The following is a 112,699-nucleotide window of genomic DNA, read 5'->3' as shown; positions in this document are numbered from 1 at the left end:
GTTTTATAATGAAGTGCACCAATTTGAGGTGGGTGTACAATTTAACTGTTTGGGGGAGAAAGGAATTTTAGAACGAGGAATCCGTTTCTTTTATCCCTTACCCTTTGAGGATTAGCTTTAAAACGGTTTTCAAAAAGCCGGAGAATGGGGTTCCCTTTTTGTTGGGAGGGCGGGGGAATCCAAAGAATAGGTCCTGGTAAATTGTTGGATTGTTGTTGTGGATAAAAACAGAGATGAAATGTGCCGTNCGAGTCAAAGAAGGTTTTGATCCACCCAAAATATCTTGTTGGTTGTTCGTTGATGGGAATTTTCATTACTATTATGGGATTGATAACTGTGTGTTATTGTCATTGTGTAACGTAATTATTAACTCCTTTCACATACAAAATTGTGATCGGGTTTAATACTTTCAAGGATATAATTATTTTATTTTTGTGTGATGGTTTAGAATCAGATTTTATTGAGTTACAGAGATTTCACAAGTTCGAATGAGACTAATGAGATGTTTTTAAAGTATACGCTGTAATTGGTTCATGTCGTTCTTTTTCTCTTGGCGATCGTGTGTCACATTTAGAAACATAACTCTGTCTTTTGGGCAGGCAAAAACGCAGCATTTCAAGTTTCGTTTGGTACGAATATTAAAATATTAAAATATTCATATATATATATATTAAATTGAAGCAATTACTGATATAATATAATACATTCTTGATGAGTCCAAACCAATCGAAAAAGGAACTCTTCGAAGAGAAAAGCTTATATTATGTACGTATAACGTGACCAACTACCAATTTTTTAAGGGTATTATTATTTGCAGTTGCCTTCCAAGACAAGTTTATTACTGATCGATTCTGCAGGGGAATGCTGTCTGTAGGTGTAAACGTCCAGAAGATAAAAGGGAGACAGAAGAAGAAGAACACATAAATGTTATATATAAACTATGCATACAGAGACCTATTTCCTAGTGCATATACACACATATACTTTAACAGATTGAGCTAAAGTACTAAACAATTTCTGAGGGTAACAAAACATATTTATCATCATCAGAAATAGAGGAGATGAGGGTAGTGCGGCTCAATTTCAGAGAACACAAATTATCAACCCACATTATACGACCATGTATAATTAGTTTGACATATTTAACCACTATCTATTAGAAATGCATATAAAACAGTAAATTAATAATAATAACGGGTTAAGTCAGCAAACGACATGTGTTACCCTGATATCGGCATTATTATTTCTTCCCCCTCCTCCTAATACCCTTCTCCCCTCTGTTCCTCCCCTCTCTTGTCTTAGATCAAGAGTCAAATTGACCTGACCTGTACGCACCGATTCTTACAGTTAACAAAAATCGTAGACTACCACAAGATATGCCATGCAATGTCTCGTCTCGTCTCAACTCGAACGAGAGAAGAATACGGAAGAAACAAGTATTAATCTGTTGGCCTCTGGCCTCTCTTCGCTCGTCAATTCTTCCTTGCGCTTCATTTCTCTCAAGAAAGAAAATGGAAAGAAGCAAAAAACTAAGGTATCGTGAAAAAGTACAACTGGTGATCACAGCTCACGATGAATTTCAAAATTAATCCATTGTTGAAAAGGGAATATTAATTAATTAAAGTACGGAAACCCTAGTTTTCCAGTCGTGTTTTAAAAACGTCTTCTGAATTCTTTCCTTTTTCGTCATTCGTTCAACATTACTTGCATTCATGGTAACACAGTCAAATTCGGATTTGAACAAAAAGTGACGCCTAAACACGAACAAAACGCGAAGTACAGGCAAAACTGTTTTTGTGTTTTTAGACTGTATTTATTTTTTTTTTCTTTTTCTTTTTCTTTCTCTTGGAAAAATCACAAAAATGAAAATTTCATGAAATTATTAGTTATCGATGAAGCCACAAAAACCTTTATTTATTATCTATTAGTTATTACTTATTAATTATTATCACTATTCATATTATACATACATATAAATATAAATTATATATGCATTAAAATTTAATACTTATAAAAGTACATATACAAAGGGGCATCTAATTATTTTTGATCTGTTGAATTATTTGCTACTTCTCTTCATAACAGAGACTTATTCTGATTCCCAGAGGCAAACTAAACCATTGAATAAATCTATAGTCATCTCATTGGAAGATTTATTTTTATTTTCATTCAATTTTCTTTTTTTTGTTATAAAAAAAGGTATATATATATAGATATATATGATAATATTACTGTAGCAAGTTTTCGTTGCAATTATTAATTCCTTTAATTATAGAAAACAAGAATTAGAATAACAACAATAAAAATATTAATATAGACGGAAGATATCAAATTTTAATTCAATTGTCCTCAATCTTTCGAAAGATTTAAACTATCTTTTCATTTTATTTTTCAACTCTTCTAGTGTTCTATTCTTTTTAAAAAAATTAACACCCATTTGCATTATTTCATATCTATTTTTCCTCATTTAGAAACTTTCTTATATATAAAATATATTCTACATAGTTCTGTTCTTATACTGCGGAAAGATAACATCAAAAAACCAAATTATAGACTGCAAAGAGAAGGTATAGAGAAATAGACAAAATCAATTACTTCCAAAGCACATAATATATTTTATAAAAGAAATACGAGATTATTATTTCTTAGGCATTCATTCATTTTAGTAAGCACACTAAAATACTATTCAACTATAAAATTGGTACCATAAAATTGCCAATTAAAAACTAATTTTTTTTACACCACTAATTCATAATATATTCATAAATTAAAACAAAAATGAATGAAAGTATTCGAATAGAAGAATTGAGAAAAATTGCTAGAGAATTAAAACCAAAAATTGAATTAATTTATTCAGGTACAGCAGAAAATACTGAAGAAACCGTCATATTAAAACAAGTTATAAGTTTTTTACAAAAATTACCAAGTGGTTTACATTTATTCTGTGATGATGATTTTGCAGAAATTTCAATTTTTTCATTAGTTATATTCTCTTTTAGAGTCTCTGAAACTGTAAAATATGTTACTGACATTTTAGACCCAATCTTATGTAAATGTCAAAATTGTGTCTTAAAATTTGCCAAAGGTAAAGATAAAATTTTACAACATTTTGCAGTTCATAGATTAGTGGCATATAATCATGTACAAGAATTTGGTGATATGGTCGATAGATGGAGAATTAATACAATCTTACCAGTTTTCCAAAAAATTTCAGCTAACAATGATGAAATCGTAATATCAAATGAAATAGAAATTGCATTTTATGAATGTTTATGTAACCCAAGAATGCTAAGATTGGATCCAAATCTAAAGGGTGCTTTCGACGCCATTTTTACTTACCTTTTATCAATCAAGTTCGAATTATTAGAGACAAAAATTGAAAAATCCATATTATTAAACCCTGAAAATTTCATCACAGGTATTATATATTGTTGGTACGAAGGTATGCCAGATCAAAGAAAATGGTCAAAAGATATTTTAATTCATTTCCATAAAGAGAAACTAAAAATTTGCACTAAAAATTTAACTCCAGATTTCATCGAGGAAGTTTATTATTATATTATAACTTTACAAAATCCTAGCAATTGGAACTCACAAATGATTACTAATTTTTGGTTAAGATTAACACCAATATTTGCATTATTAGATAAAGAAGTCATAGAGAATTATTTTTCATTACCAAGAAATTTAGATTCTTTAAAACAATCATTCAATTTCCCAGTAGAATCTATTTTCAAACTGTGGTACAACCATTTAGCATCAAATTATAAAGATAAACCATTGGACATTTTATTAAGAGCATTAAACATTTTTTTGGAAGTTTTCAAAAACGAATTTTGGATAAAAATCGAACCTTATACTTTTCATAGTGTTTTGGATACAATATTTACGAAGGACAATTATGTTAACTCATTAAAAAAGGTAGAAAATAACCCCGATGAAGAATCTGAGGAAATTTTTATAGAGCATGGTACACTTTCTGATATGGTAACATGGACTATTCCGTTTTATCATTCAGTCTCTGATTCTAAAAAAATCCAAATGATCAAAAAAGTTTCAATGATTTTTTTAAGGCATATTGCCAATCGTACATCGTCTAATGGGTTAACCAATGCATGTTTCTTAAATTCCTCTACTGCATTATTAAGATATGCATTGGTGGTTAAAGAAGAAGAAAGATCTATGTTATATGAAAAAGACGATTTTGAGACAATTTTATATACAAAAATCGATTTTAGAATTTTTATTAATAATCCTTTGATCCAAGATGTCTTTATAAGAACAGTTACAAACCCGAATGAATTATACAGAAATTTAGACAGCTATGTTTCTACTTTATCGATTTCTGCGATGCAGGTATTAACAAAATGTATTGCATTAGATATATTGTTATTATGTCATTACACCTATAAGTTATACCTAGGCAAGTCAGTAACTGATACATCATCACCTTTAATGTTATTGGAGAATTTTACCTTAAAATTGGACTTCAGATCTCTCCAAAACGGACCTTTATTAGCCAAACAACTATTAGTTTCATTAAGGGATATAAACGGCCTATTAGTGGTTCCAATTAAGACTCCGATGGTCGCGGCTCACAATGCAAAGATAAATCAATTTTTAAAGTTATCAGCAAAACTTGTAGAAAAATTTACAGATATTTTGCCTGCACAAATGTCAGAGGTATTAAGTGACCAAGAAGCCGCATTAGGTTATTGGTCTTGTGTTTTTACTTCCAACAATGAGCTTTACCAAGCAGCCACCAATATTTTATATGATACATTTGACGTAGAAGGTAGATTAGAAGGTATTCAGGAGATCTTAAAAACGAATATAACAAATCATATCAGGGCTATTAATATGGTCTTGAAAAATTTGATCAAATGTGAATTTTATGAGCCTTGTCCCAGAGCTATAAGAGTTTTAATGGATATAATTTCTGCTTGTACAGATCCATTATCAGGCGTTTTTTCTAATTTCAATAAACTGAAACAGGACGACACTGTTAAAGAGTTTACTTCGTTTTGGGAATTGACATGGAAATTTTTGGATATGATTTATTTATGTACATTAAAGTGGGCATCAAAGTATGATTATTCAGAACTTGAAAATTTTACAAAAGATACACTAGATTTGAGTCGTTCATTAATTGATTCTTACAGAGAATTTTCAGATATAATAAATACAAATTCAGAAGCCGAAAAAGATCAAACGTCAAATAATAATGATATCATTGCAATCAGTAAATCTGGAGAAACCTCTATGTTTGATAGTGTGTTAAAGGCTATACGTAATATGTTATATTGGTTAAGATTAAGTGATGAGGCATTATTAGAATCTTGTGTAAGGCTCATCGTTACAACTTCCGACTTAGCTCATCAAGAAAACATTAAATTCAATGACACGCTAGTTGAAATGATGGTAAGGTATGCATTGAAAGCCAGAAAGTTTTCGAATAAACTAACTGATCAACAATCAAATGAGATTCTAAGTAAAGCACAGATGTTTAATCAATCATTAGTTGAAAAGGTTAAGGAATCAGTAGAGGAATACTTGAAAGAAAAGCAAATGTTAAAAGAGAAAGCATCTCAACAAATATCTCTTACAAACAATGATAAAGCTACTCCCTCTAAAGCACTTGAATCGAGGGCTGAATATCTTCAAAGAAAGGCCATGTCTTCTTCGATTATGGGTAGGCCTAAAGCAACTCAATCAAAAATCACATCATTTGGTACATTCCAACAAGGAGTATCACCAACATTACAGGGTATGAAGTCCACCCCTCCACCCTTATCAAAAATGGAGTTGGCCAGAAGACAATTAATGAGCAACAGAGTTGTTCACCCTCCTAGTAGCGCTATGTTCCATACTAAATCATCAAACCGTACAATGAAGAATGAAAATTCAAGTAGTGATGAGAGCGAAGGTGATATCGAATCAGCTAGGGAATTGTTTGCTGTCGCGAAGGCCAAAGACAAAGGTATTCAAGTTGTAGATATCAACGGCAAATCAGTTCACAGAATATCTGCTGTGGACCGAGCAAAACTTGAAGAAGAATACATGAGAAAGAGACTTAATGTAGATTTAAATCCATTTTATGAAACGATTTTACAATGGGATTATACAAGAACCGACGAATACCCCACAGATTATACAAATGGAACCTACACTGATGTAAAAGATTCCTATAGGTCTGTAACAGAATATCAAAATGTAATGAGGCCTTTATTATTGTTGGAATGTTGGCAAGGTTTGCGTGCTGCTCGTGACAGAGAAGAGCACAAATCTTTTTCAATTATTGTTGGTAATAGAACTGCTGTTTCAGATTTTTATGAAGTATATGCTTCCGTTAGGAAATCTAAATTAGCAGAAAGTGATATCTCAGAATCTGACTTAATTGTTTTGGCTTTATTACCAGATGTACTACCAGGGCAAAATATTACCAGTGAAACATTTAAAAGATGCTCTCAAACTTGCCTGGCTAAAGTAAAGTCTTTAAAAAATACAAAGGGTGAAAATGTTGACATCACTTTACGTATTCACAGAAGTCATAAATTTTCAAAATTTCTTACATTGCGATCAGAAATTCATGCTATGAAGGTCATGCAAATGACAACAGTAGAGAGAGAATATACGTCACTTGAAGGTTTAGAATTTTATGATTTAGTTCCTGAGATATTGAAAGCGGAAGCATCTGAAAACCAAGCTAATCTAAGTGATGAAATTGAAATGGTTAAGGAAAATTACAAGTTGAACACTTCTCAAGCAGCGGCAATTGTTAATACAGTTGTGCAGGAAGGGTTCTCATTAATTCAGGGCCCACCTGGTACGGGTAAGACAAAAACAATTTTAGGTATTATTGGTTACTTTTTATCAAAAGTTAGTTCCTTACCTTCTAATGTGATCAAGAAGCCAGGAGAAGCTTATAGCGTATCTCCATCTACAGAGAGTTTACTGAAGAAACAAAAAGTTTTAATTTGTGCTCCCAGTAATGCAGCTGTGGATGAGATTGTTTTAAGATTAAAAGGCGGCGTCATTGACACAGAAGGGAACTTATTTAAACCCAAACTGGTTCGTATAGGTAGATCAGATGCAGTTAATTCTGCAATCAAAGATGTGACCTTAGAAGAACTTGTTGATAAGAGGGTTGCAGAAAAAAATTATAATATATCCAGTAACCCAGACTTGGAGCGTAAATTTAATTCTTGTGTAATGAAAAGAAGAGAATTGAGAGCAAAATTGGATTCTGAAAATGGTTCAGTTACAAGTACAATGTCGACAGAAGATATATCAAAATTGCAATTGGAAATCCGTGAATTGAGTAAAGAAATCAACGAATTGGGAAAGGAAAGAGATGAAATTAGAGAACAAAATTCCATTACGTATAGAAATAGAGATTTGGATAGAAGAAATGCTCAGGCTAGAATATTAGCATCCAGTAGTATCATTTGTTCTACTTTATCAGGGTCTGCACATGATGTTCTTGCCTCATTAGGTGTAAAATTTGATACTGTCATTATTGATGAAGCATGTCAGTGTACAGAATTATCTGCAATCATTCCTCTAAGATATGGTGGTAAACGTTGTATTATGGTGGGTGATCCTAATCAATTGCCCCCAACTGTCCTATCAGGAGCAGCGAGTAAATTAAATTACAATCAATCTTTGTTTGTTAGAATAGAAAAGAACAGTACACCATATTTACTAGATGTTCAATATCGTATGAATCCGGCGATTAGTGTCTTTCCATCATTAGAATTCTATTGTGGTCGTCTAAAAGATGGACCAAATATGGAAGCAATTACGAAAAGACCTTGGCATGATGTTGCACCATTGTCGACTTATAGATTTTTTGATATTGTAAGCGGTAGGCAAGAACAAAATATCAAAACAATGTCTTATGTAAACATGGAAGAAATAAGAGTAGCGATTGAGTTGATCGACTATTTATTAAAAAAATTTGAAAATAAATATGATTTCAGTGGGAAAATTGGTATTATCTCACCATACAAAGAACAAGTAATAAAGATGAGGAGAGAATTTAGAAACTTCTTTGGTTCACCTATTTCTAAATATGTTGATTTTAATACTATAGATGGTTTCCAAGGTCAAGAAAAAGAAATTATTATTATTTCCTGTGTCCGTGCCAGTGATTCTGGTACTAGTGTGGGATTCTTAAAAGATTTTAGACGTATGAATGTTGCTTTAACTAGAGCAAAGTCAAGTATGTGGATTTTAGGTCATCATAAATCATTGCAAAATAATAAACTATGGAACCATTTAATTTCAGATGCAAAAGAGAGGAATATGTTAGAAATTGCATGCTCGGGCTTCCTTGATCCAAGCAATTCAAGAGCGATGAAAATTATTGAAAAATACAAAAATTCTCATGAATACTTAAAATCTACAGATGATTACAATCCTCAAACTGAGCAACCAACAAAGCTTTCAAAGAATAAAAGAAAGTACGACGAATATAAATCTGTAAAGAGTCATAAAAAAAGCACATCGGAAAAACATCAAGAAAGTGAAGATAATTCAAGAAAATCTACCTCTTCTGGCAGCAGTTCCACAGGTACTAAAAAGAAGTCATCAATATTTGGAGCTCCAAATCTGTCTGAAAATGGAAAGCCTGATGATGTATCATCCTCAAAGAAATCCAAATTAGCAAGTTCGACCAAGAAGAAGTCCTCTATCTTTGGTGGGCCTTCTTTGGCCAAGGAAATCTCGAAAACCATGCCATATATTAAGGATACCTCAAACAACACTGAAGTTAAAAATTCATTGAAGAATAAGGATAGACATGTTCGAATTTCTGAAAAAATTGAAATCATCCCTAACATTAATGAACAAGAGAATCTAAAAATTGTCGATACCAACGAAACAAATCATGAAAATAAAATACCAGATAGATTAAAATCACCTCCTCCGAGTATTGAAAAAGCCAAAGATGGAGGTGATGAAGATGAAGATGATTACAAATTACCAACTTCTGTAACACCTACAGAAGTTGACAAAAATAGAGTATCTAGGTATAACAGTAGTAGCAATACAAATAATTCTAGATATAATTCCGCGGTTGATGAATCAAATAACAACCAGAAAACTAGATTACCTATGGGAACTTCAGAAGTGAATAAAGGAAATTCATCGCATATTCAAAGAAACATTATTAGTCCCCAACCGATGCCATTTAGAACGAATGAAATTGCTAATTCCTCTCATTATAATACCAATAGTGTACCTTCACCAAATATGTCACACCAGCAAAATATGCCGTATAATAATCCCGGTAATAATATGAATACGCCACATTATATGGCTTCTAATTTTAATCATGATAATAACGTACCTCAAGGCTATCATAACCAGGATAGGTATGGATATCAAAATTCTCCAAATGATCAGCATTATCAAAAACCTTATAATGAGGCACAAGGTTATTATTATGATAATAATGGGTATAACCAAAGAGCGCCATATCCTGCATCAAGAAGTGGATATATTGATCCAAAAGGAGGTAATAGAAGGGGAGGTTCGTCTACACCATTTATCCCACGTAAACGGTATCGTAAGCATTAATCAAGTGAATCAATACTGGCAATAACGGTGATGATTCCATTGTATTATTTAAATTTTAAAAAATTAACAATAAATATCATTGAGCACATGAATTATATATATATATATATACATTCATATATATCTAATATGCATATAGAAATGTATCTAAAATTGTCTATTTTTATTCATTTTTCATTAATTTGTCATTAGATGTATTATTTAACTGGAAGGTCGTGAATGAATTATTACTTGCTATATGTTCAGATATACTAATTTTTGGTGGTGACGTTCCAATATTTGGGAAAGGATTTTTTGATGATTGAAATTGTGATGAATCCAATAGAGAGTTTTCATTTGTATTGTTATTGTTGTTTATGCTAGTGTTGGTGGTGATGTTTGTATTGTTATTATTATTAATGCTTTTTGAAATTGAATCGTTTATCTTGGAGTTGACCGGAGTAAGATTTAATTTTAATTCATTAGTAGCTTGAACTAAAACTTTTTTTTCATTTTCAATTAAATTTCTTAATAGTTGAATATCTGTTGAATCTATGATATCATTTAAATTATTGATTGTATCATTTATCCATTCGATCATTATATTGTAATCAATTGATTTCTTTTTCTTATTTTTTGATAAATAAATTTTCAAACTATTTTCTAAATCATTTAATTGATTTATTACTTGTTCCCATAAATTAATTTTTTGATTTAATACAATCGAATTTTCCTTTTTATTGGATAGTTGATCATTTAAAGAATTTATTTTTGAATTTATGAAGTCATTAATGTTTTCAATAATTATTTTTTCATCTTTATCTAAAACTGAAGTTAAATTTTTATTTTTGGATAAGCCAATTTTAATTAATAATTTTTTCCTTTTGATATTGATTTTATCTAACTTTTCTTGCATTAAAGTAATATTATATTTTGTCTTTAAATTTTGTGAATTTAATTCATTTTCAATAAATTTTAAATCTTTTTTATAATTTGATAATAAAAATTCCAATTGATTAATATCAGCTTTAATCGTTGATTGACAATTCTCTAACAATTTAATATTTGATAAAATCAAAAATGGGTCCTCATCATTATTAGTATGATTATTACTGTGATCAATATCATTATCCTCATCACCGGTATCATCCTCATCTTCAGTGAAGCTTTCATTAGTGTAGATTAATTTTTCATCATTTATTGATAAATTACTATTGAATTGATTTGAAAGTGTCGATTCATCAGGGTCTATTTGATTTAGGTAGGTCTTTAATAGAGGCTGATAGTTACAATTGATTGTTATTTTGTTGTTTGTCGAGGATGCAGACTGTATTTGTTTAACTTTTGACGATTTCCATTGATTTAACTTATTCTGATAAAAAATCTCTAGCTTGTTTAGTTTATTAAATTTAATAATAATTTCTTTTAGATTTTTAATCTCTAGTTTAATATCACCATGATAATTAATAATGATAGAATTTAAATTAAACAGATCATTAAAACAATCTAAAATTTTCTTTCTTGTTAGGTTCAAATTTTCGATTGAAGTTAAATTATCATGAAGCAGATTATTATGGAATTTAACTAGTTCTAACAGATAATCATTTGTATGCTGTTGTTGTAGAAGAATATCATCTAATTTATTAATTTGATTTTTCATTAAATAAAAGTAGTAAGAACCTTTGATCTGTCTTATCTTCTTTCCTGTTCTATCCTGTTTGCTTAGACTGAAATGAGGTTGGTTCTTGTAGATACTTTGAGTCTAGTATGTCTTCAAAGGTTAAAAGGTTAAAGGGGAAGGTGGGAAAAAAATATTGAGTTTATCGAAATGCTTTAGTCCTTTTATACAATCGGCTTCTTTGGATATTTTAATTTTGATGTATGTTTGTAGTGTGTTTAATATATGAATAATACATGTATAGATGCTTTTTTTCGTTATTTTGTAAAAAGTTTGAATGAATGCATTATCGATCTTTCCATCAAAAGTTCAGCCAGTAACTGTTCTAATTTGGTACTTCTTTGTTGATGAATGCCACAAATAAAAGTTATATATATTACAAATTACAAATCATACTATAAATACATATACTAAATCTAATGATAATATTAAAATAAATTAAAATAAAATGAAATAAAACAAAATAGCATGGATGAGAATAGAGAAAGGGGGGGAGGAGGGCACGACTGGGACCAATAGATGCTTCAGCCAGCAATGTCTCATGATTGATCTGTTCGATGAAAATTTGTTCTTTGATTAAAAGTTAAAAATCTTCATCGTCGTCATCTCTTCTCGATCTCTTTTGTTGGGAGGAAGAAGAGGAAGAGTTAAACATGGAATCCAAATTTGAAGAAGTAGTTCTTTGGTTTACTAGCATTGCTTGTGGATTCTGTAAGTTTTCTGGAATTTTTGATCTGTTGTAAGCACCAGGTTGGTAATTCAAGTCGACACTGGCTCTGATTCTCATACCCAAGTTACTCAACTGATCGTGATAAGAAGAGAACTGAGGGGTTGAAGCTGATTGTGGACTTAGCTGGACTTTTTTAGGAGGAGTTGATTCCATAGTTACAGTTTACTTGTATTTGTAATTGCAGTATGCAGTTTGCAATTTGCAGCTTTGGGTTTGTAAGCTCTTGTTTTGTGTATAGTTTCCCAACTTTGGCTGAGAGGGGGGTGGTCTGTAGAGACAAAAATGGTATGGTATATGTTGCTAGTTATAGAATAGACAGCGAGATATAGTCTGTTTCAACAACAACAATAAATAAAAGATTGAGTGTATATATATATATATATCCCTTTCTAAAGTACTGTTCTCGAACAAATGAAGATAAGAATGTTTGAGAGCAACGTGCGAGAGGGAGGGGGGGCAGTATCACAGCAAGAAAAAGAGATGCAAAGACAGGATGAAAAGAGTTTTTAGATGAGACTGTTTTGATTGTTCCTTTTATATGTTTTTAATCCAAAGGGACATTAACTGAGTGAGTATAACATCATCATGTGTCCAAGTCTAGAAGTCTTAGGTGTCATCGGGTATATCAGTATCAGTATCGGTATCACTTCCACTTTGACCTTCCTGTTGAGATTGGTGGAAAACGCAGCGTGGTCACGGGGGGCTGGCTGGGTGAGGGAGTATGTGTGCGCGTGGTGTAGAGGTGTAGAGTGCCCAACACCCGTGCACCCATTGTTTACACAACAAACAACATCCGTGCATTCGCACATCACGTGTATCTCTGGTGTTCACGTGCGTTTCACGTGCTGCGTTACCCTCTGTCCCTTGCTCTCTTTCTCGCTCGCTCGCTCGCTGTCGGTATCACTATACTATACAAAGCACAAAAGACAACACAACAGCAGACAAGAAGCGCAACAAGCACAGAAACCTCATTTCGAAACGACAAAAACCGCAAAACAGCAGCAGCAAGTTCGTTTCGGTCAGACTCTTCTCTCAATTACCAAACACAGTAATACAAGCAATTAGCACACCGATGGCTAACCAAACTCCCCCCACCACCAAACGGTTACGTACGTTACGTTACGTTACGCTACTTACAACCAACCCAAAGTTACGCTAACACTTACACTTAAAGTAAAACTTGCAATCCACAACTGTATTTATTCTCTACCCTGCTCTGCTCGTAATCTCATCAATTATCATGTAGTCATCTTCTTCATCATCGCCTTTGATCTATTCCATCTAATCTACCACTTTCTCTGTCGCTTGCCTTTAACTGGATTCTCTCTTGACCTCATCTGAATTGTATAATTTTTGCTATTATTCAACAACCTCTTCCACCCCCTCGCCAACATTTTGTAAATACTTATACAACACACACTCACATATATATATATGTGTGTGTGAGTAGTATCCTCCAATTTTCTTGTCACCCATTCATATACTTATATTCCAAACATAACATCCCTTTACTCTCAAAAACTATACCAACTCATCGGTATTCACCTGCATCACCCAAAGTCCACATATACCAAGCTAACACCTCCTCCCCCAGTCATGTCTTCTTCGATTAATCTATCTTCAAAGGAAACTTTCGACCTAGAAGATAAATACTCTGCCCACAACTACCATCCTCTGCCAGTAGTCTTCCACAAGGCAAAAGGTGCAAAAGTTTGGGATCCTGAAGGTAAAGAATACCTAGATTTCTTATCTGCCTACTCCGCAGTCAACCAAGGCCACTGTCATCCACATATCGTAGAAGCTTTGGTCAAACAAGCTTCCGTTTTAACCCTATCTTCAAGAGCTTTCTCAAACGACGTATACGCTGCTTTCGCAGAATTCGTAACAAAATTCTTCAACTATGACATGGTCTTGCCAATGAACACCGGTGCTGAAGCTGTAGAAACTGCATTGAAATTGGCTAGACGTTGGGGTTATGAAGTTAAAAACATCCCAGAGAATGAAGTAATCATTTTAGGTGCAGAGGGAAACTTCCATGGTAGAACATTCGGCGCAATCTCTTTATCAACTGATGAATTAGACTCGAGAAAAAACTTTGGCCCATTCATGGAAAACATCACTTCAAAGAATTTAACTAAGCCAAACCATAAAATTAGATATGGTGTAATCGAAGATTTAGAAAACGTTTTCGAAAAATTCCATTCCAAAATTGCTGCTATTATCTTGGAACCAATCCAAGGTGAAGCTGGTATCGTGGTTCCTCCTCCTGATTATTTTACAAAAGTCCAATCCCTATGTAAGAAATTCAATATTCTATTGATCTGTGACGAAATCCAAACTGGTATAGGTAGAACCGGTAAAATGTTGTGTTTTGAGCATTATAAAGATGTCAAGCCTGACATCGTACTGTTAGGTAAAGCTTTATCCGGCGGTGTATTGCCCGTCTCTTGTGTCTTATCCTCGCGGGATATCATGTTATGCTTACCTCCTGGTTCTCATGGTTCAACTTATGGTGGGAACCCATTGTCTTCTAGAGTGGCAATTGCTGCTCTAGAAGTAATCAAAAATGAAAATTTAGTGGAAAGAGCCGCTCAATTAGGTGATTTGTTACTACAGAAATTGAACGATTTGAAAACTTCTTCAGGTGGTATGATCTCAGAGGTAAGGGGTAAAGGTTTATTAACTGCCATTGTCATTGACCCAAAAATGGCAAACGGAAGAACAGCTTGGGACTTATGTCTATTGATGAAAGACAACGGTTTGTTGGCAAAACCAACTCATGATCATATCATTAGACTAGCTCCTCCTTTAGTAATCGCAGAATCAGATCTTCTAAGAGGTGTTGATATCATACAAAAATGTTTAAAAGAATTGCCATCAGCCCCAATTTCAAACCATTAAGATAGTTTAATACAAATTATTATTCATTAACTTGTTTCTATTTCTTATATAAACTATACACATTTGTTGTTGTAATTGCACTTTACGCGTTAATTATGGGTTTACGCGTATTTTATTTTTTTCCAACTTTTGATAGTGTAAATAATCAACTATATTAAACAGTCATATAAATTTAAAACAATGTTCATCTCATCATATATATATATTTAATAGCAATGTGTCGATAGACTACAAGGATAAGTGCGAGTTTCACAGTTGGTATTGTCATTTTAAAAAAGATTTGGATGTCTCAATTAAGTGAAAAGGACTCACGGTTTACTCCTAAATCATCATCGACTCCTCCGAAATCATCATCCTCTTCACCACAGATCCAATTATCAGAAGAGCAAGAGAATATCATAGAATTAGCTAAAAATGGTCATAATATATTCTATACAGGTAGTGCAGGTACTGGTAAATCGGTTCTGTTGAGAACTTTGATCGATGTGATGAAATCAATTCATGGGCCCGACAGAATTGCAGTTACTGCTTCAACTGGATTAGCCGCCTGCAATATTGGTGGGTATACACTTCACTCCTTTGCAGGTATTGGTTTAGGTGTAGGAGATGTTAGTTCGTTGATTAATAGGGTTAAGCGTTCTAAAAAGCATAGAGATCGTTGGCAAACTATTTCAGTTTTAATTATTGATGAAATTTCAATGATTGATTCAAAATTATTAGATAACTTGAATCTAATTGCACAGAATATAAGGAAAAATAGATCAATATTTGGTGGTATTCAATTGATCTTCTGTGGTGATTTCTTTCAACTACCTCCTGTATCTACAAATGGTATTACGAAGTATGCTTTTGAAGCGGAATTTTGGAAATCGACATTTGATGCTTCAATTAATTTGAAAACTGTATTTAGACAAAAAGGTGATTTAAAATTTATTGAAATGTTAAATAAACTACGTACTGGTAAAGTAGATAAAGAAACTGAACTGGAGTTTAAAAAATTATCAAGAGACCTACCAGTAGATGACATTATTCCTGCAGAATTATATTCTACAAGAAACGAAGTTGAAGGTGCAAATTATTCAAGACTGCTGTCGTTACCAGGAAATTCATTCAGTTATAAGGCAATTGATGGAGGTCATTTAAAGGATGAAATGTTAAGAGAAAAGCTATTACAAAACTTTTTAGCTCCATTGGATCTAAGATTAAAAGTAGGTGCACAAGTCATGATGATTAAAAATGTAGATGAAACTTTGGTAAATGGTTCATTAGGTAAAGTTATAGCATTCATTGATCATGATACTTATGCATTTTATGAAACAATCATGAACAACTCAGATTATTCTTCCTTGGTTGAATTAGAGGCCTATAGGGATAATATAAATTTATTAATTCAACAAAGTCGTAAGAAAATTGACGATAATAATGAAATGGTAAGGCAAAAATTTTCAAAAGAACAATTCTGTAAAACAGAAGATGAAACTTCGACAGATGATCTTCGTGTTAATGAATTAGATGAACTTTTCAAAACTTTCACTGAGCTTTGTACTAAACATGACCATAATAATAACCAATATCTCGATTTGAAGAGGGAAATATTGGGTTTACTTTTGGAGAATTCAAATGGTCAAAGAAAACTTCCCTTAGTTAATTTTAAAACCGCTAATCTAACTGATAGATTAGTTCTTGTGGAACCAGAAGATTGGGCTATAGAAGATGATAAGGAGAAAGCCTTGGTATCTAGAGTTCAATTGCCTCTAATATTGGCTTGGTCACTGTCAATTCATAAATCACAAGGCCAGACTCTACCCAAACTAAAGGTTGATCTTAAAAGAGTATTTGAGAAGGGGCATGCTTATGTTGCCTTATCAAGAGCTGTTTCAAGAGATGGATTACAAGTTTTAAATTTTAATGTTTCGAAAATTAAAAGTCATGATAAGGTTGTGACATTTTATTCAACACTGTCCACCTCAGAAGACGCTCTACGGAAATGCTGTAATCCAAAAGAGAAAATGAAGCCAAAAATTACAGCATTTGGGGTAAAATCTAAGACGAGTTCAACATATAATTCTTATTCTTATTCAAATAGAGTTGAAAAGAATAACTCCACTAGAAATAAGTCAAGTGGTGGTATAATTGCTATGTTGCAGAAAAGAAATTTAACCTCCCAAAAATTAAAGAAATAGAAGTCGATAATAGAAGATACTCGCCAAATACTTCCAGTAATTAGAATACAGCATATTATATCCGCCGGCACTTTTTATTTATTCAAATATGTAATATTAGGATTATAAAGTAAATATATCATAATGCATTAATTATTATTAACAGCTGACAAGAAATTGGTAAAACTATTTGAAACGTCATTTAACAAATTAATTGCTTGTGAAAACTCATTTCCTGATCCCATGTTTTCAATCGAATACTTGTCATCTATTAAATTTCTAGTTGATAATTCTAATTCGGCTCCACTCCACTGAGATACAACAATATCTAGTCCATCTGCAGGACAAACAGACAAAAGGTCACCTAATAACTCTAACTGTAATATCAAATATTCAGTTGGAACCTCACTGTCAATCCAATTAGGATTAATAAATTTACAAACTTGGAACACAGTTGCCCAATAGGTTGATACACTATCTCTTCGTAATAATTCTTTTGACTTCTGGAAAGCAAAGGTGAAATCCATATTCACCAATGCATGGTCAATATGAATGACTAGAATTTTATTATATTCTGATTCCCTATCTAGATGTTCTCTAGAAATTTGCATTGCTTCAACTAATTGATCTATCAAATTCATTGAATTGGCAACATCTTTGTATAGGTCCCTGTTTAGTTCTAATAAAATAGATATCAGTTTTGATGGGTTATATTTAAATTCAAAAATATTACATGGTTTAAATGGTATCCCTTTACCTAAATTTATGGAATAGCGAGATAATGTATCTGCAACTTTTAATAAGGTATGCAAATGTTTGTAAACAGTACTATTTTGAACATCCATTAATTGCAAAGTTTTTTCCGCTTTTTTGATCTCAGGTCTTGACTTCAACCCATTTGTAGCATTGTTAAAGAAATTCCAAAAGTACTTTTCCAATACATTTTCCTCTAATTTTGAATTATTTAATGTAACGAAATTTTGAAGTAAATCAAATTCACCTAATTCTAGTAAAATCTCAACAAAGATCGAAATTTGTTTATCAATAGTCAAGTTTGTGAAAATTTGTTTTTCCTTAATTTTGGATTCGCTTATCAAGTTTGATATAACGTCTATAGTTTGTTGGGATTGGCTGTTGCAGATTTTACCTTTAACCATTGATGCAAAATGAGCCAACTGTTCTTGTTCAGAACTTTGGCAAATGGCATTAATATCACTTAATGAATATCCTTGAAAGCACAAATTCATATAATGTGCAAACCATTTGAGATTATTTGCAGTAAGTGAAGTTGATTTAACCTTGGTGCCTGGCGAAAACTGTGTTAATAACTGTTCTAACTCGGATGATGAGGTGACATTCAACATATTGGCACTATTGTCATATATAATCTTTAATGATAGTTCTTCTAATTTTTCTTTAAATTCTATTGGTATTTCATTTGATAGTAATGAATATAGTTGTCTAAAATTATAGTAATTAACAGCTGTATCAAATCTGAACACTGAGGGGTTAAATACAATATCCAAAAATATATCATACGCCTTTGAATATTTCAAATATGGAATTAATTCCTGAATGATAATTGAGGCATCTATCGATAGGTTGTATTCGTCATCATTAATATTACCCAGAATTAAGTTAATTATGTCTACTGGTTTAAAATTTTCAAAATCCTTAATCTTAAGGGTTTTAGAACCTGATCTTAAATTCAAATATGACAATGGTTTAATTATACCAGATATCCATTGTGCAAACTTTATATCATCTTTAGAATGAGTTTCCCATAATGGCTCGTTAAATAATACATTATTAGGATTGAATTCATCACAGACCAATATTCTCCTTCTCAACCAATTCGAAAGTATATTATCGAAGGTGATTAGAGAATCTTGCTCTAATTGCAAAATTCTTTTTGAAACGAAATCCTTTACTTTCTCACTTCTTTCATGAACAATGTCATGTTCTAATTCGATAATTGGAATTAGTTTATTATCAACCTCCAGCAAATTCATCATCAGATCATTAGGGTCTGATAACTGGACTTGATCATCACTTGGGCCCTGTTGGAAAACAAAGGACAATCCATTTGGATCCATTAGTTCAGGCCAAAGAATACATAAAGCATCGAAACATTCTTGTGTAAAATTACCATTAGCTTGATCATACAATAAACTTGAATTTGTAATATCTGCACGAGCAGCAAAAATTGTACATAGTAAATACAGTTTATCGTCCATTGAATACCAACTCTATAATTCGATGATAGCCCTTTCAACCTTTATTCAAATGCCATCAACCTAACCACTTTTCGTTTTTTGACCTTATTGATTGATCTCTTCATTAGAACGTCTTGTTTTAAATATTCAAATTTTTATTAAATATTTTTGATATTTAACAAGAGATGAAAAAATATATATGCAATAACAGTAATGAGAAACAGTTTTAAGTTCGATATACAGTAAAGCAAGTAAACCAGATTATATTGGTAGTGATTTGTGGTGGATCAGAAGATTATTGACATTTTATATTATTTGGTTTGGTTACCTTTCTTTTAAAATTGGCTTTAGTAGATTAAGAAATGGTTTCGACGGTATCTTTGACAGCTCAACAAGTCAGGCTTGTTAATATGAAAGTTGACTATAGTGAGAATGATTCGTCTTTTAACTCATATTTAGATGTGGTGAATAAGGTCATGAAGCTATCTAACACGATTTTGAGAGGTGAATTACCTGAAGATGGTGATGGAAGCTCAGAAAATAGTCAAAAAGTAAATTTTGATAAAGATTCTATAAAAGAACTTAAACAGTTGGCAGAACTAAGGTATCTAGAATTGCAAACCTCATTGGAAACTAAGAAAACTATTTATGAGAATTGGGAACAATCTAATGAGTCGATAGTGAAAAGGTTGTCTAGTGATGCATTGAACAAAAATAAACCAATGTTGGAAAAATATAAATCAGAATTACAACAAAGGATGTTCAGAATACGAGAAATGTACAATGCTGTGAAAAAGATCAATAGAGAAGTTGAAGCGTTGGTCGTGTCCAAGACGACCTTGATGGTAACGTATCAAGAATGGGTAGATAAGTTGGGGAAAGAATTTACAGATAAACTGATTGCAAGACAATATTTAAAGCCTTTTAATAGAGAAGTTGAAGGCAAGTATAAAGTGTTTGATAACTTTAATAGAACTCCTGAGGAATTGAAGAAAAGTAATGAAGCCATGAAAGTCGATATAGAAAAATTAACAGTAGACTTAACAGAATATAAAGATAAATGGCTGAAAGATGCTGACGTATTTTCAAAGGTATCATCATTGTTAATGCAAGAATTGGAAAATAGAAATATCAAATTGGATACAAATGAGGAAGAGGAAGAGGAAGAAGATGAAGAAGAGGATGAAGACCGTAGGAGATACTTATTAAATAAGGAAATAGAGGGAGAAATGGATAATGAGATGAACAATGAAATTGAAGACGAAATGGCAGATATGGAATTAGATAATGACATAAATGAAGACCCTGAAGGTGATATGGATGATGAAGATGAAGAACATGAAGAACATGACGGAAATATTACATCAGAAGAACAGGATGATGAGGCTCTATCCGAGGAACATCTCGATGATGAGCATGTTTCTGAAGAACCCATGGATGAACCAACTCCAGAGGGATCGGGCTCTCCAGAAGAGTTGAAAGATGGGTCCAACGATATTCCAGTTGATATAAATGAAGAAAAGGACTATGGTTCGGATGTTGAAATGTCATGAATACTATTGGTTTCAAGGTATCGTCATTGTCACCTAATTTTTCCCCAAATTTCACCAACAAGATTATGCATATAAAGAACTGGCAAGAAATCTTCCAGATCTAGATATATCATGAATGGATTGCCATTTGTTGTATATCCTATAGTATGTATTGATATGTATATATATATATATATATCTGCATTAAATAAACCTAAAAGTAAATGAACAATTTAAACTACTAAGAGTCATTAGATATATCAAAAGATGTATAATCTTAATTACATACAACATTTAAATGTATTTATAACGTCATTCTTACAATAATTGTCTCATTTGTCTCATTTGTCCTGTTTGTCCCATTTATGTTATTTGTCATAATTTTTATTTCATTTGTATTTTTTGTCATCCCGTTTCGAGATCAGGGACAAATTCGAAAAAGTTCGATTCAACAAGTAACTGAAATTTAATTCGATTCGATGTTTAGTAACAGTTCAGAAGCATTAAAGACAATGATCTCCAGTTGATCTAGTTTAAATTGGAGCCTGTAACATTAAGAATAAGAGTAGTTTCCAAATTATCTTGAAAGGTATCAAGAATTTCTGTTTATTTGAGGAAAGAAGAGTTCCAAAAAGGTGGAAGCTGAAATATTTAGGTACACGCATAATAATTCGTACTACTAAATAGTAATAAAGGTTCCTTTCTGTACTGTGAGTTGTAATTGGATACCTTGGGAAGTTGGTGATACGGTTCTATTTTGTTGTTATTGACTAGGATCTACTTCTGTTTTTATTTGTTTCTTTGAAAGTAAAGTTCTGTGATAAATTGGCTTCTTCATTATAATTCAATGCAATCATCGTCAATTCCAAAGACAAGAAACCAGATTGAAGTACAGATTGGGTTGGTGGGTGATGCACAAGTGGGAAAGACTTCGTTAATGGTGAAATATGTGCAAAATATATTTAATGATGAATATACTCAAACTTTGGGAGTAAATTTCTTAAAAAGAAAAGTTTCAGTTAGATCAACAGATATCGTGTTTTCGATTCTAGATCTTGGTGGTCAAAAAGAATTTATAAATATGTTACCGATTGCCTCGATAGGATCGTCAGCTATAATATTCTTGTTTGATTTGACTAGACCTGAAACTTTAAATTCAATCAAAGAATGGTATAGACAAGCTAACGGTTTAAATGATCAAGCTATTCCGATTCTTGTTGGTACTAAATATGATTTATTTATTGATCTAGATCAATCAACACAAGAAAAAATTTCAAGAATTGCAATGCAATATGCACAAGTTATGAATGCTCCATTGATCTTTACATCAACTGCAAAATCTATTAATGTACAAAAAATATTTAAAATTGCCTTATCCAAGATATTTAATTTAACTTTAACGATATCTGAAATTAATGAAATAGGTGATCCTCTATTGATATATAAAACCCTCGGCAATAGATCAACTCCTATTGCGAATGCATCTGCATCTTCATCTGCATCTTCCCCATCTGCATCTACATGATTATCTGTAACCTTGATATGATATTACATATAATAAAACTATTATTCATACTTAATTATGTAAGTTAAAAAAAATTAGTGATTTTTAAACATTTGAATATTAATTTTTATTAATATATTAAATATGGCAACTAGCTTACCTCCTAGATTAATTAGACTTCTATACTTTTATATTGATACAAATAACTTTTGATGTTAATAATGAATACCTTGGGAATTAATGTTCATTGCCCTTTTTCCATAGTTCGATTCCTTGATCTACCGCATCGTGGCATAGAAGTCTGAACATTGACTGATTTAATAAGAAAGTGTTTTTAGTTTCAATAATCCCAATATCCTGTAATTTTCTGAAAATGTATGGCCATGAAATAATGGCTAAACTGTCCACAGTTAAGCGCTCATTTTTCGAATTCGAATACATGAATAACGGTTGATATAAATTAAAAATATATTTCTCATTTCTCATTTTGTTCAACAAATCACACATTTCTTCTTGTATTTTTTCAAATTCTACTAAACCATTGGCATTGGAATCTTCCTCTCTGGATAAATTTTGTATCGCCAATAAAACTAACTTATATATGCTTGGTAACTGCACAATCTGTAATAGTTTTTCACCTAAATTGAAATTTGTAACTGCATCTTGAATATGTTTGAAATTTACATGGATTATATTATCCCTGCTATAAGCTTTTTTTCTATGGGCAATCAAAATCGACTCTTTGCATATCAATAATGCCATACATATATCGATACTAACTTCGGATATTAAAGTAGCACCTAATTCTATTGCATCAGAATCAAAATTTACGATAAATGTAGGACTCCCTAATTGTTTTAATTTTTCTTCTGAAGACATATTGGTTACTTCAATTAATTCATTTTTGTCCTTGTCAAAATAGAACTTTGAATTTCTGACACCTTCAAGTCGAAGTTTCGCAATTTTGAATAGGTCGCTTCTAAGAAATTCATCAAATACAATTTCATGGATTCTTACATCATTAGGCAGAGGTTTATTCCAATTTATTTTATGTGGATTCTCTTCGTTTGAGAGGAAAATAACAATAAGCTTTGATGACTTAAACATGCACCATTTTAGTAATTCTTTAAATATTAATATATCTGAGTGATTTCTAAAATTTATGTCCTCAACGATTATTATAGTGTTTTGTTTTCTCCCTTGAGGCACTTCTCTGAAGAATATTTCTAAGGATGACTTTGCAATATCATTGTCAGGTTCTTCGTATCCTGATAATTGAGCCCAAAGATATGAATAAAATTCTGCTTTACCTGTCTTTGGAGAACAACTAGCTTCTAAAACTCTAAATGTTGGAAGTTCTTGCCTTATAGCAGGAGATTTCAATTCCTTTAGAACTGAAGCAACAGTATGAGATTTTCCTGTGTTAGCTTTCCCTAGAATTTTAATTACTGAACTCCCTTGTGTCTTTAACGTATTAAATAAGGTAGAAAAAATTTTAGAAAACTCTTTGAATCTACATGCCACTGTATTTTCTGATTTTCGTAGCTTTTGCATGTACACTTCACTTAATTGTCCATTGGTGATAATCGCGGATTCGGTATTTTGATCAATGGATTCCTTTTTGGTATTTTTTAAAGCCAATTCCAATGCTGATACGTCAAGGTCACTTGATGTTGTCCCAGAGGCGGCAACTTCAGAAAATTTCTCAATGTTGCCATTTGACTCATCAAAAAAATTCACTTTATTTGAAAGATGTAGGTATTTGTTTAGATTAGATTCTTTTCTACTACTTTCTTCCTCTAAATCTCCTGTAATCTGACTTTTTAGGTTCGTTGTCTTGGGCTCAGGTTTCATAATTTTATGTTTACTAGCTTCTAATTCATCTGATATACGTTTTCTCCTAGAAGTAGGGGACAGCTCTTCTATTTCCTTCTTCTCATCCGCAATATTATTTTTGTTTTGCTTCTCACTTGCGTCAACAAAATGATCTTTGGTTGAATATATTGGCGCTGTATCTTCATCTCTTTGTAAACGGTCAACTTCAATTGTTTTCGTACCTAATTTAGCAGTAATTTCCTTTACCGAGGTTGGAATACCTTCTGTGTCTTCTTGAGCTTCGTTTTTATTTCTTGACAAAGTTAGATCAACAATTTCTTGTTCAATTTTTTCATTGATTCTTTTAGGTGAGGATCTTGGAGAAATGCCAATTTTTGATGTATTAAAGATTAAAGGAAGAGTAGGCTTGGTCTTGGCGGTTTTATTTGGATGGCTATCATTCTTATCATTTTTTGCTTCTGCATTAGAATAGTTTTCGGATTTTGAATTGATTTCTGACCTCGGTTTATTTCCTGTTGTGATATTTTTTGTATTTATCTCAGTATTGTCGTGAGATAAATCTCCTTCATCTTCGCTGACTGGTTCATTGCTCAAGTCTGTCATTAGAATTTCAGATGAAACATCATTCTTACCTCTTGTAATTTGGTGTTGAGAAGGAATTTTTGACCTTAAAGTTTTAGAAACTGAAATCTTTTTCAAATAATCATCAGAAGTTTTTGGATCGAATTTGACAAGTTTCCTACGCTCGTCTTGGAAATTGATTCTATAGTAATGTTCTGCTGCAGGATCACAGATAAAACGAGCATAGAAATCCACATTTTCTTCCTTACGTGAATTTTTTTTCCAATTTAGATCACTAGTTACATTTGCAACACCAATAAAATCTTGAAGCCAAACTTCTTTTACTTCAGCAGTCAAATATATTTCATTTTGATCAACTTCCTCCAAGAATTTTGTCTTATAAAATTCCATTGGTTTTTCTGGATCATAATTTTTTGAATCTAATTGTTCGTAATATATAGTCGGCTTAAGTTCAAACCACCTTAAATAAGAAAATGCAAGGATTTCAACAGGATGATTCAAAGTATTCAGTCGAATTTCATTAACTAAATAAACAGAATATGTCTGAGTAACTTCATCTTTCAAAATAATACTATCACCTCTAGTAAAACTTATAGCATCAGATGTCCTTTGAAGAAATACCCTTTCTACATTACCACCTCTTCTTGGTCTTCTCCTCTTTTCTGTGACTATGCTCCCATTTTCATCCGTAATTATAACTTGCCAACCTTCTAATTCACTTGCCTTTCTAGCCATTTCTCCATTTATCACTTAGCTTTACTCTACTTTCGTTAACAGTTTTACCAATATTTTTTTTATTTGTATATAATAAATTGAAACAAACGTGAAAGTAACCAAATATACAAAAAGTGCTGTTGTTGTTGTTGTTGTCAAAGCTCTATTTTTTTTTTAATATAATCACCATATAACTTAAAACTTAAAAGATACAAACCGTAATTATATAATCAAAAACCCTTCCATAACAATTCTTACTATCGTAAACTTTATTATTATTTTGTATGCCGTGTATTGTTTTTAATTTTTCAGTATACTAATTTCATAGTCGTCATATCGATATTTCTTCAAAAAAAATTAAAGGCTTCGTTTCGTGAACTTTGGCGTTTTGGACTACTATGTCAAAATAACAACAACGAATGGATATATAGAAGTGTCATTATTGGTGGTTGAGGACTTGAAGTTGTATAAGTTGCGACAATGCTGTTGGAGTAACGTCTTGAGATTAATGTCTATCTAAGGATAAAAACCTTAATGGATGTTGTAAATACATTGAATGAACCAATGCGAAATAGATTGTATGAAAACAAGAGAGAGAACTAATAATGATCGTGACACCTTCGAAGGTCAATGGCAATAAATGTAGATAATTGATAATTTTAACATAAAATATTTATATACTGTTTAGGTTATTTTGCTTGTGATTGGACAGAAGAAATTATGGAAATGTAAGCCAACTAGTGGTTGCAAGGATAAAAAGTAAAGCTTTTTAATATTGTCAGTAATACAGTATAACTGAATATGATGAAGTAAAATATACAAACACTAACAAGTTAAGAGATCTTGGATTCACTTTTGATAATGCTTTATAGAAGATATTACTAGGGAAATGTAAATATGATAAAATTCAATTATCGGATTAATATAGATTTTAATTTTTGTTTTAAAATAATGAATTAAAGTCTAAACATGAAGTCATCTTTTTATTTCTGAAACGCGAGTAGTGGGTATTGATTCAATTATTTAAAAACAAGCAGTAGTAATTAAAAGTTATATAACTGAAGGCTTTAAAATATATCTTTTTGAGGTGTCAAAGAAGAAGGACACAACATCAAACCAGCATTATCCATTTGTGTCGTTACTAACAAGGATTATAAATATATTCAATTATAAACTGATAAAAAAAAATGTCCTATTAAATATCACATACGCCCATGAATTATACCAACTAAGTCAGTTACAGTACATCAATATATGATTTTTTTGAAAAGATTTATCGTTTGGACATTTTTGTTTATTGTCACTTTAATACAGCTTCTGTTATACTTACCTGACTTCTCATGTATATCGAAAAATGGAGGTTTACCAATTTGTACTTCCCAATTCAATTTCGCGATTGTAGATAGTTCACATATTACACATGATTTTATTACAAGTATTCGTGAACTTTTAAGACTATTGTCATACTTAACTATTGATATGGGATGGTCTAGTGGGTTACCAGCTCCAGATGCATATAATGATGAAAATTTAGTTGATACATTCCATTTGAATAACATCTATAAGGTTAATTATTTTGGATATTGCAAAAAAAATGGGAAACAAAAAGAATATTGTACATCAAATCATTCTTCAGGAATGGATATCCTGGCATTATTAGTGAGAGATGTTGGTATTCAATTGGGAAAATTATCTTCCGCATATGAGAATAATACCGAAATTTTAGGTGAATCGTTGGTCTTCACATATGAACTATCATTATCTTCTCTACACACATTTATTAAGGGTGATAGACAAAGGGGAAATATCTTGCCAAAAATCGTCACTAACCAAGGAAACGAACAAACTGATTTGGAGTATAGTTCATCAAAAGCATATGACAAAGGTGTTTCCCTTGCCTATGGTTTGATGCTATTTAATGAGATAATGTACTTCATCCATATTTTTGAAATTACTATCAGTGTTCATTGTTTTCTAAATGTCATTTTATTTGGGTTTGCTTTGGTTTGGGGTAAAAAACAGATACTTTTACCAACACTACTAAAAATAACTAGTTCTTTATTATTAGTATTTGCATCAATATCATTTTCAGGCAACCTCCTATATTTACTACTATTAAAAATGTTAGAGCCTGATCCAACAGGAATAACTACCACAGGATGGGAAATGTTAGAAGTAAAAGCTGGTAGCGGATTTATAATAACATGCATCAGAGTCGGGATTCAATGGATTTTCTTACCGGTAGCATTTATAACATCCAATCATTATATACAGCCCAAAAAACAGCAGACCAAAATTGATGAGTTGAAATCAGACGATGAATCAACGGTGAAACAAGTGTGATTTCATAGACATTAAAATCAGACACTATTAAATATTATTGACTTAAATTGATATTAAAATTGAACTTTTGTAAACATATTTCAAAAATACATTCCTGGCCTATAATATCCCCAATGAGCTTGACACATTTAATATTCTCAAAATTTTCCAAATAAAAGTAAATTTCAAATAATAACTTCTCTTGACATTTATTCCACACCTTGCATTCCTTCAAATAACCGACCATAACAGGGCGACCAAGGTTCTCTAAAATGTTCATATGGATCTTCTACATACAAAAGTTCACCACAGAGATAGCAAAACATATGATTACATACACTGCATTTCATTTTATTACAGCCTTCACTTCTCTGGACTACTAATCTGCAATTTGGACACCTTTGTAAGTCAGAGCCCTCTTCGGCAATAGCTAGATCCAACATTTTATCTGATAGATATTCACTAACCTCTTGTTCCAACATCTTCTTACCATATTGTGCTTCAAGCTCTTTCTTTCTTTCATCAGAAGTTTCGTTATCTTCATCAATGTATTCTTCTACTACTTCTCTGGAAATTTTAACCTTTTTCCCACATTTATTGTTATAACCATGCCAAGAGTGTAAGCAGTCGAAACAAAAAACGAATTCACATTTGTTACATCGAACCATCGAATCATCCAAATCTTCTTTCACACACCATTGATCACATCTTCGACAGGTTACACATGCATATGTGCAATGTTTTGAAAGTTTTGTTGCCGCTTGATTATAATGTAGTTCCTTATATCGTTCACACATTTCTGGTTCCAGGATTCCTTCAAAAAATAAAAAATTGATCATAGGAGTAAATAGACTGCTCTTGATTTGATTAAAGTCCTTGAGTTTTGTCAGATCTATTTCGTTATACTTACATTCTGGACATCTGATACCGTTTATATTTCCCTGTTCTATCATATTTGTGAAGTAGTTTTTAGTACAATCTACACATAAAAGATGTTTCTCTTCTCCAATACACGGCAGTTTTATCATCCTGTCCCCTTTCTTAATATCCATACATATACAACATGAATAATTGCTCTTTGTAATTTCTTCTTCCTTCACAATAACTGTACTGTTTTCGTATAGTTTAAATTCTTCTTCAGATCTACAGATATATTTATTATCTGGAAAGATAAGGCTGGCGACATCATCAGTTACATAACTGAATACAAGCATCAGTATAGGAGTGAACGGATCATACCTGTCTGAATTAGGATCTGTCAATTCACCAAATTCTGAATTTATGGATTGTATGATTTTATTTTTAAACTTGTCTCCCATCCATTGAGAAAATATTTCTAGCTTTAAACCTTTATTCAAACTAGGATATTCTTTAGGATCAATACTAAAACGCAATAAATCAGTCTGAAGTTTATCCAAAATTAATGACTTATTTTCATACTCAACCGTTACGTCTGTGGGAAGTGAAATTTTGAAGGGCAGACACCCAGTAACTATTTCTGTCAATTCCTTAGCTGAATCTAACAAATCAATAGAAACGTCTAATTCAGGATACATGTCCGTTAGAATCGTTAAATCATCACGTAAGTTGGCTTTATCCTCCATTTACTTAAAGTTTTCTCAAAAATATTTCTATAAAATATAATATATCATCAGTACATAATTAACATAATCAGATGATCTCAATATCTAGCCAATTTATGTCAACTAGTCTGCACATTAGATTATCTTTAGGTATCAACCTTGTTAATCAATACAAAATAGAATTCTTATAGGCAGTAAATATTTTTAACTAGAAGGAATACAAAATTTCTTATACCGAGCCGAGTTGAAGTCCCACAAGTCGACTTGAACCGAACCGAGCCGAGCCTAAGCGTATCATAAGAAGGAAGATTTATTGTAGATATATGAACCTGCTTTGAATTTAACTATTACGAATATCACAGATCCGTACATCTAAAATCCAGATTGAAGTTATATAATGGAATACACAAAAGAGTTGACACATTCAAATTTTATTAAAGTTATACACTAGGATATAATATTTTACATTTATTCAACCTTTGGCTTTTTAGCAGGTCTTTCGGAATCGCTTCCTTCTTCATCTTCGCCGCCACTTGAAGGAACATCGGAATCGAATTCTTCAGCAACGTCATCATCGTCAGAACTATCATGAAATTCTTCATCAACAGATTCATCTTCTTCACCTGCAGAGCCCATGTTAATATCTTCATCTTCACTATCTGATCCAAGAGCACTTTGTAATCTTTGTTGTGCTTCCTTTTCTTCATTTCTTACTCTCAAGTTCTTTGATTTCAAATATTGTTCTAATATTTGTTGTTCTTCTCTACTAATATTGGCAAATGTGGTAGAACCTCTATTGAAACGTAGTATTACTTCCAAATCGAATGTTCTCGATGTAGTTGTTTGACCTGCTCTGGAAATATTAATAGAACTTATATCAGAAAATGGGATGTATAATGTAGGCTTTGTCAAGAAGAAGAAAGCATTGTCCAATGGGTATAAGTAACCTTCATTAGCCTTGTAAGAACATGAAACCGCACATTGCTCGTATTTTGATTTATATTCAGCAGGTACTATGACTCTACGACCTGTGATACCCTTCAAAATATGACTAATGACAATATGTGTCTTAGCATCATATTGTTTCTTTAATTTATCTTTATAGTTAGTTTCGTAATCTTCATCATCCAGATTCAATTGAACTTCTGTTTCTTCCTCCTTTTGGAATTGCAGAACCAAGAATGGATATGATGTTTGACCTTGACGAAGTGGAGGTTCAATTGCCAATACAATCAAATGATTTATATCATCAGCTTTTGGTAGAGATACAATTCTTTGAATTTGACGATGTTGTAGTTTATATTCATAAGTTTTACCTCTTAATCTAATAGAATTCTTGTAAATATCGATATCATAACGACCTCTAGGCGTGGTAAAGAACACATCTGGGAAAGATACGATAACATCACCTGCTGTTTCTCCAATATCAGCCTTTTCCTTTAATTCATCATAGAATGTTTCTGCTAATGATTTTTCTTCCTTTTCTTCCTTTTCTTCACCCTCCATTTCGACATCACCCTCTTCAGTCTTTGGTTTTTCTTCATCAGATTCTTCCTTTACTGCATCTGGGATGTAGAATCTCATTTCAACTAATTCATCACCCGCTGGTTGATAGTTTTCATCTTGGATGTCAAATTCAATCGCCACTTCATTTTTATTAGTCAAATTAGTGTTATTAATTCTGGAATATGGAATTTCAAATGTTGGCTTACCATTTAGAGAGAATACCATTTCGTTTCTGGCTAAATCAGCTTTACCCCAATTCCAACCACGTAAAGAATGTTCCTTATGTTCAACTTGAATGCTGAATCTACGATGGAAGTCACCTTTGATAATATTAAAATCATCTTCTGAAAAACCATCTAATTGTAATGCACCTTGATTTTTAGTATTAATCTTCAGTTCAAAACCTCTACAACCTCTACTCCATTGGACAGTAGATAGTTCGCTAGCAGGTAAAAGAAATGGTGCTTTATTTTGGTTTGTAGCAGAACCACCACTGGCAGCAGCTTTCCAACCTAAACCAGAATCGGCAATACGAAATCTACCATTAAATTTCGATTGATTCAAGTAGATTCTATCAAAATCAGTACTCATATTTTATCCTTGAATTGATATCCCTTGTTGCAGTACGAATTTCTCGTCTAAACTTAGGTATTGGTATCTATAAGATATTAATTATTATACTTCTTTATCTCTTAATTTATCTCTCTTAGTTTAAAAATTCTTTACGCGTTTCAGAAAGAAGAGGTTCTTATACCTTCGTATATAACGAGTATCACGTGAAAAGCAACTATTGTACCTATTATTAATTGGATGGATAAGAGTTCAAACAGTGATTAATTGAATGTCATATCTCTATCTACCACCAGTCATCATATATAAGCTATTGAATCATCAAATAATGAATCTTTTTTTCAATTACAAAAAATAAGCAATACTTTCTAATAAAAAAATTTAAAAATATACATGAAACAATGTTCGTTAGTTAAACCTGTCCTTCTGGGCGCTAAATACATTTAAAGTTCATAAAACGGACTCGATACCTTGTAAGAATGCAACAAGTCCGACAGCACCTGGATCCTCGATACCAGCAGATTCCCCAACATATGAGGCCCTACCGAACTTGGCTTCGATACTACCAGTGCTCTTTGCTCCTGCATCAGCAGCGGCTACTGCTTTCTTGAAGTCTTTACTAGAAGAAAATTCCTTGACAAATGGTTCTAGAGCATCAACCATTGTTGAAGAACCAGGTCTGGCATTGGTGTATTTATATAGGGTTTCTAAAGCCATTTCAAATGCTCTTGCCAAAACTTCTTTACTGACAGGAACATTTTCGTCCGCGCAGATTTGAATTAAGGCATGTGAGAAACCTGAAATCAAAATTGAATAAAGACCACCTGAAGTACCACCCATTGTGCTTTCGATGATATCCGAAAGTTGAGCGGTAGCTTCTGATAGAGAAACTTTAGAAATGTCGTCAAGGTTCTTAGTAATACCATTAACACCTGCAACTAAGGTATACCCACAATCACCATCACCAACAAGAGTATCCAAAGATGTAATATGTGGCTCAGCTTTAATAACTGCCTTTGCACCACCTTGCATCCATCTCGAAAAGTCATTGAAATTATAGGAACCACAATCTTTAACCTTTACTTCAGTCTTTAGAAGCTCTTCATTAATAGCAGGTTTAACATCCTTAGATTGAGCTGGCCAGAATGGAGCGTCTGTTTTGGAGTTCAGTAAATCGAAGACAGATTTTATTTCAGGAAATTCTTTTTGCAGACTAGCAGTGGCCTTTGTAGCATTTAGTAAAGTAATACTGAAACCATTACCATTGAAAGCGGTCATTAATGTACCAGCAATCGATTGAACTGGTGTGATGCCATAATTACTCTTTAAAAAGTCAGTAGTAATTGAAACAATTGATGATAAAATCAAATTGGAGACACCACCTAGATTGTTGATCAATAAAACTACTTCATCATCTTTATCAAAGTCAACAAAATATCTGTCTCTATCAGAGGAATCTAAAAGACAAGGTAACATATGTTTAGAGATCAAATCCTCGGTGGAAGGAATTGGTTCTAGAACTTTGACACCAGGTTCATTGTGAATACCCATACCCAATTCCATTTGGTTGTCATTGATTTCAGTTTCAAACTTTCTTCCAGGAACTTTGCAATGATCAAGAGAAGCACCGATTGTAACCAAATTATCGTTAATGATCTGTGCAACTTTACTTGCTCCTTCTAACCCGTATCTTTCAGAATAAGTTTCAGTAAAAGAACCAACAATCTTGTGAACCAGAACAGTACCTGCTAAAGCTCTTCTGCCAACCATTCCACCTTTAGCACGGCCAACAGCTGTATCGTCACCAATAACTGCAACTTTACAATTGATACCCAGAGCTCTAGCTCTTTCAGCAGCTAAACCAAAGTGTAAGACATCACCTGTATAATTCTTAACAATAAGTAACACACCAGAAGCATTTTCACTAACCAAAGTGATTGCATTTAAAATTTGTTTAGTGGATGGAGAAGCAAATATATCACCACAGACAGCAGCACTTAGCATACCATTACCAACAAAACCACCATGTGTAGGTTCATGACCGCTACCACCACCAGATATTAGAGCAATCTTAGTTTTATCAGTCTTTCTGAATAATATTTTCTCTTCTGGTACCAAAGTAATCGAAGGATGAGCTAAAGCAAAGCCTTTTAATGTTGAACCCAATGGGTCGGATACTTCAAATGATTTAACAGCCATTGTATGATAATTGAATAATAAAATGAAGGTTCCTTTTAAATAGTTTTAATAGAGATATATATTATTTAAACTACACACTGAGTATATTCACAAAAGAAATACACAATTATTCAAACTCAATTTAAAATATAATTAAATCTAAACCTATTCTTATATTCGATATTCGAAATCCCTTATTATCTCCCCCTCCCCATATTAATGAAATTTTTCAATTCGTTAATATCGAAAAGGGTTGATATATTTTAAGAAAGACTAGTAGTACAGTACCTCAAATGTGTATAAGACTAGTTAAATAAGTAAACCCTTTTAGAATTAAGGTTAATTTAAACGTTATTTGACTTAGACCAATCAATTCACATTAATACATGCATAATAAGGATCAAAATATTGTTTATTAGAACTCAAGAGTTGTTTCTTTCCTTGTATGATTTTTAAAACTCAATATAATATATGTAATGACGTACTTTATATAACGTAATATAATTCAAACATGATGAAATTGATCTAGTTGTGTAGAGGACGAATCATCACATAAACATTCTATTGTTAGATTCACAGTCTGATAAAATTGATCTGTACAGATTGTTAAAATCTGTAATTTTTAAGTTTTCTACTTCATTTAGAACATAGTCAAAAGTTTGATGGAATTGAGACAATATATCTGGTGTTGAAATATTCATTATTTTATTTGGTTCATTTTCTTCAGTTCCAATTATTCTCTTGAGCTCAGGACTATTTGATGTATATGTGTACAATGCATAAGATATTCTTAATGTTGTAAAATAATATGTTGAAAACCAGTTTTGTAAAAAAGTATTAATTGAATCAAAAAAGATTGGTAATTCATTTTTTAATTTGTTATTAATCAATTCAAAATCCTCTGATATTGTTTTCAATTTTTTTTCTGATCTCATTCTTTCAACTTCTTGTTTACTTGTTAAAGTTTTTGTATTATTATTTGTTAATTTCTTCAAAGAGTCGCATTTGTCATTTAATGAACTTACTTCTAAATTTTTAAGATCTCTATAGTCAATGTATCTTGAAGTCTTTGAGCATAATAAATCCACTTCGACCAATGGCTGTAAAACATGTAGATCAAAGAATTCTAAATCCTGTTCAACTTTCTTTGATACAACTTGCAACTGCTTATTCAATCTACTAATATCAATTTTTTTTTGACCAATATGTTCTATTCCTGCAATACTATAAAATTCCTGTAAAAATTCTGATGCCCTTTGTTTGGCTGAAATATTATTTGTAACCATCTGAGCAGTGCCATCAGGGTTCATATGACATTCCATTGGCACACCGTCTAATAATTTATGAAATACTTCTAGAACACTAACAGAGCTGTAGAAAAAGGAATGCAACGTTAATTTATATCGTTTACATGCTTCATGTAATGATCTTATGTGCATCCGTGTGCTATTAAATTTAGTTGCCAATTCATTGAATTGTAAATCTACTACTTGCACTCCAACATTAAATTGTTGTTTCAATATTTGAGGAGCTTGTAAAATTTTGTTCTTCATCAAATATAAATCATGTTGTAAAAGCCCATTATTTTTGTAATTACTCTCTACCATTGATTGAAGCTATATGTATTTTAACCACCTGATTTCTTATAATTCTGTCAACAAACAAAAATAATTGTCAGACACACATACACACACACCCTCACTGTCTCTCTTACTCTTTTCTCTCTGTTATACTGGGCTGTCCTGTGTTAAATATTCTTCAAAATATATCCAATTCACCTTCACAACAAGATCAACTAGTGACCAATGTAATGCCATCCAACCTTCTTTTAAAGGTTAAATAAAAGCAAGTCAATGAATTAATACACTTTGTTTGTGTCTCATTGATAGTGTGATAACATAAACCCAAAATATTCAAACTAATATTTGAGGTTGAATCCCCAAAAGCCACCTGTCTAACCTGTATCCAACATCCTAAATCTTATCTCAAAGATTGAATTACCTTCCAAGAACCATCCATAGACTCATACCCAAGAGCCAATCACTCAACCAATCTTAAACCAAACTTATAATTTATTTGCTATCATCAATGATAAATGTTTACGATAAAAATCTTCTAAAACTAGTTATGACACAGTTAGTTTAGTTTAGTTTGTTTTAATGTCTCTTCTTTTCTTTTCTTTTCTTTTCTTTCCATTGCATTCCAATATTTATTTGCTATCAGCAATGAATCCCAATAATAAACCATATCTGAACATACACATATCTAGATCTTTTGCTAATCAACCATTGTTGTAACATCGGTGGTCATTGTGATTGTCATTTGTTTTCTGTCATCGTTATATCTTTTGACTTATTTGCTGTCATCTATAAATGGTAGCGCTATTAAGATATATATTTATATATGGCATCTATATATGCAGTTCTTGATCAAGTTAGTTCCAATAGCAAAAAAATGATGAAATAACGACTATGATAAAACAGAACTACTAAGATTAAAGGGACTTGTTGTTTAAGTTATAATTGATCAACGCATGTGTTACTCTCTTTTTTTTTTGCTAACGCAATTTAAATGATATCATATTCCATTCTCTCAGATATAAATAGGGTATCAGTTATGCCAATTGTGAGAATTCAGTTTTGAATCAATTTAGTTTATTTTAGGATTTTTCATATTAAGCTTTCAATTTCTTCATGTGAATATTACAAAGAAGCAAAAGAACAGAATATAATATAGGACCAATATCAAAACTATTATGACTATTGTTTATCCAAAGATTGAAATAATCAAGCAACTGTTGTTGCCGAAGAGATCTATAGATCAGTTAGTATTGCAATTCATGGATGAGTTAGAACAGATGCTACATCATAGTGAAAACGCCATGATCCCAAGTGGTATTGTCGGCAATAAGGATCTCTCTTCAAAATCCCAAGATTCTTATCATTTGGCAATAGATTTTGGTGGGACTAAATTAAAAATTGGTTTGTTATCTAAGGTTAAGGGAAATAACTTTGACATCAATTTTCAAAATGATTTTGAAGTTGTCAGAAAGAATGTCGATTTTACATTCTTTTATGATATTGTAAATTGGATTTGTGAATGTCTAATGCTACAATTCAATGTAAGGAAAATATTAATATACTGGTTTCAGTTACTTTTAGTTTCCCAATTGATTCAGAAAATAAAATTATCACGATGGGAAAAGACTATATCTTGTTTGAAGAAGCAAGACAAATTCCAGTCAATTTAATCTTACAAAACTCTTTTGATTGTATTACTGAAAATGATGTTAAATTTAAAAATATTAAGATCAAAGTATGTGATGTTATTAATGATTCAGTTGCCGTACATTTAACTAGCAAACTTATTTCAAGGGAAGATGGATTATCCTTAATCCTAGGTACAGGTTTGAACTCATGCTTCGAATTGCCATATTCAAGAATTCCTAAAGCAAAGAAGAAGTTTATTCACCAGATTACTGATGAAAATTCCTCTCAAGATATTTTGATCAATGGTGAAATTGGATTTTTGGGTAAAGGGTTCATCAATTTGAATGAATTCGATATGGGAAATTCTTCTTCAAACTTGTTTATGCCAATGGAATTTATCACAAGCGGTAAATACATGCCATTGTCATTACAAAAAGTTTTAGGCTATCTAGAAGTGCCAATTCTTTCTCAACAACAAGTATTTGATGGAGAAATATTTTGTATGCTATTGAATGGCAAGGCGGATCAAGTTATTCCAAATGAATACTCAGCTATTGTTAGCCAAATAGCTAAACTATACATTGAAAGAGCCTCAATATATTTGGTTGCAATGATTAAAGCTATCGACAGATTTGTATCCGAAAATGAGAATAATTCATGTAAGATAAATGTCGGTTTTGTTGGATCTTTCTTGGCTCATAATTCTTATTATCAAGAAAGAATTTCCAAGATTTCGAATGGTGAAATCACCTTACATTTATTAGAAAACAGTAATTTATATGGACCGGTGCTATCCACATGTTCAAAGCTGGATTTTGAACATAGCGAAGATTGAGTATGAGAATATTCACTTGTAATCAAAAAGAATTTCAAGATATTTTAAATTTATACTTAAATACATAATTATTAAAAAGCCAAAAAAAAAGAAGAAAATTATTATTAATATACCCTGATCTTTATCTTTTATTAAATTTAATCAATCAAGCATTATTCATTATTTTTTTATCAATAGTTTCAGGTATGAGTTCAACTACTGTTCCAATTTCTGGATATTTCTTTCGAAAGAACTCCAACCAGCCATCGATTCTTTGTAATTGTGAATTGGTAAATTCCTTGTAAAATGGATTACATTCATCATTAAATGCTGTCAAATCCCATTGAGAATAGCTGAACAAATTTGTACAATCTGTTCCAGTAAATCTTTGATAAGCGCCCCATTTTCCATAGAAGGAGGAACCCTTTGTAACGTCAAAGACGTGACCTTTTATACTCAAAAGAATTCTTTCTGGTTCAGTTGATCCTCGATATGCCTTTAGATCATCTAAATTAAATGTAATAGGAAATTTATCGTATTTTTCTTTCCAATATCCTGGAATCTCCAGCGATATTGATTTAGAACTGAGTTTATACAAACTTATCGGCAGCCAAGAGCCCAGTATCAACTTTGATAAGATTGAACCTAGAAAAAGGATTCCCAGTAATATTCTAATAATATCTAGAATTCCAAACTTAATTTCTATGTCATTATCTTCGCTGCTTTCATAATGATCTGAACCCTTTTCAAATGTGCTTCGTACCTGGGAGGTTTCATTCCCATTCTTATTTCTGTTTCTAAGATTAACATTAGAATCTGCCATAGTAAGTGTTAAGTTATCAGTATCATGTATTTTATTAATTTTTTTTGATTAATGATCAAACATAAACTATAGTTTAATATCATACACCCAGTACTTACTTCATTACCTTTATTCCATTAGTTAAAATAAAATTTCGGAAATAAAGAAGCAATGCTAAATTTCAGCCACTACATATATAGTTGACATATTTTTCAATATGAACTTAGATAAATTAATAATTCTTATTATTGGTTTCTATATGAAATAAAAATTGTTCTTAAAAGAAAGTTATGTAAAATCGAAATACTTAATTTTATGAAAAATAACAATTTAATTATTTACATTCCATGCCTGATTGATCTTGATCCTTAAATATTTTTTATCTTTTCATTGTAATTAGTGTGTTAAAGATTTAGAAATTATGAACCTATGTGAAGTGATTAATAAACAGAAATGTAATTATTTATTCTTTCTCTTTGGTTCTGGGCTATACATTCTGCTATCCATGTAATATTTCTCACTTCTTGTTCCATAGATTTCATCCAAGCCCAAATTGTACTTACTGTGAATTGTTGTGTGAATGCGTCTCTACATAATTCCATTTCCAATTGATAGAAATGATCTTCTAGATTACCGGACTCTAGAATTGTACGATATTCATAGACATCACCGACTACTGCTCTAACTGATTCGAAATCTTGTGCTTCTGCCAAACGATGAGTGGCAATTGGGAATAATTTACCCAAGTCTGGTAACAGATCACGCTTTAATACTGGATCTATTTCAGTACTTTGTAAAGAATTCAAAGAAATGTTGATAGTCCTTCTGTCTGCTTCAAAGCCTAATAAATCTCGCATTGCTTCACGAGCAGGTTCGTCTATTTTTTCTGAAACAAACTTAAAGAAATCCTCTAGATAGGCTTTGTATAGTTTATTTCTGATAATTTCAATATTTAAGTCATCTAGTTCATCGGCTGCATCAAAACAGTCAAGGAAATATGGGGCTAAAGGAGTGTCGACCAAGACTGTATTATACAATGAATCCAGATCAGTAGCAACAGATAAGGTTGGTAATGTGTCGAACCAACCCAACGGATGGCAACGGTTTAAAATTTCTGATTTATCACGTTCATGAATAGTACCAGTGATCATTAAAGCTACATTATCTATCATGTAGCCATATGTTATATAATCCAAAAATTTTCTAGTATTCCCACTAGTCTGATCTCTAATATAATTAAATTGCTGGTATAATTTTTCAGAAGCACGTTCTTGAATGACAGAAGTGGTCAATCCATCAGTTGAGATTGAAGATAACATATTACCATAATCGGTAGAAGACAATTGTAATTTCAAATCTTCTAAAGTATCACACTGGGTTAAATTAATATATTGGTTGCTTGTCAAAAGACCATTTCTATAACCTCTAACTAGGCCTTCAATAAACCCATTATCCACGTTAAAGTAGACACCTTCCATTTTCGAAATAATCAATCAATCCAAGTGTAATACAGTTATTTAATCAAAAATAATTATAGTGATATTTTCCAAATTAGTAAATATTCAGCAGATCTATTATTATTGCAAAGGATGAATCCAGAGAGAAAGGTATATCTTTTGTTTATATCACTAGTTATCCCTAACAACCAACTCAGTCTATAATTGTACAGTTGAAGAACACAATATCTTTCCCTTAAGAAGGTCAATTCAAACAATTAATTTCGAATGTGTTGTTCTTTCATATCTAGTTTAATATATGTATAACCATAATTAAATTTCAAAATATTTCAATTTTTGTTAATGTTGCAACTCTGTTAAAGTCAAGAAATAAAAAAAAGGGTTACTTGAAATATCATTACAAACGAGCAATAAATAAAATGTATGCTATCTTAATCATGATGAGTGGTTTAAAGGCATACATACATACATACATACATACAAAGAACCCATTGGTAACTAATAGAACAGACTATGTCCAACTGAGTGCAACGATTACCATTGTTTTAGTTTAGTTTAGTTTAGTTTAGTTTAGTTTTATGTAAGCAAATTTTATGGGAGATACTGTCCTTTCTCGCAATTGCTTGCTGTTGCAGCAATACCCAAGGTAGAAAGTAATTCAATTATCGAGCGACAGTTTATACGAGATCATTGTTAGCAAAATAATCGTTAGTATGAACACTGAATCAAGTTTGCATTTAATAACAATATTTCTTGTTTGCTGTCACCAGCAACATACATAGAGTTACATCTCATTGATATGCGGCCACCAACACAAAAAACAAACAAACACGTGAAACACACCGAGATTTCACTTGATCTGAGGGCCTTTTCTTTAATGCAACAAGCGAGTCCCCTTTTGAACCATTGATAAGATATACACGTGATGAAACCACACCAAACAGAACTACCACCAACCAAGTGACTTTTAAACCTAGACACCCAAACTATGTATGGGTGCAAACCACCAATTTTCTACAACAATAAATCTCCCCGCCCCCCTCGCCCTTCCATAAAAAAAAATAAATAAATGAATAAATTAAGAAGAATAGACTTCGTCCCTTTTCATCTTCCGCTGGTACTGCCATATCTCAGCGAAAATGGGAAAACTAAACTTACAAATTCTAGAAACAGACAAACAAACATCTTCATCACTCCATAACTGTTTGTCATTGCTAAACATATCTATATACCTTCATCATCTTATCTTATCTTATCTTATCATCTCTACCCTAACCTCTCTCTCTTAACGTTGGGAATGGCCACAATTCCCATTAGTGTAGTGCCAGTGGGTTTAACAATAACAATTTCATGGTTCCTACTGCAGCTCTTTGTCTTGCCAGTTTCAAATTTACACTGAACAATACTGTTAAATCCCATCTCAACCACACCGTTCTAACAAGCCAGAACCAGACGGATGCTTCTTGTCCTTCCTGTCCACTCTCTCATACTCAGGCTCTCAAACAATATGAGTTTTTGTTTAATCTTATAGTCGTCGCTCTCTAACTAATCTGTACTGTGAAGGACATTCAAACCCAAAACCTTAGGGACCCACATCATACCTACACTATGGTCTGGTATCTATCTACTATTCTTGTCAATTCCTCTCAATAACAACAACAACAATAATTACTGACAGACAGACGCCATTAATTATCAAATATCAGTGAACTGGCTAACGACAACGACATTTGACCATAACATACAGTTCAATTCAATTCAATATTATTGTCAATTTCTGTCTTGACTAACTCCAGTCTCTCTCTATCTCCCTTTCCGCGATATTGTCCGCAGTGGCTCTAGAGATAGTTGGATTGTATGTAATCGATGGAACTAGAGTTCGAATGAACCTACAATACTGGTTTCATGCTTAAGGTAGCTTTAGCGTAAACGTTCAATATACATTCGTTGCTGCAGACTAATCGATTTATTAATATCGAGTTTCCACTTGATTGAAAAGTTCTATATATCTCGCTGTATATTTGGACCTTGACTTGTTTGATCCCTTTCAAAAGAGGTTGACAAAAACTATAAAACTATCTACAACAATGAGTGCTCAACAAGTATGTAAATAAACGTTATAAAATTACACAATTGATAAAAATATTCCAAAAGACTGGCTTGTACAGTTTTGATTCTGTAAGCTCACAACGATTTAAGATTGAAGGGAAAAAAAAGCTGACAGTTACACACCCTCGACCTTCAACGGACAAACCAACCTTTTATTATATTGCATCAATCAACCTAATCATGGATATTAGTTTTATTTTTCTATATTCTATGTATTTCATTCATCATCGATATCAAGAATCTTTATTTTACTAACAAGTATATTTCATTATTATAGGCTCCAAAGTGGTACCCATCAGAAGATGTCCAAGCTCCAAAGAAGACTAGAAAGACTGCTCGTCCACAAAAGTTACGTGCTTCTTTAATTCCAGGTACTGTATTGATCTTGTTAGCTGGTCGTTTCAGAGGTAAGAGAGTTGTCTACTTGAAACATATGGAAGATAACACTTTATTAGTCACTGGTCCATTCAAAGTTAACGGTGTCCCAATCAGAAGAGTCAATGCTAGTTACGTTATTGCTACTTCCACCAAGGTTTCCGTCGCTGGTGTCAACGTTGATAAATTCAACGCTGAATACTTCGCCAAGGAAAAGTTAACCAAGAAACAAAAGAAGGAAGCTAACATGTTCCCAGAACAACAAGTTAAAGAATTGAAAACTGAACGTGTTGAAGACCAAAAGAATGTCGACAAGGCTTTATTAGCTGAAATCAAGAAGACTCCTTTGTTGAAACAATACTTGGCTGCTTCATTCTCTTTGAAAAACGGTGAAAAACCACACATGTTGAAATTTTAAATTTGATTTAAAGGTATAAAACGAAAAAGAATTCATTCAAAGGTTATTTTTTTTAAAAAAAAATAAGAATATACAAATAATATATTATATGGTAATTTCATTTGTATATGATGAATTCTTTTTTTTCTAACAATTAATTTAAAGTTTTCATATTAAGAACAATCAATCCACCGATCAATGAATCAAGCTCATTGCTTTTTTATTTGGGAATCAAGAAATGATAAATTTCAGATAGCAGTAGCTTCCATATTCAATGATTGTCATATTTATACCCATACAGGTATCACCCCCCCCTCCATTAACGTATTTTATTTTTAAGAAAAAAAAAATGTATTCGAGAGAAGGATATTAAATCTTGTTATTTTACAAATTGCAAAATTTCTTTGCTTTAGTAGTTCTTCATAAAATCTAGATAAAATTGTATACAATAATAACTTCATTCTATAATATATCAAGAAAATAAGACTAAAACATTTACACAGCGATTACTCTAACGTTGTAGGGAGTCGGACAGTATATCAATTAAGTTATACATACGCCGAACGACAGCAATAGTTTATATATATGAATGAATGAATGAAGCGTTTTTTCTTTGCTTCTGTACAGATAATAGCAAAGGTATTAGCTTATTCTTTGAGGGTGAACAAACTAGGCAATGTGTGCCGTTTTAGGTAAACTAAATCGGACATTACCAATTGTTATTCCCAAGAGTCACCTCACTTATATACATATTTTTAACCAAATATCAGACCATATAAGCTTGCTCGATCATGTATTCCAACAGTTTCAATAAAAGTAGGCAATTTCACACATTTTGATGATTAGGATCTGCAATTCCATGCAAATCAAATCAATATGATAGACTCTGAATACCATTAACAGTAACAATTATTACAATGTATGCATTTTAATTATGCACTTTCACTGTCACTCCTTTTTGCTCTTTAATATGGGGTTTGTTGCATATGAATGTTTCTCTATCTAACATCTAAATATGAGCCACGTGATCATAAATTGGGGATACCAATTAGTTATCATAGCTTACGAGTATCATCGTGTTACGCATCTTTTGGAGAATGTTGGAATCTCATGTATTGTCTTGTCTAAGTTAAGCCCGGAGAACAGTAGATATAAAAAATCCAGTTTCAATGCATAAGCAAACATCAGTTGGAAAATCGAGGTCAATTTATAATACGATTTAAATATATATAAGTTCGTTTCCTTGCTTATATTCCATCTGGTTCATATTGAAAGTAGATACTCAACAGATATTGCCACTGTGTTCATTTATAAGAGTTGTAATTAATTTTTCAGGGAACAAGAGGTGTTAAATATATAATAAAATACAACCAAATAGACTGAAGTAAACCTATGCATATGATATCATGGCTACTTTAAAGCCTGATACCCAAATAATTGCTGGAAATGCAGCTGAGACCGAAAAACCTATTGTGAAGAAATCAAGTTCTTCAAAACCTGATGCTGGAGATGGTGAAGTTGAAAGTAAACCAAAGAAGGACAAGAAGAAATCCAAAAAGGAAAATTCCGATGGAAAGGATGAAACCAGTACTGCTAAAAAGACAAAAAAATCTAAAAACACAAAAAAATCCAAGGATAAAACAGAATCTTCTTCAACTGAGAAATTAGATGAGACATCCACAAGTGAAAGTCCATCTGAAGAAAGTTCAGAAAAACCTAAAAAATCCAAAAAATCCAAAAAGAAATCATCTGAAGGTAATGAAAATGTAGAAGCAAATTCTGAAAATGTTAAAGAAAAACCTGAAAAGAAGAAGAAATCAAAGAAATCTTCAAAAGAATCTACTCCTGAAACAGAGTCTGAAAATGTAGAAACAAAATCTGAAAAGAAGAAGAAATCAAAGAAACCAAAGAAATCTTCAAAAGAATCTACCCCTGAACCAAATTCTTCAACATCTACAGAACAATCTTCTGAAGCTAAATCTCAATCTTTCGGTTTCAAATATTCTGATAAAGTGTTTGACTTAACCGAGAAAACTGTAGATCAACCTAAGGAAGATACTCATGCAATCTATAAAGTTGAAAATAGACATGATTATGGTACTAAAGGTACTAAAGTTGACATTTTGACAAACCATATTTTGCTTGCGGTAGGTAACGATGTTCCTACTGAAAAAATCGACAAAGAATTGGTTCCTAAATTAGATGGTTGGTGGAAAACTGCCTTCATCTTTACTTATCATATCGATTTCAAACCCCAACAAAAAGGCCCTCCACGTAGAGGCAAACCAGTTCCACCACAGGAATTATCAAAGCCAAAGAAATATGAATTAATTGAAGCTTTACTGGATGAAGATGAAATCTTGTACAAGTATAGGGATCGTATCGCTTTCAATGGTGAAGATACTATTTATTCTCATGTGCCACTAGAAGAATTCACTTTGTTTGATGGTTGTTGGGAAGTCAGTAACAAGCAAAAGAAGAAGGTTGTTCCAGGTATGGGTGCTCCATCCAACAAAGCTTCTCTACAAAAAAAAATAGATCCAGAATTAGAAGAAATGGTTTCTCAAATCACTTTGAAATTCAGTGGTAAAGTAGGCTTGAAAGATATTTATAACGACACCACTACTCAAGACACCGAAGTACAGGAAAGTAGAATGTCTGCAATCGATAAGACATGTTTGCTATCTTTATTAGGTGCTAAGTTCATGAGTACAGATGATTTGATTTTCCAAGTTCAAGGTAACAAGTTCTTTATTTTCAATAATTTTGCTAAAGCTATCCCATTCCAAATCGGTGGTTATTTGTTGCAGGGTTTTACTGTTTCATTAACTCATGTTTATGGTGGTGTCGCTTTAAACACTGTCAGTGTTCCTGCTCCATTTATTAAACATACCAAGTACTTGCCAGGTGATCCAAGATTTAAAAACAATGAAAAGGAACAATTTACATTAATGGACTGGATCATTGAATGTTACCACCAATCTAAGGCTATAAGAGATATCAGATATAATCCAAAAACAGCTCCTCCACCATCAGTTAAAGATTTGAACTATTTTGTCGAAAAGAACACTGATATTTCAGCTTTGTTAAAGGGTTTAAAGGTTTACAGACCGTACATCAATTATAGTATCAATAAAGATGGTACCCCAAAACCACCAAGAAAGAGATCTTCTAAGGGTATTGTTGGATTTACCCGTGAATCTGCGGTATCCATGAGGTTTAATGTTCTTGAAAGTAGTTTGAAGAAGAACAGTGCTCCAAAACCTAATGAAAAACCTATCAATATCAATACTATTGATTATTTCAAGAGGAAATATGACATTACTTTGAAATATCCTGATATGAAGTTAGTAAACTTGGGCGGTAAAAATGATGTCGTTCCTCCTGAATGTTTGACTATTGTGCCGGGTCAAAAATTGAAGGGTCAAATTTTTGATACAAAAACTTATATCGACTTCAGTGCAATTAGACCAACTGAAAAGTTTGATTTAATCTCCAGGTTATCTATGCCAGCTATAAAAAGAGGGTTAACTGATTCTGAAAAGGAAGAATCATCAGCTCCTCACAATAGTGCTTATCAATTTATGAGAGTACCATCTCGTATTCTAGATGCCCCAGTTGTTCAGTTCAAAGAATCTACCTTTGAATATAAGGACAAGAGTTATGGAACTAAGCATGAAGAATCTAAAGGTAACTGGAACATGAAAGGTCACCAATTTATTTCCACTCCAGCCAAACAGGTCAACTTAAGAGCAATATTTATTAATAATGCTAACACAGCTCCACCAGCATCTATGGAAAGTGAACTTGACATCTCTATGGATAAATTCGCATCTGATGTTAAACAATTAGGTGTGGACTTCAACGTATCAGGTAAACCAATTCTAATTAATCAATTTGGTCCCCCAATTAAGAAATTCCAAGGTGGTGGCCGTGGTGGCCGTGGTGGTCGTGGTAGCCGTGGTGGCCGTGGTGGCCGTGGTGCTCCATCTGGTCCTCCAACTTTCGAAACCTCTCCAGGTGAGATATCTTTGTTAAACTTATTAGAAAATATTCCAAGCAATACCTATATTTTGTATGTATTGCGCCGTGGTAACGATTCTGCTGTTTATGATAGATTGAAATATATCACTGATTTGAAATTTGGTGCATTGAATTCCTGTGTTGTTTGGGACAACTTCAAAAAGAATTCTATTCAATATAATTCCAATGTTGTTATGAAGATGAACTTGAAGTTATTAGGTAGTAACCACTCTCTATCTATTGAAAACAACAAACTATTAATTGATAAGGAATCTAACTTGCCAATATTAGTGTTGGGTTCTGATGTGACACATTATCCTGAAAAGGATCAAAACTCTATTGCCTCGTTAGTAGGTTCATACGATGACAAATTTACCCAATTCCCTGGTGATTACATGCTTCAAGATGGTCCAGGTGAAGAAATAATTACTAATGTCGGTTCATTAATGTTGAACAGATTAAAGATATATCAAAAACATAATAATGGTAAATTACCAACGAAGATCATGTACTTCAGAGATGGTGTTTCAGTTGACCAATTCTCTCAAGTTGTTAAGATTGAAGTTAAGTCTATTAAGGAATCAGTCCGTAAATTTGGTCCTCAATTAAATGGTGGTAACAAATACGATCCACCAGTTACATGTATTGCCACTGTCAAAAGAAATCAAGTCAGATTTATTCCTATCCAAGAAAATGCGAAGAATGAAAAGGGTGAAGAAGTTGCTGTTCAATCCATGGGTAATGTTATGCCAGGTACTGTTGTAGACCGTGGTATCACATCTGTGGCACACTTTGATTTCTTTATCCAATCTCATCAAGCTTTGAAGGGTACTGGTGTCCCATGCCACTATTGGTGTCTATATGACGAAAACCAATCTACTTCTGACTACTTACAAGAAATATGTAACAACTTATGTTACATTTTCGGTAGATCTACTACCAGTGTAAAAGTCCCAGCCCCAGTATATTATGCCGATTTGTTGTGTACCCGTGCTACATGCTTTTTCAAGGCAGGTTTTGAACTTAATATGGCTCAAGCACCAAAGGAGAAGGGTTCTAAGGATCAACCTACTGTTTCCAAGAATGTTCTATTACCACAAGTTAACGATAACATTAAATCCGTAATGTATTACATTTGATCAATGCATAGTTATTCTGTTCATATTATCTAGATTACATTTTTTATAGTTTCAACTTAAACCAATCAATATTTTTCTACGTATATTAAAAAAAAATAAAATAAAAATATAATTCTAAGACAAAACCGAGTTATCAGCTATACAATTGACATTATTAACACTTTGACAATGTGCTATGCCATCTTAAACACATCATGATGTTCTTGGTATTTAGTTCCTTAACTTATAATTCAAATCTGAATAATTTTATATTTTCGGTTCACCGTTAAAACTTTACGCGTAGAAATTTTCTAGCTGGTTCCATTTCCTTCTTCGTTAATTTTTTTGCGATGAAAATTTTAAAGTCATCTCATTTAAAAATTATATTCTACATATAAAATAATTGTTAGTTTCATTCCAGAGTTGATTTTATATTTTGATTAAATAGTTCATAAGAACAAGCAATCAAACGATTCAAGCAAAATTAATTTGTAATTAACTGTAAAGTTAAAAGGAACTCGTTTTTGTTACAATAAATTTCATCAATTAACCAAAAAATAAATTTCCATGATGAGTGACATGTTGCCATTAGCCACTTACAGTGTCAATATCGAGCCATACGCTCCAACTCCGGCCATCGATGTTACCATGCCAGTCACTGTCCGTATTACTATGGCTGCTTTGAACCCAGAAAGTTACGATGATGAAAAGAAGCCATCTACTTTAAGAATGATTAAGAGAAACCCAGATTTTGATGATGAAGGTGACATCTTAGGTGATTACGATGAAGAAGAAATGGACAATGAAGAAGAAGAAGAAAATGAAGAAGCTAAATCTTCAAAGAAGAAGGAATCCAAGAAGGAATCCAAGAAGGCCTCTAAGAAGGACTCTAAGAAGGAAGAAAAAGAAGAAGATTCTGAAGAAGAAGATTCTGAAGAAGAAGATGACGAATTTGAAGAATATGTTTTATTAACCTTGTCTCCAGAATCCCAATACCAACAAGCTATTGATTTGACTATTGCTCCAGAAGAAGAAGTTCAATTTGTTGTCACTGGTTCTTATGCCATTTCTTTAACCGGTAACTTTGTTAAACATCCATTTGACACTCCATTTGAAGAAAGCGATGAAGAAGGTGAAGACGACTATGACGATGAATATTCTGATGAAGGTGAATATGATTTAACTCCAGATGAAGACGAAATCATTGATGATGAATTAGATGATTTAGAAGACGCCAGCGACGTCGAAGGCCGTATCGAAGAATTGATTGAAGAAGAAAGCAAGACTCAAAAGAAAAAACAAGACAAAAAGAGAAAGCAAACTGAAGAACCTGCCAAAGAAGCCAAGAAGGCAAAGAAGGTAAATTCAAGAAAGATTTGGAAGAAGGTCCAACCAAGAAGAAACAAGAAAAGAAGGAAGAAGCCAAGAAACCAAAGACTAAAGTTTTAGAAGGTGGTATTATTGTCGAAGACAGAGTTGTTGGTAAGGGTCCATTAGCTAAGAAATCCTCCAGAATTGGTATGAGATATATTGGTAAATTGAAGAACGGTAAAGTATTTGACAAGAACACTAGCGGTAAACCATTTGCCTTCAAATTAGGTCATGGTGAAGTCATCAAAGGTTGGGATGTCGGTGTTGCTGGTATGTCAGTCGGTGGTGAACGTAGAATTGTCATCCCAGCACCATATGCTTATGGTAAACAAGCATTGCCAGGTATTCCAGCCAACTCTGAATTAACTTTCGATGTCAAATTAGTCTCTATGAAATAGATGAAAAACTAGATTTTTTAAAACAAAAAATAACACAAACATTCAATTCTATCACACATTTATATATACATACATATATATATATATATATATATTATAATAAGACACAATAGAAACAACGTTTAAAAGTAAAACAATTGAGCCATCTATTCAGTACATTATCGACACAGCAATGTATCAGTAGAGATTGATATGACTAAATACATTCAACGGATAAAGAATCATTACAACAAGTGATTGCAATTACACTACAATATAATCGAATGAATTGGCGGTTGCTTAACTGGAAGTAAAGATGCAAAAACCAAACAGGTGTCAGATCTCACAGTATTGCATCTTACAGTACATCTGTATATGACTATTTAGAATACCTAAATTGGAGAGATTACAAATAGAAAACCAAGATACAAACCTTTAAAACTTGAAAAAACAATGACTAGAGCTTCCAATAAAAGATATCAACAATAGTAGAAGAATCTTGTATTATTGCTTTATTGTTATGTTATTGCTTTATAGTTATGTTAGTAAGCTAAGCTGAGCTTTGATCATCTCTGTATTTTATTTCCCCACCATTCCGACCGGTGTCAGGTAGATTGCTAATAAAGTTTACTGTATAGTATACGATCTGTTGCCTAAGGCGTGTGTCTATTTCTTTTCAGAGTAGTCAATTAGGGAACAGACACATTTGTCATTGTCATTGTCATTGTTTTGTTCAACTTGTCCAGTTCAGCATGATTGAAGATCATTCCTTTATAGATTCGTCACAATGATCGACTGATTAGTCAAGTATTTGAATGACCAATTGTATATAAAGAGTAATTTGAATTAAGAAACCTGAGTTAGATTTGTCGTTCTAATTGTTTACTTTTAATTTTTGTAAGACACATATATTGTTCTTATTATTATTGTTGTTGTTGTTGTGTTGTTGTTGACAAAAGTATTTGTGATATTTGGTTCTTGTTCTTTTCAATTATTATTACTATTACTTTTACTTTTACTTTTACTACTACTGGTACTAGTACTATTATAATATTATTATTTTAAAGACACAGTTGATAGTGTTGGAAAGAAAAAGTCAATAATAGCATAAAGGTCAAGAGATTATAGAATTTAACTTTTATTTATTTATCTATTTATTTATTATTTTCTTGGGAATTGTATTAAGAACATCTCATAAGGAAAATTAATAATATATACTGTACATTTTTTTTCTTCCCTTTATTTTATTCTACTTTAACGTTCTATATTTTCTAAATTTTTTTTTTAATATTATAGTATTAATAAAAAAAAAGTTACACCAACAGGTTATCCTTATTGTTTAGAAGCTGGCTTCTATTCAGATATCAATTATCCTGTTTTATTTTACTTTATTTTCTATAATTATTCTGTAAAAACCACACAACGCACAAGGAGTTGATTATTATTATCTACAACTCAGAAAGTTATTTTATTTTATTTTATTACTTTACTTTACTTTATTTTGATCGTCAATCAAGTTCTAGAGTTGTTCAAGATTTACTGCGAGAACAACAAGCAAACTGAAATAATAAACTTTCTACAAATTACTCTTTCTTTCACTAAAAGTCATTGAAAGTTTAATTTTTACTATTAATCAATTTTTGCCCACCATATTATACCATAGTGAGGAGACTAGACTAATAGGTTTTTCAAAACAAAACAAAACAAAACAAAAACTTATATTAGTGCTACCCTCTTTCACTTCACATTTTACTTTTGTTCCCATCCCTTTATATAGTTTGATAGATAGGTTACATTCAAGAAACCCAAGAATCATCACCCCTTCATTCCAGAAATCGTCTACCTCTAATACTACACAGTTAGCCGATTCTTTATTATTCCCTGCCATCCAGAACTTAGCCGCTGTTTGAATCAATTGCCATCCAACAGCCAAGAGTTCGTATCCCGCGAGATTATCAGTTTCCTTTCCTGAAACTCATCTCATCTCGTCCCCTCCCCTTATTTTTTTTGTTGTTTATTAATTTATTAATTTATATATTGCCAACCACACCATCCCAACCCCAACTGTTCATAGCACAGGGTCCTCCATCATCGCAAGAAAGAAAAAACATACTTTTTTTTTCTGTCAGATCCATCAACTCTTTCATCTTTGTTTGTTTTCTTTTGTTGATATCAGTCATTACTTTCTGTCATCTCGTTTCCCCTTTTAGGTTAAACAGTGACACCAAAAACAAGAACAAGAACAAGAACAAGAGCGATAAGAATAGCACGTTTGATTTAGATATAGATTCACTCTCGCACTCGCACTCGCACTCGCACCCTTATCTCAAGTCATTCAATCCATTTACTATTCCCGATTTGGTACTAGTGTGGTCCTCTTTTCGGTAAGTTATTTAAACAACAAGAAATTCTGACATTTTTAGTTTGCCTTCTTTCTTTCCTTCCCCTGTCTGGTCAAGTTCTTTCCCTAAAGCATTTCCAGTCCCTCTACTATCTTCTTTTTCCATCAATCGATTGTTAATAGTTGAAGAGGATCATCTTAACACAAAAATTTCAATAACTATCATTGCAAATCTATTTGATTTCTTTTTTTTTTTTTTTTTTTTCTTTTTTTCCCACTGACAAAGGAAACTTACTGAGAAGAATCTTTATTTTGAGACGTTGATATATAGGAAGCAAACTAGAAAGAAAGAGAGATAACTTACTTTTTTGTCGTTGTCACTTCACTTTCCTGGAAATATAAAATTTTTACAGACACTTTATCGTATCGTATCGCATCGTATCGCATCGCATCGCATCGCATCGTACCGTACCGTATCGGAGACTGTCTCATCGCTTCTCGTCGTACCAAAAACAATATTTCCTCCGTCGGAAATTTCACTTCCACTGGTTTGGTAGCAATTTCTTTTGGATTAAGTGTTCTTTTTCCGTACATATACATTTATTCATTCAAAGAATTTTGGTTCTCCGGTGTCCTAGAGACGTAATCAATTGCCATTGTTGGAAATCTCAACCTTTTTTACTTTTTATTTTTATTTTTTTCTTTAAAACCAAAAAATAATTGTTTTTAAAAAGAAGACGTCAACAACCATTAATAAAGGGAATTTCCCCATCTTTTATTCCGACCTCTAGATTGTTACTATTAGAGTTCTCTCTTTTTACTTTTTTTTTTTTAATTGATTTTTTTTAAAAGGAAGGAAAGAAATTAGTTAATTTCTTCTTAACTGTTGTTATACTTTTGGTTGTATTCTCACCAGAACTGATATCTTGGTTTCTGTTGTGAGTGTGTACCGTGCGTGAGTGTGTGCCATTTACATTTTTTTTTGTTGGATCGGTTCTAAAAAAGTTCTTTTTTTTTTAATTCTTGAAATTTAGTCAACTGGCATCCTATTGACATTTTTCAAGAGGAACAACACTTTTTTTTTTATCGATTTATCCATTGATTGTTTTATCGATCGATCAATTCTTCAGATTGAAATTATTTTTCCCTCTCCACTCCCATCCTATTTTTTTTTTTGGTTCGACCTTTCAATTTGCTCTTAACTTGAACCATTGAAAAATTACAAAAGTTTCAATTATTTGATTGTTTTCTTATTAAATTTCAATCGAATTCATCAAGGTCCAGAAGTAAAATACTTAAAGTCATCATCTATTATAATTCCAACAAGAAACTATTCTCACGACAATAAGAATTAAAGATCAAACCCTTTTTTTATTGATCTTTTCTTTTTTCTTCCCTCCATCGAAAAGTTTCCTAACAGTGACTTTTATAATTCTTTTTCATCTCCCACTACAACTGTAGTCCTCATTTTACTTCACACTTTTGGGCTTTAGTTTAAACCCAAAAATCTCATAACCATGGTTCTACTATTTCCTCAATTGAAAAAAGCCGCTGTGCCTTTAGCTCATGTCTCGAGATTATCGGCAAGACACCCTATTCATGTGATATTAATCACGTTGTTGATCTCCGCCGCTGCCTATTTGTCAGTTATTCAATATTATTTCGAAGTATGGTCATTAAATTCAAAAGGATTAATAGCAAACACATTTCTAAATTCTGATGAAATTTTTAAAGAATGTACTCACTACTACAAAAATCAACTAGAAGATTCTTGGATTTTATTATCCAGTTATGAAGCAAAAAATTTGAATAATGTACACTCCCATTATTATTTGTTCAATTTAACCTTTGATGGCGGCAATTCAACTTCTTTGTTCCCGTTAATTGGCAATACTGTTTTCGAAAATAACAATAGCAAATATATTTTACAACAAAATACAGAAATAAAATCCGAATATTTATCCAATGATAACACACAATGGAGATTGGTCAATGATAGAAAATATACTTTTAAAGTTCAAAATATATTGGTCTCAGTTTATGAAAATATCTTAGAAATGATCTATAATTTTGAAACATTTGATTTATGGATAATCGTCACCTCTTATTTGATGGTCTTTTACACATTATTAAACTTATACCAAGAAATGAACAAAATTGGCTCAAAGATCTGGTTAAGCTTATCAGCAATTGTCAGTTCTAGCTGTGCAATCATTTTAGCGCTGTATACAATTCCTTATATTGTCGATAAACCAATTGCTGCTTCAAATTTCTTTGAGGGTTTACCATTTATTCTAGTAGCTATTGGCTTCAAACATAAGATTAAATTAACAGAATATATTTTAGTAATGTTTGACAAACTAGGAATATCAGACAAAGAAACTACTGATAAAATCATATTTGATGCAATGATGGAAGAAGGAGGTCACTTAGTACAAGATTATTTATTCTGTATTGTGGGCTTCATGGCATGCGGAATCTATGCCAGACATTTGGAAGTGTTGACAAACTTTTGTATGCTAACAGCATTGATCTTAGTTTATGGATTGGTTTTGACTACCACTTTCTACTCTGCAATCCTTTCCTTAAAATTAGAGATCAACACCATCCATAAGTCTACTATTATAAAACAAAATTTAGAAGAAGAAGGTGTTTCAGCGACAACCGCAAGTATTATTTGTGCTTCCGAAAGTAATCAGAATACTTTTTTCCTTAACTCTGATTTTGCAATCAAATTAGCAAAATTTTCTATTGTAGGTTTAATCATCTCATTAAATGTCTATAATTTTGGTGACAGATGGAAGAATGGCAATTTACAAAAGCCTTTTTCCAATGATAAGAAAAAACCAATTCTTCCAGATTTCCTTGTTTCAAGTGGAGTTTTTGATGAAAATAATTATGTACTTATTTCTATTGCCCCAACGCAATATTACCAACCTATGAAACCATATCATCAAGTAGAAGATGTTATATTTAAATTTCTCAAACATTTAAGTTTTGCAATCAGAGATAGATTTGTGAGCAAAATGATACTAATCGCATTTGTCATAAGTATGTCAATTAATGTATATTTATTGAATGCTGCAAGAATTCATTCTGATTATACCGCAGTTCAGTTAAAAAAGAGAAAGGCAAGACAAAAAATCGAATCATCACCAAAGAGTGGTCCATCTATATCTAGTCGCCTAATAGAGCAAAGAACTGCAAGCTATTCTCCCCTTTCAAGCGCAGAAACAGTTGCTACTGACTCCCCACTATCTACCGAGGAAGATTATAGTACAGATGATGTCGATAGTGACACAAATATACTGTCATCAAGACCTTTAGAAGAGTTAGAAACAATATTGAAAGAAGGTAATGTTCAAAGTTTGAAAAATAGAGAAGTTGTGACACTGGTGGTCAACAATAAATTACCTTTATATTCATTGGAAAAGCAACTAAAAGATAATACTCGCGCAGTTCTTGTACGTCGTAAGGCTCTCTCCGTTTTAGCTGACGCACCAGTATTGGCTACAAATCGACTACCTTACAAATTTTATGATTATGATAGAGTTTTTGGAGCATGTTGTGAGAATGTTATTGGTTACATGCCTTTACCAGTTGGTATAATCGGTCCGCTTATAATTGATGGTGTCTCTTATCACATACCAATGGCCACAACCGAAGGATGTTTAGTTGCATCAGCAATGCGCGGTTGTAAAGCAATAAATGCAGGAGGTGGTGTATCTACAGTTATAACTAAAGATGGTATGACAAGAGGGCCTTGTGTACGTTTCCCAACTTTACAAAGAGCTGGCTCTTGTAAGATTTGGTTAGACTCAGAGGAAGGTCAAAACAAAATCAAGAAAGCGTTCAATTCTACATCTAGATTTGCAAGATTACAACATATTCAAACTGCCTTGGCTGGTGATTTGTTATTTATTCGTTTCAGAACAACTACTGGTGACGCGATGGGTATGAACATGATATCAAAAGGTGTTGAATTTTCTTTACATCAAATGACCAATGAATATGGATGGGGCGATATGGAAATTGTTTCAGTTTCTGGTAACTACTGTACAGATAAAAAGCCAGCGGCAATTAACTGGATTGAAGGTCGTGGTAAAAGTGTTGTTGCAGAGGCTACAATTCCTGGTGATGTTGTAAATAAAGTTCTAAAAAGTGATGTGAATGCTCTTGTTGAATTAAATATCGCAAAGAACTTAATTGGATCTGCCATGGCTGGTTCTGTTGGTGGATTTAATGCGCATGCGGCAAATCTGGTAACAGCTGTCTATTTAGCATTAGGACAAGATCCCGCTCAAAATGTTGAAAGTTCTAACTGTATAACATTGATGAAAGCAATAAATGGTGATCTTAGAATTTCAGTATCGATGCCTTCCATCGAAGTGGGTACAATTGGTGGAGGTACAGTGTTAGGACCACAATCTGCAATGTTAGATTTATTAGGTGTTCGTGGACCACACTCTACCGAGCCAGGAACAAATGCAAGACAGCTTGCCAAGATAGTTGCTAGTACTGTGTTAGCTGGTGAGTTATCATTATGTGCTGCCCTTGCTGCTGGTCATTTAGTTCAGAGTCATATGGTTCATAATCGCGCCAATAAATCAGATAATTCGCAGAATGGTACAAATAATTCTAATGGCATCACATCATGCATTAAATCGTGATCTGTCTTTGCTTAGCATAAAGTATTAAATACTTCATAGGTCTTATAGTATGCCTTACATAATTGCACTATATAGTAATACAAACTAGTGATACAAGTTAACTACTTTAAGGTTCGAGATTATTTGAGAACTCAGCATCACTCAGAATCCCTTAGCATTTTACTATTTCACAAGAAGTATAATTATTTAGCTATTTTATTATTAGTGAGATCAGATCTTAAGATTCAAATGGGAGGAAGTAGGATTTATCAAGCGATGCTGTTAAACTTTTATATAACGTAGGGACTTAAACATTAACCAATGGAGATAAGACTTAATATATGTATATATATTATGGAAAAATGATCTTAATAATACATGTGTAAAAATTGAAGCCTAATTTCAAATACAGATGGAAATAAAAAAGGTAATTAACTTGATAATATATATTATTATTATTTTCCCAGTACAAAAACTTAAATTAATCTACATTGTAAATGACATTATAATCCTAAGTTCTTATATATACATATAACTATTTATTAATTATGTATCGATGAATGATAGTTTCTATTTGAAGTGGCATTAATTATTTATCATTGGTACTAAAAAGGCTTCTAATGATTGTAAGAACTTTTTGTTTGTAATTTTCCTTATACCTTGACCTCTCATCTCAGATTCATTGTCAGCAAAGTCTTGAGGTGATAATAAATTGTGAGAAACGTATTTAACATATATATGTGAATAAATATATTGAAGTACTTGTGAATATGATTGTTGTTTGAAATCTGTAAGTAAGACAAGCCAAAGACCTGAGGCAGTACAGTAGGTATGAACTCTATATTTCCCAGTGGATATACTTCTTACATCATTAGTATTAGAACCTTTTGATAATTTTTGAGTAATTGAACGTAAAGAATAGATCATACCATACAGAAGTTTGGCTGTTTCTTCATTTTGTTTAGAGTTCATAGTACCGCTATTTGTATCAGCAGCTAAGGTCCATTCTCTATTAAAAATACAGTTACAATGTTTATCGAAGATCCAAAAAGAGTATATAGCCATGATTGTATTTCGTCTAACTAGTTGGTAAGCTGGTTGGTTAAGACGTATCCTTTGAATGCCAACCTTTCCTTGGCTTTATCCATTTCATTGATTTATGATTGTTTGTTTTAATATATAAGGTTGAATTTTTCGAATTATTTCAAATTGATGAAGTATGAAAATGCCAAGATAAATTAAGAAGTGGATGAAAAGAGCTTTATTATAAATGAATAGATCGAGAATGTCATATTTACTGGAATATAAGTTTACTATTATGAGTAATTTGTTATACAGAATTATATAAAAAGATATTTACAAAAAAAATCCACACTTTGATGGTCAAAGAAGGCATAGGATTAGTACTGGCTTAAAATGTTTTTGAAAGATGTTCAAATGATAATGTTGAAGCAAGAAGCCAAAGAAATCAATCTTTAATTTCACCAGCATCTTCAATTACAATTTTAGCTTTTGGAGCACCACTCATGTCACCTAGGGATTCGATTTTTTTAACAATATCCATACCTTTAGTGACTTCACCAAAGACGACATGTTTACCATCCAACCAAGGACATGGGACAGTAGTAATGAAGAATTGGGAACCATTTGTGTTTGGACCAGCATTTGCCATTGATAACAAACCTGATTTATCGTGGACTTTTTCAAAATTTTCATCAGGAAACTTACTACCATAGATAGATTTACCACCGTAACCGCCTGCTAAATCAGTGTCACCACCTTGAATCATGAATTGTGGAATAATTCTATGGAAGGGAACACCCTTGTATCCAAACCCTTTTTCACCAGTGCATAAAGCTCTAAAATTGTTGGCAGTTTTTGGTACAACTTCATCGTACAAGTTAAATTCAATTCTACCTACTTTTTCACCATTGATTGATGGTTCAAAATAAACCTTTGAACCAAATCTAGCAGATGTGGAAGAGAATAAACGAGTTTGTGAGATTACAGAACGTTTGAACATTGTTTATAGTTGTTGGGGGGGTGGGAATTCGGTTTCCTGGAATGGTATTTTGGATATCGACAATGTTTAAAATTAGGAGGACGTTAGAGATAAGCCAATACAATTGACCAAGTTAGACCAATTTATCATTATTATATATCTGTCAAATTCTCAAAGACCATGATACCATTAGTGAAAGACGAACGATAGTGTGTATGTATGTTGAATTATTTTTTGGATGAATCAGTTGTTGGTCGTCAAGGCTAAAATGTTATTCGAAGTATAAATAATTCTCCAGTGAAACTAACCCATACACCACACTGATTATTATTCTCTTTTGTTTTTAGCCCTTGGATATCTCTCCCCATAATAACCAGAGCCATATGCACTCACTCACTCACTTACAATATACAAATATCCTTTATTATTTCTTATACTATAGAGGGATAGGATCTGACCAAAGTAATTCTATCAAAAAGGGAATACAACCAACACATTACCCTTTCGAACTGACTTAATTGAGCAATTCACAAAGAGGCAAGCATTGAAAGCCATGCAAGGCTAAGTCAATTGTCCTAATTCATCCATCCACACAGGCAGAACAGAACAGAACAGAACAGAACAGAACAGAACAGAACAGAACAGAACAGAACAGAACAGCATAACCAACGATAATGAAGTCTTTCTGCCCTTCAGGAAACAATGATTTCAACGAAGTAACTAAAATAGAATAAAAATCAAATGTCAGTTTTAACTTTAACCTTAACAACTGACATGCTCGACAACAATAACCCCTCCTCCCCGCAAGTGTTTAAAGGCTTAAATTTAGCAAATTGATATAATCCATTAAATGGATCAAACAGATAAATTCAATTCAATTAAAACAAAGCCTTGCTCGCTTGATTGTAATGTAATCCCTCCTAACCTTGAAACTGAGAAGCTTCTTCTGCTCTCGAGAGGGCATCTACAATTAATCAACATAAACCATCTTGTAACCACCAATTCATCAATTAATCTTTAATCTTTCCCACCTTTTACCCTTACCCTTACCTTTACCTTAACCTTTACCATTCTGTTCTTGAGTGTTGCTTTCAATTATATCCGTAACCAGAACCTCAGATAACCTGAAGAACCTCAATTTGAAAGGTCAAGAGTGTTTGCTTAATTCGATAATTCGTCATTTGAATAAATTTCAATAATTATTGATCAATCCAATCGTTATAACTAAACCTCCCTTTGCCTTATTCAATCGTTCCGTTCCATTGACGTTATTGATTCTGTTCTTGTTCTGTTTTAAGCTGACACGATTATTGATTGATAATTAAGTAATGAGTGTTTGAATATATGGTAGATATGTGTCTTGCTTATAATGAAGTGTCTCAATCATTTCATGTGTTCGTGCATCTACTATTATGTTTGTTTGTCTGTTTTATTTTCATAAATGTGGTATGGTATGGCAAGCAAATAGGGGAAAACTTATCATTTTCTTATATTTTGGTTGCTATTTGCTAGTTGTCAACTTGTTGAAGTTTAAAGTTCTTTATATTCATTTGATTTGATTTAGTCTTGCATTTGTCTTTCCTCGATCTTCTTTCTCTTGGAATATTATCGTTTACATTGTATTGATTGTTTGTTAATGGTAATTCATGATAATTAATAATTAATGATTAATAACTTATCCCATTATTGGCATTGCCATTGTTGTTCTTGTTCTTGTTCTTGTTATCGTTTTCGTTTTCGTTCTTGTTTGCTAGTTTTTTTCCATTTGCTCAATATCTTGGATCATCTTAGCAACTAACTATCTCGTTTTCCCTCTTTCTTGTTTGTTAGTGGGGTTATTTCGTTACAATACTTCATAAGAAAGGAATTAAAAGCACACATTAGTTACCAGTCCTCTCATATCCCTCTTCTTTAAACAGGGATACTATTTTGTTTATTTGCAATATGCATATGCTATATATGCTTTAAGTTTTTATTTTGTTTTATTTTAAACCTAATTATATTAAACAGAGTATTATACCTATATATATTATTATTATTATTATTATTATTATTTATCAAGTTCGCAGATTTGGGTAAGTAACAAGACTTAGGAACCATTCTTAATAAGACACTGGCTGATAGTATATTCACCCCCACCCACTCCCCTCTAGCAAAGCTTCAAGGCTGGTATATCTGTATATTTTAACATTAATTGCTTTACCTCCCCATTGTTGCAGCAGCATTATCGGTTTTTAGCTAGGGAAAGATATATTCAAATTATACGCTGATTGTAATATTTAAGAGACTGCGTTAATGCAAAAAATTGAGAATCATAGCTTGATATTGAAAAGTCCTAGGTGTATTGATTAAACTGTCATTTCATCCCAATACTCGACTCACTCCATTATATTATATTACATTTTTTTTGACTTCTTAGCATTAAAAACATCGTCCCTTTAGTTAACTTTTCATTTTAAAGGTCTTCAAGAGACTTCACGCTATTTAGCAAACTTTTCAGAGATATTTAACATTAAAATAATAATAATACTATTAATAGGGATAGTAATAATAAAGAAACACTATACAATACTAGAATTAACATATATTCAAAGTTACTCATATATTAATTAAACATGTCAGCTAATCACCCAGATCTTCCTCATAGGAAGCCCTCTGTAATAAGACATGCAATCTCATCGATTTTAGGTACAGGTTCACCGGTAGAACCTCAACCGTTTAATAGGCCAAGAAGAAATACCACTTTCCATTCATCTACAGGTCATTCAAATAGCATTTCACCTCGTGGTATTCATGGAAGTAATAATCATTCATCACATAACCTCCTACAACCGATTATTGATGACCGTGGTAAAAATCGTAGACATAGTACTAATTCAATTTCTCATCCCAACCCAATTCATAATAATAAAAGAGACAGTGTCATATCGTCAAGTTCTGATGCAATTACATTTAATGACTCTGCTTCAAGTTCACCAACAATACCAGGCTCTGAAATTTCCTTTGGAAAAGAATTCCTAACTGAATATTTATTAGAGAGAGGCTTCTTACCTCAGAAAGTTGTAATAGATAAACAAAATGTCCAGATTTCAGTGGCAACTTCTGGAAATTGTGTATTTTTACCAACTATGTCATCTACTGATGACGAATACTTATCAAGATTAAATGGATTGGTTGGCGATGATTTGGATTTCCAAACAGAAGTTGGCTCCATTAGCCAGTCAACTAATACAGACAATGCAAATAACATGCAACGGGCAAATACTCAGTCATCTTCAATTACAAATAATTCCCAATTTAGTACCAGCAATAACAATCTAACTACACCAAGTGCTAGATCGTCGAGAAGTAGTAACGCAAGGCAGATGAATCAATCGAGAACTACACCAAGTTTGGAAGTAGACGATTCGATGACAAACTATACAGTTGCTGTTATTCTTTCTTTAAAGAAAAAATTAAAACTATCTGAGATCAAGGTTAATTTATGTTCAAGAATTAGAATATATTGGCATGACGGTGTACCGCCAACTAAAACATTCAAAGAAGAAGTGTACCATGCAGGTTCATCAAGTTGGTCATTGACTTCAGATAACTTTAATTTATTTGTTCCTTCAAACGTTTCGAAATCAGAAAAGATAGTGGAGAATAAATCAGAACTAAGACCAACAGTTTTATTTAAGAATTTGGATGATCAAAACAAAAATTATATTGATAAACAAAAGACGAAGCAGAATATGTTAAAAAGTTTAAATACAAAGTCTCCCCAATATCTAGCCCCTGGTGACTATGTTTTTATCTTGCCAATTATTTTCACAAATCATATACCTGAATCATTATATCTTCCTTCAGCAAGAGTTGGTTATAGATTATGTGTTGCCATGAAGACTTTAGACAATCCGCTATCTACAGGAGCAAGTGACATGCCATCTCAGGACAAGAATTCTACTTCGCATTCAAAAATTAATGAATCAGATCACGGTAGTAATCATGCATCTAAAGGAAACTCTATCTTCAACAAAGTTAAAAAACAACTTCATATACAATCTCATTCTCAAAAGTCAGATTCAGATAATTCAAACGGGATATATACAGAGTATCCTATTAATATTGTAAGAGCACCTCCTCCTATTTCACTTTCGACAGCAAATAAATCAATTTATATCAATAGAGTTTGGTCAAATGCTTTGTCCTATGAAATTTCCTTTGGACAGAAGTTTGTTCCGCTTAGTGGTAAATTTCCTATAAAGATTAAATTAGCTCCACTAATTAAAAATATTAGTGTGAAACGTATTAGAGTAAGCATAGTGGAAAAGATTACCTTCGTTAGTAAGAATTTAGAATATGAGTATGATCAAATTGATATTTTAGCCAAGGACCCATATAATCCATACTATAGTGAATTTGAATCAAGGCGAAAGAAAGATCGTAATTTGGCTCTGTTGGAAATCAGAACTAAAGAAAAAGGTTCCCGGGCAATTAGGGAAGAGATCATTGATAACTGTATAAACGAAAATTTACTATCTTATAGTACCATCAAAAAGGAGAGTAAAGATAAGAAGCATGAAGAAATAGTTGGTTTCAATGATTCGATTACAATACTGTCAAATTTGGAGTTTCCAAAATATGCTGATTTAGATCAAAAGACTGCTAAAACAATCCCACCTTACGGTATTGATCTTTTTAATATGGAAGCTGTACCAGAAGTATCAAGGAAAGATAGCCAGTCCCATAAAGGAAGTATTGTTGGGTTTTTGGCTGGCCGTAGATCATCTTTTAATGCTAAACAGCCTGATTCTCCCTCTATTAAGGACCCAAGATATCACGAGACTAAATTCACTTCTTCATCAGAAATACCTGTCAAATACCATACTAAGTTGAACAAAGCAAAAAGAGGATTATATTTGGATAGTTTAAATTTTCCAAATATTCATAGCAGGCATAAGTTAGAAATTATGTTCAGAATATGTAGACCTGATGCAAATGATCCAGAAAGATTTAGAAATTACGAAGTTTTGATTGACATTCCTATATTTTTGGTTTCTGAATTATGTAACAGTGGTAATCTTGAACTCCCAACGTATGCTGTCGCTACAAGTGAGCCATTGCTACCTCAAGAAATGGTGTTAACTTCACCACCCACATTTGAAGAAGCAATATCAGTTCCTGCTTCTCCGGTTGCCTCTCCTATATTATCTCCATTAGGATCACCTAACATGGGACCTGATTTTTACGGTGATAACTTAAATATTCAACAATTAACGCTATCGAGACAATCGTCAATCAGTGGGCCTAGTGGCTCGATGCCACATTCCGAATCAAGAGGCCATATCAGTTCAGTTCAAAATACTACAATGAATAGGACTGAAAGTGGGAATAGATACAACAATCTTGATGATGTTTTGACGGGCAGTACGGCACTATCACATAGTTTCGGAGAAGTTGAAAGAACTACAAGCCGCAAGACGTGCGAAGAGCCCTGAAAGTAATAATCCTCTCTTCAAAGAAGATTATACGCTGACTCAAAATGTAGGAATCTCGAAAGGAATCGAAGCTAAACATGAAGAAGTGCAGTCTACCATCAGTAGCGGACAACGATACCCAAAACCTCCAAAGTACGATGATGTAGTTCGTTAGAAAGACATTAACAAGAAAAGTAATATCATCGTGATATGGTAACAAGATGGTTCAATAAAAGTACCTGTAATCGTGATAACTTTTTCTTTTCAACTCATGACTTATAAAAACTAAAAACAATCTTTAATCAAGATTTTATGGAAATTCATATAACCTAATTTGTGATCTGAACTTTTTAGCATTTCTCAAACTTTCTTTACATAGACATAATAAATATATAGATGTATATATTATAAAACTACATTCTTAGCATTTGAATCAATAAGGTACCAGTAATGTGACATTGTTCACTTAAACCAGTTTTGATATCCATTTTATTTACCATATTAAATTTAACAGCAGATGCTTAATTTTTGATGCCCGGGCTTATTTGATTGAATTTAATCACCTCGTAAACATATACTTGAAAATATTGAATATATCAAACATCAAGCATAAATGAACATAAATGGAGGTATCGATTGAATGGGCTGTTTTAATCTTCTGGTTGAAATAGTACAATGATCAGTTGAGTGGATATTGTATAGTAATGGGACGTGAATTGACAGATGATGGTCCTAAGCTTAGGGAAGAGAGGAATTTTGAAGAGTTTCATGAAGATCTGCGAAAAGATACAAGGGTTCCAATAGTTACGCTAAATAATATCAATAATGATACTGAGTCTAGGGTACATTCGCATCATGTTAAGCAAATGATATTTAATGGTAAAGTTACTTTTGAACCGGTACGATTAAATCAACATAATTCTGATTTTAAAGAAACAAAAATAAACGTTAATCAATTGAGCAATCAAGTTTTAAAACCTAAAGGGAAGGGTATACACAAATCTACAAATTACAATAATAAGACCAGGGGTTTTAATGAATTGACTACACCATATATTAACAAATTTATACATCAGTACAACTTGAATGATTTGAATAGAAATATTATTAATGCTATTTCTGGTATTTCAAAAGCTCAACGAAATTTTCTATCAGAATATGATATGGATGAACAAGATGAATTATATTTACAATTTTTGAATAATAGGTACTGTAAAGGAACGTTGACTAATGATCTTTTTGAAATTGTTATGACTGTTTTAGAAAATGAGTGGATACATTTAGAAAAACAAATACCACCTCGTTCACTTTCTAGTAACTCATCAGCAAGTGATCATCATACACAAACAGCAAGGATATATTATGAATTATATGGTTCAGATGATGGAACTTCAGCATTTAGTGAACAAGCTTGTGCGGTTTGTAATGAAACCGAAAGCACTAATTCGAATGCAATAGTCTTTTGTGATGGTTGCGATGTTGCTGTTCATCAGGAATGTTATGGTATAGTTTTTATACCAGAAGGACAATGGCTATGTAGGTTATGCTTAGTGTCAAAAAATAGGAAAGTCAATTGTGCACTCTGTCCTAGTCATACTGGTGCATTTAAACAGACTGATGCAGGTGCATGGGCGCATGTTATATGTGCAATTTGGATCCCAGAATTATATTTCGCTAATTTAAATTATATGGAACCAATTGAAGGTATACAAAACATTCATAAATCTAGATGGAAACTAAACTGTTATATATGTGATCAAAAAGTGGGGAGTTGTATTCAATGTAGTAATAAAAATTGCTTTACTGCATATCATGTAACCTGCGCGAAAAGGGCTTCGTTGTGTATCAATTTTAATAAAACTCCTGTCAGCACAATTGTACAGAATCAAATGTCATCAGATAATATGATACAAAGTTATTGTGATAAGCACTCCCCAACAGGGTGGCATGACTGTACTGAAGGTATCATGAAAACTAGAAGATATTATAGGGATCTGAATCAAAGCAAAATAGAGAATAACATTTTTCCTGAAGTACCTCAAAAAAATGAAACTCAGGTTGCTTCTGCTAACAGATCAAAATGGAAAACTAATAGAGGTACACCGATCGCACCTCATTTTTTTAGTCAAATAGTGGAATCAGTCCTATCTCTAGCCAAGGTAGAACATTCGAATAAAGTTTGTTATCTTATTTGTAAATATTGGTCAATGAAAAGAGAGTTGAAAAGAGGAGCACCATTGGTTCGCCGTTTTGATAGTAGCTCTTATAATACATTGACCTTGGATCAACTTAAAGAAAGAATTAATTTTTCCGACGTTCTTTTAGAGGATCTTTTGAAATTAAAAGGGTTGAGTAAGTTGATTAAAAAACGAATTGAATTGGATGAGAAATTAAATTCAATAGATAAAAACATTAACAATATTTCAAGAGCCCCAGAGAAGATATTTTTAAGGAATGCTATTTTATCAAAATTTGTTTCATCTCCTACATTTAGAGCATTTGAGAGACTATTTCAAGAGAGCAATAAACATTATGTAATGATTGTTAGATGCAAAAACTTTGAATTTAACAAACTGTCTGAATTTAAAGAATATATGGAAGAGTCGTTTGCTCAAATTGAACAAGATCCTGATTCAACAAGACTACTTTTAACCAAAACCTCTAAAACGAAGGAACTTTTTGAATCACTGATAAATAAGATATCCGATTTTGATGTTAAAAAACACATACGACAAGATTTCACTAGTGACCCTAATAATGGTATGATAACACAAGAAAGGCCATGGAAGGGTCCTATTCTTTTGGAAGATGAAGAACTAAGTGATGCTGAGGAATTAAATATAAGAGAAGAAAGATTACTAAGACATTTTCTTAACAGGTAGCATTATAAATTATATATTTAGAACAGGTATATATATACATATATATATATATATATATTATGTAACAATAATTTGCATTTATTCGTTGATTGTATATAAACCTTTATAATATTTGTTTATATCATTGTTTGGTAATTATGGTTATCGCTATATTCGAACTCTTGGAAATATATCTAATAATGGTTAAATACGCTTTTGGTAAAAATTGATACATCTGATATAAAGTATAAAGATGGTTCTAAACAGATAAGTATAAAGAAGGCAAACAAAGAGGCCAAACCATTCCAATGGGTTTATTAAAGAGGGTTAGTACATGGTCTTATGATGTTCTTTTGGATTATATTTCAGTGAATCCAACAAGAGATGAAGTTACACATTTTAAGGTAGACCCACATGATGAGAGCGATGAATCTATACTTAAACTAAGAACTGTTAAAGATTTTGGTAGTATTACATGTCTGGATTTCTCAGAATCAGAGATTGGTATGGTTGGTGTTGGTGAGAAAAGTGGACATGCGAGATTGCTAAACATCATTAAGAGCAATGATAATGAATACAACAATTTTGACGTCACAGTTAGGGCAAAACAGATGAGATGTATTAATACACTAGTGATAAATACTAACGGTCTGGTAGCAATCGGTTTAGATAGGAACAGGAATGATGCATCATTGCAAATCTGGGATGCCAACTATCAGAGTACTAGTTCTGATATTATTAACCCTACATTTTCCTATTGTATTAATGAAAGCATTGTTTCCTTAAGGTTCCTCCAGGATACAAGTATTTTAGCTGCAAGTACAAAATTCCTTAAAGAGATTGATATTAGATCTTCGAATCCAGTTTACCAACTTCCTACACGACTATCATACGATATAAAGCTGAATCCATTTAATAGTTGGCAATTCAGTACATACGGTGATGATGGTACATTAGCAATTTGGGATAGAAGAAAATTGACTTCCCATGATACATTAAATGATCCAAGCATAGCACAACCGCTTATTTCATTTGACAAATTGGTTGGAACAGGTGCAGCTTCAAAAAAGTATATGAATTCTTGTTTTCGTTGGTCAACGGTAAGAAACTGGGAGTTTGCTACCTTACATCAAGGTGATACAATAAAACGTTGGAGATTAGGCTCATGTTTGGAAAATGATGATAAAAATGAGGAATATGAGGAACTTTTTGTATCAACAGTACACGATATTAATACAACTTTTGATCGTGTTGTCACATTTGATTATATTCCAAAAGAAAACAATATGGTTAGTTTCTTCTGTATGAGACAATCAGGAACTGTATACCGTATGCCAATACTTCAGAGCTACTCAACAACGGTATTTGATAGTTATAACTCATTGATGCTTTCTAACTGCGAAGTTCCAATTTTAGATGAGATGAGAATATCTAAAAATGAAGAAAAATCGAACTCCCAACGTGTCGAAAGAACTTTACAAAATTTATCTTTTGAAGATTTAGACGTTGCAGATAATGGACCAAACTTGGAAAACATCCAGGTAGAGTATACCAATGAAACTGATGAAGAAGGAATTTCCGATGAGGAGGATAGTCATGATGATGGACACTCTACCGAAAAATCATTTGATTATAAGATTTTATGGAAACCAAAAAAGCTACTTCAACAAGATATTAGTGTTATTATGCGAACCAGGGCTAAACTTGGATATGGACTGGATCCTATGACAACAGTTGAAAGGATTGATGATTCTAGTGGATTAGAAAACTATTCGTATATAAGGAATACTTGGAGATGGATAGCAATCGCAAAGGCGGCAGTCGAAGAAGGTTCAATGGCTTCAAAGAACTTAGACTTAGGTTATGAAGGTATTTTAGGTATATGGAATGGTTTAAGTGGTATTTCTACGCAACGTAGGTATAGTCAAGATGTCATATTGACAGACAAACAATTAAATAAGGAAATGGATAAGATTATTAAAAGTCGCAATAAAAATAAAAGTAATATAGGACAAAAGAATCCATTAAATAAATTTTCTGATTCCCCTAAAAATATTCAAAGAAAATTATGTCTTATTATGTCTGGTTGGGATCTTGTTCCTGGTGACTATGAAGAGAAGTATGATAAAATTATTAAAAGTAATAATTATGAAAAAGCTGCTGCTTGGGCTGTATTCTTTGGTGATATTCCAAAGGCAGTTGAAATATTGAGTTCTGCCAAGAAGGAAAGATTACAATTAATTGCTACTGCTATTTCAGGTTATATGGCATATAAGGACCAACCTGGTAACAATTCTTGGAGACAACAATGTAGGAAAATGTCCTCAGAATTTGAGGATCCTTATTTAAGAGTAATTTTTGCATTTATTGCAGATAATGATTGGTGGGACATTTTGTATGAACCTGCAATTTCTTTAAGGGAAAGGTTAGGTGTTGCATTGAGATTTTTAAATGATGCAGATTTGACTACCTTTTTAGAGAGAACATCATCATCTGTCATTGCTAATGGTGAACTTGAAGGTTTGATACTTACCGGTATTACTCCAAGCGGTATTGATTTGTTGCAATCATATGTAAACAAGACGAGTGACGTTCAAAGTGCCGCTTTGATATCCATCTTTGGGTCACCAAGATACTTCAAAGATAAACGAGTTGACTGCTGGGTTCAATCTTATAGGTATATGTTAAATTCGTGGGAATTATTTTCGATGAGAGCCAAATTCGATGTATTAAGATCTAAACTGTCTAAAACAAGAACAGGGGTTATCACTGCAGAAATTAAACCAAGACAATTGTATATTCAATGTGTCAATTGTAAAGCCAATATCAACAAACCAAATAGCTCTGGCCGAAATGCTGTGATTGCAGGATCTAACCAAGATCTTGTATCGTCTAATACAGCTATCGGTAGTGATGCTCTAGCGTTTAGAGGCAAAAACCTGCATGCCAAAAAAGTATTTGGCACAACACCATCATCTCCATTAGAAAAGCATAAACAAAAACATTCATGTCCTCATTGTGGTGCGCCATTCCCAAGATGCGCAATCTGTCTGTTACCATTAGGTACATCTAATTTACCATTTACAATAAGTGGTATTGATGATACACAAAATACTAATGAACCAAAGAATGAAGGACTAAATGATATATCTGAGACTGAAGAAGAATTAAAATATATGAAAAGATTAAGATTGAATGAATGGTTTAGTTTTTGTTTGAGTTGTAACCATGGTATGCATGCAGGTCACGCAGATGAATGGTTCGCAAGGCATAACGTCTGTCCCGTACCAGGATGCAACTGCCAATGTCATATAAATAAATAAGTAAGTAAGTAAGGAAGTAAACAGAACTATTAAATATTGATTTAACTGACTCACATATATGACATAATATGGTAAACAGAGTGTTGGTGGCATTGTATTGCATTGTATTAATATTGATATTTCTTCTATTCTTTAATATGGGTTGTCTTGTCGTATATAACTATATTTGATCTGGGTATATACACATATAAGGTAATTTCGGGATCAAAATTTAAAGATATTTAAATTTAAATATTTAGAAAGATATATATTTACTTAACACAGAAATAGTTTAATAGATCGAAGTATTTGGAACTTATAAGTTGGTCTAGTGTTAAATCAAAGGTTCTAGAGGTGTAGGGGTATTCCTGTTGAATATCTGTGTGTGTTTAATTCATTCATTTTTTGTTTGATTCAGTTATACATCTTTTTTTCTTCATTAGAAAAATAAAAATAAAAGAAGAACTGAATTTAAATACTTTGTTCCTTTTAGTTCTCTATTATCACTCTTATTATATTTGAAACTCGAGGAGACAGTTCAATACGTCCGTTTTTGATCGCTGAACACATATACTAATAGAAACATTTATATTGTAAGTTCCTATTGTATTTTTTAGTTCAAGAAAGTAATTATATCTTTTCTGCTTTGATCTTAGTTATTGGTGTTAGTTTAGTTTCACAGTGACTCCCTTTATTCTATATTTATTTGCATTCCTCATTTTGTATTTTTTGTTGGAAAAAGGAAACTTTGTTAGAGATCTGAATTCATACTGAGAAGGATATTCCTATTTACAGTTTTTCTTTATTAATTCAACAGTTACTTTTTTTTTCAAATTGAATTCCAAGTAACTCTGTTTTAATCGTCTGTCGTTTTAAAATCTTTTAATTCGTTTTAAATCTAGGGATTTAACCACTTAGCAGTCATTTATTATAGATATAAATTTACATTCCCACAATTTCAGGAATATTCAAGAAACAGAAAAAGAAAAGAATAATAATAAAAGATATAATATGTATGACAAAGTCCAGCAGTCTATTTTGAAGAAAATAGAGAGAGAAAACAATATCATTTTGGGTTCTTCTAATTTGAAGAAAAAAACTGATAACCCTATGGTTATACAGAAATGTAATACTAATATTAGAGAGGCAAGACAAAATATTGAATATTTAGAAGAACAATTACGGAAATTACAGCTTAACTCAATTCAAAAATCACAATCAAATAATGAAAGTTCACAAAATAATGAATATGGTCAATTGACAACAAAATCTCCTGATGAACACATTTTTTCAAGACTGGACTTGGTTAAGTATGATTGTCCATCGATGTCTCAAAGAATTCAGTACTTACTACAGCAACTAGAATTTAAATTACAGGTAGAAAGGCAATATCAAGAAGCAAATGCAAAATTAACAAAATTGTATCAAATAGATGGTGATACGAGAAGTAGTTCTGCTGCTGAAGGTGGTGCAATGGAGTCTAAAAGTAGAATTCAATTGTTAACCAAAGCTTTAAAGAAATATCAAGCTATTAATGTTGATTTAGATCAGTTTAGAAATCAAGATTCGGATGCAATGAACAATACGCAACCAAAATTTAGAAGGAAGCAGTTATCAGGTACTTTGCTTATTGGTATCTCTACGGTAAGAGATGTTGATCATATACAATCGCCAATGTTCTCAAGAAAACCTGAAAGTTATATTGTTATTAAAATTGATGATGTAATTAAAGCAAGATCAAAAGCTTCAAGAAATGATAGATGGTCAGAAGAATTTCATATTCCTGTTGATAAAGGTAATGAAGTAGAAATCATTGTTTATGACAAGGTCAATGATTCAACAGTACCTGTTGCAGTAATGTGGTTTTTGTTGGCTGATGTTGCAGAAGAAATTCGTAAAAAGAAAGTTGGTCAAACTTCTGGTCAACAGGGTTGGGTTAATGCTTCAAGAGTTATGAGCACTTCTCCAGCAACTCAATTAAACGATACTGGATATATGTCTAATTCAACACCCACCGCCAGAGGTATTGAAGCTGGTATGAATCCAGGACCAGTAATCAATTCTCCAGATTCCCTATCTTCCAATAATGCTATCACTTGTAATTCTTGGTTTATTTTGGAACCAACCGGTCAAATTTTGTTAACCCTAGGTTTTGATAAATCAACAGCACCACAAAAGACAAATCTTGTTGGTGGTTTACACCGTCATGGTGCTATTATTAATAGAAAAGAGGAAGTGTTCGAACAACACGGGCATCATTTCGTTCAAAAGTCATTCTACAATATCATGTGTTGTGCATACTGTGGTGATTTTCTAAGGTATTCTGGTTTCCAATGTCAAGATTGTAAATTTTTATGTCATAAGAAATGTTACACTGATGTTGTTACCAAATGTATTGCAAAATCGACTGTTGAAAGTGACTCTGATGAAGCTAAACTAAATCACCATATTCCACACAGGTTTGAACCTGCACCTAACAGAGGTACAAAATGGTGTTGCCATTGTGGTTATATTTTGCCATGGGGTAGACAAAAAGTCCGTAGATGTACAGAATGTGGAATTATGTGTCACTCACAATGTGCTCATTTGGTGCCAGATTTTTGTGGTATGAGTATGGAAATGGCTAATACTATTTTAAAAACCATTCAAGATACCAAACGAAACCAGGAAAAACGCAGGAAAATTCCTCCATCTTTGAAGACTGATAAATCTTCCTCAAGTACCAGTTTTGCCGAATTATCTGGTAGACCTACACCAATTAGTCGAAACAATACAGACTTCCAGCAATCATATCCAATTCAGCAACTTCCATTTGAAACTCAACAGAAAGGTTACCGTTCTAAATCAGAAAGAATCGAGGAAATATACAGTCCTACAGTTACCCATCCTAATAAATCTCTTCCAGAAGAGCGTGTTTCAAGGCATGAAGATTTGAGTAATATAATTGAGAAGAATGATGTTTATAATAGCTTCACTGCAGATGCAGGTATCAATATTTCACCTGGAAAGGAATCTAATCGTGTATTTGAAAATGATGTACAAGTTGAAATTCCTGAAGAACGTTATTTCAATGAAGAGATTGAAGATGATAGCACTGACGTAAAATTACAAGAAGAAAATGCATTATGGAAAGAGGAGCGCAGTCACCTAGAAGAAGAGTTAAGGGAAAGTTCTAAACGTTATAGTGTTATGAATATTCCCGAACCAACTGAAGAGAGTTTCATTCCAGAGGAGTATATACCAGAGGCACAAATTGATATTGAAATTTCAAATGAGGAACCAAGCGTTCTAGTTGAGAAAACAATATCTAAACAGTCATCTGTTAATCCATTCAGGGAAATGAATAAAGACACTTTTGTCAAAGAGCAAGAAGTCACTGTGGAATCAATTACACAAGAATTAAAATCCATTTCCAATACACCAGTGAGGAACAGTGTCCATGGGTCGCCACAAAAGTCACACACTAGTGGGAAACATAGAAAGAAATCTCCAAAACGTCGTAAGGTGTCATTGGATGATTTTATTTTGATGAAAGTGTTAGGTAAAGGTAACTTTGGTAAGGTTTTACTGTCAAAATCTAAGAATACAGGAAGAATTTGTGCTATTAAGGTTCTAAAGAAGGATCATATTATTCAAAATCATGATATTGAAAGTGCCAGAGCGGAAAAGAAAGTTTTCCTACTTGCAACAAAGGCTAAACATCCTTTCTTGACAAACCTATATTGTTCCTTCCAAACTGAAAATCGTATCTACTTTGCTATGGAGTTTATTGGTGGTGGTGATTTGATGTGGCATGTTCAAAACCAGAGATTATCAGTAAGAAGGGCCAAATTCTATTCTGCAGAAGTTTTGCTTGCATTGAAATATTTCCATGATAATGGTGTTATATATCGTGATCTAAAGCTAGAAAATATACTGTTAACTCCTGAAGGTCATATTAAAATTGCCGATTATGGTTTATGTAAAGACGATATGTGGTACGGCAATAGAACATCGACGTTCTGTGGTACTCCTGAATTTATGGCACCAGAAATTTTGAAAGAGCAAGAATATACTAAAGCGGTAGATTGGTGGGCATTTGGTGTTCTATTATATCAAATGTTATTATGTCAGTCGCCATTTTCAGGTGATGATGAAGATGAAGTATTTAATGCTATTTTGACGGATGAGCCACTTTACCCTATTGATATGGCAGGTGACATAGTTCAAATTTTCCAGGGTTTATTAACAAAAGATCCTGAGAAACGTTTAGGAGCGGGTCCTCGTGATGCCCTAGAAGTTATGGGAGAACCATTCTTCCGTAATATTAATTTTGATGATGTATTGAATTTACGCGTACAACCACCATATATTCCAAAAATCAGTTCACCTGAAGATACCTCATATTTCGAGCAAGAGTTCACGTCAGCACCACCAACGTTAACACCGTTACCATCCGTATTAACAACAAATCAACAAGAAGAATTCCGTGGTTTTTCATTTATGCCAGAAGATTTGGAATTATAGAGAAATAACAAGATATTTCTAATTTCTCGAATTACATTAATTAAAAGACGTTTCATCAGGAAAGTATGAGATGTATTGATAAAATTGGATATTTTCATCATTATAATTAATTTGATGAAAGAAAAAAAATTTTAAAAAAAAAAAAATGAAACTTAAGGTAGGACATTCTGATATTATATATTATTTTCCAGGATATATGATTATTATCATTCATTACATAAAAAGCAATTACATTTAGGGGAAAAAAAATTTAAAAAGTTTGTTATTCTTTTTAATCTAATATATCAACATAGTTTTATAACTCATTAATTAGTTTTTACGTTATTATCAAATTTGGCTTCTTTTAATTTCTATTCTTGTATTAATATATATATATATATATATATAAATGTGATGATAGTAATGATGATATGAATTTAATTGGTGTCAAAATATTCTGGACAATGGTACAATTCGTGTATCAAATTAAACCTTTTTCTTTGGCTGAAACATTCATTTTCAAAAGAGCTAATTTTCATTAGAGAAAAGGGTTTAAACAAAATGATACTGAAAAAAAAAGTAGATGAGAAGACTTCAAAGACTTGATTTAGTTTATATAAAATAGAAGCTGGAATATTTAATTATAATGTAGAAGATAGTTGTCTAGTATATCGTTATAGATTTACTTGGATTGGTTCTTGGTTGAAACAAGAGGATTCACTATTCTGTTAGAAATTTCAGAAATGGTTGCAGGGGAGTTAGCTTTTACAGCAGAATGGAGTCCAGTTGATTCTAACTTGGATAGGGATTCCAACGATATAAGAGTTGAAAGGATTACTGTAAATAGGAGCAGGTGTATAAACCCAACATTGGTAAATTCATTTTTAAGTATGTTAAGGCATAAAAGTGATGATATAATTAAGCAAAGGCTGTATGCGTATGCAACATTTTATGAAGATAGCGGTATCGGTAGTAACAGTCAAAAAATAAATAGTAATAGCATTAGAGAAGTAAGTTGTAATAAATTTCTCGAGAAAGAGTTATATCCAAACTGGAAGATTAGAAACAATATTATTAAATTTTGTGATAATGAAGCTAAAAAGATGAAAGAAGAGATTGATTTAAAAAATGGCAGCGGTAGCAGTGCTGGCATTAATACGAAAAAAGTTGTAGAAGCTACGATTGATCCCTATGCTGCGAGAGATTTCCAAGAAGAAGAAAAATCTAAATACAAAGAATTAAATAATTTAATTAAATGGGTTGAAAACAACAATTATATTGAATCAATACTTCAAAACAATACAAATTCTATACTACAACAAAATTGTAACGAAGATATTAACTATATTGAAAAATTTTGGACATTTTACAATAATAAGAGATGAAACTTGCCTGGATTGGCAATGAATACAGAGAGAGAGAGAGTAATTAATAGTTGGCGATTGAATTATCGGCATTGATCAGATGACAGATAGAAGATGACATCTATATATACTATATATATTTATATATATAGTATTATCCATTACAACCATACATTATAGGAATATTCAAGAGTGAGACGTATATTCAAAGTAAATAGAAATATAAATGCTTAGAAGCACATGTAAATATTAAATAAAGCCTTAAATTTACAATGTTTGATATCGTATTTTGATTTGATATTTATGTTATAACAAAGCAAGAAGAGGTACCAAATACGTATTTGAATTAAGATCAAGTATTAACAAAATACCTCATTTTGATTCAGGTGTTCCTCAAACCTGGCATCCATCTCACCACTACTGTTTTACCTTGTCCTGTCCTGTCCTCCCCTTAAGATCAATAGACACTACACACCAACCCATGTAAAGGAGCTCTAAGTGGCAGTTAGCCCTTATTTTTTTTATATTATTTTATATCATTAAAAATACAGTATATAGAATGCAAATACCCTTCACACACAATAAATACACTCCCCAAAACAATGAAACAACCCAGTCAGCTTATTAATTTGTCATCTCATCTACTGTTCCAATTTCAATTTTAAAAAGTTGACTCTTCCTGTAAAGGAAGGGGAAGTTGTCGTTCTTCTTGACATCTCTACATCGAACAAGAAATACATTACATGTGTGTTTTTTTAATTAATTAATTAATTAATTAATTGCCTGACATAAATATCAATATATCTATTAAGTTATTTGATCAACTCCCCTCCCTCAAATGCAAAATATAGCATACCAAACGATTTAAATCTTGATTCATAAAGAATAATTCCAAAATTAAAACACAGTTGACGTTGTAGTCTCTTGTTCCTTTATAATTAAATATCCCAAATTTCGACTCGAATCGCATCAAATCGAATCGAACCGGATCGAATTTTCGAAACTTTCAACTTTTTTCAACGGCCAAAAAAGACGACAACGACGACGACAACGACAAGAAAAGTGACAAACTTTTGACAATGACGCTGTCGCCAGAATCAAAAGATTCGTTAATATAAGGTTTTGTCGTTTTTATTGAACAAGAGTGAGTGGTACAACCAAAATTGTATTCTTTTCTTTCTTTGTTTGTTTCTATTTAAGTTTTGTAGAATTGGGCTGTAGTTTAGGGCAAGTATTAGGACGACGACGACGACATCGACGACATCAACGACAGGATCATATCTAAAATTTTGATATATAAACTACAAGCTGATTAATTTTAAAAAATTAAAAGTTGATTCTTGTTCTTGTTCTTGTTTCGGTATTTCTGTTTAGCATGCTGCATAGTTGGTGGGTAAGCACTGGATTGGACAGGTTTATATATATTTAGATTGTGTAGTTGTTACAACTTTTTGGGAGTTTTATTTTAAAGGGAATTGTATATATTTTAGATAGAATACAATTTTTTTTTCACGATAAGGACTCTGTTGGTTTTGGTTTTGGTTTTGGTTTTGGCTTTAGTTGAAATTGAAATTGAGTAGACTGGGCTAAATTGGCTGGTTTATATAGATATAGATAATTTTTTTTTTACCATAGCATATTGGCCATAACTAAATTAATAAATTTCTGAATCGGATAGGAGATGCCTAGTTTGAATTCTATTCCACGTTTAGAAGATTATGGTGTTTCTGAAAGGTATGGATTTTTGCCTAGGGAGCTACCTGTTCAAAGGCTAAAGGATGACTATTACGAATCATGGGAAGATGTTATTTCAAAGTTACCTGATTTATTGGTCAACAGAGAATTGAGATCAGAGATTGATAAATTACCAGAGCTGAAAGTTAAACAGTCTCTTTTGGATGATATAGGTCAATTAAGAAGAAGTTACTGTGTATTGTGCTTTTTAGCCAATGCTTATGTTTGGGGTGGTGATAAACCTGCTCAAGTCTTACCTGATAATATAGCTAACCCTTTGTTGATTACCTCTGATAAATTAGGTTTACCCCCTTTAAGCACTTATGCTTCTTTAATCCTATGGAATTTTAAATTAAATGATGGGGAAGCAGCTTTTGATATTATTAGCACCCAACAATCACATGAAATCAACCCTGATGTTGTCACTACTATTAACACTTTTACAGGCCTAATAGATGAGAGTTGGTTTTATATCATTAGCATGTTTTATGAAAAAATCGGTGGTGTTTGCTTGAATGCTGGTTTGAATTTGATCAGAGCTGCAAGAGATGATTCAAAAGCAGTCTTCATAGAACAAATTAATATAATTGCTGAGAAGGTAAAAATTCTAGGTGATTTATTCTCAAGAATGGATGAAAAGACAAACCCTGACATTTTCTATAACGTTTTAAGACCTTTCTTATCTGGTTGGAAAGGTATGGAAAATGAGGGTCTACCAAATGGTGTCAAGTATGGTAAGAATGGTAAGTTTTATAAATATGCTGGTGGTTCAAATGCTCAAAGTTCTTTAATCCAATTTCTAGATGTATTATTAGATGTGCAGCATATGCCTGTCGGTGTGAAAAATCAACCTCAACCTACTACTACTGCTACCACTACCAAATCAATAACCCAGAAGGACAATAAGAAGTCTTTTATATATGAAATGCGTTCATATATGCCAAGAGAGCATCGTCAATTTTTAGACCATGTCAAAAATGCTAGTACCATTAGAAGCTATGTCTTAGCCAATGAAGATGATCCAGAAATTACAAGAGCATACGATGCTTGTCTCGATAGATTGAAGGAATTCAGAGATAAACATATGAAGTTAGTTGCTCGTTATATTATCAATCCTGCCAAGAAACAGAAAGGCACTTTTGGTTTAGCAACAAAGGGTACTGGCAGTACTGACTTCTTACCATTTTTAAAGCAATGTAGAGATGAAACCTTAAAGGCTGAAGTTAATAGAGATAGAATGAATATTAACAAGTGAAAATAAAATAAAAGAGTTGATAGATACATTATTTTTTATTGTTGTTGTTGGTTAGAAATTAACATACTCAATCTTCTTCTTTTCACTATTTGATATTTCGATTATATCATTGTTTTACTTCTATTATATCTTAACCTTTCTCACTATACGTAATCTCGCTGCTTCTGCTGCTTTCCCAAAATAGATTCATAGGCGATTCAAATTTTGGTGATGATTTTAATACCGGGCTAAAAAATAACGTCCAGTAATAATGATTAAGGTACAATTTAATGAATTTGGACCAATTAGGACATGTTTAATGATGATTAAATATATTGATGGATTATAAACAATTGAAATACCATATTAGAATTTATATATTTAGTAATTAATTTTTTTTTAACATAGATCGGATTATCTATATATGAAATATAAATTTACAATGAGACATTATTTCAGATTTCGTTTCAAGAAAGGAAACACCTACTAAATAAGCATTCTCTCATTTTTTTGCCTCCAGATAAAGAAAGTGAAGATGAACAACCAAATCTATAGAATTGGATTGTTCGATTTTCAAGGGTAAAAATTTTGTGTTATATATAATACCGGATTATCAAATATTTCATGTGGACATATTTTAAAATTTATATATTCTATCCAATTGTACTTTATAATTACAAACCTCTAATTAAACGAGTGACTTCATTAACACCGTCTTGATGGACTTGTGATAGTTTTTCCTTAATGATAGGAATTAATTCATTAGCATCGATTAATTCACCATCATCATCAGCAAATTCAGGTCCTAATCTTTTAACACGTAATTTGTTTTCTAAATATTCTTCTTTACCTAAAATGACAGCCAATGGACAACCAGATTTGTCAGCAGCGTCAAATTGTTTTCTTGGATTAGCCTTAGCTTTGTAAACGTATTCAGCTTCAATACCGGCATTCCATAGCTGTTTAGTAACCTTCATTCTTTCTGGTAGGTAACCAGTCCAATCCTTACCACCACCAAAAGCCATGACAAAAACTTGAGTGGCAGTTGGCTTAATAGCGGCAGCAGCAGCAGCTCTTTGTTTTACTAATGAGAAAATTCTTTCAACACCAAATGAAATACCAACACATGGAATTTGAACAGACTTCTTACCAGAAGCTTCAGCGAACATGTTAACCAAATTGTCGTAACGACCACCAGCGGCAATGGAACCAACACCGACATAAGCAGAGGCATCTTCATCTTCTTTAGATTTTTTCTTCAATTCAGTAGCATTCTTTGGTGGGGCAGAAGCAGAGGTAACAGCTTCATAGATTAAACCGGTGTAGTAATCTAAACCTCTAGCCAAAGACAAATCAAAGGAAATAAACTTGTCAATACCGAATGCATCAGCATATTTAATCAAAGTTGCAATATCTGCTAAACCTTGAGTAGCTTTTTCGTTTGCAACAATTTCTGGATCACTGTTTAATTTATCATAAACTTCTTGTAATGAACCATTTAATTTAACGTATTCACCGATCTTATTAGCGGTTTCTTCAGATTGGCCCTTTTCTTCGGTAATTTCTTTCTTGACAACATCCCATGGAGATTTATCTAATTTATCGACAGCAGAGGAGATTTTTCTGACATCTTCATCTGAAACACCAGCGATTTGGAAAATACCGTCTAAAATTTTTCTGTGATTTAATTTGATTTTGAAATCATTAATACCTAAGCCAGTCAAACCTTCAACTAGAATAGATAAACATTCAGCATCAGGAACCATTGATTCGTAAGCACCAGCAATATCGAAATCACATTGGTAGAACTCTCTCATACGACCTTTAGTCATGGCAGGTTGATCTCTTCTGTAAACTTTAGCGATATGGTATCTTTTAATGTTTTGGATATTGTTCATAGCGACATATCTGGCAAATGGAACAGTCAAATCATAACGTAAAGAACATAATTCCCCACCTTGATCTTTCAAATCATAAATTAGTTTAGAATCTTCACCATATTTACCAGCTAAAATTTCACGTAATTCAAAAACAGGAGTGTCAATGGTAACACCACCATGTCTTTTAAAAATATTGGATAAAGTATTGAAGATAGCTTCTCTAATAACCATATCGGTATCAGCCCAATCTTTAGTACCTTTTGGAGTCTTTAAAGAAACCTGTAGTTTTGACTTCTTTGAAGCATTTTTAGCAGAAGCACCAGCGGCGGTGGCAGCAGCAGCTTGTTCAGACATGTTAGAGGAAAATCTCTTGAAAATAGATGCTGTTCTGGTCAATCTATTGAGCATCAATCATAAAAGTAATTTTTAAATCGATGGTTATCACTTGTCTAATGAATCTTTAATTATACCATTATTTAAATACTCTCATCTAAATTTGAATTTAAGATGCAATTTTTTTTCAAACTCATTATTAACGAAAATATTAAAGAAGTGACAGTAATTAAAAGTAGATGGTCTTGGCATATCAATAGACTTTAATCATACAAGTTATGATGCTAAATAGAATGAAATATTATTAGGATTATTATGTTTAGTTTTGACTACTTCTGGATCCCTGGTCATTTCCAATTCCTTTAGTGGTTATAAATCCATATATATTTTGGGGATCTCGAGAAACTGTTATTTAAAACAGTGAAAATTGAAATAAAAAAGAACTGAAAAATATATTATGAGAAACCTTAATTTCATGTTTTAATTTAACTAAAAGCTATAAGTGAATATTTAAGATCATTTCCTTGATGAGACTCAAGATCTTATTTTTTACAAAATATTTTACATTTATCTCTATGCCAAAGTCATTCATATGATATTTTAAATACTTCGAACGATTAGAGTTAATATGGAAATGTTAATTTGAATATTTAAATTATTATGTTTATATCAAGAAATAATTATTTATTTACAACGGCTTCAAAAGTATTCGTCTGCTCAATTTTTCTTTAGTTTATTGATGGTCTCATTAAAATTTGGCGTGCTTTGGAATTTGACATCACCACTACGAGAAATAGTGACATAATTGGTATATTTCATTTCTGACTTAACTTGTGCATCTCTCTCAGTGAGTAAGGATTCTTCTGGTACGCTTAAATTAGTTTCTTGTTTCTTTGTAGGTATATTTGGTAAGTAGACGTTGTGACCTGTTTGTATTAAAACATTTCTTGGACCTTTAACTTTTAAAAATTTTGTGGAACCACTAATCCACTTTATATAAGTCTTTTTAATCCACCAGGAGGTCAAATGATATAGATCTTTGAAATAAATTTTATACTCTTCCTTAGTCAATTTATTTAAGTCTGATAATTTCACATCTTTTAGTACCGGCTGTGGCTTTTGATCAATAATATCGTTACTGATATATTTTTGTTCAGAGATTGAATCCTTAATTTCTAATTGTGTCGAACCACTAATACCTAGCAAACATTCAGATTTTATAACGATTTCATCTTCTTTAGTTTTCAGTTCAATTGTATAGATTGAACCTGATCCACTTAATAATACATTACCACGACCTGCAATAGTTTGGAATTTTCTAGAATAGATTGGTCTCTTCTTAAAGACAGATCTCCAATTGAATAATGGATTTGAAACAATATTCAAACTAGTATTCCCTTCATATGCAACGATGGAGTTTTTACCCCATATATTCCAATCTGCTGAACCATTTAAGTTTAAAGTACATAGGGTACTGTAGCTATTTTTAGATAACAATGGAATTATATTTGAAGTAAAATTTGGCGCAACTAGTAACCCAAATGATTTATCTGATGTTAGCTTTATAAATAACGAAGAGGTAATGGATGAATAACTGAATAAATTGAAAATAATACTTTTCCACTCATGTGTCATCGAAATATTTGAATCTTTTGAACTCTTGTTATTATATAAAGATACAATGCAACCTCTACGGATATACAAAGGGATACGAGGTGGAACCGAAAGGGAAGCCATTGTAGAAGGTTCACCAATGGCATTAAAGGTTGTAGTTTTCAAATCTTCGACATTAAATAAATTCTCAGTACCAGTAGAATCATCAATTGCTGGTTTAACTACTTTGCTATTTGGAATAAGCGTAATGAATCTTTTATTTGCAAAAGGTGCAAATAGGAGTTTATTATTATTCATTGGTAATCTAAGTATATTAGAGACACTATTAAATATAAATATAAATATAATGCAGCAGAGAACAGAACGTTAGTGAACCAGTTCCCAATTCTTGTACCACTACTCTTTTCTACTCTAATTCTTTTTTCGTCAACAGAAAAAGAGACCAGACCAGACCAAAAGAGAACAGTATATCCTACCAAACAGACCTAAAAAAAACAAATAACCTTGAAATCAATATAATTTGAAGGATATCAATTGAAACCACCAATACTTTAAACGTTTGGTTTCATATTTACGTTTTCTCTTATAACAACATCTTGGCTAATATTAAAACATCTGAAAAATTATTCATTGGATCGAACCAAAAGATTCCCGAACCCAGTAATAATTTTTCAAAATTTGAAATACTACCAAGAGGTTAAGCAAACTATATATAATGTAACTCTGGGGTAGGAGACTAATAGACTAATAGACAAAGAAAACACAGCTTTGAACAGTCTTTGAGAATAGCATATCAGTCCTGACCATGGTTATGATTTTGTGATTCTTGTTGTTTAATATAGATTGCACTACTCAATGAAAAGATTCTATCAGAATTATGAAATGCGCCATTTGAGTCATGGCCGTGTGGTTTAGCAAACCCATCAAAACCCTTTACTATATTTCCAGAGAATGTACCCTTAGAACCTGTACTATTCGATAGGTATTCAGTTTCTTTGTTGTACACTTCCTGTAACAATTTGTCATACTCATCTTCTAATTGGGTTTTTTCCTGTAGAGATTTTTTCAATTCTTGCTTTAACTTTTCGTATTCTTTTAACTTTTCCTCCATCTTGTCTTGTCTTGTCTTGTCCTATCTTAACTTGCCTTGCCTCGTCTTGTTTAGTTTTGATCTGAGTGAATTAAATTGCCTTTAACCACTAATTAAACAATAGTAAAAATAACAAATCCCAGTGTAAAAGCCAGAGTTATAGTTATAAGTAAACACACAGCATTCCACACCTTGTTTCGTTGATGTTCGATACCATTCACACACACACACACCGATATATATTTATATCAAATTATACTCTTGATATCATCTCATCTGTATTTGAAGTTGGTCAGGTTTGGATTCTTGCTTGTTACAGTTCTGTATTTCCTCTCTCTCTGTGAGAATATCTACCCAAAACACTCCAGTCATCATGAACGACATACTATTTGGTTGAATATTTTGGAAATTTTGAAAAATTACGAACATAACAAAGGCTTTAAAAGAAAACACAACAAAATTTTAAGCTTTTAAGCAATTAAGATAGTGTTATATTACTCTACAGATATCAGAATTGCGATTGAAACTGAACTGAGGGGACGAACGCTGGGGAGGTTTATCATATAATATTGAAATATAGTTCCAATGGATTTGAGTAATTCAAAGTGCGTTGTTATCCATAACGGTACTAGTACCACCATTGCTGGATTTAGTAATAGTGAAATACCTAAATGTATTATACCATCAAGTTATTTAAAGAAAAAAGATGGAAGTTTTGTCTTTGGTACTTTTGATATGATGGATTCTTTAGAAGATGAAGGTGCCGAAAGTGATATATTCACCATTGTGGATTCTCAACTTGGTGTTCCGTATAATTGGGAAGCGTTAGAGAAACAATGGGAATATATTTTTGAAAAGCAATTGAAATGTGATCCTACTGAATTACCTGTATTGATTACTATCCCATCAAGTATAAGTAAAAATGAAGATATTGAAAATAAAGTCATCGAACAATATTGTAAAATTGCATTTGAAAAATTTAAAATACCATATTTACAAATTGTTAATGAATCTTTATCTATTTCTCTAGGTTTAGGTAAAAAAACTTCATTAGTTATTGATATCAGTGGTAGTGGCTCATCTGTAACACCTATTGTAGACGGGGTAATCATTAAAAATGGTATAGTTAAATCTAAATACGGTGGTGATTTCCTAGATTATCAAATTATCAAAAAGTTTTCAACCATTGACGAAGATCTGGAGGAAGAAATGACAAATTCAAGTAACATTTGGGTTAGCAGCAATAGTTGGATTAAAAACTTTAAAAAGACAATGTTACAAGTAACTGATAAGAAACTACAAGATGTCGAAAAGTATTACGAAGAACAGTTGAGATTACAAGCTGAATTGCAAAACCAAGGTAGTATCACATCCGTAGGGACCAATCCATTATCTGTAAAGAAAGAATATTTATACAGGAGTAGAAAAACAGTTACTTTTGAATCAAGAGAATTATATCAATTTGGAGAATACTTATTCCAACCACAATTAGCATCTGAACAGTATAACAGAGACGATGGATTAGGAGAACTTATATATAGATCGATCACCTCTGCTGCTATGGGTAACATGCCAGCTGCAGTCGCTGCCAGTAACAATATTGGTGGTAGTTCCGGCGCTACTGGTGGTGATAGCAATGTCCATACTCCAAGTAACGTTGATTCGATGGGAGTCGGTAGTGGTACTAGTCTTGGTACTTCAATGGGTGCCAATGGTGGTTCTGCAAATTCTGGAAATGCCCAATTGCCACCACAACTGGCGACTACAGCCAATGTTACCGAGAACATTAGCAATTTATTAAACAATATTATTATTAAGGGCGGTACCTCACTAGTGGAAGGTATTGAAACACGTATAATAAATGAAATATCTATGAGATTCCCACAATATAAAATAACTACATTTGCCAATCAAGTATATTTAGATAGAATGATTCAAAGTTGGACTAGTGGTACTACGATGGGTAAGCTGGGAGAAGTAGCCCTTGGAAACAACAATAAATGGTACTGTCGTGAGATATACGAGTCATCAAAGAATGAAGTCACCGCATAAGAAAACAGTTGTTCTAATTCATTATTTTGTGTAAAAAAAAACAGAACAAATAAGATGCTGTAGAAACACATATAAGTATATTTATTTGTATATATAAATATATATATATAGGTATTATGTGTATGTAATTGAATTATAATGAGGTAATAACATTTAATAATAAAGATGCTTCATTGTGGGTGTGGTCCTGCTTCTTGTGCTACAATATACTGACACCTTCTGGTAATTCTTCATTCAATTCAAATCAATGAAAACAATAACGTGACACTCACGTGAGTCCAAGTTCTTCTGTTACGAAAAGTGGAGGAAATTAAGAATCGGTACGGTGTACGGAATGAGTGCCGCAAGGCACTGGTAACAAGCGCAAAAATGAAATGGCAAGCCAGCCACACGGCGATAGATTTTTTTCTTTTGTTGTGCTGTTTACATTTCAAGATAAGGTTCTAAAAGCACGAAATGTTGTTTTTTGGTGCCGTTTGCGTGTTTTTGCAAGTAAAATTTGCAATTTCTTTTTTCTTTTTCAACTAGCTGTTTCCTCTGCGTCCCTGTCTGGGTATTCGCACTTATGTTTCTATTTCTGGAGCGAAAAAAAAACATAAAGACAGACAGCAAATGGAAGGGACAAGAGTCATTAGAAGAGAAGGAGAAGAAATTGGAAGCCGTCCCATCTCACCGCACAAGGCCATTCTCCAAAATTCAGAAGTCAAAATTACGAATGCTCTACAGGAGAGCATAATCAAGACTTCTTTCTTTGTCGCACTTTAACTTGAACTTTTGTCCAACCCAAACTACGCTCAGCACTGCGCACTCTTCTCTTCTCTTCTCTTCTCTTCTTTACTATTCTTATCAATCCCATGTTTACACCAAAATAAGATTTGATTTGATTTGGCTTCTATTCCCAGAGGTCATTTTTTCTTGTGCCCAGGTCCAGTGCAGTGCAGTGCAGTGCAAAATCGTTTCATGTGACACATAGCCCATAACCATTTCTTTCGATGCCCTTTCCCTTCTGCCCCCATATATAACCTCTTGTGACCAGCACTGGCTATTCACGGACGCGCGCGATTTTGGGATGGCCTTGCATATGATTCCGCACGTTTCTCAGCACTGCTTCGAAATAGATATCCCATACCATGCCATGCCACAAGTGCTCCGCTCATTCTGTTCGTAATTACGGTATTGATTGGTACAAGAGAAGGAAAGGACTTCTAACTGGATGAGTTCCTGTCAAAGAGCCGAAAATAGTCGATTTTAATTCAATTCAATCTAATTTGTTATGTGTATATTTTTCTAGCAGTTAGCTTCTGGGGAAAGGAAAGTACTAAAAAAACACATCATTGAAAAGAACCGCCCCGACAACGTCAAGAAGCCGTCAAGACACGGTTAGTGGGAAAGACCAAATAATTGCCTTTTTGTTTTTTGTACGGACTAGGTTCTGGCTTTCCAGAGTAAAGTAAGAGTAAAGCTCTCATATGTTTCGAAATGGAAACTAACTAAATATATATGCCCTTCTCTAAGCAACATCCGTACTTGTATGTTTTTTGCATATGTCTTCTCGTTCGCACACATACAGTTCAGTTCAGTTCAGTATAGTATGGTACGGTATGGTATTGCACAGTATTCTTTGTTATATTTCTTTGTTTACCTTTTTTTATCAATCCCAAAATCCTAATCATGATCAGTCATTCACTGCACTGAAGCTCACTGGGCCCATTCCCATCCACTATCAATATCAATATCATATCATTCTCTAATAATAAACATAAACATAAACAAAAACAAAAGAAATTCAAAAATAGCAGTACCAGTACCAGTACCAAAATTTAAAAAAAAGGACTATTTCCTACTGCCAGACTCTTGCTAGTTAGTGAGAGAACCCGTCCCGTATTGATGATGAAAGGAGAGAACAGAAATCCATGTCACTGCTGTAGTTTCTCTCTCGCTGGTGCTCTTCCAAATACATTTTGTACAGTTTTATATCTTTTTTCTTTTTAAGTAAATTAATTATTGGCGATTGATTGATTGATTGATTGATTATTTGATTAATTAATTCGTTAACAGATGCGATGATGATACTGATGCTGATGCTGATGCCGATGAGAGGACAGTTGACTACGAAACAACGTCACTTTTACTGGTTTTCTCTCTTGAGTACCTAGATAATATTGTAAATGAGAGACCTTTTGCAATTTTTAATTTTTAATTACTTATAATTTATATATATAAGATGAACTTATTTTGTGTTAGTTTTGAACTTTTATTCTTTTTTGTAAAATTATTAATTCAATCTATACTATTCTTTTCCACTTCCTTCCCTCCAAGATATACAACATATCATTCATATAATATCCTAACTCACCAAGTGTTTTATACGTGTTTGTGATCATTCTTTTGGTTTTCATATTACTCGTTCCCCTCCACACTCAATTCACATTTATATTAATTACTATCCAATCCTTTTTTTTCTCTGTAGTTGAAGTTTATCATCACACTAATCAAAGAAAAAACAAAAAAAGAAGTATATTTATATATACACACCCACGATTTTAAAATAACAAATTTTTTTGCATTTCCCCCCCTCCCCCATAAATTTTATAACTATACTTTCACAATCAATTCATTATGACTGACGGTATCGAAAAGACTCAAATTTTACAAAAATACTTAGATCTAGACCAAAAGGGAAGAATCATCGCAGAATACGTCTGGGTAGATGGTACTGGTAACTTACGTTCTAAAGGTAGAACTTTAAAGACTAAAATTACCTCGGTAGATCAATTGCCAGAATGGAACTTTGACGGTTCTTCCACCAACCAAGCTCCTGGCCATGATTCAGATGTTTACTTGAAACCAGTTGCTTTCTACCCTGATCCATTCAGAAGAGGTGACAACATCGTCGTCTTGGCCGAATGTTACAACAACGACGGTACTCCAAACAAGTTCAACCACAGACACGAAGCCGCTAAGTTATTCAAAGCTCATGACGGTGAAGATATCTGGTTCGGTCTAGAACAAGAATACACTCTATTCGACCGTTATGACAATGTCTACGGCTGGCCAAAGGGTGGTTTCCCAGCTCCACAAGGTCCATACTACTGTGGTGTTGGTACTGGTAAAGTTCATGCCAGAGATGTCATTGAAGCTCATTACAGAGCCTGTTTGTACTCTGGTATCGAAATCACCGGTATCAACGCTGAAGTCATGCCTTCTCAATGGGAATTCCAAGTTGGTCCATGTACTGGTATCGAAATGGGTGATCAATTATGGATGGCCAGATACTTTTTGCATAGAGTCGCTGAAGAATTCGGCGTCAAGATTTCTTTCCATCCAAAGCCATTGAAGGGTGACTGGAATGGTGCTGGTTGTCACACCAACGTCTCCACTAGAAACATGAGACTAGAAGGTGGTATGAAGTACATTGAAGAAGCTATCGAAAGATTATCTAAGAGACATGATGAACACATTAAATTATATGGTGCTGATAACGAACAAAGATTAACTGGTAGACATGAAACTGCCTCTATGACTACATTCTCATCTGGTGTTGCTAACAGAGGTGCATCTATCAGAATTCCAAGATCTGTCGCCAAGGAAGGTTACGGTTACTTTGAAGATCGTAGACCAGCTTCTAACATTGACCCATACTTGGTTACTGGTATAATATGTGAAACTATTTGTGGTGCCATTGAAAACGCTGACATGAGCAAAGAATATGAAAGAGAATTGCAATAGACAGATAGCGATAATAGCTAGCTAGCTAACCTAGCAATTACATCAATTTTTCAAACATATCAACTTTTAAATGCACGGAACAAAAAAACAAAACATATTTATAAATATATACTAATAACACAGGATACACATTAAATGCACAATCTATCAAGAAAGAACATTCTTGGATCAACCTGATCTTTTTCAGTAGTAGCATTCAATATTTTTTGCCATTCTTTCTTTAATAGATAATAACCCTTTATGTACACTAATAATAAATATATAACGAATCAATAAAATATCAAAGTAATATCATTTCCAGAAAGGGTAATAGTATCACATTACTTAATAAGGCTATTTAAGTTAGTCAAGATGAAGAAAAATCAAAATATAATGAAAAGAAAAGGGCAAATTAGATTGTCAAAAATCATTCTAAATGTAATTTTATACGAGTAATGAAATTGAAAATAGTTGGTTTGACAGAAAATTTGACAGATGCATGTATATTAGTTACCCTCATATTAAGATTTGAAAAATATAATCCAAAATCACATGTTCACTTGTAAGTGTATTCTTTGTTGTGAATTCTTAATTTATAGATATCTAGTAATCGTACGTTGAATAAGTGCTTGGTATTGCTTTTATTCTATTCGTCTATCTTGTGGAGACTAGTACTGTTAATAAGTATATTTATTATTAAAGAGTTCTATATTTTCTTCTTCTAATGCACAGAGTAAGTAAATAATATACAATAATATACAATTGAATCAAATAGCAGTCACTATTAGTCTTTATATGTGTCAACCATAACAACACGTATTATCTGGTGTCATAGATCTTTACTAATTCGTATGAAGCTATGTTGAAACAATACATAAGAATGCTTGGATTGGATGAAATTCTAAAATATTTATTTGTCGTGGTTGTTGCACTACCGAATGTAATATTTAACACATGTTATTCACGTGTGAGTATGTGTCAGGTATATATATTTTAGGATTGTGGTAAAAATTTGACAACCATTGTAGTATTTAAAAGTCGTGTTCAAGAATTATAGATTGATATATAAGTTAATGAAATGGGTTAGCTTGTAAGTTAATTGTAGAGAACCAGAAGGAGTTGCATAGAAGATATATACCAACTTATTGTACGATACATAAAAATCAAAATACGAATGTAAGTAGTTATTTTGAGATAACCAATAATTAGATTATTACAAATTATGGCACTGAACTACGTACGCTAAAAAACCAGATTCAAAAGCAAGTGGACATGTGACAAATAATTTTTACCCTATTTTCTGACAAAGTGGCTCGTAGATAGAAATCAAAGACAATTTCATATCCTTTGTGATCACATGACAATCAAGAAACGATCAGTCTTTTGTTCTTGGAAACTTTGATGATAAACCAACAGATCTTAATAAACACTGGAAATAAACACAATACACTAAATTGAGACGAGAAAGAGGGGGGGGAGGCTGAGATAAGATATAACTAGTAGTTACCCTGTGTTGTTTCGTATACGGCTGAACACGTTTTACTGTTCTTGGTATTAGATTTAATGATATGTGATCGATTGTTGCTGTTTCACGATACTACCGTCAATAGCCTTTGTTTTCCGACTCATGGCACAATTACCTCAAAACTTAGTCACACAAACAGGACTAATCACATTTAATTTTTTTTCCAACCAACCAACAATGTTGAAAAGGAAATAAAAACGGTCATGATTTCAGTACAAAGAGGGCAATTCAAACGCAGAAGGCGTAACAAAAAAAGATTGCATCCTTATCTCTTATAATCGCTACGGCTGTTTCTCGCTTGTCCAACAAACAAAACAAAATATGTATAGTATACCCGCATCTAGTAAAGAGAAAGAGAAAGAGAAAGAGTGAAAGACAGACAGACAGACAAAACAAACGGCGCCATTATCAAGACCGCCTTCACTTATATCCTTATTTTGTCATGTTTTATCCTTTAATCTCTATCAGGGCGAGGGGGGGGGTGTCTTTATGATCTTGGTCTTGGTCTTGGTCACACGTCGCAACTTGAAATGCGCTTCTACATAATTTTCTTCAACGATAGATAGTACTTTTCATTTTTTTGGTTCCAATCTAACTAAATCTGTATGACCGCCCGCTGTTCTCCTAGATTTATTTTCCAAACTCTCTCGCTTTCTCTCTTTTGCCCCGTTCCCCTTCGGCTACTGCTCAAATGCAGACAAGTAACATACGCAGCGACGACGAAATTTAATTTCCGTCAACAAATGTAATGCAACGGATACTTCATCCTCTGCAGGGAGAGATAGTAGTTTCGAAATCAATCGATTCGAAATGGACAGAAATTTAAACTTCTGATTTCAAATTTCAAATTTCAAATTTCAAATTTCAAATTTCAAATTTCGTATGAGTGTTTGGTCTGCAGAAAAAGAAAGAATACAAAAAAAAGGGGCGGGGTGCACAGAGCAGGATGCGAGCAGAACAGGCTTTGTGGTCATGCACTCAGTCGATGACGTCGCAGGCGTCATTGGTCATAACGTTTTTTCATTTTTTTCCACTGATGAGTAATCTAGCGACTGTAGGGGGGATTGACAGACAGATAGACAGACGGTCCTTTCTGGAATAATCCACTGGGAGGAAAAAGAAACAGAAAGATAAAAAACATAAAATATTTTGGGTTTTCCTTCTTATCTTGACGACATCTTTTCTTTTGAAAAGTAACATTTGTAAGATGTTACTTTCCATCTCTGCCGCTTTCTCTCACAAGAACAAAATTAATGACCTTGGATTCTTATTAATTAGATATCATTTCCCTTGGTGAGTTAAGAAGTGGCAGTAGCAGCAGCGGAATATTCAGCATTTCCGTTTTCCACGTCGAGTTGTCTGTATACCCTCTGAAATAAGGACCGTAAAGAATGTTGAACAGAGGTATTTGCAGAGGAACTATTTCCCGTTTGTGTGACTGATTTGTGAGGCGGTTATTGTTGTTTCTGCGGATTGGTCTCACAAGAATTCGAACTATACCTCTTCTCTTCCTCGTAAGTTCTGCCTCAGTCACTAATACAGACCATACATACCATTATGAGTTTTAAAGGTAGGCAAAATAAGATTGAAAACTAATGACTATTAGATGACAAATACGATTAGAAATTAAAACTTAAAGTTAACTTCAACTTTATATAATTTCATATATAAGCACTTAATATTTTCTTTGTTTGAAAAGCTTCAAGATTAAAATCTTCCATTTGTCCTTTTTATTAATTTATTTATTTATACTATATTATAACATAATAATAAACCAGTATCCAACAAATACAAATCAAACACAAAATAACTAACACTAAAATAAATTCAAAAATGGCTTTCTTACAATTAACTTCAGAAGTTCAACAACCATTTGTCATCCCATCATTGTCACCAGTCTCTCAACCAAACTCAAGAAAGAACTCTTGTGCAAGTGACTACTCAAATATTGCAGTGACAAGACCAAGAAAAGGTTCTTTGCCAGCACTATAAGTTATTAACAGCTTAATTCAAGAAAATTTCGAAATAGTTTGTTAAAAGTCTTTCAAATTTCTGACACTACACTACACTGGCATCATATCTAACTCCCTCTGCATGACGACTCTCAAGATCATATTCTCATTTTTACAAGGTTCTGGACTTTTTTAGCATTTATTATTACTATACCATTCTGTATACATATAAACATAATTATATAAATTTTTAAATTAATAAAAAAAATTTTATTATATTAATATTGATTATCCTAATTGTTTTTCTTCTTTATTTATTGACACTTTGTTAAGTTTAATATTATCATCACCACATCCACAGTCGTAATCTTCTAAGATGGTACTGCAATCATAATCAGGTTTTTCTAAATGTTTGTTAACTAAATTATGAATATGACATCCCCATAGTGCTGCTGAGGTTCTACTAGAGGTTTGAACCGGATATTTCTTGATCATCTTTTGAAAATGCTTAGAGCACTCTCCACAAGGATATAATTCAGCATATAAATTAATAAACATACTTAATTTACTTCTTTCATCCTCACTTGGTTCATCAGGAAACCTCGCTAGCAATGTATGGAAATATTTCCACGAGGCTCGTCCAAGAGCTTCTTTACTCTCTTGATCAGGCATCGATGGCATTATTATACCATCAATTTTTTTATCTTCACTAATTTTCTTACCTTGATTCCCAATAACTTCAGGTCCTGTCTCTTCAGTTACTACAACTTGCTTACCAACATCTTCACCTAATTTTTCGTTCTCATTAGATGTTACAACGACTGCTGGATCAACATTTTTAACATATGAAAGTTCTGGTGATGAGAAAAATATCCAAATACTAATCAATAGTAATATAATCACTATACGTAAAAGTATTGCTACTCTTCTACTAATTTTAAGTTTCATAGTGTTCAAACAAAGCAACCGCACTCTACTAAACCAATCAGAAATATACAAAAACCCATAATCATAATACCAATTTTAAAACAATATATATATATATATATCTTAATATTCGATTACATTTTATAGCTTATATTTATATTTTTTTATATTTTTTCCCTGTTTGTCTATTAATTTATTTTGATATCGATATCGCTTCTTACCTTCAAATTATCAAATTATCAAATTATCAAATCATTTAGATATTTATTAAATGCAAATTTTAACTTATTTGATAAAGGTTGATGAATTATAGATGAGGATGATATTAAGATAACTATAACAAGACAATATATTTACATATTCATTGGTGATTAGTTATCACAGGAATCAAATAGTTATCAAGTGAAGGATTTAAATTGCATAATAATAAGGGCAGCATGGATAAGAAAGGTATCAATACGATAGAGATAAGTGCTGCAAGGGAAATGCATTCAAGGACTATAAGTGCTAGGTTTCCTCAAAGAGGAAATGCAAATAGTGGGTCAACTAGTTTACCAAATTCTACTGTTTTGCCTAGTGCTTCTACAGCTGCTTCGTTCAGAAAACCTTTACCAATGAGACATATTTGTAATAATCCAAATAATCCACCTTGCGCAAATTGTGGAACAACTATAATACCATCACCAAAGGCTTCGTTGCCACTGGAAGATAATCCACAAATTACAATAAATAATTGGAAAATTTCAACTAGGAAGAAACCAATATTAAATTCAAAAGAATTAGATGATTGGGAAAGCAACAAGTTGAAAGGTTTGACTTTACCAGAAATGATATTTGGTAATAATGAAATTTTAATTGAAAATAAGGATAAGAACTGGGGGTTAAGATTTAATGCATTAGATGCCCTGAAAGAGGTTAAATTACAAGATTCAGGTGTGAGAGTATCTTATTCAAACAAATGGCTAGACTCAAAACATAAACAGAAAAAAATGGATAATTTAGATATTGATGCTTCATCTTTGAAAATAATACATAACTATGATTGGACTTACACAACACATTATAAAGGTACTGTCTTTGCACTAAATGGTGAAGAACAAGCTCCTTATGATTTCCATAGTGATGACAGTTTGCAACTGCCTATAGACAAGCTTTCAAAACCTGATAAAATTTTATTCTTTGACGATATGATATTATTTGAAGATGAATTAGCTGACAATGGTATTTCGATTTTGAATTCTAAAATACGTGTGATGAATGAGAGACTACTGTTACTTTCTAGATTTTTCTTAAGGGTAGATGAAGTTTTAATAAGAGTCATAGATACAAGAATCTATGTAGAATTTGATGACAATTATGTGATGAGAGAAACTAAAGTGTTTGAGGGCAATTATAATGACATTTTATCAAAACACAAACTGTCACATTCTCACGATCCTAAGGCTGTTCTAAGGGATAGTGATTGGGTCGCTGCTCATACTCCATTATTGAAAAGAGAATGCGAATTTATAAGATTCGATTAATCAGCATCGTTTTATGTTTCAATAATAAACTATAATTCTTATAGCATGTCATAAATCATTATATATATATATATATATATATATATATGTGTGTGTATGTAGACGTGTATATGCTTCTCTTTGAATATAAACATTATTCATCTGGTATGCAGGTATGCTTTCTTTCTAATTTAATGATGATTATACACAGTATTACGCTTTACTATCTCTTTTATCAGATATATATGTATTTGTATATATAAGTAGTCAAAACTATTCAACAGTTCTTTAAGATCAATTCAGCGGTTTTAACATCTTGCACACTTAATTCATTAGATTTAGCAATTTCATTAAGCTTGTTCTTGGATACTTCCAAAATATCCTTTTTCGTTCCCATAGCTTTACTTACAATTGCAATCAGCGACCAACCTTTTAAGAACATTTCATTTAATTCAATACTTCTTAATGCATTATTTAAACTTTCTTGTAATATCTGTGTCCTTTCAGATTTTGAAATTTTTTTGTTTAAACGGATTACTTTATAATAGAGAATTTCTGAAATTCTTACAAATGCAACATAATTGAATGGTTGAAGTAACACTACTTCTTCGTAACAATGTTTCGCTTGATCGAACTGCCCCAGTTTAAAATAAAGATTACCAATAAACCACCATAATTCGGCATCCAGTGGGAATTTTTCAACCAATTTCAAAGACTTATCTAAAACAATTTCCTGACTAGATGTAGTCAATTCCATTGAAAGTAATTTTTTTTGTAGTAATAAATAACTTAAAGAATCTGTATTGTATTCTAATTCACTTGCAATTAATTTAATAATAAATTCCTTAGATTTCTCATCACTTTCATTTATCTGTAGCAATGTTGCCTTCATGACATATAAAAATGGGGAATTCTCACCAAATTCGTCCCTTAAAGTATTATAAACCACTTCAGCTTCAATATCTTTACTCAAGTAAACTTCAACATTGAACAGCATTTCCATCAAGGACAAGTAAGAAACTTCATCTAATTTTGAATCATTTGCTTTCAAACAAATTTGTAAATCGTCATATAATTTCAGAAGGTCTTCAGGCCCATATTGAGTATATACCCTGGTGCTCCTTATAGTCAACAATCTCTCTCTCAATGCTTCCATCTTTGTTACTAACTTTTAACTTTATTCAGTAGTATATAATTCCCTTCCTTCAAATAAAAAAACCAGATAAAATCTCTATAGATAACTTCCCCGGTATAGTTTTCAACACTGAATCCAACAATATACCTTCAAATACACCTACTCAACAGACTTAATGAACTTTCAATCGAATCAAGAGCCTGTTAGAATCAATTAATCCTTTATAATTGCTGAATATTTAGATATTAACCATCGTTATTTTATCACCTTGGGTTCTTAAATTAGTTAGATATCAGATTTATCATTTGATATCATCATTAACGACATAAAATTTTTCAATAAAGAACATTTTACAATAGATGGCAAATTTATTCAAATTTAGAGATATATAAGACAAGTTTGGGATTGATTTGTATGTTTTATTTGGTTATATTCAAGTGAAACAAGACCTTAAGAGTATTGTTATTGTGACACTAGAGTGCTGAATTTATTCTTTTTTTGTTTTTGTTTTTGTAAGATATTATATTTTTTTAAATAATAGCTTCGAGTTTTTAACACATCGACAAGAAAGATATACCTGAATATTTAACACAAAACGGTATAGAAAAGAACCAAAAGAACGTATTCAATTGAGATCAAGTTAATCCATCATGTCTATTAATATTTGCAGAGATAATCATGATCCTTTTTACCGTTATAAAATGCCTCCTATTCAGGCTAAGGTCGAAGGTAGAGGTAATGGTATCAAGACAGCTGTCTTGAATGTTTCCGATGTTGCTCGTGCTTTAAACAGACCAGCTCCATACCTTGTTAAATATTTTGGTTTTGAATTGGGTGCTCAGACATCTATTTCTGTTGATAAGGATCGTTATTTGGTTAACGGTGTCCATGAACCAGCTAAATTACAAGATGTTTTGGATGGTTTCATTGCTAAATTCGTTTTGTGTGGTAGTTGTAAGAATCCAGAAACTGAAATTGTCATCACAAAGGATGAAGATTTAATTAGAGAATGTAAAGCCTGTGGTAAGAGAACTCCAATGGATTTGAGAAATAAATTGTCTTCATTTATCTTAAAGAACCCACCTGATTCTATTGGTGGTAAGAAGAAGAAATCCGCAACTGCTTCTGCCAACGTTCGTGGTGGTGGTGTTTCTATTAGTGATATCGCTCAAGGTAAGTCTCAATCTAGTGGTAGTGCTGGTACAGCTACCGATTCCATCAAAGAAGATGACGACGATGATGAATTAGCTCGTCAAATCAATGCTGCTGCCTCCAGTTTACAAGAAATTGAAGTCAAAGATGATGAATGGGCTGTAGACATGTCTGAAGAAGCCATCAGAGCTCGTGCTAAAGAACTACAAGTCGATTCTGGTGCTGTCAGTCGTGAATTTACTAAATTAGAAGAATTCGGTGAATGGATCTTGAAAGAAGCTGGTGAAGATAAGAAAAACTTACCATCCGATGTTGAATTATATAAAAAAGCTGCCGAATTTGATATACTAAAAGAACCAAAGATTGCTTGTGTCTTAGCTCAATGTATCTTTAGTGAAGATATTGTAAATGAAGTTTCTGAACATACTTCATTCTTCAACAAAGTTTTCACTTCCCCAGAATACGAAAGAAACTTTTTGGGTGGTATTGAAAGATACTTAGGTTTAGAACACCAAGAATTGATCCCTCAATTGCCAAAAGTTTTAGTTCAATTGTACAATAATGATATTATTTCTGAAGATGAAATCATGTCCTTCGGTGCTAAATGTTCCAAGAAGTTTGTTCCAAAGGATATTTCCAAGAAGGTTCGTAGAGCTGCTAAACCATTTATCACCTGGTTAGAAAATGCAGAAAGTGACGAAGAAGAAGAAGATAGCGACGATGAAGAATAAATGAAACCATATTCTCCAAAGTATAGTATAATATAATATAATATAATATAATCTAACATAAAAAATTAAAATATTTATCCTTCAAAGAAAGAGAGAAAAAAAATATAAAACAAATTCAAAAGGCTAAAAATAAAATGAATTAATGTTAATAATAATGGTTTTTTAAATTTATAAAGTATACCAACAAAATAGTTAATCGTGTCATTTCCAATTTTACTTTATTTGTGTGTTTTTTTGTTTCCTACAAGTTATTAACATATTTAGTATTTTATTGGGCATATGTAGTGTATAGAATTACATAGAATTAAATAGAATTAATTTCAATATCTAAAATTAATTATAACTAAAGATCACCTCACCTATTCATCTGTTTCTGTCAATCACATTCGATCTTAATTGCTTATTGACTAAACTGCTTTCAATATTTACCATCTTACCGGTATTGATTCTTTGGCATCGCGATAACTAGTTTAACAAATATTTAAACAATCACAATGATATATCTCTAACAGTAAATTAAAGAAAAACATAACTTCAATGTATTGATAGAAAATATAAAAACAGGATATCAATAGCTAATATTTATGATTTTTATAATAGAGTTATCGATTAGCTAACGAAGGTTTATTGTATCTCAGTATCAGTCCATCTTTTCCTATTTGATTCTTATTACGATTAAGCTATAATGTTAAAGTTAGCTGACAGAATTGGAAGTTTCCAGAAAACATCAACAAGAAATGGTAAGAAATACAGATGGAGATACACTTTAATTCCATCGAATATGCTGGCAAGATTGGGTTTTTATTATTCTCCTGGGGTCAATGATAGTAATGGAAAATTCGATGGGAATGCTGTCAGTTGCATGCATTGTAAGACAACTTTATTTAATATCGGACATTGTAGGTCTAAAAAAAGAGATATATTAGAAACGTTAATTAATATTTTACAGTATCATTTGGAGATAAGTGAAGAATTGTGCATGCTAGCTTCCTTAAAATTTAAAATCCTCAGTGAATTTAATTCAAAGAAGAACATTGAAAATATAGAATGGAGCAAAGATAAGTACTTTAATAACCCATTCTCTAATGAGTTACAAATATTTAGAGAAAGTACCTTTGAAGAAGAATGGGATGCTGAAAGTTCAAAGTTATCGATTGAGAATATGGCAAAAGCTGGATTAATCAAATATGATAATTCATACACCGGTTTTGAAGATGAAGTAGATGATCTTACAACTGATGCATGCTACTGTATATATTGTACAAAAATCATGGCATCGTGGCAAGATGAAGATAATCCATTGGAAGAACATTATAAATGTTCTTATGGTGGGAGGTGTTATTTTTTTGAACAACTAAACAAAACAGAGGAATTCAAACAACTCTTTGAAGAATGGAATTTAAAATATCCAGATCTTGAAAACATACATCAGGAAATAGTACTAGATAAAGAAGAAAAGATAGACAATAACGTAAACGAAAATAAGAAGAATAACCAAGAAAAGAAAAACGAAGATACAAATTCATTAGAGCCTCCAACAATTATACAGTCATCGCCATTAAGGAAGAGAAGAAGACTTAAGAAAAGTTCTACACAAATGTTAAGAGATTCTGGAGATAATGATGAAATATTAACAGATGGGAGTGATGGTCACCCTAATAGAGATAAAGCATTGGTAATTAAATTTAAAGAGCATGTAAATAAAGCGAAAGGAAAAGGCAGAAGAAATCGATTATTAGATGACAGTATCGATGACCTAAGTTTCAGCAACCAAGGTCAAGATGGTTTTGATCTACCGCCAATATTGGCTTCTGTGGGAAATGATATATTGCCCCATGAAATTACCTTAAAGAGCAGTAGGCCTGCAACACCAGGGCTAAATCCAAGTACTTCTCCAGGATTATTGACATCATTAACACCTGAAAAAGTAGAAATTTCAAAAAGTGTAACCAAGTTAGAAGATATACAATTAAATGATGATTTGAGTTCGGATAATTACTCGTCCTCATCGTCTTCATCAATTTCATCATCTACAAGTACTAACTCAACCCCCATTCAAAGTCCAAAATTATCAAATAGAGGAGATCTACACTCAATCAGTTTGCGTTCTCACCTTAGGCATCTCTAATAATGAAAACTCGATGAATGAAATCATCCAAACTACAAATGAGAAAAACAATGAATCTGATCGTTGGGATAACAAATCGAAGAATTCTGATAATGTCAAGCTTGAACTCTCTAAAACGGAAGAATTGCGGGTAGAGTCTATATCTAATAATGATTGTTTTAACGATAATAATGACAATACAAACGACAACAATGAACATGAAAATGATATAGAAAATGATATAGAAAATGATATAGAAAATGGAAACTCTACAGGTATGGTAATTTCCGACCTTTCAAATCTTGATGCCGGTACTCCAATTAATATTATTGACACAAGCACACATTCTGAATCTGTCAGTTTAGATCCTGCCTCTCCGGGGAAGTCTGACGGTCCCATAGATTCTTCCACAATGGAGTTCAAAAAGGAAAAAATATTTGTTAAGTATTCTGATTCAGACAATAAGCAGGATAATATAGAACAACCTGATCTTGTTGTCAGCATTGTTAAAGATGAACTCACTTTTCAACCAATTAATACAACTGTAGAAGAAATCGAAGCTATAGATCATAATACATTGGTGGTCAAGACATATTTTCAGGATTTGTTGAGGTATATAAATAATGGTGATGTGACACTAGCAAATGATAGTGATGGGGAGTTAAACTTTTTTATTAACAGAATGCCAAAAGATGAGTTAGAGTGCACTTTCAATCAGTGGATTGACAAAAAAGTTATCCAAATAAGGGAGGAATTTAATAATAGCATTAACAAGAAAATTGAAATATTAAAAAGAAAATTTGAAGAGAAAAGGAGAGAAATAGAACAGTTAGAAGATGAGGATAAGATTTATGAACTTGCGAGAAAATTGAAAATAATTGAATGAACAAAAATAATATTTGTTTTGTTGCAAATACCATAAAATTTGGTTATCATTATTAAATTAAAGTTTTATATATCGTTAAAAGTATTATTTATTATTAAGTAGTGTAACATTAGAATTATTAAAATTAAACATCATTAGTAACCATATCCGTTAGAGGTATTACTCTTAGTTGGATCTAAAGTTGAAGTATTACTATTATAGTTAGTCAAACTTAATTTTGGTAAAGATAAAATGGTACCATTATTTAAGGTTAACATATCAAATTGAGAACTAAAATCTTCATTTCCCTTGAAAACATTATTACTGCTTGAACCTCCATTATTATACCCGCCAGGAAACATACCCGGATAATTAAAGTATCCAGCTCCAGAAACTGAACCTCCTTGTATTGGTGCTTGTGTTACATTTACTGTAGGGATTGAAGTCCCAGCAGCCGCACTACCAGTTCCATTTTGTCTTGAACCATTGCTTAAAATGCTCGAAGTAGAGACTTGTCTCATATGATTAGCGACATCTTGATTAAATGAATGAGAAGCAGTTGGATGATGTCTGGTTGTAGCACTAGGTGATTGAGCTACAATTGATGAAAGACCAACTTCCTCCATCAATCTATGATGGTGATGAGAAGAGGTAGACTCTAGTAAAATGGAACGAACCATTTTTACAGCATGTGATCTTAATTCTGGATCTAAAGTAGCCATTGAAAGAATTTTATAAACAAAAGTATGACCATAATTCGAATCAGATAAAATCAAACGTAAATTCTCAGTTGGTTCTTCAGTTTCTTTATTTCCAAAAATTGAATTCAAAATAATAATTTTTGATTCATCATCACCACGATAATTCAGCATTTTTAGAATTGTCAATGAAGCTAGTCTATGACATGCTAATTCTACAATGTTTTTAACCAATCTCGATGCCAAAATTGTGTATCTATTAGCTAACGAACACGTATCTAGGAACCAAGTCACCAACAAAGTACCATTGCTATTGGTGGTCAAATAATCAGCGTATAATACAATGGTTGCACTTAATATTAATGTCTGCTCTTTGGTTACAATATCCGTTGCTTCCAAACAAGCTCTGACAGCTCTAGCACCATATCTACTTTGTACGATTACCCAAAAGTTTGATAAGATGTTTTCAAAAATAAAATTGTTCCATGGGAAGCCAAATTTCAAAACACATTGAATAACATAGTTACCAAACTGATCATTGAATAATGGTGTGCAATAATCTCTGACACCATTTGCAACCAATTTAATTTGCCTTGGACTATGAGCCATTGTTATCATTTTTTGGCAAGCCCAGGTACCATTTTTATGCACACCCATAGAAGTTAGGTATTTAGAAGTCTTTCGTAACATGATATCCTTAATGATGTCAGACGAATGTTCGAATAATTTTTGAACAATAGTGTTACCAATGTAATCAGAACATAATTCTGGCAATTCGTCTAGCATTACCATCGCAAGTTGTTCAATTTCTAGGCTTGAGAGTTGGTCTGCATCAATATTCTTACGAAGTTCACGTAGCTTTGGAGCATCAAATTCTTTACTTGCTAAATGTTCAGGTAATGGTCCAAAATTATTGGTATCAGAACTCGATTTATTATTTAAAGCATTATTAATGATGTAATCAGATCTGGAGGAATCATATTCACAACTAAAGGTTGAAACCATTTCCTTCAATTCTTCAGATCTTGCTTCAAAAGTAGGCGGAGGTAAAGGAAATGGACATAATTCTTTCTCATTTGTAGATATATGGGTACTAGAATGGTTAAAATTGGAATTTATATTCGTTTGTTGTTGTTGCTGTTGTTGCTTTTGATTGAAAATAGGGATTGAAAGATTACCCTGTTGCTGAAATGTCAGGGAACCATTGTATAATTGTTCATGTAATAAAGGTTGGTTAGCTGTTTCGGATGCCAAAAATGTTTTGTTTGATGGCAAGTTAACTTGCTGTTGATGCATTGGCAATATTTTTGCAAAGAAAACAGAACTTTGTGCTCCCATCATGGAAACCTCCTTACCTTGTAAATCATCCATTGCTTTCATTGAGGCGTCAATAGAAGAGAATTCAACTAATGCCATATTCAACCCACTCAAAGTTCTTGCAGAAACAACATCACCATACTTAGAACACAGCGTTGCTAAGGAGGTACTAGTCAAGTTTATTGTATTTATCAAATGTGCTTGTTGTTGTTGCAAAGAGAAAACGTTGGAGATAGAAATTGTATCAGTTGGTAGCAAGTTTGTGATTCTATTAATTGGAGGAACTGATGGATCCATCGTTACCCAGTTGATAGAGACTGGATCAATATCATCAGCGACAAGGGGTGGGTGTGGTTGCTGTGGTTGCTGAGTGGATGAGAAAGTTGCTTGCCTTTGTCTCTGGGATTGTTGGTCATACGTGGCATCAATATAAATACTAGAAGCATTTGAAGTAGCTCTTTGTCTATTTATTGTTCCACCGGTGTTTGCCCATGAAGAGTTAGGAACTGACAAAGTATTTAAATTTGGAGAACTATTTGCTGCATGTTCATAATAATTAGATGAATTTGGAAATATATGCACATTGTTAGTTCTGTTCATTAGTTGTGGATTATTTTCGATTTGATTATCAGGCATATCAATATTACTTATAGTATCATGAGAAGTAGTTGTTGAATAGTGTGAAGGTACAGGATTTGTAAAATGAGAACTATTTGTATCGACTATGTTTGAATTGGGATTATTTGACCAAATTGTACTTGCAGGGACAGTTTGCTGTTGCATTACTGAGGACAAAGAAGTGATTTGTGAAGACATTGTATTATTTCTTGATCTTGAGACTGTTTGTGGGATAAAACCATCTAATGCATACGAGTCAGTTGAGTTTCTAGATTGATCTAAAAAAAAGCTTGTCGCATCTGGGAAGTTAACTAAACTGTCCAATTCTTGGGAAGAAATGATGGAACTTGAACTCGCTAGTGGTACACCTGGTGCACTCATACTTGTAATTGTAGTTTTACCTCTTGGTAATGTAGCTTGCATATCTCTTAAATCTACAAGGACATCAGAACTACCATTACTTTGGGTTTCTGAATCACTATTTTTACCAGATGATTTCTTTTTTGAATGATGCAGTCTTGCACTAATAGATGGCAAAAGGTTGCTCAAGGTATTTGAAATTTTACCAGTACGAGCTCTATAAGAGCCTAATTTTTGTTGATCATTTTGATTACCAGAACTTTTTATATCTTCTTCATAGATAGGTATAGTAACACCTGGATCGATGACTTCAGGGATATTCGAGAGGGTATTTCCCTGTGCTTGTATCTGTTGTTTCTTTTCCATGGAAGTATAAGCTTAAAAGATGTGATTAAAATTCGATGTTGCCAAAGGAGTAGTAGAAATCTAAATTTTGTTGCACTGCAAATAGACGATTCTTGAAGATTTATCAAAATTCAAAATCAGATAGAATTAACTAGAACGAACAAAAATTAACCAAAAAAAACAACAACTTCTAATGAAAGGTATATTAGCACTTTAACAGAAATCGGTATTAAGAAGGTCAATAGTTGCTATTGTAATATAAACTATCTTTGAATTTAATGAACTTTAAGGATATTTCCTTTTATGAAACAAACAGTAGCAAAATAACAGTTTCAAAAATCTAATACAAAAAAAGTTATCTTACAGTTTACAGACACTAACTATTCTTGATTTCAACTCAAAACAGTTATGTGACGGATAAATTGTTTCAGGATTGTTTGTTGTAGGGCAAAGGAAAATATAAAAAGTTAGATTAATAATTAAATATTAAAAATCAAAAAAATAAAATTAAAAATCAAGACTATATTGTAAAACTAACAGCTGAACTGAACAATAACAGATTCGATTCCTTTTGATTTGATTTGATTTGATTTGATTTGATTTGATTTGATTTGATTTAATCTAATTTAACTTTATATTATAACAACAATTGTGAAATAAGTAATCAATCAATCTAATAAAAACTAATCTAGAAGACTAGACAGATCAAACTTTGAACACGAATTCCAAACTTAAAACTCAAAAAGAATATAAAAAAACAAAACTCAAATGAAATTACTAATGAATTTCGATTAAAGTTGATGAACTACAATATCAACTCGAATTCGAACTCGAAAATAAACTAAAAAAATAGTGCTTAAACTTTAGTTGAAATTTTAATTCTATGTTGGTTAGTTAATTTAGTTCGAAAACTACAAAAGTTTCCAGAATGTGATTGTTACTTTCTTAAGATGGTATACCTACGTACGTAATAGTTAAAATTTTAAGTGAGAGAAGGAAGACCTCTCTCATTAATTAAGAAAAAAACCGCAAGTTATGTTAGATGATGAATCAATCAACTAATTAATATATTCTAAAGGTATTGTACTTGGTGTATCAATTTGGAACTTTGCCTTTGATTGTATGGTTGTTAATCAAAGAAAGAGAGAGAGAGACTACTGCAGGATTCCTCGATTTCCAACCCACCAACAAAAAAATGTATACTATTTTGATATGGATTTTGTAACATATCCACTATCTTATCGGGAAAATTCACCCTACAAAATTGAAGTTGTGGTTGTAGTTATAGTTGTAGTTCAGTTAATATCTGCAAGCTTGTTATAAATTGTATAAGCCATTGTCTTGTTGTGATACAGGTTTATTTTGCTCGTATCTTTTTTTTTTCTTTTATTTTATATTGTCTGCTGGGTGGTCCATGGAATTACTGTCGTAAAAAAAAAGAAAACATATTTACAGAGGCATCCCTCAGTTAGGTTCTCTGCAAAAAAAACAACCATAACTTTCTTATAGCCAACATCCCGTCCCATATCAGAATTAGCCCCCATTTGTTATCACGTGATAATGATAATCAAACTTAACATATTTTATTTTATACTAATTGGTGGAATTGACATGAGGGTAAAACAGTAGTAGAGAACTGAAGGTCAAAGCATCTTTGCCATAGATACATCCATAAGCTATATAATGGTGGGATCGATCTTTCTCGTTTCTTTTTAAAAATCTTTGTTTTTTTGATTTATCTATTATATTTGGAGCTCTTAACAACCGTCAAGAAGAAACCAGGAAATTTTATATATATATATTGATTACCGGATACTATGATTGGATTCATTCTACATGTATAGGCCTATGCCAATTTTTGATTCATTTCTTATAAATATATTATATTTATATAGGAGTGATAACAGATACAATGGTGAGATTTTTTGAGTTATTTTGTATCATTAAATAATTAAAGTGACCGGGGAAAGGGTTTGTATAGAAAAAGAAAAATTACTTAATACTCTTGAAGTGTATCGATAATCTTAGAATTAAACATTACATTTAAATGTCCAGCTAAACTTATCATCAAGATGTGATATTTCAATAGTATCGAGAACATTACTTATGGAGATTGCTTGACCTTTGTTAATCTCTTTGACGCTTATTAAATTCTATCATATGTATATATATATATATATATATATATAACTCATAAGCTTTTCATATTTTCTTATTTTTTTATCTAAGAATTCTTGATCTACATCTATGTCAGTAGAATCCATAACATATGTACAATGCTAAGAAACTAACTCTATTTGAATTAAGTTTGGAGAAGCATGAAAATTATTGGTATTGAGTAAATATACAGTACTAGTAACCCTAAAATTGATTTCATAATTAATGTCATCTGATCTAAATCTTAAACCTGTAACTTTGATTGAAATTACAGTTAAAGACATAAACATGAGTTTTTACTATTTCCTATTTAGGGAAGCTGGTTCCTTATTCAGAAATTCTATTTTATGTTTTTACATATTTGCCTGATTAGTCTTATAGAGTTCTCAGAAACGCGATATCCCTTTTAGGAATCATGTAAACATTTACATCATTGAAAAAGGAAATTCGATGTTTTCGATTTAGAATCTTGACAGACTAACGATTGTGTAATAAACAAAACTATTAACATACATAGTTCTTTTGTTATTTTTAATTTCAATCAGCTTCAATTAATTAGTTCAAACCCTTTATACAATTCTTTGTTTCACTATTCAATTTTCAAATTTGTTTTGTTTTGTTTTGTTTTTAATCAATAATTTTTCATTGTAATCAATTATAGTCAAAATAAATAAATAAATAATTATAAATCATATCTTATTACCATTCAATCTACAAGAAAGTATTCTTCAGTTATACTACTTTAATTTGAGAAGTTTTTATTCTCAGAAAGATAAAAAACACCAATCATTTAACTATGATACCCAACGATGCAGAAGGTGCAATGGATTCCCTTCTTAAGGAAATTGACCATGAAATGGAAGTAACAATTGGCACCATCGATGCCCAAGAAGACCATTCGAAACAAAAAGAAGAAACTGAAGCGACAAATCAACAAACTTGGAAACTACCATTACAAGATATTGGCGATGAGACAATGGATATGTTAGTTAAACATAATACAAAAAATAACGTCATAAATCCGAATTTCAACAAGAAAGATGTGGACACTAATGAATCTCCCAAAAATAACAACGATAAAAATGTTGTTTTCAATGATAATGTACAATTGCTTGAACTTTCAGCTAATATGGATGAAAGTGTTTTAATGAGTACACCAACAAAATCTGACATTGATATATCTCCAAACAAAGTATTAATTAATTTAGGTGATGACATAGCAAATGAATCTAATGAAGATAATAAATTACCATTAGATAATAAAACTGAAAGTGAAGATTCTGATTTAGTTTCGACAATGCTACTATCCAAAATACCCATTACTCATACTGAAAACATTAATGACTTTTATGAAAAAAAATCTACTGATATCAGAGCTTCCACAAGCAGAATTTCTTCTGTATCCTCAGATATAGAAGGAACTCCTTTACCCACTACAGTTCAAACTGATCAATTTGAATTGTTGAAACAAGCTATGAAACAAACTTTCGAAGAAGACAACAATTCTAATATCGATATTTCTCCATTGAAAGAATCCCTATTATCTTCTGAATTAAAAACCAAACAAAATTTATCAATTGAGCAAAATGAAGAAACTTCTGTTGATTCAATTGATAACTCAGTCATACACAATTCTGAATACGAGGTCCACGCCAGAAGTAATGAAAGAGAAGAAGAAAACGAAAACGACTTCGAAAATTCAATCGAAGATTTAGAAATTTCAACTCATGTCATTGAGAAATCTCCTTCAATTGAAGCTATTTCAACTTTGGACCCTAATACAGACAATAATAAAGAACATTTTATAATTAATAATATTACTAAGGATAGTACATTTATAGAGGTTACATCTGATTCTAAAATCCAAATTGATTTAAAAGACTCTCCAGAAAATACTTTACATACCAATGAAGACCAAAAAGAAGCTAATACAGAAAATGTAGCGTCTGAAACTAATATTAAAGAAACAGATCAAGTTATTCATATACCCACACTAACTGAAGAAGAGATTTCTACTATAACTAACATTACAAATGATACAGAAACTACCGAAGAAGGTTCCAAAGCTGAGGAAGATGCAAAGAATTCAGATGTAAGCAATTCTCAGAACTCTGAATCCATTAATACAACAATCACAAATTCTCTCATCGGTATTGATCAAAACTTGACTAATAAATCTTCTGACATTACCAATGATTACGAGGAACCACCAAAGGAAAATGAACTCAAGAGCAGTCCGGATGTTATTGAAAAAGGTCATAGTTCTATAGAACACTTTGATGATGAAAAAATTACAAACAGTAGCGCTTTAGGTACATCAAATTATATATCTATTCCTTTGGACACATTGCAAGAAGCTACTCCTGTTACTGATTCTGGTAAAACATTTGAATTACAAAACCAAGATTCTGATAACATCAACTCGGAACGTATTCAAAATCTAAATGGCAGTACACCGGTTGAGGAAAAATTCAATGCTGATGATGAATTGTTGAAAACAAACCAATCTCACATCACTCAAAATAAAGATAAATCCAATATTAATGAAATTGATAATAGTGGTACTACATCCATTGTGAGTGACCATGTTGTTGCTCCTATTCTACCACCATTACCTAAAATTGACAAAATATTTATCGATGATCCATTTGGAGAGGAATATGATATCTCAAATGACTCAATTGATTTAACAAAGTCAACAAGACCCGGTGATTATCTATCTATATGGCATATTCAAGAAGAAGAACTGAAACAAGTTTCCCCAGCATCAACAACAAATTCACAATTTTCCAATCGCATCCTGTCTAATGCAAGTTCCAATGCATCTGCCGAATCAAGGATCTCTTCAACTGCATTCAAGTTCAAACCAAGAATTGTTAGCAGAAGTAGATATATTAACCCAGAGAGCAGAGTTAACAGTTTTAACATTTCCGAAGAAATGATATTACCTCAATTATATGGTGCTTTAGATCCAATGAGAAGGAGTTCTAGGATGTCAAGAACAATACAAAATTCAATCAAAGCCAATAGACAGAAGAGTGAACAATATGCTGGTACTAGAAAGTATTCTATAGAAATACAACCTAACCAGGAAAGTAGAATTTCCAGCAGAATTATTAGCAATAAGTTGGAAGAAGTTAGTTCCGAAAATGACAAGGTGGAGACCATGAATAATTCAATTACAATGGATGGAAGTTTCCAATTATTACCTTCATTTCTTGATAATTCGTTTGGCGAGCAGCTAGATTTGACCTTTTCTAAATTTGCAAAGGATGTATTATCACTTCGTAGTTCATCTTTGGCCCAATCTGAGATACATGACAATAGTATAAACATCTGGGGTGAAGATAATTTTATTGGAAATACATCTAAAAACAATGATCACAATGCAATGTTGGATTCCAAAAATAAATTATTGGAAGTCACAGATGATGAGAAAAGCATCTCTGAGTCTATCAATAAAGATATCTTTGCTGACGGTATTTTGAAAAGTTCTATTTTCAATGATATTACTGTTAGCCGTGGATTAAATATCAATGGACTTGATGTTGATTTAAGTGATTCTGAGAGTGTTAGAGTTAGTCTCTTAACAGCGGAAACTGATGCAAGTGAATCTGGTACTCCAATTAAGAATACTGTGAAAGATTCTCATGTTAGTAGTCCATTTAAGGTTGTTAATATAAGTAAATGGAAAAACCAAGATGGCCCTGAAAGCGATCATGAAGTCGAAGAAATTGCAGAAATTCAAATTGAAGCTGAGAAATCTTCGGAATCAATAGCCGACATTTCACCAATTAAGATGAAACCATTTGTTGATACAGTTGTGATAGAAGAACCTTCTCAAACCGCTTTAGTCGATGCTGGTAGTTTATATTTAAAACTAAAAGGTTGTCTAAATATTAAATTAACTGGAATAAAACATCACGACGCCAGATATTGTTTTGAGTTCGATAACGGTAGAAATAGTATTCAAACAGCATGGGCTGTTATTCCGTCTGATGGTGACATTAGGGTCAACCATGATTTTGAAAGTACTGTTTTCGAGGTTGGATCCAAACTTTACGTCACATTAAAGTGTAAATATACTCCACCAAAGACAGAAATTGTTGAGGTAGTGGAAAAGGTTTTGATCCCAAAAAAAAAATTATTTGGTAAGGCAGAGTATAAGTATGAGAAAAGGTTTGTTCAAAGAGACAGTAAGAAAGATGAGTGGAATAACTTATTTGCAAGAGATGGTTCTTTTGGTCGTGCTGAAGTTTTATTGGATCACACCTTTTTAAATAGTGTCAAATATAATAAAAGAAACTGTACATTTGATATGATGAATGAGTGGACTAGATTGAATGATAAAGAAAATATCGAAAATGTTTTTAACATTCCAAGAAAGCCAAAATATAAAGTAGCTGATCTGAAAATGGAAGTATGTTACTTAGATAGAGTGTCTAACAAAGAAGTATTCCCAGTATCATTTGATAAATGTGAAATGATCATTAAGAAATACAAGGAACAACTACTGATTTCCAAAGAAGGATATTTAATGCAAGAAGGTGGAGATGTATGTAATAATTTGGTTAGAAGATTTTTCAAATTGCAAGGTACTGATTTAATTGGCTATCACGAAGTTAGTAATTTACCAGTGGTTACTATCAATATGTTAAAGGTTATTGACGTTGTTAGTTCTGATGATTTGAAAGAAGAAGAAGGAAAACAAAGATCAGGTAATAGTAAAAGAAACTTTACTGATCATGTTTTATTTGGTGGGTGCATTCAATTGGTATTTACCGATGAAGAAGTTATTAATCTATATGCTGACACATCAGCACAAGAAAAAATTGAGTGGTATTCTAAGTTAAAGAAAACAGTTGATTTAAATATTTGCCATCAACCATGGGTTACTAAATTAGCGGAAGCCCAAAAACTTGAAGAATGTTAACACTATCAAATATGTATTACCATAAATAATAATATGTATATGGATAGCTATTAGATGTAAAATAAATATGATACAAAATATATAAACCGTTTTCCCAATAAATAATGAATAAAATAAAATGAAATACAAATACAAATACAAATACAAATAACAGGGTTTGAAGTTTGATGTTTATCAAATATGCAAAGTAGATGATATATTTGGATGCTTGAAATTTTTATCAAAAATATGTTTTGCTAAATTTATAAGAAATTTCTTGAAATCTAACTTTGTCAAAATAATCTTGATCAATATTTTTATAATTGCTTGAAACATTTGAAGAATATCTTGAAAGTTTTGTATTTATGGTTTTCAGAAATCTTCTTTCTTTTTTAGTGAAATCTTTAAATTTATTATTGTTACTATGATTAGTACTATGCTTTGTTTTATTTTTATCTTTCTTTTTTTTATTAATTTTATAATTGGTATTGTAAATCGTCGAAGAATCTATAATTGCCAATTCTTCTAATATATCATATGGTCGTATTCTTGGTATATTACTGTTATTGCTGTTATTTTTCTTTTTCGTGTTAATATTAGTTTGAGATCCATGGGATGAAATACAGAGATCCTCTTCTTCTGGTGGGCCTAATAATGAAGG

The 112,699-nt window shown here is 32.2% G+C and overlaps 40 protein-coding genes and 3 further genes across 40 annotated transcripts, besides 6 other annotated features; 24 read left to right on the top strand and 19 right to left on the bottom strand.

Moving 5' to 3' along the window:
* Positions 1-2,778: 2,778 nt before the first annotated feature.
* On the top strand, positions 2,779-9,582 carry SEN1 (DNA/RNA helicase SEN1; the record flags this gene model as incomplete). The annotated part of the gene is made up of 1 exon (XM_001644428.1): positions 2,779-9,582. One exon carries the CDS (start codon positions 2,779-2,781, stop codon positions 9,580-9,582), a length of 6,804 nt encoding a protein of 2,267 aa, XP_001644478.1.
* Positions 9,583-9,745: 163 nt separating this feature from the next.
* On the bottom strand, positions 9,746-11,221 carry ATG23 (Atg23p; the record flags this gene model as incomplete). The annotated part of the gene is made up of 1 exon (XM_001644427.1): positions 9,746-11,221. The coding sequence occupies one exon, from the start codon at positions 11,219-11,221 to the stop codon at positions 9,746-9,748; it is 1,476 nt and encodes a 491-aa protein (XP_001644477.1).
* Positions 11,222-11,822: 601 nt separating this feature from the next.
* Kpol_520p41 (uncharacterized protein) lies at positions 11,823-12,122 on the bottom strand (the record flags this gene model as incomplete). Its single annotated transcript, XM_001644426.1, has 1 exon — positions 11,823-12,122. One exon carries the CDS (start codon positions 12,120-12,122, stop codon positions 11,823-11,825), a length of 300 nt encoding a protein of 99 aa, XP_001644476.1.
* A 1,443-nt stretch (positions 12,123-13,565) lies between these two features.
* On the top strand, positions 13,566-14,870 carry CAR2 (ornithine-oxo-acid transaminase; the record flags this gene model as incomplete). Its single annotated transcript, XM_001644425.1, has 1 exon — positions 13,566-14,870. The coding sequence occupies one exon, from the start codon at positions 13,566-13,568 to the stop codon at positions 14,868-14,870; it is 1,305 nt and encodes a 434-aa protein (XP_001644475.1).
* Positions 14,871-15,154: 284 nt separating this feature from the next.
* On the top strand, positions 15,155-17,053 carry Kpol_520p39 (Pif1 helicase family protein; the record flags this gene model as incomplete). Its single annotated transcript, XM_001644424.1, has 1 exon — positions 15,155-17,053. The coding sequence occupies one exon, from the start codon at positions 15,155-15,157 to the stop codon at positions 17,051-17,053; it is 1,899 nt and encodes a 632-aa protein (XP_001644474.1).
* A 128-nt stretch (positions 17,054-17,181) lies between these two features.
* Positions 17,182-19,269, bottom strand: SEC39 (Sec39p; the record flags this gene model as incomplete). Its single annotated transcript, XM_001644423.1, has 1 exon — positions 17,182-19,269. The coding sequence occupies one exon, from the start codon at positions 19,267-19,269 to the stop codon at positions 17,182-17,184; it is 2,088 nt and encodes a 695-aa protein (XP_001644473.1).
* Positions 19,270-19,610: 341 nt separating this feature from the next.
* Positions 19,611-20,801, top strand: MFT1 (Mft1p; the record flags this gene model as incomplete). The annotated part of the gene is made up of 1 exon (XM_001644422.1): positions 19,611-20,801. The coding sequence occupies one exon, from the start codon at positions 19,611-19,613 to the stop codon at positions 20,799-20,801; it is 1,191 nt and encodes a 396-aa protein (XP_001644472.1).
* Positions 20,802-21,627: 826 nt separating this feature from the next.
* TEM1 (Ras family GTPase TEM1) lies at positions 21,628-22,305 on the top strand (the record flags this gene model as incomplete). Its single annotated transcript, XM_001644421.1, has 1 exon — positions 21,628-22,305. One exon carries the CDS (start codon positions 21,628-21,630, stop codon positions 22,303-22,305), a length of 678 nt encoding a protein of 225 aa, XP_001644471.1.
* A 216-nt stretch (positions 22,306-22,521) lies between these two features.
* Positions 22,522-25,437, bottom strand: Kpol_520p35 (uncharacterized protein; the record flags this gene model as incomplete). The annotated part of the gene is made up of 1 exon (XM_001644420.1): positions 22,522-25,437. The coding sequence occupies one exon, from the start codon at positions 25,435-25,437 to the stop codon at positions 22,522-22,524; it is 2,916 nt and encodes a 971-aa protein (XP_001644470.1).
* A 1,233-nt stretch (positions 25,438-26,670) lies between these two features.
* Positions 26,671-27,759, top strand: SMA2 (Sma2p; the record flags this gene model as incomplete). The annotated part of the gene is made up of 1 exon (XM_001644419.1): positions 26,671-27,759. One exon carries the CDS (start codon positions 26,671-26,673, stop codon positions 27,757-27,759), a length of 1,089 nt encoding a protein of 362 aa, XP_001644469.1.
* Positions 27,760-27,947: 188 nt separating this feature from the next.
* Positions 27,948-29,342, bottom strand: ITT1 (RBR-type E3 ubiquitin transferase; the record flags this gene model as incomplete). The annotated part of the gene is made up of 1 exon (XM_001644418.1): positions 27,948-29,342. One exon carries the CDS (start codon positions 29,340-29,342, stop codon positions 27,948-27,950), a length of 1,395 nt encoding a protein of 464 aa, XP_001644468.1.
* Positions 29,343-29,789: 447 nt separating this feature from the next.
* On the bottom strand, positions 29,790-31,418 carry POB3 (FACT complex subunit POB3; the record flags this gene model as incomplete). The annotated part of the gene is made up of 1 exon (XM_001644417.1): positions 29,790-31,418. One exon carries the CDS (start codon positions 31,416-31,418, stop codon positions 29,790-29,792), a length of 1,629 nt encoding a protein of 542 aa, XP_001644467.1.
* Positions 31,419-31,847: 429 nt separating this feature from the next.
* On the bottom strand, positions 31,848-33,596 carry DAK1 (dihydroxyacetone kinase; the record flags this gene model as incomplete). Its single annotated transcript, XM_001644416.1, has 1 exon — positions 31,848-33,596. One exon carries the CDS (start codon positions 33,594-33,596, stop codon positions 31,848-31,850), a length of 1,749 nt encoding a protein of 582 aa, XP_001644466.1.
* Positions 33,597-34,123: 527 nt separating this feature from the next.
* Kpol_520p30 (uncharacterized protein) lies at positions 34,124-35,182 on the bottom strand (the record flags this gene model as incomplete). Its single annotated transcript, XM_001644415.1, has 1 exon — positions 34,124-35,182. The coding sequence occupies one exon, from the start codon at positions 35,180-35,182 to the stop codon at positions 34,124-34,126; it is 1,059 nt and encodes a 352-aa protein (XP_001644465.1).
* A 1,148-nt stretch (positions 35,183-36,330) lies between these two features.
* Positions 36,331-36,822: a sequence feature (similar to hypothetical protein; correction of possible frameshift sequencing error~similar to Saccharomyces cerevisiae YLR446W).
* Positions 36,331-37,619, top strand: Kpol_520p29 (the record flags this gene model as incomplete).
* Positions 36,825-37,619: a sequence feature (similar to hypothetical protein; correction of possible frameshift sequencing error~similar to Saccharomyces cerevisiae YLR446W).
* A 145-nt stretch (positions 37,620-37,764) lies between these two features.
* Positions 37,765-38,421, bottom strand: Kpol_520p28 (uncharacterized protein; the record flags this gene model as incomplete). Its single annotated transcript, XM_001644414.1, has 1 exon — positions 37,765-38,421. One exon carries the CDS (start codon positions 38,419-38,421, stop codon positions 37,765-37,767), a length of 657 nt encoding a protein of 218 aa, XP_001644464.1.
* Positions 38,422-38,840: 419 nt separating this feature from the next.
* Positions 38,841-39,878, bottom strand: VMA6 (H(+)-transporting V0 sector ATPase subunit d; the record flags this gene model as incomplete). Its single annotated transcript, XM_001644413.1, has 1 exon — positions 38,841-39,878. The coding sequence occupies one exon, from the start codon at positions 39,876-39,878 to the stop codon at positions 38,841-38,843; it is 1,038 nt and encodes a 345-aa protein (XP_001644463.1).
* A 2,066-nt stretch (positions 39,879-41,944) lies between these two features.
* Kpol_520p26 (60S ribosomal protein eL6) lies at positions 41,945-42,759 on the top strand (the record flags this gene model as incomplete). Its single annotated transcript, XM_001644412.1, has 2 exons — positions 41,945-41,959; positions 42,244-42,759. 2 exons carry the CDS (start codon positions 41,945-41,947, stop codon positions 42,757-42,759), a joined length of 531 nt encoding a protein of 176 aa, XP_001644462.1.
* Positions 42,760-44,144: 1,385 nt separating this feature from the next.
* Positions 44,145-47,900, top strand: Kpol_520p25 (uncharacterized protein; the record flags this gene model as incomplete). The annotated part of the gene is made up of 1 exon (XM_001644411.1): positions 44,145-47,900. One exon carries the CDS (start codon positions 44,145-44,147, stop codon positions 47,898-47,900), a length of 3,756 nt encoding a protein of 1,251 aa, XP_001644461.1.
* A 546-nt stretch (positions 47,901-48,446) lies between these two features.
* Positions 48,447-49,325: a sequence feature (similar to hypothetical protein; correction of possible frameshift sequencing error~similar to Saccharomyces cerevisiae FPR4 (YLR449W) and FPR3 (YML074C)).
* Positions 48,447-49,648, top strand: Kpol_520p24 (the record flags this gene model as incomplete).
* Positions 49,328-49,648: a sequence feature (similar to hypothetical protein; correction of possible frameshift sequencing error~similar to Saccharomyces cerevisiae FPR4 (YLR449W) and FPR3 (YML074C)).
* Positions 49,649-53,485: 3,837 nt separating this feature from the next.
* On the top strand, positions 53,486-56,638 carry Kpol_520p23 (uncharacterized protein; the record flags this gene model as incomplete). Its single annotated transcript, XM_001644410.1, has 1 exon — positions 53,486-56,638. One exon carries the CDS (start codon positions 53,486-53,488, stop codon positions 56,636-56,638), a length of 3,153 nt encoding a protein of 1,050 aa, XP_001644460.1.
* A 564-nt stretch (positions 56,639-57,202) lies between these two features.
* Positions 57,203-57,682, bottom strand: BET5 (TRAPP subunit BET5; the record flags this gene model as incomplete). Its single annotated transcript, XM_001644409.1, has 1 exon — positions 57,203-57,682. The coding sequence occupies one exon, from the start codon at positions 57,680-57,682 to the stop codon at positions 57,203-57,205; it is 480 nt and encodes a 159-aa protein (XP_001644459.1).
* A 403-nt stretch (positions 57,683-58,085) lies between these two features.
* Positions 58,086-58,640, bottom strand: CPR3 (peptidylprolyl isomerase CPR3; the record flags this gene model as incomplete). The annotated part of the gene is made up of 1 exon (XM_001644408.1): positions 58,086-58,640. One exon carries the CDS (start codon positions 58,638-58,640, stop codon positions 58,086-58,088), a length of 555 nt encoding a protein of 184 aa, XP_001644458.1.
* Positions 58,641-61,234: 2,594 nt separating this feature from the next.
* Positions 61,235-64,099, top strand: Kpol_520p20 (arrestin C-terminal domain-containing protein; the record flags this gene model as incomplete). The annotated part of the gene is made up of 1 exon (XM_001644407.1): positions 61,235-64,099. One exon carries the CDS (start codon positions 61,235-61,237, stop codon positions 64,097-64,099), a length of 2,865 nt encoding a protein of 954 aa, XP_001644457.1.
* Positions 64,100-64,782: 683 nt separating this feature from the next.
* On the top strand, positions 64,783-66,960 carry NTO1 (Nto1p; the record flags this gene model as incomplete). Its single annotated transcript, XM_001644406.1, has 1 exon — positions 64,783-66,960. One exon carries the CDS (start codon positions 64,783-64,785, stop codon positions 66,958-66,960), a length of 2,178 nt encoding a protein of 725 aa, XP_001644456.1.
* A 287-nt stretch (positions 66,961-67,247) lies between these two features.
* SEA4 (Sea4p) lies at positions 67,248-70,262 on the top strand (the record flags this gene model as incomplete). Its single annotated transcript, XM_001644405.1, has 1 exon — positions 67,248-70,262. One exon carries the CDS (start codon positions 67,248-67,250, stop codon positions 70,260-70,262), a length of 3,015 nt encoding a protein of 1,004 aa, XP_001644455.1.
* Positions 70,263-71,252: 990 nt separating this feature from the next.
* On the top strand, positions 71,253-74,747 carry PKC1 (protein kinase C; the record flags this gene model as incomplete). Its single annotated transcript, XM_001644404.1, has 1 exon — positions 71,253-74,747. One exon carries the CDS (start codon positions 71,253-71,255, stop codon positions 74,745-74,747), a length of 3,495 nt encoding a protein of 1,164 aa, XP_001644454.1.
* Positions 74,748-75,469: 722 nt separating this feature from the next.
* MIX23 (Mix23p) lies at positions 75,470-76,111 on the top strand (the record flags this gene model as incomplete). Its single annotated transcript, XM_001644403.1, has 1 exon — positions 75,470-76,111. One exon carries the CDS (start codon positions 75,470-75,472, stop codon positions 76,109-76,111), a length of 642 nt encoding a protein of 213 aa, XP_001644453.1.
* A 1,660-nt stretch (positions 76,112-77,771) lies between these two features.
* Positions 77,772-79,079, top strand: BNA2 (dioxygenase BNA2; the record flags this gene model as incomplete). Its single annotated transcript, XM_001644402.1, has 1 exon — positions 77,772-79,079. The coding sequence occupies one exon, from the start codon at positions 77,772-77,774 to the stop codon at positions 79,077-79,079; it is 1,308 nt and encodes a 435-aa protein (XP_001644452.1).
* A 653-nt stretch (positions 79,080-79,732) lies between these two features.
* Positions 79,733-81,346, bottom strand: HTS1 (histidine--tRNA ligase; the record flags this gene model as incomplete). Its single annotated transcript, XM_001644401.1, has 1 exon — positions 79,733-81,346. The coding sequence occupies one exon, from the start codon at positions 81,344-81,346 to the stop codon at positions 79,733-79,735; it is 1,614 nt and encodes a 537-aa protein (XP_001644451.1).
* Positions 81,347-81,988: 642 nt separating this feature from the next.
* AIM24 (Aim24p) lies at positions 81,989-83,182 on the bottom strand (the record flags this gene model as incomplete). The annotated part of the gene is made up of 1 exon (XM_001644400.1): positions 81,989-83,182. One exon carries the CDS (start codon positions 83,180-83,182, stop codon positions 81,989-81,991), a length of 1,194 nt encoding a protein of 397 aa, XP_001644450.1.
* A 496-nt stretch (positions 83,183-83,678) lies between these two features.
* EAF6 (Eaf6p) lies at positions 83,679-83,996 on the bottom strand (the record flags this gene model as incomplete). Its single annotated transcript, XM_001644399.1, has 1 exon — positions 83,679-83,996. The coding sequence occupies one exon, from the start codon at positions 83,994-83,996 to the stop codon at positions 83,679-83,681; it is 318 nt and encodes a 105-aa protein (XP_001644449.1).
* A 564-nt stretch (positions 83,997-84,560) lies between these two features.
* On the top strand, positions 84,561-86,027 carry ARP7 (Arp7p; the record flags this gene model as incomplete). The annotated part of the gene is made up of 1 exon (XM_001644398.1): positions 84,561-86,027. One exon carries the CDS (start codon positions 84,561-84,563, stop codon positions 86,025-86,027), a length of 1,467 nt encoding a protein of 488 aa, XP_001644448.1.
* A 2,619-nt stretch (positions 86,028-88,646) lies between these two features.
* Positions 88,647-89,756, top strand: GLN1 (glutamate--ammonia ligase; the record flags this gene model as incomplete). Its single annotated transcript, XM_001644397.1, has 1 exon — positions 88,647-89,756. The coding sequence occupies one exon, from the start codon at positions 88,647-88,649 to the stop codon at positions 89,754-89,756; it is 1,110 nt and encodes a 369-aa protein (XP_001644447.1).
* A 3,337-nt stretch (positions 89,757-93,093) lies between these two features.
* Positions 93,094-93,252, top strand: SPO24 (Spo24p; the record flags this gene model as incomplete). The annotated part of the gene is made up of 1 exon (XM_001644396.1): positions 93,094-93,252. The coding sequence occupies one exon, from the start codon at positions 93,094-93,096 to the stop codon at positions 93,250-93,252; it is 159 nt and encodes a 52-aa protein (XP_001644446.1).
* A 248-nt stretch (positions 93,253-93,500) lies between these two features.
* On the bottom strand, positions 93,501-94,160 carry ERV2 (flavin-linked sulfhydryl oxidase; the record flags this gene model as incomplete). Its single annotated transcript, XM_001644395.1, has 1 exon — positions 93,501-94,160. One exon carries the CDS (start codon positions 94,158-94,160, stop codon positions 93,501-93,503), a length of 660 nt encoding a protein of 219 aa, XP_001644445.1.
* Positions 94,161-94,576: 416 nt separating this feature from the next.
* Positions 94,577-95,662, top strand: TIP41 (Tip41p; the record flags this gene model as incomplete). The annotated part of the gene is made up of 1 exon (XM_001644394.1): positions 94,577-95,662. The coding sequence occupies one exon, from the start codon at positions 94,577-94,579 to the stop codon at positions 95,660-95,662; it is 1,086 nt and encodes a 361-aa protein (XP_001644444.1).
* Positions 95,663-95,918: 256 nt separating this feature from the next.
* Positions 95,919-96,797, bottom strand: EMC2 (Emc2p; the record flags this gene model as incomplete). The annotated part of the gene is made up of 1 exon (XM_001644393.1): positions 95,919-96,797. One exon carries the CDS (start codon positions 96,795-96,797, stop codon positions 95,919-95,921), a length of 879 nt encoding a protein of 292 aa, XP_001644443.1.
* Positions 96,798-97,426: 629 nt separating this feature from the next.
* Positions 97,427-98,659, top strand: TIF5 (translation initiation factor eIF5; the record flags this gene model as incomplete). The annotated part of the gene is made up of 1 exon (XM_001644392.1): positions 97,427-98,659. One exon carries the CDS (start codon positions 97,427-97,429, stop codon positions 98,657-98,659), a length of 1,233 nt encoding a protein of 410 aa, XP_001644442.1.
* Positions 98,660-99,344: 685 nt separating this feature from the next.
* Positions 99,345-100,784: a sequence feature (similar to hypothetical protein; correction of possible frameshift sequencing error~similar to Saccharomyces cerevisiae BIR1 (YJR089W)).
* On the top strand, positions 99,345-101,652 carry Kpol_520p4 (the record flags this gene model as incomplete).
* Positions 100,786-101,652: a sequence feature (similar to hypothetical protein; correction of possible frameshift sequencing error~similar to Saccharomyces cerevisiae BIR1 (YJR089W)).
* A 134-nt stretch (positions 101,653-101,786) lies between these two features.
* Positions 101,787-104,990, bottom strand: PUF2 (Puf2p; the record flags this gene model as incomplete). Its single annotated transcript, XM_001644391.1, has 1 exon — positions 101,787-104,990. The coding sequence occupies one exon, from the start codon at positions 104,988-104,990 to the stop codon at positions 101,787-101,789; it is 3,204 nt and encodes a 1,067-aa protein (XP_001644441.1).
* A 2,932-nt stretch (positions 104,991-107,922) lies between these two features.
* On the top strand, positions 107,923-112,059 carry Kpol_520p2 (uncharacterized protein; the record flags this gene model as incomplete). The annotated part of the gene is made up of 1 exon (XM_001644390.1): positions 107,923-112,059. One exon carries the CDS (start codon positions 107,923-107,925, stop codon positions 112,057-112,059), a length of 4,137 nt encoding a protein of 1,378 aa, XP_001644440.1.
* Positions 112,060-112,279: 220 nt separating this feature from the next.
* Positions 112,280-112,699, bottom strand: IME1 (transcription factor IME1; the record flags this gene model as incomplete). Its single annotated transcript, XM_001644389.1, has 1 exon — positions 112,280-112,699. A coding segment is annotated over one exon (420 nt), but the record flags the coding sequence as incomplete, so codon positions are not given.

Source organism: Vanderwaltozyma polyspora, genomic scaffold (assembly GCF_000150035.1).
Source record: "Vanderwaltozyma polyspora DSM 70294 KpolScaffold520 genomic scaffold, whole genome shotgun sequence".
Classification (NCBI taxonomy): Eukaryota; Fungi; Ascomycota; class Saccharomycetes; order Saccharomycetales; family Saccharomycetaceae; genus Vanderwaltozyma; species Vanderwaltozyma polyspora.
This window is presented reverse-complemented; position numbering and strand designations above follow the sequence as displayed.